Below are 127,998 nucleotides of genomic sequence, written 5' to 3' on the forward strand. Positions count from 1 at the left end.
TGGCCATTCTAACCTGTCCCTGGTGCACTACCTCCATACTCCTCCTCATATTTCTTGGTCAGTGGATCTTTCAGAGAAAACTATCTCGCTTTTGTCCCTCTTTCTTCTAATGTACATACTCTGAACTGAGCTTGAGCCCCATGATTACAGTGTCAATGCAAATTCCAGCTGGCTGGGGTGATCCAATTTCTAGCTGAGACGTGCAAAAAACCCTGATCAACTCTAGGTGAATTCAAATCCTGCCAAAGACAGTGAGAGTTTTAGAAAGATACATGTAGCAGGAGCCTTAGTGATATTGGTTTCCACCCCTAGGAGCCCTTCAACAAGGAATAAGGCAAAGAGGAGCATCATTCTTTCAGGAGCAGTCACCTAGAGGTAAGAGACTCACAGCTGGTGAGAGGACATGGCTCCTTACTTCAGCTTCATTATCTCAACATCAACAGTCAAGGAGTTGTCCCTAACCCGCCCACCCCTGGGGCCCTCCTCCACTGAGAAATAGATTCTATTGCAGGAATCAAACAAATGCTCTACAATAGAGAAACAAACTATGTGATAATTTAAAATTCACTTGAATGTGTTAACAACCAACTTGACTCTGCAAAAAGGAAAATTGGAAAATGTGCAGACACAACTATGGAAAATAACCAAACTGCTAAAAGGGGAAAAAATAAAATAGTGATTAAAACCTGGAAAAGGAAATTCATAGAAGAGACAAGTATGTAGTATATTATAGTTGCACTAGAAGAGAACAGAAAAATGGAGAGGAGGACTATATGAAAAGTCACTGGAGGAGCTATATCCCAATACCAAAATCACCCTACAAAGAAGACATTTAGAACCAATGCAAGAAAAAACCAATATGAGACATGTCAGAGTTAAACCACAAAAACAACTTGCACAAAATGGAAATCTAACCAGACGGGGTAGCATACATCTGTAATCTCAGCATTTTGACTAGCTGGCACAGGAGGATTCAAAAATTGGAGACTGGCCCTTGCGGAATTAGCAAGAATTTGTCTCAAAATATAAAGAAGGTAGGTGATATAACTCAGTGCAGAGCCCAAGAAGGAGAAAAGAAAAATAAAACAAAAAGGAAAGTAAAAAGAGAAAAATTCACAGCCAGCAAGAAGACAAAAGAGAACCCTTTCCTATAGCAACAGCTGAAGTGAAGGTCATCATTTCACACAATGAAAAATAGAAAACCAAAAGAAATGCAATAGCTACCAAGTAGAGAACAAAGACAATATTTACAAGAAAGCATTTCATTCTCCAAAAGTTGAAAATATGCTTCAAAAATGAATACCAAGTGAAAACAACATCTGACCAAAATTGCTGGCAAATATTGTTCATGGCAGATTGCTACAAGATCATAGGAATGTTGGAGGGGTGAGTTTACATCTCAGGAAACAAAATCTAAGGCAAGCATAATCTTCCTGAAGAACAGCTTGCCCCTGTTCTTCCAATCTTTCTGCGCAGGTCTGGTGTTCTCCTCTTAAGGAACTTTCCCGCTGGAACAGCCATCAGCCCTTCTAGAATGTTCTGGGGGACGTTATAGAACTTTCCCAGAAGTCCTCACTTCCCTTACAGAACCTTTCCGAGGAAGTCAGCCGGAAGTCATTCGTAGCCCCTTCTAGAACCTTCTTCCAACGTTTCAGACCCAGGAGCCCTGCTTGCCAGCGCCCTCTGCAGCCCTGGTGGTCCCGTGCTCAGAAGTAAAGAAAGTCCTAGAGGGCAGATTCACTGCAGGTAATACGGAGGTGGCGCCTTTCACCTGCTTGTCCCGGAGACCCTCCTGTCCCTCCCGCCGCTGCGGTCCCTCGGCTTCCCTCCCTTTCCTTCAGCTTCCTTCCAGATGCCAGACCTTGAAGTCCAGCCCATGCTCAGAGACCATCCTTGAGAAGAGTGTGGATGAGAGGCCACTCCAGCCCTAGAAAGCTTCAGTAAACCCCTTCCCAATCTTGTTCAGAACCCTGGGCTTTGTTCTTCAGCATTCACCTCGCTGTGCCTCTCAGTGATTCTGTGAGTCATGTGCAGCCCGAGGAAATGCTTTGACTGAAAGGAGTGATGTGAGTCCCACCCGTGCTCTGAGTGCTCTGTCCTTTTCCAGCTGTGGGAGAAGCGCTCTGATCTCATCCTGCCCTCCTGTGACTCTGGGGCCACTGGCTTGATGGCCAGACTAGTGGTATAAGGGCACAGTCTCCTTCCTCTGGAGCACTGGGTCCTGCAGGTGTCCTGGGGGCTGCACAGGGGGCTATTTTGCCTCCCTCCCGGCTCCAGGCCACTCCCTCACAGCCCAGGCAGCTCTCAGAATGTCCTGGGCGCCCTTACTTACTGTGTATGCTCACCTGGAGTCCTCTGAACTGCCAGCCTGGCCACTGACAGACAGGAATGAGTAATCTCTCCTTGGCAGGCTTCCTATCTTGGCCCTCTGTGCAGAGGCCCTGCTTCCCTGAGTTGGCCCTGGGTTTAATCACCAGTCCCAGCCTCAGTCCTGTCCCACTACAACCTGCTGATTCTGATGGAGAAGTGTAGGAATGGTGTTTTCTCTAACTTTTCAAGCCTACATGGTTAAATTTAGAATTGATTTTTTTCTGTACCCACATACCTTACTGCTCTATGTTTGGTCCTTCAGCTACACTTTAGCTCCTGATGGATTTACTCTTTGTCCCTGTGATATCCCATGCGTGCATTTGTCCTGCTTACTCAGCCAGAGGACTCCAAGTCTGTTTGAAACAAGGGTCCCCTGCTTCATGGACTTACGCCATTCTTCCCATTATGAGAGGACTTGTGGCCTCTTGCAAATCCTTCTTCTGTGTGGGTTTAGAATCACAACCACAGGCTGGCTATGGAGACCACTCTGTGGCAGAAGCTCTCAGGGGACTCAATCCACATGGAGGTGAGATCCACACAGCACTTCTTAGTCTGTGTCTGTGGATGCTGATGGCCTCATTTTCAGCCCCCTTCCATGCTCTCACACTAGGTATTTAAGGATCTATAGTCTGGGAGAGAATCTCACTAGCTTGGCCTAGCTTGGTCTCTTAGGAGTGCCTTGCTACAAAGCCCTATATCTCTGAGCACTGAACACAGGAAGTGGTTGCCCTGTTGTGTACTTTCCAACTTAACTTCTGCTATGTTTTGTTTGTTTGTTTGTTTGTTTGGTTTGATCAGGTTGGGGGTTTTTTTGTTTGTTTGTTTTGTTGTTGTTCTTGTTGTTTTGTCTTTTTCTTTTTTTATCGGTACCGGGGATCGAACTCACGACCACATACTTGCAAGGTAGGCGCTTATGCCGCTGAGCTAAATCCCCAGCCCCATTTTTTTTTTTTTTTTTTGTACTGGGGATCAAACTCGTGACCTCACACTTGCCAGGCAGGCCTTATGCCACTGAGCTAGCTCCTTGGCCATTTCTGCTATGTCTCATCCAGCTTTCTAGGGTTTTCCATCTTCCCCAAAACTGGAATTCAGTTGATAAGAATTTGCCCTTTGCCTTGAGGGAGCAGGATACAGAGAAGGAGTGTTAAGAATACCTAATGTTCCCATGTGCATGCAGAAAAATGACTGTGATGGCTGTGTTGCTGGCTGGAGAGCTAGTCTTATAGTACTGAAGAAAAGGGCCCAGAATCTGCAGCTAGGCAATAGGGACAAAGTAGTAGGCAACAGAGCCCCGGAGCTTATGTGGGAAGGGATCCCAGTGTGGCAGATTAAGAGGCCTCACAGCAGTGAGCCTGCCCTGCCTCAATCTGGCATCCTGTGCCCAGTGCTAATTGCTCATCTTCCTCCCTAGGCTGGACGCCTCTGCTGAAAGCTCTGTGAATCCTGTTTAGTCTCTTGAGAACTGGACTTCTGTTACCTGTGGTCAGGTGAATGGGAGGGCCTGATTTTAACCCAAACCTGGGGTATGGCTTCCTGTTGCACAGTCAGTTTCAGACCCCTGCTCTATGCTGTTTCTGTGAGCACTGCAGGTGGGATGCTGCCTCCAACTGACCAAGACTTCAAATTTTTACATTTTGGGTAGAAGAGGCTCCCCCACTTCTCAAGGGAGATGGAGCCTCCTCTGGGAGTGGGGCTGCTTAAAGTGCAAGGGCAATGTGATTGTCACCAGCTAGTATGGGTCATTGCTAGTATGGGTGATTGTAGAAATTAAGGCAACAGCATGACCTAACAGGCAGAAACTTTAATTGGGAAGTTTATTACAGAAAGAGAAAATTCACTGCCCTGTAGGTAGCTCCAGGAAGAGAATGAGAAGTCAGCTGTTTCCCAGACAGAGAGCAGCTTGTAAAGGATACATTTCATTTTTATGGGGTCTCAAAGGAATTTCATAGTTACTCTTGGGCATTCTCTCAAAAGGGACTGCGGTCTCTGCATAGGATATTTAGCTGTTGTGCAGTGTGAGTTTGCACAGTGCCCATGATGTGCTTGCAAATGTGTGATGTTTCCCCTTGAAGTGGAGGTTTTACTATAGTCAGCTCTTTGTCAGATCCATTGTTCCAGCTTGCATGAGCATCATCTTCTTGTGCCAAGGACTGCAGTAGCTTGCTCTCTTAATACCTTGATTCTTCTTCCCTGCCTTACACCACACCACACTTTTAGCTGCCTGCTTAGTCTCTCTCAAGCTACTTCAGGACCAAGCATACATTTGCAGCAATTACAGTGCATGTGGGAGTCTCTCAGAACAATGCCTGAGATGCAGGGCACTTCCTGGGCCCATAGTGTGCACATGAAGTCTCACGGAAGATTCTCTTGGGCTTTCCTGTTGCCTGTCATCAGTTGATGTCTTTGTGATGCCGGGGCCAAAGAAGACTTGATTCCAGGACAAAAATTTTTTCTCTTTACCTTGAGCACTGCTTTCAAGTTAGTCTTCTGGCCTGCTGTGTACTTATTCTCTCCTGGTCATCTTGGCCCTTGTAGTATGAAGTTATTAGTAAAAGTAGGTGCTTTTAAGTGGACAATAGCAATAGTGTTTCACGAGTTGTATCTGAGGTCCAGAGAATATAGTCAATTCAGGATATGGGGACATTGGGTAAGTTGCTTATGAATTAGTCCAAGGACTCCCAGACCAGGCTGCATTCTGTCTGTTGGGGATAAATGACAGCAGTTCGTGTCAAGTGAAGGCAAAGGTGTGGCAAAATTGGTGTAGGTACAACCTGCTTCTTCTGGTCTCTGACCCAAGGAGCTGCCAGCCCCAGGAACAGGGTCTTTTGAAGTAGAGTGGGAAAAGACATGATACCTTAATGGCTGCTAGGGCACACCTATGACCAAGGCTCAACCCAAGCCCATGTTGAACTGTGAGGAAAGTTGCTGTTGTTTCTACTGCTGCTGCTACTGTCATGGCTTACCATAGAAGTGACAGAAAAGTCTGACTCAGCAGTAGGGATGCAGTCAGGACAGGTGCTAGGAGGATGCCTGGGGGTGAGAGGGTTTCAGAGCACATGTCAATGGCCTGAGGAAAAATCCTGTGTGATTGCTTTTCCATTGGGATACTTTTCTGGGCTCAGGACCCTGTGCAAATTCAAAATAAGCAATAATGTATGTCCCAATTGAAAGTTGAGTCCCCAAATCTCTCTTTAGCCTACAGAGTTCTGCTGTTGGTTTAGCAATGAAAAAGAATTATTATCTCTCACTTGAGGGACAATTCTGATATGGAAATTCCGGAGAATTCCACAGTCCGAGGGAGGCCCTAAATTTGTGATGGGTCTGCCCTAGGCCCAGGGCTTATAACGATAAACACAGCTCAGCTTCCTTCTTCTGGGCTGTCTGCAGAGTGTCACCCACCTCCTGCAGGTGCCACGGCATGAATGTATGCATCCCTTCAACATTGCATATGTTGGACTTTGCCCCGGAGGGCTCCACTCTCAGAGGTGGGATCAGTACCCTGCCAAAGGGCTAGAAGGGATGAGTTCAGCCCTTCCAGCTTTCCTGCCAGCTGAAGACACCTCAGTGGTGCCATCCATGAGGAACGCTCCACATCAGCCATATTCTGCTGGTGCTTTGTCATGGATTTAGTAGTCTGCAGCAGTGGGAGAAAATTGACTTTTGTGCTGTATAAATGACCCATTCTCTGGTATTTAGCTATAACAAATAGACTGAGACATCCTTGAAAAACAAAAAACAAACAAACAAAAACCACTTCTGCCTGTCAAAAATACCAAAATTTGTACCAAAAAGGAAAAGAAAATGTGCACTTTTAACACTTGTAAAGGCTAATCTCACCACACATAAAGAGATCTACATGGAGATAATCAACAGGCATAGAGAGATCAGGAAAAAAATAAACATAAAAATGCCAATTAAAAATTACAGAGGCTTCCTACTGTAATTTTTACAGAGTATAACCTATCAATGAAGATCAAATAGTTGAATAAGGATCCACTCCTCTGGCAAGTGTATAGAAATAGCCATTCAGTTCTCAGTTACTGGAAGAGACAATTGTCCACTGACCAGATCCAGTCCCTAGGCAGCACTTAGGTATCAGAGTTGCAGATATAGTCTGCCTTTAGCTCTCTTTGATTGCTGGGAAGCTGCCCTTCCTGGAAATCTACATTGGCAAGGAACGACATTAGGAATGAGTACAGTAGTGGGCATAATGGAAAAACACTGCTTACTAAACGAGGTTATTTAAATAAAATATGGTATGTTGAATCATGGAACACTGTACTGTGGAAACATAAGAAATGAAAGAGAATGTGCACACTCTCCCACTTTAAAGGGAAGGGAGCAATGTGAACAGCAGAGGGTAAAATTCATAATATGGTTTAGAATGGGCTGCTGTCCCCTCTAGGAGAGCTCAGTGGGTAAGAATAGTGTTGTGTTCCTATATCAAGTGGGATGTCCTCAGATGTATTATGGGTATGACCTCTTCTGACACCCCTTCCCAATGAACTTGAAAGCTTTCTCAGGAAACCTCCAGGCCCTGACAGACCCTGCCCTACACATCAGGTAGAAGAAAGTAGAAGAGAGCATACATGTCTGGCTGTAGCTTTCCCAGAACCCCAGTCCTGGAAGGGTACAGGCTGTGGTGAGCTGTTCATGTGACATGTGCAGGACCCAGAGTCCAGTTGTTCCTAGGATAACCTGGCTGCCTCCTACCAGGCTGATTACAGAGGTAGGAAGGCTGCTGCAAGCTGAGAGAAAATTCCAGAAGCAGCTTTGAAGAAACCCTAAGAGAGAAATAAGCAAAAGGAGGGCACAGAGCATTGATCTCTCAGCCAAAAAATCAAATGGGCTAGCAGAAGCATCCACTGGAGGGTGGTGTCTGTCCAAATCTGGAGGACACAAGAGGGTGGGAGAGGGGTGGGCTGCTGGCTGACCAAGGTGGGGGTGAAAGGGCATGGGGGTTGCCCTTGAGCAGGTTCCACACAGGCAGGTTGGGCACTGTCCTCCATAGGCACGGCAAGCTCTTCTAAGATGAAGCTCCCTACCCAGCTCCTGTTCCTGTTCCTTACCCTGGACATGCAGCATTGGTGGAGTCAGTCCGACGGTATGTATGCAGACCTGGGGACCCTAGGTTCCTGGGAGGGCCTGGCCCTGGACACACAGTGCAAGACGGCTGGAGCTAAGGAGCTGGGACCCAGGAACGAGTCACATTGGCAGCCCTTGCCCTAGGCAGCCCCAGGTTGCCCCCTTAACGCAGTAGCTCTGGAGTAGTCAAGGCTGGCCTGGCCCCTTTGGCCTTTGATTTTGTGAGGAAGAGTAGCCCAGTAGTCCAGTCTCTTCACTGAACTAGGTCTGTAGGAATTCTGATCTAGAACTGGGCCAAAGATGGGGTGAGCACTTTGAGGGCTCTTCACAGGGCAGCTGAAGATGCAGGGATAAGATGACAGAGGCAGGAGGTTTGTGAGAATGTGCGTGACTTAGTCTAGTGATGGGCAGTGGGTGACTGAGCAAGACACTTGGTCCTGAGTGAAGGAACCCCAGAGAAAGGACATGGAACTTAGTGATACAGGTGGGCTGGAGTGTGGGGAGGCAGAGAGCTGGCTGGTTTGGTGGTAACTTTTGTTGGGGGTTCATCTAAGAAAAGTGAAATTTGAAAAAATGTTTTGTTTGGTTCTACTTCCTCATTTCAGTATTACTGAGATGTCACGTGTGTGAGAGTGAGAATAGCTATAGCTGTGATAATCCAGCGAACTGTACCACATCAGAGAAGCAGTGTATTGTCGCTGTCACAAGTAAGCATCTCACTTCATGTGGAAGGTCCCAGCAGTAGGGCATAAATGTCTTCAGAGCTTAAGAGCTGTATGATTTGCATTACTGGAGAATAACTAATAAAAAAAATGACCCTTAAAAAAAACTTGAATAGGAAAGCTATGAGATGCCAAGACTATGGCAGGAGAGGGAGGCTTAGTATTGGATACCATGGAGTCAGCACAGGGTGATACCTGCCATCAGACAGTCCAGATAGAATATGGGGGTTGGAGGGGATCATCAGAAGAAAGTGAGGCACCTGTGATCCCAACACTCTAGGAGGTTACAAATTTAAACCCACTTTGAGCAAGTTAATGACTTAGGGAAACTGTCTCAAAATAGAAAATAAAAAGGCTGGGGATGTACCACCAAAGAAGAGGTTTATTTTTATTCTCTTTGTTTTGTTTTGTTTTTTTGAGACAGGGTCTCACTGTATATGACAGACTGGCCTCGAACTCATGGTGATCCTCCTGCCTCAGCCTCCTGAGTACAGTACTGGGATTACACACATGTACCATCACACCTGGCTTCAATTTTGCCATTTTTAGATGAAAAAAAAAATTAAGCTCTAATAACATTAGGTACCTCCCTGAGAAGAGCATCTATACTGCTTTTACAGGGTATAAGCTTCAAGTGTGTTTGCTTTCTCCCTCTCTTTTGTTCTTTCTTTCTTTCCTCTCTCTCTGTCTGTCTGTCTCTGTCTGCCTATCTGTCCGTCTCTCTCTGTCTCTGTCTCTCTCTCTCTTTCTCTCTCTCTCTTTTTCTACTTCTTCTTCTTTCTTCTTCTTTCTTCTTCTTCTTCTTCTTCTTCTTCTTCTTCTTCTTCTTCTTCTTCTTCTTCTTCTTCTTCTTCTTCTCCTTCTTCTCCTTCTTCTCCTTCTTCTCCTTCTTCTCCTCCTTCTCCTCCTTCTCCTCCTTCTCCTCCTTCTCCTCCTTCTCCTCCTTCTCCTCCTTCTCCTCCTTCTCCTTCTCCTTCCTCCTTCTCCTTCCTCCTTCTCCTTCTCCTTCTCCTTCTCCTTCTCCTTCTCCTTCTCCTTCTCCTTCTCCTTCTCCTTCTCCTTCTCCTTCTCCTTCCTCCTTCTCCTTCTCCTTCTCCTTCTCCTTCTCCTTCTCCTTCTCCTTCTCCTTCTCCTTCTCCTTCCTCCTTCCTCCTTCCTCCTTCTCCTTCTCCTTCTCCTTCTCCTTCTCCTTCTCCTTCTCCTTCTCCTTCTCCTTCTCCTTCTCCTTCTCCTTCTCCTTCTCCTTCTCCTTCTCCTTCTTCTTCTTCTTCTTCTTCTCTTCTTCTTTTCTTCCTCTTTCCAATATACAGAATTCAACCCCAGGCCTTTCTCCTAAGCTATAATCTCAGCATTTTTTTTTTGAGACCATGTTTCACCAAGTTGCTGAATTGCCTGGGCTGGGCTTAAACTTGTAATCCTCCTGCCTTAAGCTCCCAGAGTACTGGAATTACATGCATACCATCACATCACTGTTCAAGTGTGTTGTTGATGGAGTGTGCATGCTTTTAAAAGTCTGCACACCAGCCACTCTATCATCTGCAATTCTTCAGAGAGATATTGGGTGCACAAAGAGTCCTGAAAGGGGGATCAGAAAACTCCACAACATTCTGGTATTTTTTAGGGCCTAGGAATTTAAATTCAGATTCCCCAGGATCTTGTAAGTTCCAGGAGTTTGAACAATGCTGGGGCAGTGGTCAGGGCTCAGTTCAGCCAACACAGACTTTATTCCTTGGCATGGAAAAATTATTTGGACCATGAAGAATAAGATGGTAAAGTACTAAGCTCAGCCTCTCACAACTGAGCCAGGTCACCAAGGATCCAGCTGTGGGCAATGCTAGGATGTCAGCAGTTTTTTGCCCAAAGTACCTGTACATGGTCACAAGGGCTTGATCCAGCCTTATGTTTAAGAACTGAAAGACCAGCAGGGCTATATTTCCAAACAGAGACCCACATCCCTAGTGCATATGGGTAGATCAGGCCAGAGCATGTGAGGGCCACCTATCCTTCACAAGCCAGCCCTCTTCCTAGCCTTACTCCTGGGTGATGGCTCCTACCTAAAACTTGATACCTTCATTGGGCCCCCCAGGAATATGGGCTTGATAGGCAGATGGGAAGACAGTGGTTCCAAGGCTTTGTACTCATCATTTCCTTCTCTTTTTTTCTTTCCTATTAGAAATACTCCCACGCTTTTTCATGGTTTCAAAGCAGTGCACCACATTTTGTCCAGTAATTGAGTTACCTCCTGAAACTAGCAAGCCGTTTTTAATGGAAAGTCCCCCACCGTTCTTATACGTGAAGTGCTGTAGAGAGACACTGTGCAATTTAAAGGGACCAGATATTCCACTGGACACATTCCGAGAGCTGGAACAGGCTGGAGGAGCCCATAAGAGGAAGTGTAGCCACTCAGTGTCAGCCCTCCTCACAGTCATGTGCACTGCCCTCACAGGCCTGGGCATCCTCTGAGATGCAAGAACCTGGGCTGCCTTCTGTGACACAAATTCACTGCCAACTGTCAGCAGCTGTTGCATTAAAGTTACTTTTCATTGACTATCTCTTGGTCTGACTCATCAGAGGCCTCAGAATGGATGGGTGGGAACCAAGACTAGTGGCTTTGTGTCCCTGGAGTTCTTCACTTCCATCAGAGCAAGTCCCAATTCTTGGTCATGGTTTTATTGATCAGTGTCTCTGAAATCAAATTTTGTGATGCTTCATTGGTGATCGCATCTTTTTTCTGCTTCTCTGTTGCCATTGATGAGAAGACAGCCCTTGCCATCCATGAAGTCAGTGTGCTTCTGACCTTTTAGAAAGCTGGAATCAGTGGGGGACACTGAATTGGGGTATATATTTCTGGAACAATGGACTGCTCAGCATAACTTTGCCCACTAACTGACACAGGTACATGGGCTCATGATTCCTTCCACATATATTTGTCCAACTTCTCAAAGATGAACCAGTGAGACTGCATCAGCACCTTCTCTGAGCTCCAAAACCAAGATGGTCATCCACTGAAAATGAGATTTCCAAGTCAGCATTCTGTACTTCCCAAGTACTTGCTTCCATGGTGCTTTACTCTATGTCAGGGTGCAGGCTAGAAGGGAATGTACCCACGTGTTATTTCCTCTACTCTCTCTTCTTGTCTGATACAAGGAGATTGTTCAATGGGTAGACCTGGGTAACCTTCTAGAAAGAGTTTCTGTACTATTCTGAGGCACATGGGATAAGGCCATCTCTGTCACATTTAACCTTCCAAACCTGAGACCAAAGTTCTTCCTGCAGGCAGTGGACAGGTAGGGTCTCTGAGGGCAGGCCATCAACCCCAGGACTCAGTGGGACATCAAACATACTTATCCATTTCCCCATTGTAGGTTCTGAATTCACACCCCACTCTTGACACCTGCACTCCATACAACACTCCAGCTACTTCTAATTCAAATCCTTGAGTTAGAATTCAAGGACATCACTTTTATTAGGGCAGATGTATTATTCAGACTTCCCATATTGGACACAATACCCAATGCCCACAATATAAAGGAGGAAACTTTTAATTTCTCTCACTTTTCAAGAAGGTTTAGTCCATGATCAGCTGACTCCAAGGCAGAAACATCTTGGCAGAAAGGCTGGTAAAGCAAAGATTTTCATTCCATGGCAGCTGGCAAGAAGCAGAGCAGTGGAACAGTGCCACAGTAGAAGGAGTAGGAGACCAGACATAGACTCTCAGCATCACAAATCAATGACCCAGACCTTTGCTCCACCAATCCATGGAGCAGTTCTCAAAGTTAGTCAGGTTGACAGCCATAACTGCCATAGTAGGCAAAAGCAGTGAATACAGGCAAGAGTTGCCATGACAATCTGACTTTAAGGTCTTTTCAGATGGAAGATAATGTACAATTTGGAAAAGAATAAGAAAGTTAAGAAATGTAAATATAGAAAAGTCCAAAATTTGGAGCTCATAGGCCTTTGACATTATTAGTAGGAGTGCTTTTAATTTCTTGATTATGGTTATGATTATCCTGTTCACTGTAGGTTTAAGAGTTAGAATAAATCAAAAATATGCTTTGCCAGGGTTAGATATCCTCTCTAGAAGGGTCCTGTGGAAAGAAGAGAACAGGAAGTAGTCCCCAGCAATAGTCATTGGTGAATACAGGATAGTGATACGAATGTGAAGGTCTTGTCCAGAACAAAGACTTAAAGAAGCAGCAGACCAGCCCTGATGAGCCCAGAGGGCCCACACAGGAAGAAGGGAATGGAAGCAAGTCCAAGGCCAGGCAGGAAAAACAGCAACAGGCAGGCATACATAGAAAGATCGTATTTGAGAAGGCACCAGGAATTGAAATGCTTCATTCTCAACAGTCACATTTTCTTTGCCCTGTGTTTCAAAACAAGTGCTCAAATAAAGTTGGACTTTGAGTAATATAACAGCAACCTACAGTCTTTTAGGGCAAGAAGAGACAATGACAACATTAAAATATGCTCAACAAGAAGTTTTTTACAGTGAACACCAAAGTCTGGTCCATAAAAGAAGAAATTGGTCATTTGGGTTGCACCAAAATGAACGTGTTTTGTTCAGTCAGGCATGACAGCACATACCTATAATCCCAGCCTTCTAGGAAGCTGAGACAGGAGAACCATAAGTCTGAGTCAAATCTGGGCAACTTAGTGAGGGTCTAAAAATAAGGAAAATGGTTGGGAATGTATTTTAATGTGCAGACTCTGGGATCAATCTACAGTACAAAATAAAACTTTCCTCTGCTAAAACTTCTGTAAGAGGAAAAAAGACAAGGTACAGGCTTGGAGAAAATATTTGTAAACCACATAGCCGACAAAGAAGATTATTTAAAGTATACAAAGAGCTCTTCAAATTCAAAATTGTGAGTTTAATAAATCCAATTAGAAAATGGGCTGGGCATATGAGCAATCATTTCATGAACAAAGATATTTGAGTAGCAACTAAACACATGAAAAAATGTCTGTCCAAGTCCCCACCTTTGTCTCTGCCTCTCCCTTCCCTCAGGGATCCCTTCCCCTTCCCTTCCCTTCCCTTCCCTTCCCTTCCCTTCCCTCCTCTTCCCTTCCCTTCCCTTCCCCTCCCTTCCCTTCCCTTCCCTTCCCTTCCCTTCCCTTCCCTTCCCTTCCCTTCCCTTCCCTTTCACTTCTCTCACTTTCCCACTTAAATTGCTCTCCAGGCCTTCCCTTCCCTTTGCCCTCTTCCCCTATTCCACCTGCTTCTCATTTCTCCTCCACTATCACTGGCATCTGCTGTCACTGTCTTGTGAGAGCCTGTTGTTATATTTCCAGGATTTTGTGAGTCTTTCTAAAAGAGTCATTATCAAAAGCTAACCTATGCCAGCCTACAATTAAATTATATTAAAACAAATGTGAGACTTAGAGCTACTTTGGAGGCTGTTTGTATGCAGCCACCCAATGAAAGGACATGTAGAGCATCTCTTCACCACCAAACAACTCTCTACCTCTCTGTGTTCAGCTGCAGCACAGTGGTGCCATGGTATCTAGCATGGTGCAAGTATCCACAGGATACTTCCTGGCAACTTCAGTGGTAACACTGAAATCAGGTCTCTATTTAGTGCTTTATTGATTGTCTAGACTTATGAAGATGATACAGAAATGTTAATAAGGTAGAAACATGTTATTTGTAACTGTTACATTGTGAATAGCATGAAGTGTGCTTCCAGGATTTGAAAACTACTGTTCCATTTAGCAAAGACTCCTTATATCACTGATGACAGAGTCCAACATATATCAGATATGTGTCACACTTCTCTCTTACTGTTTAATGTTAACAAAAGTATCATGTCAAACACACACTTCTCTGTGGGTACATAAGAAAACAGTGAAGCATTCTGTGAGAATTAGTTAGCCATGCGGAATTTAAGAGTATTGTGTATCTCATTATTATTTGTAAATTGTAAGTCATACTCTTCATGTAAGTGAAACTTCTGATAATTTACACTTGTGTGGGGCTTAAGCTTAGTTATTTCCACTGAACTGGCTTGGAAGTTGTCCAGAGATTAGTAAAGCACAGTATAGTGCGTTAGGGTAGATCATGAAGACATGACCTTGAGCTCTCTGTCTAGTCTCTGGCACCTTTCTCTCTGGCACTGTTCTCTCTTGCTCTGTTTTCTGGCCACCACAAACTAAGCAGCTTTGCTAAGCCATGCCCTTCCACCATGATGTTCCTGTCTTGAAGCCCACTAGCCATGGACTGAACACTGAAATCATGAGCCCCCAAAAAACTTTGCCTTTAAATTATACTTATCTGCTATTGTGTCTCAGTAATGGAAACGCTGAGTATTACACCATGTGTGATGAAATTTTTGGGCAATCTATTTTATGAAGAAAAGAGGTTTATTTTGGCTTGGAGTTCCTGAGGCTCATGAGCATAGTACTATTTTTTCTTACCTCTTGTAGGACCTCATGGCATATAGCATTGTAGTAGAAGAAGTGTGTGTCAGAGGGAGAAATCACATGGTGAGACAGGAAGCCATGCAGCCTCTGCAGACCTTAGAAACCCAGGAGTGAAAATTGCTCTTTAAGAGCCACCCACACTCATGAGAACTAAGAAAGCAAAGAAGACATAGCCAGGTTGAGAAGCCAAATGTTCTTGTCTCGTGGGCTGAGAGGATGCCAGTTGATAGGTCTCCTCAGCTCTTCAGGACTGTAAGATACACATTCTGTTGTGGGGGTTATTTCTACCACTGAAGTCCTCCTCATATAACGTACTGGCCCTCTCGATACCAGTCAGGACCACCATGGGCAATAGTAGTAGTACCCACACTAGGTAAAAGATATAATAAATATTTGTATAACTAATGAGTAAATTGATAACTTCTGTGCATGGAAGTTGTGCTTGTTTTCCGCATGCAACTCCAAGACCTCCAGGCATCAACCCCAACCCACACATTGGCCAGGCATCTACAGAAGAACCAGTGAAGCAGTGCTGCCTGCAGAGACTTCCAACCTCTGGAAGGTCACTGGGTTTCCACAACTTCCCTGGGACATCTCAACCAGTGTCACAGAAATCTCCACACACAAAGTTTCAGGGTGGGTCTACTGGTTTGGAGAAAGCTCACCTTCCCTACTGAATAGACTTAGCACTTTAGAGGTGCCTATTTGCTGTGAGCAGTCAGGCAGGACAGTATAGGAGAGTAGAAGCGGTAGAGAAATTAGACCCCAGCAAAACTAGAGCAGGACTGGGGTTGTGATACACCCTTTCAAAGCCATCCCTTTGGCCTCCTCCAAACTGTGACAGGGTGTGGGGGTAACAGGAAATCTTATACCCACTTGTCCATTTTTTGCCCTGGCCAGGTTTTCTTTCTGCCCAGCAAAGGTCTGAGTCAGCCGAAAATTCCCCCTAACAGATACCCCAGAGAATCATGATCCCAGGAAAAGGCTTCCTGACTCCACATTTTGGTTGGGGATCACAGCCACTCTGGGAGGTGATCTGGCTTGAAGCATCCCTCAACTTCTTCATCTGTGCCCCTCTTATACCCCAAGTGACTAGGCCATAATCCCCATCCTGTGTGTCTCCTCTGTCCCTCCCACTATGAACTCTTGGGTTTCATTGCATTCATTCTGCACACAGGGCTCAACACCACATACAAAACCGAGCAGCCTGTGCACATGACAAGAGAGAAAAACAATGGACTAATCACTCATCAAGAGTAGTACTAAGCTACAGTTCTTTGCATAACCTGAGGCTCCAAAGTTCAGTAACCTCCCAGGTGTCCCTAATGATGAAGTCTGCAGTTCTGAAGGGTGTCTCAGTTTCTAACTTCAAGAAGGTGTGAACTACCCACCACATGGGTGCTTGAATGTATGAGGGCAGCAAATTCTTGCATGATGGGCCCAAGCAGGACATTGTGGGCCTGGGCATGGGCCAGTGTGCACCTGGGGATGCAGTGGATCTTCATCCCTTTCCTCCATCAAAGTCCAAAATGCCAGGAACTCCAGCAGAAAAGAGTTCTGTGTGGGGTCAGGAGAAGCTCCCTGGAGAATGTAAAGGAGATTTTGCTGCCTGTGAGGCGAGTGCCCCCAGAGAAAGCGTTGGGAGTGCCTGGAGGGGAACCCATGACCCATTGGAGGTACAAGCTGAGAGACCAGCAGTCTAGGAGGGTGTTCCCATCACCAATATGGATTCTTAGCTGTGTGAGCCTACTGATGCTTAAGCCTATTTATAACTGTCATCATTGTCTGCCCTCTTTTTCAGGGTTCTCTAAAGAGAAGAGTCCTCATACAGGCCATGTTACCAAGCAGCCAATAGTTACTTGTTTTTTTTCAGTACTAGATATTATACCCAGGGCTAGTGCATGTTAGGCAAGTGCTCTACCACTGAGCTAAGTCTCCAAATTCTTATTTTATTGTATTTTATTTTGCTATTTTATTTTATGACATAGTCTTACTAAGTTGTCCAGGCTGGCCTTAAACTTGCTATCTTTCTTCCTCAGCTTCTCAAGTAGCTGGAATCACAGCACATGCCATTACACCCAGCTTCAAAAGGATCTTCTGCTAAATTCATGTAGGAATCACTAATTGACACAGTGTAGCTCCTTTAAGTATAATAGCCCTGAGCTCTGAACACCAATAGCTACTAACTCTTAGGGTTAGCAACCCTTTTTGCCACTCAGTGCAAGCAGTAACTGGCAAGCCTCAGTAATTCTTCCAGACATGAGAGACAGAAGCTCCTAAGTCTCTGAATCCATAGAAAAAAATAAAAAATACCTCTTGGTAAGTATTGGGCCCTTCTCTCCTATCTTACTGTGAGCCAATGGAAGGGAATCCCGATTAAGCTAGTCATTGCTCTGCTGTACTACCTGCCTTTGTTTCCCTAAGATTCTCAGAAGAAAAGTCATGGCCCCTCTTCAGATACATGTACCAGCTGAGGAACCAGCAAACAGGTCAACTTTCAGGCTGGCAGGTCCTACTAAGTTGGGCATGTCTAAGGGCACATGTGTCTTCACTATACTCTGTGACTCTGCCCATAGGGACCACAGTTCCTCCAGATAATGCCTGGACTTGGCATGCTTGGGTAAAATCCACCTCTCTACCCTGACCTTGTCTCTTTGTCTGTGAATCTGTCCACCTTCTAACTTCTCCAGTGGCAGCGATGTTGGTTCAGCAGGAGATGGCTTTGTGTGAGAGTCTCGTGGATATACAAGAGGTGGGAACAAAACTCTAGGGTCCTAAAGTGGGCAGAGAACTTGGCCTGTGTCATTGAACCTGCTGAGTTTGAAAAATTCTCTCTGAAAATATTTCTCAGTGAGTTGATCCTATCCTTGGATCCCAACCATGTCCTCCCTTTAGGGAGCAGGACTTCGGGCAAATTTTCATTTCCTACAGACTTTGCAAAAGAGGACAGGAGGCTGGTCACAGGGAAGTGGCAGCCTCCTGCTCACCCTGCACTGTTACCCAGGTCCCCTTGTCCCTCTCCTTTCCACTCCTCAACCTCCTTCCCTCCTGCCAAAAGCACACACCCCTGCGCAGTTCAGAGCACCCCTCCTTTCCAAGCATTTGGCAAAAATAGAAAGTACCTTTTCTAAAAAATAGTCTCTGAGGAATGGCTCTGTTGACTCATGGCATCTTCTAGGAAACTTGGCTTGAGGTCCTATGCTTCCCACAGTCACAAAACTCAGTGTCATCTGACAGGGGTCCAGGAAAGCTACACCTTACAAGCTGGACATCAGAGCCATCTCATGAACTCAATAGAGCAGGCAGCACTGTCCCATTTCTCACGTAAACTCTCAGGCCCTTGAAGGTAAGACAATCTCACATTTAATCAGATTACCCGAGAGTACTTGAGGCAGCCCCATCCAGTACTGAGTCCCCAGGCCCTGAATCAACCTCAATCTGCCCTTCTAGACCAGACCTTCCTGTAGTTAGCCCTATCCAGCCCCAGGCGCTCATTTTAAGAGACTGTCCCTGGTAGCCAGTAGAGTAGGCAGCACTGTCCCATTTCTCAGGTAAACAAACTGAAGTCCCAAAACAGAGGTGCTAAAGTGTGGGGAGCTCATTATAGGGTCTTTGTGTCCTTATATGTAACAAATGAAAGGTGAGAGAGGTAGAGATAGGATTGAGGCCTGAGGAGCTCAGCCCACAAAGCTATTGGGCATCCCTGAACCAATGCATATCCCCAAGAGGACCCTTCAGCAGGATAGGACACAGGCTATCCCTTCCAGCATCCATGGCTTCCTGAGCACTCAAACCCCCTTCACCATCCGTAGTCATACTAGACTATGGGGTCTAGCTGTGGGGTACTCTCCCAGGGGCCCCTGTCATCTAGAGCAGCCAAGGTTCTGAGAGACAAGACCCTGTCACCCTCACAAGTAGTGAAAGGATATATGGGCATGTGCATCTGCAGGTATATGCAGGCATAAGTGGGAGCCTGTGTGCCAGTATGAGAGTGTATGCATGCACGTGGTGAATGTATTTGAGTGTACATGTGTCTATATGCATTCATGTGCAAATATGTGTATCAGTGTGTAATTATGTAGGGGGGGAATGCATATGTTTATGTGCATCTGTCCATGTATAAGTAAATTCACATACAAGTACATGTGCCACAATGTGTATGTGAATCTGTAGGTGTGTGGAGGAAGTATATTGTCTATTAGTGTGTAAATGTGCATGTGTGTCAGTGTATGCATGTGTGTGTGTGTTCTGCATGAGTATAGCAGACTGTGACTGTGTGTCTGCATATGAATGCCTGTGAAGGGAGAGAGAGACTGGCAGCTCCTGCCAAAGGGACCTAAGGCTCACACCAGATGCTAGGAAAGGACTTGCTGCACAGGAGCGCTTTGGGACAATGTCCTTGAAGGATGGAAGGGCAACATGGGGTGTGGCCCACTCCACTCTGGGTTAAGGAAACCTTGACCGTCTGGTGGTTGCGCTCCTGCTTCGCTCAGGGCACTCCACACTGTATTTTGTTTTGCCACCAGGGAGTGCTAGAGAGAACAGGAGAGTGAGGGTGGCTGTGCACCAAGCAGGATAACAGAGCAGTAACTTCTGCCAGGAGGCTTCACCCAGAAGATGCTGGAGTCTCTATCACACAATGTTAGAACAGAAGTGAAAGACATCAGAGAGAGTGACCCTTGCCATGTTCTTTAAGATGACGTTGCTGCATTCGTCCATCCCTATCCTGCCTTGTGCTGGCTGGCAAGCATCTATTCACCCTTTCTGACCCATCACCAGTATGCTAACTGTAGGCCCAAAAGGCTCAGACCCATGCCACCGAGGACAGTGAGCAGAACTGTTCTAGGTGCACCTTATGTTGTTAGATTACTCAGTGTGCAAGATCCAGAACAAGTATACATCTACAAGGATGGAGATGCATCAGAAGTTTCCAGGGGCTCGAGAGAGGGCCGTGGGAAGTGGCTGTTGGCAGGGCAGGATTTCTTCATGTACTAATAAAAATTCAAAAATTAAATCATGGTGATGTACATCTTGGAGAATATATAAAAAATGACTGGGTTGCACACTTTAAATGGCTGAGTTGTGTGCATGTGAATTCGACCTGGATAGAGTTTTAGTAAAAGCCACTTCTGGCTCATGGCATATTGGCCTTCTCCCTTTTCTAAAACCAGCATTTTCCCAAGGAGCGCTCATTCTTTCCTTAAGGACAGTGTCAGAGCCCCGATGAGGGTGCTGGGCAGGCATGTGGATTCTTGGCCAGACTTTGGGCCCACATGTGTAGTCTCATGGCATCCTCTGGTGGAAGCTGGTATTGTTACCACAATCCTTGAGACAACTAGCATAGGCTGCTGAGATGGGGGCCGGCCCAGCATCTCACAGTGTAGGCACCAGTCCAGCTTTGTGGCTGTGACCTCATCTCTCCTGACTGACCCCTCTGGACTTCTAGGCTATTTTGCTTTCCCCAGCACAGGTATCCTCCACTGGGCACAGGAGCCCTTGGGCTCAGTTTTCCAAGTCCCCAGACACAGCCCCTTTTCATCTGCCTGCTAGTTGAGGCTTGAGTTCAAGTCCCACCTTGATAAGGGACCACGTGGGTACAAAGGGTTCCAGGAAGTCTTGGGGTGTCATAGGGGCTCAGTAGGGAGACCACATGGCCTTGAGCTGTGATTTATAAAGTATACACAGTGGTGAACACTTGTAATGCCAGCTAAATAGGATACTAAGACAGGAGGATCAAAAGTTCAAAGCCAATCTGGACAACACAGTGAGAGAAGCTTTATCAAAATACAAAATAAAAAAAGACTAGGCATATAATTCAGCGGTATGAGCCTCCTGGACTTAATCCCAAGTAGTTCAAAACACAAAAATTTAAAAATAGAAAAGTACAGTTGGCCCTCTTTCTATGGGTTCTACATCCATAGATCCCAAAATACTTAGACCAAATATTTTGGGGGAAATGCCTCTGAACTGAACATGCACTGACTTTTGTTATTGTCGTACACACTGATAACTATTCACTTAGTGCATATACTCTATTAAGTATTACAGTAATAGAGAGATGATTTCAAGTATACTAAAGATGTGTATAGGTCATATGTGAATACTACACCATCTTTATAAGGGACTTGAGCCCCCAAGGATGGGTCTGGTACCAGCTGCAGTCGATGTGGGGGTGACTGGAATGTCTACTCTAGCCCAGAATGTCCACTCTAGCCCAGAAAGGAGAAGGCTCAGCCAAGGCAGAAAGGGTACAGGCTCCATCTCTAGGACTTCTATTGGCCTCTAGGATCCTTCCCAGTGGTGGACTCTGACTGATATCTGCCTCGATGCCTGACAGTACATGCCTCACCTGTGCCCAACTCCCTCACCAGCCCTGTACATCTCTGGGTCAGAAAGCCCTGTCTCCTACTGGTACTCTAGTAGTGGACCTGCTGTCAGCCTGAAGATGCTATGAATTAATTATGGATTCCAAAGAGCCTGCGCTGTAACACAGACACCCAGCTTATAAAAGTACATTTTTCAGAGCTGATTAGGTGAATGGGAGGTGGTCACAGCCAGACCACAGCCTTTGCACATTCCATGCCAGTTCCCACCTTCAGTTTTCTCTTCTCCTGGGAAACACCTCAGCACCCCACCCATAGAGGCTGCAGAACCTTTGCCCCTAAGGGCCCTTTGAAAGTAAATCAGTTCAAAATTTCTCAATTCCCTCCCCCAAGGAGTCTTTGAGACCCCTGAGAACACAGAACTGTCATATGAGCAGGTAAAATCCAGGGACTTACAACCAGTACCAGATTTTTAGAACCCATCAAGCCCTGGATCACCCTATTCTATTGGCTCATTCTCTATTTTCAAGATTCTTTCCCTACCTCCCAACACAACCTTCCTACTACTTTCTTCAGGAAATGACCATTGGACCCTGTCACAGCTAAAATGCCAAATGGACCTTGCTGTCATGACTGTGATTATTTCTCTCCCATGGGTCCCATCATACACACACACCCCACTCTAAGCTCCTTGTTTCTGCACCCCATGTCAAGGACCTCTAGTCCAGCACTTTGAGGTTCACTGCCTAACGCAGAAGGATCCTCAGCCCTGGGATCTCTTATCCCTTACCACACCTTCCAGTATTGTCACACTCGCAGAACCCCATGGCAAGTTACATGGGTGCTGGAGAAGGAAGGACAAAAAGAAGGTCTGGGAAGGAACATGGGAGAGCCTCAGTCTGCGGAAGGACAGGGAGAGGAGGTGTAGCATAGTCTCATCATCCAAAGTGGCAATGGCAGCTTGCAGATGCCTCCCATTCCTGGGATAATCACTCTTGCCCTGCAGCAAGAGATGCCAAGCCTGGGGACCTGGTGGGGGCCTCTTTCTCTTCCTTCTGAGACTGTGCCAAGGTACATCCTGACCATCACACACTCTTAGATCAAAAGAGTCTCAGGCCTGGACTAGGGTGGTATCTGGGAAGGCATCCAGGTCCCAAGTCCAGTCCTGTCCCAAGCAATCTAGAGTCTGTGTGCAGCAGGGCTCCTGGAAAACTGATAAGGACTGACTGGGCTACTTGACACATCTACCACCAGAAGGCCCCAAAATCAGAAGCAACCAAAGTGGGCAGAGAAGATAAACAAGATGAGCAGATCACATACAGTAGAGTATCTAAGGTTGCCCAGTCAGCCCCTACCCATCAACTCACAGATGTCCCATTCTTGGGGAAGTGACCAGAGCCCAGTTCCTGGCAGTTGTTCACAGTATTCTCTGTTGAGGTCCTGAGGACTTCCTTGTCATCTGAAGTCTGACACAAATAGGGGGTCACACACTATATGTCCACAACCATGTTGAGTCCTAAAAGAATCTAAGAAACAATAAAAATAAAATATTGCTGACATGTATACTATCCACTCCCTAGGAGCACCTGCTGTGAGTTTAGACATGAACCCCTCAGAGCCCTTACAGCCCCAGAACTAACCCTATATTCCCTGCCTCAACTCCGTCCTAGGTTCTTCCAGGGGAATCTGCAAAGGGGTTCAAGCACCTCTTGGGCACAGGTCAGGCAGGGGGCCAAGAGTTCTAAAGAAACCCGAGTGTCCTGGGGTAAATGTGAAGCACCTGCACAAAAAGCTGAGTGAGGAGCCTCCAGAGGGAAGTGAGAGGCCAGAGAAGAGGGAGGGAGGCCAAGGAGATCAGTGAGGCCTGGGGATGGGGAGCCATTGGAGAGGGGGGAGGAGAAACCAGGAGGCATGAGCCTCTGCCTCTCAGCCTCTGAGACCCCAGCAAGACTTGACAGATTATTGGAAGCACAAATCATTTCCTGTGTCCTTGGGCACCGTGGTCATTTCAGTCTCCATGCTGGCTCCCTGTAACTTACCTCTAGGCCAGCATGGACAGAGTTGCTGCATACACCAGGGTTCTGTCAGAGTTCTGGTTCTGTGAGCTCTAGACCAGCATCAGAGTGAGCCCCAGGGACTCCCAAGAATGCAGAGTCTCTGCCCTGCCTGGCCTTCAATTCAGAATCTTAAGTTTAACCAGGTCTCCAAGTGACTGTGATGCTGAAGACAAAGGAGCATTAATCCAAAACCAGATTCCAGCCCACAGCACTTCCATTTCCCCCATTAAAATGAGTTTGATGCCTCTCTGGTTGTCTGGGAGAAGGCAGAGGGGACAGACTGTACATCTCAGAAGAGCCCTAGTAGGGCTGGTTCCCTCTGACCTGTAGGGCAGGGAAGATGCCATCCTTCTCTCCAGCCCACTTAAGGGCCTCTTGTTAACTGCACGAAAGGAGGCCACTGGCTCAGGACCAAGGGACAGACAGAGGCCCCTCAAGGGACCAAGGGACAGACCTCCTGTGAGCCCTGAGGCCCCTGGGGATGAGTCACAGCCCTACCATTCCACGCTCGTGTTCAAGTCAAATTACCTAGTCTGACTCCAGTTTCCTGGTAGCTGTATAAAGGTGCCCCTGCTGTGGCAGTTCCCCAGTTGCCAGTGCACGTCGAAGATGAGGCCTCTTCTGGTGCTGCTGCTTCAAGCTGCTGTGTGTGCTGCTGTGGGTAAGATCACTGTGGCACCATGTGGGGGTGGGGAAGTCAGGCCTCCCCAGACCTGGGTACTAGCACGTCTGCTTTGGTCCAAGGGAAGTTGGTGTCTTTTAGATGGAGGCTATAGGGAATGTTTGTTGTCATTTGGATGGGGGCTGTAGGGAATGAGGAGGCTTCTTATATGGCTCCTTGCCTTACTTAGACTTGAAGTTCCTTTTCTTTTGGACAAGATGTCTGATATTTTTCGGACTCCTGTAGAAGTAAACTCCAGGCAAGAGGCCAAAGACATGGAACCGCTGAGACCTGGGATTCAGTTAAGGGGGCCAGCTGCCTCCTCTTCTCAGGATGAAAAATTCCCAGGGTGTAGGACTCAGGGCTAAAATGAAAAGTTCCATGCAAGTCAGAACAAGTGGGTCTCCCTCCTTCCAGCCCACTCTGCACTGATTCCAGTGACCTGGTTTGGGGGCAGAAATGAGGCCAGAGTTGGGAGGAGATATGCTCTAGCCTGTGATTATAAGTTGAATAATTATCATCCAAGGATAATTAGCCCCATCTGCTTCTCTTGAGCGTGGGGTAGGTGGGATGGGAAGAAGAGAAGGGGGAGGGAGAGGGGACTTTGGAAAGCACTCTAGCTTGAAGGAGGCCCACAGTGGGCAGCAGCAGAGACAGATGGAACAGAATTAGGCAGGGGTCTAGGCTGGCTGCAGAGAACAGGAAGTGGTCAAGTTTGGGCCAGGGGCACTACTTATCAGAAAGCCAAAAAGGTAGGTACTGAGGGTTGGTCCCAGGCCGGGGCACTACTCTGGTCTCACCTGCCCTAGAGTCTAGGTAGAACTTCAGGAGAGAAGGCTGTGTCAGAAAGTAAGGACATTTTGGGGAACACCTTGGTCCCCCTGGGATCAGCTTTCATAGGAGGGTGACGATGAAATGCTTATATTACTTAGCATTCATGGAGACTGGCCTCTGCTTGAGGATGTAACTAGTGTCAGCTGAAGAATACTTACTATCACCAAGTCAGGAAACCAGAGAGACCCCAGTAGGCAAACTGGTCTTGTGAGTCCTTGCTGAATAAGCTAGGACCATCTCCCTGACCCTTCAGCAAGACTAACAACTTAAATGTAGGTGAGCATCAAAAATATCCAGGGATCACCCTCAACAAGGAGATTCTTTTCTTGGGATTCCAGAACAATGGCTTGGTTCTCAGATTAGAAAGGGGCACCGCACTAGTCTGAGCCTGACCATCTTCAGCCCTCAGGTCACTAACAATCTATTTCACGCTCTAAAGTCCGGGGCTTTAGAGGTTGGGGCCACAACAGAGCCATGTTCAAAAAATGAGATCATCTCCTTGCACCAATGAACATCTAAGATCAGAGAAAGTACACATTGCCTAGAATACTTGCACAGGATGCACCTGCAGGACACCACTACAGAGTATTCATACAGCACACTCTGACAGGAAACCCCACACAGGATACTCTATGGGAAACTCCCTATAGGTAACCTCCTATAGGACTTTCTATAGGACACTATTTAAGAACACACATCCCAAGTCTAGAAGCAGCCTCCATACCAAGACATAATGCTTGGCTTCCTGACCAGTAGCATGCCTAATTCCACTTCTAAGTGCTTGCAACTCATAAAAGCTGACTTTTTCTCTGCAGTGCTTCACACTGCATCTCTTCCCCCATAGAAATCTTAGGCAGGTCTAGATCTGCCCCATCCCCTCAAGGAAGACTTCCAAGGTCACCCTATCCTCTATCAAAAACAAGCTGACCCTTACTGGCTATCTCCATGGAGTAAGATTGTACTCTCTACTCCAGCCACCTCACATAAACTTCACTGTTCATGGGTCAGCCATGCCCAGACAGCCTGTGTTCTCTCAAGGGCAGCCTTGTTATGGTCCCTGTAGTTGGAAACTTGGGCTGACCACATAGCACCTTGGATCAGCTATCTTCAGAATGGCATGGGCTGGTGCCTCATGCTCTGACTTCCGAATTCATATTGAGGAAGAAGGTTGCCAGCATGTCTCTCATGGATAGAATACAAGGTCTGGGCTATTATTTCCCTCTGGCATATCATCTATAAGAACCTACTAGGCTCAAAGTGCTCAGAGCCAGCCTAACCTAGTCAGGCAACCCTCCTGCCTCTGGCTTCCAGGCAACCATCTCAGAATTGTCTCAATTCTTCCTCTAAGGAAGACGGTGACAGGAGCCACATGCATTATGCACTGCATAATTCATCTTCTGAGAAGACAGAGTAGGTTACTATTATTCACACCTCATACATGGGGACACTTCAGCTCAGAGGAGGAGGAGACAAAGAACAGAATTAAAACTTACATCACCTTTGAGGTCAATCTTAAATCCTGCTGCTCTATCTTTCTGCCTTCTACCATCCACCTCTCCATCAAACTAGTAGAGTAATTCATCTATCCATCCATCCACACATACATACCAATCCACCCACCATCCACTCATCTATCCATGAATCTCTCTTCCCATGGACTCATCCTATCATCTACCTATCCATTCATCCACTCATACATCCATTTATTTATCTGTCCATTCATTCATCTGTCTACCCACTCACCCATTCATCCATCCTCCTGCCTATTCATCCATCTACCTATCCATCTATCTATCCATCCTTCCATTCACCTATCCATCCATACAGTCTTTCAGTGGTTTAGCTGACACAGTTCTACCACCTTTTCTAGGATTCCCAGTTCCTTTTCCAGAAGCAGCTACAGGGCAGTGAGGGAGATGTGTGCATGAGCTCATAGGTGCTAGGGAAGCCAAAGGATGGTGAGCCTAGCCTGAGGGTAGTCTGCCACAATATAAACCATCAGATAGCCTGGCACCTGGCCAGAAGGGACAGAAGGGAGAACATGTCACAATCACTATCACAAAGTCCCTAGTTCCTCTGCTCCTCTGAGCTCCCCTGGAGAAGGGAAGAGGCTCAGAGAGGGTACTCTTGAGCAGACCACTAGGCAGGTGGCTGAATATTTGCCCCCAACCCCAACCCAGACTGATAGCTTGTACTTTCCTTCAGCTCAGGCCCTGCATTGCCATGTGTGCTGTGGCCATGAGAACTGCGAGTCTCTAGTGGAGTGTGCCCCAACGGACATGTACTGTGTGATCACACGGGCGAGTAAGTACCTGGGCCACTCCCAAATGTCCTGCCCACTAGCCCTGCACAGAGATGCTCCCAGCTCCAATTCATCCCCTTTCTCCCCTCTGTACACAGCCACAAGCCCACAGTGCCTTAACCCCATTCTAGGATAAACCCCAGTGGCACCACTACCCTCCAGTTCACAGTTTCAACTAGAGAAAGATTGGCAGTTGTATGTATGTTGTGATCTGGGAGATGCTGGCCCCCAGCTAATGCTAGAGCCTGGATCCTCCCAGAGCCCTGTCTTAACCAGCAGCAACCGGCCAGCCATAACCTTTACCCCTGAGTGCCCTCTTCCTGAATTTAGAACTCTGCCCTAATGGTATCATAGTGGTCCAGTGACAATAAGAAAGCCCTCTGACCAGCACCCTCCCTGAACTCCCCCAGACCAAACTCATTTCTTCCTTGGCCTCCTGTACTCCCTCTACAGTCTAGTTTCTCCCTAAGTAAAGAGGGCTGGGCCAGGCCCAGAGCTTACAGATCAGGCCAAGATGGTGACAGTACCAGGCATCCCGGCTGAACACTTGAGTAGCCCTGGGCATAAGGTACCCTGCAAAGTGGACCCTATATGTGGCAAGACCTGACCCAACTGCAGAAGACAAGACTGGACAGTGGTGAAGGGTGACCAGGAAGATGCAACAGGATCAGGTGGGACTACAAACTGAGTAGTCAGCTCATCCCTAGGAATGGAACTGATGGGGGGGGTGGAGGAGCAGGCCCATTCCCATCTTGGTGGGACCTAGGGCAAACAATGTAATCTCAGATTCTAGAGAGGTGATAGGGGTCCTTTCCTCTTGCAGCTTGCTGCAACTATCAGGATGATGCCTTGCTCCCAGTTATAAGAGGGTCAGGCAGCCTCACTGTGTGGCCTTGGCCCAGTTTCTCATCAGGCCCCATAAGTTCAGACTGGCATCCATTCCCATTTTACAGAGACATCATCCTGCAGGGGTCCCCCAAATACGTAGCATGGCCCAGACTCCATATGGCTCCTGCCCAGTGCCCAGATGCCCTCCATGCTCCTGACAGTTCAGGGGGGCTGAGAAGGAACATCATATGCTCTTCTACCACCTCCAGGATTCTCCCACCAAGCACAGCAAGGTCTTGCCCAGATATTCCTGCCCTACCACACCTGGAGACTAGGGCATAACCAATGCGCTCTGGTGGCACCCAGGTGCAGGTTTAGTTTTGCTTTGCCTAGAGTGGGAAAGGGCTGTTCAGATGTCACTCTTCTACTCAGTTCTGCTACTAACTACGCTCTGCTAATGACTAACATATACCCCACAGATGCCACGTGTCATCTGCTCTTAATGCAACCCAGAAACTTACTCATTTAACTCCCAAACAAGAGCAGAAAGTGCCTTCACTGTTTTCTGCATTTCTAGGCAGGGAAACTGAAACAAAGAGAAATCAGGCTTCCCAAGATAGAAGCATTTGCCCCATTCCGTGTTTCCTGGACCAGGTGCAAACAAGAGCCCAAGAGACAGGGTCAGAGCCCCAGAATGTGCTGAACAGAGCAGGCTAAGAAAAAACAGCTGCTGTCATTCCAGCAGCCTCCTTGTCCCTGCTATGCGCATGTACACTGAAGTGTCTCCCTTTTGGGTGTGGGGCATTGCTAAGACCTCACAACACAACTGTCCTCTCTGGCTCCCAGGGCCCCTGGAAATGCCTACCTCCACTTTCCTTGTGGGAGTCAGAGTCTACAGGCAGGCAGCCATGAAGGTTATGTGGTCCTCTGCACCCCTCATCACCATCAAGACCTCTCAGGCACAGGAGGAAAGATGGATGGGAGGGGACCCAGGTCTATCCTCAGAGGAGAAGAGAAGTGAGCTCCTGGACACTGCGGGAAAAAGGAGCTATCATATCATTCCCAAAGAGCCTGTTCAGAGTGGAAGACAGGACCCCACAGTTACCCTGCAGCCACTCTCAGGAAAATGTTTCATCAAGCTTTCACAGCCAGTGTTTCAGGACTCCCTAAAACAGGCTATGCCCAACTGTGGGGCTCCCTGAGGGCCCAGAGGGGTGGTGGGAACCAAATTACCCATGGCTCATAACACCTGTCCTTTCTCTGCAGCCAACCCCGGAGGCATGCTGGTCATGAAGTCTTGTGCTCCAACCTGCCCCAACAGCACTGTGTCCTCAGATGGCCGTGCCCTGTCCATTTCGTGCTGCCAGAACACCCGGTGCAACAGTGCAGCTTCAGGCCTAACATCCAGTTTTGGAGCCCTCTGGGCCAGCTCCTCAGCCAGCCTGCTGTGGGCACTGCTCCAGGTAGCCTGGTGAAGTCCAGGATGTGAGTCATTCATACCTCTCAGTAGGGGTCTGTTCACAGGCTGGACCCCACCAGCCCAGAGGAGGGTCCAAATTTTGACTGTAATTCCCCTTTTCTGCTTCTCCCAAGGCTACTCAGGGAGAGATGAAGGGTTAAAAGCCCCTGGGGCTCCTACTTAAGAGGAGTAGCAATCTCCGTCTCAGAGAATTCCCAACAAAGGACTCCTAAGAAGGGTGTGTCCTGCTGACACCCCCCTTCCAGAGATTGTCAGCCTTTTGCTGCATTCTTGGGACCCTTAACCATCCTGGAATGAGCAGAACTCCGCTCTCTGCCCTGGCATGTCTACCCTCATTTATCAGACTAAAAACTGAGAGGCTCAGACCTGGGCTTCCTACTTGCTCTAGCCTTGCTTGGCAAGATACTTTGCACATAGCCATAATGAAGTAGAACAGACAAAAGAGACAGAAGGGTGGTCAGATCTTAATTCATAACCTGTTACCCACTAAGGGGAAAGACATGTCTTTCCCATCCTCTAGCTCATCCCAGCAATGCGTTTGAAAGCTAACTGCTTTTTCATTTTCTTTTGCATTTAGAACTGGGCTCTCCTGTTGCCCCTTCAAGCTCTTCAAGGTGAAGTTTCTGCCCACTTTCTCTTCTTTCTCAATTAAAGCTTTTGGCTATAAATTACTGCTGTTGCCTCAGTTTTGATTTCCATTGTCACTGCAGAAACCTCACACATGTCCTGTATCAGTCTTCCCCCTTGGCCTTCTGTGCCCTGGCCTAAAGGATGTACCTGGGAGTTTGGGGCACTGGACTCCTCAAACTCTTTGTATTCTCATAGCTATCCCTGTTCTCACTCCATCCACTCAACTACCCACCCACTCATATATCCATCATGTATCCACTTATCAATCTGCCATCTATCATCCACTCGTCCATTCATCTTCCATCTACCCATCCACTCATCCATCTATCTATTATTCATCCATCCATCCACCCATTCATCTCTCTACTCACTCACCCACTTATTTATTCCATCCATCCATTTATCTAATCATTTATTCCATCCACTGGCCTCTTCCCCCAACCCATCACAGACCTGCATCCCAAGGCCTTCCATTGACTCTATATGCTGACCAAAGCCTCCTGCCAAGGACCTCCACCAGACCCTGTCCCTGTGAACCTAAGCCTTTTAAATTGTCCTTTGGCTGTCCACTGTGGGGTGGGATAGCTCACTTTGAAGTGGTGTATCAGACATTGGAGCCAGGATGTACATCCTTACTGAAAGTGGAGGACGATTTTACCTTCCTGGTAGTTCCATCAGCTAGTCCTCCTACCAGGTTTTCCTGAGATAAGAGTAAAGCTGCATATCTGCTCAGCTGGAGAAATCTGGGGTAATTTTCTTGCCTTTGGTCAACCTCATCCTCAGGGAACATAAACCCCTGCACTTCATTGGGGCACCTTTGAGAAGACTGGCAAAGTAGTATATGGAGACAGCTCTCTGCACTCCTCATATTTTCCTACAGGCATGAAGTCAGCAGCCTTTAAGCCTCACAAACCAGGTCTCCTGACTACCACAGTGACACCAGGCACACTCCCTGCCATTGTGGCAGGAGAGATGATCAGGGCAAACAAAGCAGCAGATCCATGCAGGTCCACATCACAAATGGCTGGAGGGACAGTCCTGGGGAAATGTCTGGCTGAGATTCAAGTTCTCCAAGAGCAAGCATGGAACAGGCAAAGACCTGAAAGGAGGAAAAATCTCCAGAAATTGAGGAGACCATAACTTTGAATCTGAGAGACCATGGCCACTCATGAGAGGAGGGAGGTGGCTACCAGTGACAGGGCAGTGAGCATGGCCATGTGACGGGGAAGGTATACTTGAACCAGGCTATAGCCCTGGCAAGATGAGGAGACAGGGTTTGACTCCAAGAGTGCTTAGTCAGCAGGAAAAGATTCCATCAGTCAAGTGTAGGATGAGTCTTCTCCTCCAGAAAAGGAGAGCAGGACAGGGCAGAGCTGATGTGGCTAGGAAAAGCACTCACAGCCCAAGCCAGTGGAAGACGGGGTTAGATGGGCTACAGATGAAGATTTGCCATGGAGGTGTTACAGGCTACACACACTCACTCATACACACACACACACACACACACACACACACACACATTCTTGCTCCTGAGGCTTGCTAGAAGTGATCTGGACACACATGGGTTAGGGCATTATTAGATTAGAGCAGTGACTCCTGAGTGCCTCAGGGATTGCTGGATGGTAAAGTAAGCAGCCAGAACTCAAAGGCACTTGGGCTAAGTTTCAAAACGCAACAAAGCCAGAACCCTAGGGCCAGCCTTGTGGTTAGGCTCATAGCAAGGACCAGTGGGCAGTTCCAAATGAAGGTGGGCTCTGTCAGGGCCCTTTTTGCCAGTGGCTCCTCAGAACTGGGCTCTTCTGGGATACTTCTATAGTGTGGGCACTAGCGTCTCTATCCCCTAGCACCTGCCCATACCCCTCTTATATAACTCCAGATGCTGACACCATAACTGTCCATGCCTTATGCCCAGGCTTGTAGTAATGAGCTTCCTGACAGGGTCCCACTTGGGTCCCACTTCTTCCCTCATCTCTGCCCTAAACTGAGCAATTCAGGGCCCTACTGGACACCAGGCCAAGGCAGGCTTCTCCAGTATCAAATGCAACAGCTGTCTGAAACTGGAGGAATGAACTTGGCCCTCAGCCTCACCATGCTCCATGTGGACAATTCAACTTCTCTGGGGCCCATGGCAGACAGGCCAACAGGGCAGGCAGTGATCCTCCAGTGCTTACTCCTCTCTTTAGGACTGGAGTCAATGATGTCCTCCCAAAGTCTCCTCCCACCTCCCAGGTTATCAGATAAGCTGTTATTGTATCATGCTTTAAAGAGAGCCTGTCCGGAGGGTGGTGCTGGAAATCCCATAGCGGTCGAAGCCTATAGAATCATGCAGAGGCCTTTCTCTGACCAGGGGCAGATTTGTTAATGGAAAAGCAGATGGGGAAGAGAGAGCAGAGCAGACAGACAGTATTTTAGTGGCTGTATATGTCCACAAAGGCAGAGACTACCAGTAGTAACACCCAGTTGAGGGTGGGGCCTGGAGTTTCAAAGCCACTGTAGACCACCAAGTGGTCCTTTCCCAGGACATGCTGAAGGTCTCCATATCAGTAGTCATTCTGGAGCTCCTCCAGGGAACTGGTCTGTACCAACTTTCTGAGTGGCATGGGAACTCTCAAGGATATGAGAGAGGAAGAGCATTCTGAGGGTGGGACCAGTGGGCAACAGATATCTTGAGGGGACTTGATGTAATCAGTATCTTGGACTTTTTCCATATGACTAAGGGAAATATCATCATGCACAGCAGTGTGAATTTAATCCATAACTCTTAGGCTGTCAACAGGTTCTTACATGTATGTTCTTCCTGTGAAACCCAATCTAACACTCCACCCCCTGCCCTGCTCTATCTTTACAGCCTTGTACAGACTTAATATTGCAGAATGTATTTCATTGTTTTTGTGGATAGTGCCCTGAAAAATGTGAGCTCTAAGAGCACTGAAACATGCTTTATTCACATCCACATTCCTGTCATCCAGGGTTATTTTCATGGCACTCTTAAAACCATGCTTATGGGATGAACGCATAAGTGAATGGATAGTTAGATAAATAGATTCATGTATGGATGAAGGATGGGTGAATAATGGATGTATGATGGGTATGTGATTAGGTGGATGGATGGACAAATGGATGGAAGGGAGATGCATAAATACTCGGATGGATAGATGGCAAGTAGGTGGATATATGTGTAAATGGATGTCTCAGTGATGGATGATAAATAACTGGATGAATGGATGGATGGATACAGGATAGAGTATAGACAAATGAGAATGTGGATGATAGATTGATAATGAATGGATGATTAATATATGAGTGGGTAAAGGATAGATGATAGACAGATGTTATGGGTGGATGGTGAATGGATTGATGGGTAATGATAGCATGGATGCATAGATGGATAATGAATGAGTGCACGATGAGTGGGCAGATGGAGGATAAATGGATGGATGACATGTACGTTAAAGGTGAATGGGAGGTGGGTAGATACTACATACTACATAGATACTGATAGTGAATGGATGATGGAAAGATGGATGGGAAGATGAATGATAAATAATTAATGGATAGATAATGGATAACTGAATAGAAGAATGAATATAAGTCTCCATGTTGAGCAAGCCTTACTTCTAAGAGCCTGAAGATATGGACCTCTGAGGTCCAACAGTGGTTTTTGCCATGATTCTATGACCCAGTAGTCTCTCTCCCCCATTTCACAGTCCCACACTAAAAACTTCTCCCTCATCATCCAGACTTTGGCAGTAGGTAACCCTTGCCCAGATCTCTGGGTGCTGGTGCCAATGGTTCCCGTCAGCCAGGCATGAGAACTAGTTTATCTCTATTAGAGATCTAGGGCCCAGCCCTTTCCAAGAGCAGGCTGCACCCTGCAGCAGGGCACAGCATTTCAGATTCTGCTCAGTCTAAAAGCTGTTCCTTGGATTTGTACCCTGACAGAATTTCGTACTGTAGAGGACCATAAAGGATGAGGGACTGACATAGACTGAGACAGCTGGCCCTGAGCTTTGGCCCTTGCCTAGCCCAGCAAGACAATGTGTATTTGGGATCCCAGCAGGTGACCCAAGACTTGGATGGGGCCATTCTAGCCTCTGGGAAGCAATGAGCAAGACCCATGTCTAGGGCTGTGGCTCTGTGTATATAGGTGACTCCTGCACGAAAAGGGAGGATTATGTAAGAAAAGCCTGAGGCCCAGAGGTCACACCCAGCTACAGCTCTACTTGCTAGGTGAGGATGAGCAAGGTCCTGGCTGTGTTATCTGGGGTCCTTCCTTTGTGTACAGCTGTGCAGTTGAAAAAGACAGAGCAGCCAGTGGCAAATGTCCCTCTCCTGGTTGACCCACAGAACACTCAAGAGAGACAGCATGAGAGGACCTGACAGGCAGGCCTTGATTCCCTGGTTGATACTCCTCCCTTCTCTATCATTTGGTCACCTACCATTAAGCTTCAGCTGAGATGGCTCCATCGAGGTGGGTCCTCCTAGAGACACCAATTATGCCTTGTTGTCACACTTTGCAGTGTACCCATAGAGTATTCCAGAGGTCTGTCTCTCCCTTTGGCTGGTTTGGGTGAGGTAGAAAAGAAGCATCTATCTGATTCATTTGTGCCTTTGATGGCTATGAAGCAGTATGACTTTTCTGGAGGCTGTCTGCCTTTCCCCCTTGCTCCCTTTGCTTCTCCTTCCACCCTAGGGAACTGGGACATTTCGCTCCAGGGCCCTCCCTAGCTATCAGACAGCCATTCTCCACTCCAATATGAGTGCAGCCAGGTTGTATGGGGCCCCTCTCCTACTCTTCCCTCTTCAGTCAATACTATTGCATTTTTGAAAACAGAGGTGTACCCAGGAGTAGCAAAGATCAGGAAGACACAGATCTGATCCCTTTGTTTTCACACCCAAAATTCACAGCAAATCTTCCAAAAGATTCCCTGGTTTCAGCCCTCATCCTCAATAAAATATATTTGCAAGTTGTTACATAAGCAGCACTTTCCAGACACTTTTTGGGTGTCTGTCTAGGAGAGGTCTCACCGGTTTATTACCCTAGCATAAGCTGGCATTGGACAGTGACCAGTAAAGTCAACCTGTGGTGTCCAGCATAACTAACATCAGATGATCCTGGCAGAAGCAAGGATCAACAACTGACTGTTCTCATCTGGGGACATTAGAACTGCAAAGAATCCTTAGCTGAATGCCAACATGGGGGCCCTGAGCACTGGGCTCTGACACGTTCCTCTCCTGCTTTGTTATATCCACAGTGCTGGCTTATGGAAAATCCTAAAATGTTGTGGAGTGAATGAATGAAGTACCTTGAGATACAGAGAAGCAGTTGGGCCCCTGGGGTGTGGTCAGGACAAATTTTCACAGCCACATGAGGTTGAAAAAGCTTCCAGCTCAGTGGGTCTGATTGTTTGTCCTTTACTTTCTCCTTCAGGTCTGGCAAGGCCCAGGGCTGTACCTTCAGAAAACCTGGAGCAGGCTTTCTCGAGCCAGGTACTTTCCTCTCTGGCTCTTCAAAAGCTCAAGCTAGGGAGATGACATGGGAGAGAAGCGGGGAACAGGGGGAAAGATATGAGCAGGAAATCTCTGCTCCAGACAGAGATTCAGACTATCCCTCAACTTCCTAAGCTAGCCAGTGGGTTCAGACAGTGGACAAAGCTAAGGGCAAAATAAAGTAGTTGCTTGCCCAGTGCAACTCTTGGCCACTGTCCCTGATGCTAGTATCCTGAAGACACAAGGCAGGTCAGACCCAGGACCTGGGCCAGAAGAAAGGGTCTGGAAGAGCCACGCTCTGAAAGATGCTGCTCCTCAATGGAAAATAGGGAAGGAAGGGTCCGTGGGCAGAAGAAAAAGGACTTAGATTACTCAGGCTCTTCAGCTCCTCTCCAAGGTTGGCTTGGCACCTGTTTAGGCCTTTAGGACCCACATTTCCTCATCAGCCAAAGCGTGCTAGACAGGTAGAGATAAAGGACCATGAAGGCTCTTCAGTCTTTTCTACATGAACTGACTCCAAAGCCCCAGCCTGGTCATTGCCCACAGGAAATCTTCCTTGACTGCCCAGCTTCTCAACTGCCATCACCAGAATCACTCTCTTTCTCCTGATAGCAAACTGCCTATGGAACTGTGCCATCGTCTATCTGGCAATGGCTAGGTCAGCAGTTTACATTCTCCCAGCAGCCCTAGTGGGCTTTAGGCCCTCCTCACAATAGAACTGGGACACCTGCCATCCCAGCCTCCAGGACACATCACTGTCATTAGGCCTAAGTTCCTGGGAGACACTGCCCAGCTGCTCAAGCTGAGCCCTCTACTCCTAGAAGCCCAGCAGTCCTGGGCCCCCAGCTTCACTGCACACAGCAAGAATTGCAAACTTGTTTTTCCAGCACATCCCCTGTTGAGTCACCACTCTGTCATCAAACCCTGAGTTCGGCCTTCCAAGGCCTCTGAATCATCCACCACCAATCACCCATGAATCTCTCCATACTGTGAACACAGAGACTGCCCCTGGGCCTTCACTTGCATCCTCCAAGATCCCTGGGCCAACACCAATGACCCCTTAGCCTTTATGTAGGTGCTGCTAAGTCCAGGAACTGCTTCACGGAGAGCCACATGAAGAACTGGCAGCACTCTGACCTCTACTGTAGCAACAGCTTAATCCCACCTGGCCTGCCATGGTTCTGACCCCACCCCACCCAAGAACCCATGGGTTTCTAAGAGTTGCAGCCTGGCCACCCTTCCTGCAGCAGGCCATGACCATCTGCCCTCATGGGCTCATGTCCACCAGCTGCTTTGTGAATGAGAAGGGAACAGACCAAGGCATGAACTCTGTGCCCAACCCCAATTTGCCTGCAAGAGCCAGGGCAGAACAAGGCTCTTCAATGTCCCCTGATGCAACCTGAGCAGATGGAACCAGCATAGAGGGCCGTCCCTGCTCTAATTATGTTATAGGATAGTTTCTTTAGAAATAGTTAACCAGTTAAATTTATTCCAGGCCCTTTTGTCTTAACAAAGAATTAGATGAGACAAGCCAAAAACAGTGCCAAAAGTTTATTTGAAAAATGAGAGGTGGAGGGGTAAAGGAGTAGCTGGCTCTGCAGTGAACTTGGGCTGAACAAAAAAGGTAAAAAGCAAAAAAATGAAAGTACATCCTGGTCTGGAAGACACAGGGCGGGCTACCATAAGGAGTCACAATGGTGAGCTCCCCATGACATCTGTATTCTCATATGCAGCCTACATCTCATGGGAACACACAAAAAGTTTTACAATATGGGGCCTTGGGAATTACTTGGCAGCACTCTGGGGTCTTATAACTGCCTGGCCTCACTGCCAGCTTTGCTGTACCCTATCTCCTATCTCAGCTAGGCAGGTACTTAGAGACCTAAGTCATGAGGGAAATGAGCACCTCCTATGAGTGCAAAGGGAATGAAGAGGGGACTCTGCTCCCCCACAGAAATCAGACCGTCATTTGCCCCAGGACCTTGGGTATTGGGGCCTAGCTCTGAAGATCCCTCAGCTTTGGGGGGACCACAACAGAGATAAAGGGACCTTATGAAATAGAATGACTAAGGTGCTTCTGGGGAAAGGCAGGCCTGAGAGCACTGGAGAGGGACTCCTCCCCTCCAAGGGAAGGGGTTCTGGGGCCTCAAGGGCGGGAGGAGGCCTGGGGGAAAGATGAGATGATGGGAAGTGCTTCTGCCTCCCTGACAAATGAGCCAGTCTTCACCTCTACAGCCCTGCCCCTCACCCATCAGCCCCAGCCATGGACAGTGCCCCACCACCTTGGGGTTGCATCCTCACCTGTCCTCCACCTGACATGAACTCTGGTTTCTACTACCCTGCCCCTGCCTCTTCTCATCTGTAGCCACCTAAAGGGTTCCTTGATCCCGGCTCCACTAGGCAAGTCCAGCCCCCAGGAGATCAGAGCCTAGAAAGGCAGAACCAGTGCTTCCTGTTCCTGCCTTCCTTACCAGGGGCACCCTAAAGCACCCAGTATAGGCTGAAACTGAAGGGAACTACACAAGGGAGGGAAACACAGAACAAAGGCACAAGACAGACACAGACAGACAGCAAGAGAACTGATGGAGACCTAAAACAACAGAGAAAAGATGTGACTAGGAGCCGTGGTCCCTAGAACTGGAGAGAGCCACAATGAGCTGGGCTGGTGGGTGTGTGCAAGACAAAGTGAGACAGGCCCTGTTTAGTCATTGGCTAGATGGCTTCCAGCCTTACCCATTTGAGCCCATCCCAGCTATAAGACCTGTGGAGAGGAGGAGCCCCCACTGCTCCCCAGTGACACTGAGGATGAAGACAGTCCTGCTGCTCCTTATTGCCCTGACTGTGGCCCTGAGCCCAGGTAAGACACTGGGCCTGGGGGCCTGGAAGGGTGGGCAGTTTTTGGCCTCTGCACCTGAAAGATGATCACCAAATGCTAGAAGCCGGGAATTCAAGCTCAGAGACTCCTGATATGTGAAATGCTTGACTTTCGAGGTTTTTTAAAACAAAATGAACCTATATTTGTGTCTCTGCCAATCACGGATTTAAAAAATTTCAGAATCAGAGAAGCTAAGAATCAATTATAGAATCACAGACACTGTGTTGGGGGTACATCTGGGACTTGGCCTTACACGCATCCCCAGGGTCATCCAGTGCCTGCAGCTAGCCCCTCTCTGGGCCCTTTCCCTCCCTGAGAACTCCTAGAGGCTTTCCCAGGGAGTCGTGAGTGTGGTTGGTGGGAACAGTAACCTCCTCTCACAACTGTTTTTAGCATAAAGCCAGGGCTCTCTGAGGCCCTAGAAGAAAGGTCTCCACTGAACTCCACCCACGCCCCCCCCCACGCCCCCCCAGCCCTGCCTCCTCCAGAGGCTCAAGGTACCGAGCACATCTTTCTTGAGCTGCATGTGGAAAATGGTCCCTGTGTGGTCTGGGGACCAAGTGGGGACTGCCTGCACAATGGCTACAGAGGCTCTGCATTGGGTGGTCCCTTGGGCAGAGGAGGCAGGCCTGGCTGACATCCCTGTCCCACCACCACCAGCCTACACACTCCGCTGTCATGTGTGCAGAGACACTGGCAACTGCAAGAATCCCCAGAACTGCCCTAGCAGCTCCCGCTACTGCAAGACTGTGATTTCAGGTGAGTGGTAGCCTGGAAGGCCCGGGGCCTGGGAGGACCATCCCTGGGCAAATGGGTAGGTGTGATCCCTGTAATGGTCTCATCATAATGGAAATCGTGACCTCAGAGGGGCCAGTGGGAGTAGGACTGGGGCTGCATGGGTGCAAGCTGGAATGCATGGAGGACTAGGACTGACACCACTCCCACTCCCCATTCCCATGTACAGTGGAATCTCTGGCAGGAAACCTGATGGTGAAGAGCTGTGAGAATTCATGCATGTCTGCCAACAGCCAGCAGGGCCAGGTCAGCAGTGGTATGGAGTCCACCTACTGCTGCACGGAGGACCTGTGCAATGAGAAGCTGTTCAGTGCTGCACCTGGCAGAGCCCTGCCGAGTAGCACCACCTTAGGCCTGGTGCTGGCGTTAGGGCTCCTCGCCCTTCTCCTGGCCCCTAGTCTCTAACCTCTTCCTCTTTCATTTCTGGAGTTACTACAGCCCCCTCTCTGGCTACACATGGGTGCCAAACTCCCAAGGCCAGGGACTCCTTGCAGGCGGGGGCCCAGTCCTGGTGAATGCAGGACAATTACAGAATCACAGACACTGTGTTGGGGGTACATCTGGGAGTCCCCCTGGGAGGCCAGCCAGGCAGCATGGAAGGCAAAGGACAGGTTCCCCTTCCAAATTTTCTATGTTACTTATTTTTCTACTCAAACCTCTCCATATAAATAAATGATTTCTAACCAGTGTGGTTGTGGAAAACAGGAATTGGGGCAGGTGACCCATTTCTCACACTTGTCAGTCTTGATGGGGCAGCCCTATATTGATAGGATGCAGCATCTCTACCCTGACAGAGAGAAATCCCCTCCCTCATCCCATACCCTTAGGTGGCAGGACCTTGTCAGTACCACCTGAAGCCCCAGAGGTATGGGATACTCCTGGGGTAGTCTAAGCAGAGCTGGAGCAGGAAGCATGGGCCTAGCCCACACAGCACATAAGACCCAAGCCAAGAAATGTAGGTCCAAGAAGTTCTAGATAGCCCACAGCCTTGGAGTCATGCAGGCACTCTCTGCACAGCCCTGGCCCAAGGCAAGTGCCCCTGCCATGGCTGACCTCATCCTGGAAAGCACAATCATCATCAATCCCTCGGCCAGAACCCATCCACATCAGACCCTTGCCCAGACAGACAAGAAAAAGCTCTTTGAAAAGAGCCACTGACCACAGCTGCAGAGACACAGAGATAACAGGAGCCAGAGCTTGCAAAAAGAGCTAGGCGGGCATGGCTTGGCATAAGGGCTAGCCAGAAGGCTCAGGGGCAGGGAAGGGCCTAAGAATGGCACTGGGGTTGAAAGAAGCTGGGCCTCCAGCCAGTGTCTGAATTCCTGCTCATTGCTTGGATTTTGGGCATCCTGACTGAGTTCCTGCCTGGGTTTAAACAGTTTTTCAAGTATGAGGCTATGAGGCAGATAAGAGAGAAAGTACCCAGCAGATGTCCAAGCAGGCAGCCTTCCCCCTCCTATTCCTGAGAAGTAGGCTGGCCCCACACTCCAATGGCAATGACCCTCCAAAGATGCATGGGGTCATTGCAAGGTTCTGACCAATAGCAGGCTCACACCCTGGCAAACCTGGCTTGGCTACACTGCTGTGGTCAGCCCTGACCCAACACAGTGGTGGGGCAGCTGATGGAGGGCCTAGTGGGGTCCTGTGCCCTGAAAGGAGTATCTTCACCCTCCTTGCAGCTCTGTGGAGGACTCGGAGGGGTAGCCAATGAAAAGCCGAATGTGACTCTAGGCCCTGGCTGTTGACTACCCCCAATCCACTGCCTTCCCTGAAGCCCTGGGATAGCCTGAAACTCCCAGGTTCCAAGGGGTTGGCCCCACTACGTCTGCCATGTTGGCCCCTTCTCCAAGAGCAGGCTCCACCTCCAATTCTCCTGCTGTTCACTCCTGGTCCTAATCAAGTGACCTTGAGCCAGGTGTTCCACCTCCTGGGGCCACAGTTTTCCACCTGTGTGCTTGGTATCCATGTAGTGTAGTTAGTACCATATGCATATTGCCATCGCTGAAAGCACTTCCCCACAGCCCTCTGCCACAGCATAGTCATCCCCACAGTGGCTCTGTGGTCTCTCAAAGGTACCTTCCCCGAGAGAGGTGCCTCCTGCCCACTTCTGCCTGCTCCTTTAGGATAAGAGGCCTTTGAGAAAACCACTTGGTAAAGGATCTGGCTGAGCAGAGGGCCATACACCATCCCAGTCTTTGTGGCCATGAGGAAGTGACCAACAAAGCATGGCCACCAAGCACCAAAGAAGGGAGAGAGCACCATCTGGCGGAGGGGAGGGGATGTCTGGGGCACTTTGAAGGGTGGTAACCAGCATGAGAAATGCCCAGGCAACATGGATGGGGCCCATTCTGGTGGGTGGCAGCATCCATGTTCCAGAGGCCCAGGTTCCTTGTGTGACCTTGCCAGATTTTAATGCAAACCCAAGGGTGAAGCAGCTCCCACCTGGACTCCATCTTCCAACCTGTCATTCCCAGGGTCTAACCCCAGTTTTCAGTGTGGCTCACTGGCAGTCCTTTGGGTATAGCCAACCTGACTTGAGCCCTACCTAGGACCCTTCTCTAATCTCAGCTCCCAGTGGGTCTATAATGATGGGTGTCCTGTGAATGTGGACAGAGCCTTGGCCAGCAGGAGCCACACCCCAAATCTGGTCACTGGCATTCCTGACAGATGGGCTCCCACTGCCCCACCCAAGGCCAAGACTGCCTAGTGAGTGGTGAAGGGGAGGTGGTATGGAAAGGTGGCCCCCAGAATTCAGGGGTGAGGTGCTGGGCTGTGAGTAGGCTCCTTAAGACTCAGGCGATTTTCTCTCTACTTTAGTAGAATTGCTAGAAGTAGTCAAGTATGATTTCCACAGAGCAGATTTTCAGGGGAATTTTGTAAAAGGGGCCTACGGCATCTTCTGAGAAGGGAGGCCAGACTTACCATTAGCTTGCCAAAAACATCTGTAGTCTTCACAGCCCTGTCAGGCTGGCCACCAACAGGAAGGAGTCTGACCACTGTGTTTTCCTGGCACCCAGCATGGGCCTCCTTCCTGCCAAGGATGCAGGGGCAGCTACCAGGAACAGCTGGAGCTGGCTTGTCCTCCTTCTGGTCCTCTCATGGACATGCAGACCTGGATGAGCTGCCATGGTGTCTCCTCCTGGACAATCCTGAAGAACCAGCTTTGAGGCTGATGGTGCCTCCTTAGTGTTTGGCTTTTTTTATTTTGATTTTTCTCTTATTTTTATTACTCCCTTTATTTTGCTTACTCTGGGTTTTACTTGTTCTGTGTTCAGGTTCTGAAGGTGGAAATTTGGGTCCTTTTTCATCTAAGGAACTTTCTTCTTCTCTACTGCAGTAACTATGTGAAATCTTCCTCTAATTCTGCAACTGCATCCCATGTGAGCCATGCATTCATTTTCATGTAGTTGGAAATATTTTCTCATTCCTTATTAAATATCTGTTAGGTTAAAGAAGACCTATGGTGAAATCAAAAAGATAATCAGTCAAGAGAAAATTTAAAGTGGAAGTTCATCGCCTCCAACAGTGGTACACACCTGGGTCATGAGTTCAGTAGTCAGTCTTCAGCCCAGGGTGTTTGGGATTATATACATGAGGATCTGGGATTAGGACATATGGGTAAGGGTGATTGGACAGAAGGGAACAAAGTTAGGTTGCCTGATAGTTAAGCTCTGTTTTCTAAGTTAAGTTTCCAGGTACTTTCCTCGTGGGTTTCTACTTTTTAGAAATGACACGGCCTATATGTCAGGAAGGAAGTACCACATTCTCTCCTCACAATACCTCCTTTGACCCATCAGTTATTCAGAAATACATGGTCACCCAGTTTATTTTTATTTATTTTTTAATTAATTTTTCTAATTAGAGAAAAAAGCAAAACAGAAAAAAGTAGAATTTTTTTTAAAAAAACAGTAAGAAGTCACTAGTTATAGACTGACACAGCCACTGTGGAAATCAGTATGAAAATTCCTCAAAAAACTAGGATTGAAAGTTCCATTCAATCCAGCTATTCTTCTCCTGGGTATATTGCCAGAAAAAAATTGAAAAGGACATGTCTCAGCAATATATGTGCACCCATGTTTATAGCAGCACAATTTTTAATAGCTAAATCCTGAAAACAACCCAAATGCCCATCCATAGCATGGATGAAAAAAATGTGATATTTTTATACAATGGAATATCACCCAGTTTCTTAATATGTAGGGATCTCACAGATACTTTTGTGTTATTAAGTTCTCAGTTAATTCCATTATGGTCAACAAAAGTAGTCTGTATGACTTTGATCTTTGTAGTCTGTATGACTTTGATCTTTGTTTCATACTCAGGATAGAGATTACTCTGGTGAACACGCTTGATAAATAAAGGTATACTCCCCTTCTGTGGGTGGACTGTTCTAGAAGTAAACTAGGCACAGTGTTGTTTTTGTTTGTTTGTTTTGTTTGTTCATTTGTTTTAAGTTAAAAATTCCTTAATTTTTATTCCTGGTACTATACCACAATTTGCAGGGCAACATACCTGATGTAATAAAAAGAAAGAAAAAGCCAAAGCCACAATGGAGGAAAAACTTCAGGAAGGTACATCTAATTGACACTACATTGCATGAATCAAGAGCTGCACTTTTTGCAAACTGTGGCTATGACAGCTCTGAACCAGAAAGGTTTCCTGTTTAAGATGTAGTTTCTAACTATGGATCCTCGCTCCTTCTGTGCCAGACTTTTAGAGTTCCTCTAATGCACCAGCTCCATAATCATCACCATGGGGCCTGCCAGAGCTTCTTCCACCAAAATTGTTACCCTTCATGGATCTGATATTTGATTGCTATTGTCCACTATAATTCCCAAAATCCTTACAGTTCCCAACACCACCACAGTTACCACCACTAAAATTTCCTCCTTCATTGTAACCGTCGTATCCTCCTCTAACACCACCTTGATTTTCCTATGTTAGTCTACCACCACCATACCCTCCTCTACTACTGTAACCAGGTCCACCACCACTATCACCTCCAAATCCATTATTATCCACCATCACCTCCTCCCTAACTACCTCTGCAGCCACCTGCCTCACCACCATACCCTCCTCTTCCATCAAGTTTCTAGCATGGCCAAAATTCCCTCCACCATTTCCAAAATTTCCTCTATAACCCATAAACTTGCCAGACCCATCTCCATGACCTCTTTTTAATCCAGCAGACTGCATCTCTTATTTAGAAAGGGCCTTTTTCACTTTGTAATTATGCCCATTAAAATACTATAGTGTGGTATTTCTGAACAAAAATTTTATCAACTGTATTATGATCATCAAAAGTTACAAAAGCAAACTCTCTCTTTTTCCCATTCGGCCTGTCTTCCATAACTTCTGTGGTTTCAATCTTTAATCCTTTTCAAATAGTCTCTCAAATTATATTCTTCAGCAACTTCTTTAATACCACCAACAAAAATTTTCTTCACTGTTAGATGGGCACCACGCTTTACTCTACAGAAACAGCTCCCTTTGGTTCCACTACAACCTATTAACTCTGTGTGATCGAATACACATTGCTGTCAATACCTCTTTAACACAAGTGTAAGTCACAAAACTGAAGCCCCTGGAGCATTTTGTTTGGGGATCTCTCATTATCATGCAATCTGTGAGTGTGCCCCATTTTTCAAAATGTTCTCTAAAACTGTAAAAACTCAGACCACCAATGAACAGTTCCCTCAACTGCTCTGGTTCCTCAACTTCCCTCCTCCCCAAGGCAGCAAAGGTGACGGCTGGAGTCTGGCGCAGTGGTTTTGAGTGTCGTCCACATCTTCAGTCCTCCACCTCCTGTCTGCTTCCATCAAGTGTAAGAGAGAAAAAGCAGAATATGCCATCTGTTGCTGTGGATTTCCTTGTTCTTCTTCAGGCCTATCAGGTATCTGTTGCTTTGCATCTTCTGAGGCTCAGCTGTTCAGTTGCAAACATTTAGGTTGCTCTGTCTCCTCATGAGCTGACCCTTCTTGGCTTGGATATGACTATCTCTTCCAGGCTGTCTTTGCCCAAAATGACATTGTTGCACATGAATGTAGTCCTTCCTGCCTTCTTTTCCCTGGGGATATCATGGTCTTTTCCTTTCTTTTTGTTTTTAATGTCTTTGTAATTTCGTGTGCCCCCTAGGTTTCTTGACTTGATGTTCTTTTTTTCTCCAATTCAGTTTGTGTTTCATCTGAGACATTTCTACCACTTGATGTCATAATTAGTTTGGTTGAGGTTAAATCTACTATCTTGTTCCTGTGTTCTATTTGTCCCATCTGGCTTTTTCTTTTTCTTTCTCTTTCTCTTTCTTTGTCTTATTTTATGAAAAAGGACTTACGATTCTGTTTCATTTCATTTGCTGATTTATTAATTAAAATTATTTGATTTCCCTTCTTTTAAATTTTTTTTATTTTAAAGATAATAAGATCCAACAAAACAGGACAGAACAAAGTCAATCAGAACAATGCAGCAAAATTGGTACAGAACTTCAAAGCAGGATACCGAGAAAACAATAATAACTACCATAGTGTATCTTATCTTCACAATAGTTGTCCATTCCATCAGGTATAGCAAAATCAAACCAAAAACAAAACACTATAAAACCAATCAAAACAGAGCATTGAATAAAGCAAAACAATTAATCCAAACAAAGCAAAACAGTGAAAACAATATTGGACTTAAAAGACAAGACAGAAGGAAATCCCTTGTATTTGCTGTATTGCATACTGTCATCCTCCCAAGAGATGCTCAGACCACTGGCCCCAGGCCTGCAAAATCAACCAAACTATACAAGCATTTAGTTGCTTTATGTACTTTAGTTGCTATCAATTTAGTCTGTCCTCGAAATCATCCAGTTGCTGAGGAGGGGGAGGGTAATAGATGGTGTTTGAGTCTCAGCCCATGTGCCAGTAGGTTCACAGAAGGTGCTATCTTTTCTCTCCCTGGAATGCACGCAGCTTGCAGGGCTTACCAGACAGCCTGACTAGTTGATTTCTTGGTTGGGCCTCCAAGACCCAGCATGGCTGATTCTCAGGAGATGCTGACTTTTCTCTTTCTTTTTATTCTTTTACTCATTACTTTAGTGTTGTACTACTTATCCTCAACTTATTGTATTCTACCCTTGACAAAGATTTATCAAGCCTAGTATGGTGATGTACATCTGTAATCCCAGCAACTCTGGGGGTTGAGGCAGGAGTATTACTTATAACAGGGAGTCAGAGGCCAGCCTGGGCAAGAGATCCCTTCAAAAAAGCAGGAAGGAAGCAGAAAGGAAGCAAGCAAAGAAGAAAGGAAGGAAAGAGAGAAAAGAAAAGAGGGTGGGAGACAGGAACAGAGGAGAACAGGGAAGAGAAAGAAGCAAAGAGAAGAGGAAAAAGGAAAAGAAGAAAAGAAAACAGGAGAGCTTCACCGTTTCCTACCCAGTATAATAAACTCATGGCAGTGTGCTTCCATTTTTTTCTGTCCTGGTCTCCTGTGGTGTTATTATCATATATTCTTCCAATTTGCTGAAAGTTCCATAATAATTATTACTGCCTCTGCTTCCAATAACCTTCTAAAATGATTTACAACTTGGAGACACTACCTGATGCCTTGCATTTCTGATGCTTTGGACTGCTCTGTGTAGACCCATGTTTCCCTGGGCTGTCGCTTCCTTTAACCTGCTTTCAGATGAAGAAAGGTTTTTGACTTGTTATTCCTGAAACTTTTTATTTCACCTTCATTTTCAAAGACATTTTTGCAGGGTGATCATTCTAAACTGAGAAGTATTGTTGGGAGCCGCGGCCGAGCCCGGTCGCCTTACTTGGCGGACGTGAGGCCTGTAGGAAAGAGCAAAGCCTGAGCTAGATTACCCCTCCCATCGAGTGTGCTAAGATGGCGCTTATCTCCTGCTTCCTGCTTGGTAAACAACCCGCCCTGTAAGATCTCCTGCTTCCTGCTTGGTAAACAACCCGCCCTGTAAGATCTCCTGCTTCCTGCTTGGTAAACAACCCGCCCTGTAAGATCTCCTGCTTCACAACCCGCCCTGTAAGATAGTCTGCCTAGCAACAACTGAACCCTATAAAAGTGAGTGCCTCTCCCGCCAAGAAAAAGAAGAAGAAGCAAAAGAAGCAGAAGAAGCACGCAAGGAGCCGCGGAGAGCGGACCGGTAGAGGCTTCGGGACAGACTGTAGGGAGAAGCATGCAAGGAGCCGCGGGGAGCGGACCAACAGAGGCTTCGGCCGGGAGGATTCCCGGGCAGGCTGTACGGAGAAGGAAAATAAAAGAAAAGGTTGTCCACTGCCAGACTTTGTTGTGTGTCCTTCCTGCCGGCCGGGAGTGACACCGACAAAGTATGATTTCTGTTTGTCTGACTCAGTGTTTGGGCAGGTTTAGTTACTTGACTAGTATTTTAGACTCCAAGGTGTCAATCCTTATTGTTTCTGAAACAAATCTTGGTGATTCTTATCTTTGACCCTCCATACAAACTGTGGGTTTTTAGATGGTTTTCTACCTTATCACTAGTTTTAACCGATTTGATTACAATGAGCTTTGGTGTAACACTAGGCCCCCATATTTCTAATGCCTCAAGGTTCATTACACTTCTGGGTCCCATGAGTTTAAGGTATCAAATTTGAGCCTGTTTGGGTCATTGTTTTCCTGGTTATCTTTTTCTTTACTTTCACCTTTTCCTCTGGGGCTTCAGTTTCACAATTTAAAGTTTCCCACAGCTCCCTGGTCTTCCATTCAATCTTCTCAAACTTTTCCTTCTGTGATTATTTTTTAGTAGTACTAAAATGTGTCTTCACATTCACTGAACATTCTTCTGCAATGTAATCTGTTGTTAATCCCCCTCAGTGTATATCCTTTTTATTTTATGAAAAAATAAAACAAATTTTCATAACCAAATAATGAGATAATAATATCATTAGCTTCAAAGCGATTACTTAGAACAAGACACAAGCCAAAAAGAGTCATACAAAAAAGAAATAAACAGATAATAACACAAAGTTTCTGTTCAACAAGACAAACTTCCTATAAAAAATTAGCATATATATTGAAATATTTTTAAAATAATTGAATATGCAATTTGGGCAATTATTTGAACTTCTCCCTACTTCCTACTTATCTCGCTTCTATTTTGCAATTTGTTTGAATATAGATACTTAGATAGTTTCTCATATAAGAAAAATCATATATTTGGCGTGTATGCCCAATTTATTTTGCTTAACATTATGTTCTCAAGTTGCATCCATTTACTGGCAAATGACTCAATTTATCTTTCTTAATGGCAGCATAGTACTTCATTATGTATAAATATCACATCTACTGATGACCATAGATGCTGTTTCTAAGATCTAGCTATTATAAATTGTGTTGCTATAAACACAGATATGCATGTAACCCTGTAATATGATGATTTTAACCCTTTTGGGAAGATGCCTGGAAAGTGGATAGCTGAGTCAAATGGAATTCTTATTTGTAGTTTTTTAAGGAATTACAATGATTTCCATAGTGGTTGTATTAGTTTACAGTCCCATCAACAATGCCATAGAGTGCCTTTTTCTCCAGTGTGTATTTTCATTTTTTTTATTTTCCATGTTCAGAAGCTCATTTTCATTTTTTAAAAAAGCCTTCTATGTGCATGCTATGTCCCTTCTAGAACATACAAAACATAGTATCTTTCTCAATCCCTTGGCCTCCTATCATTTCAGCGGGGTCATTTTTGGGTTTCAAAAGTACATTTTCCCCCATTGTGGGTCAAGTGAGTATTCTGTTTCTTTGGTTGGCTAGAGGCATTTAACTGATGTCAGGTATATCATCAGATGAATTTTATATTGTTGTGCAATGGATTTTTAAAAATAATTTTGAGTTTTGTTCCAGGATATAATTACTTGAGGAAATTATGTATTTTGGAGGCTTGCTTTTAGCTTTGTTATTTGGAGCTAGTGTGGCCTAGGACTATATAGGACTGATTTGACCCCAAAGTTGCTGACCGCACCAATGATGGCCCAAGTGGTTTTGTCTCACAAGCCCACAGATGGGTCCCCTGCCCCATGCCTGCACTGTAGATTTTGTGCCAGCTCTTTTTGTTGCTTGGCCTGTCTTCCAATAGGTTTTCCAAACTCAGGCACTAATAGGAACAAAGTTGAAGATTCAGGGAAGCCTTCTGCCTAGCTCCCTAGCTCTCTTCTCTTCCGCACTCTTGCCCGATGGTTTCCAGCATCATGCCCTGTCTGAGCTCCCTAACCTCCTTAAGTGGGAAATTTAAACTGTTCCAGAAAGAGCCCAGCTACATGGATGAAAAGGCTGAGATAGCTGAGACTAAAGAAATGCATACAGATCCTGGATTGCGGAGTGCAACTTAGTGGTGATTTAGTGATGGAAGCATGGTCCTGGGAAGCAGCAAGTCAGTGGATCCATGATTTATGTCAGATGGAGGGGCACATGTATTGGTCAGGAGAAACATCACTTGGATCCTGCCATGCCCGGTTTATCCCTCAAGAACATCAACCAAGTCCTGGCACACAGGGAGCTAGGATTCAGCTGGAAAACTCCACACACCATTCTGGTGGGTTTGTGTATTTATGGTCTTCTGGGAAACCATAGCTACACAAGGATGGTCTTAGCAGTTACAACTCAAGGTGGCTGTGAGCAGACAGAGATGGGTCCACACAGAGCACTATTGGGTTGCTGTCTGTGCTATGTCTTGCAGTTCCCCTCCTCTGTCCCTGGTCACCCAAGGGTCACTGCCCTGTGTTGCCTGTGGAATCACATCTGGCTTATAATAACAAATCAAATACTAATCATAAATTGTATAAGTGCAATAAATAAATACAATAAATATGATGATGAGTAAAATAGTATTTCGTATACTTTATCTATTTTTCAGTTATTACAGACAAGGTAGTAAATGCAGTTCCATCAATTTTCTCTCAAAAGATGCCGGAGCCGGGACCCAGTCTGACTTCTCCTGGACTGTACACCTCCAGTGGGTGTGACTCCCCAGGACAGGGATACTCGCCACCCTCAGTCAGGAAGTTCTATCTCTTGCCCTCTCCCTGGTTCCTGGGACATTTGGGACAGGACTATTTGGCGAAGACATTGACCAACTCATCTGTTTTGCCCAGACTAAAGGATTTTATTACTCAGAGTCCATTTTTAAAGGGTAAAACCATTTTTAGGGCCCATGAAAATCCATCAAATTTTGCCTAAAACAGAATTTTAAAAATAAAGCAAAATATTTAAAGTTATATAAAAATAATTATCTGAAATTGGAGCCGCGAAGGCGAGAGGGCCATGAGAATCGGGGAGATACCTCCCCTCCCAGGACGCCACAGGAGCACCGTGGGCGGAGTCCTCTTGGGACCGAGGCGCACATAGCGCGCTCACTTGGAACCCGCAGAGCTTGGAGGTTTGCGCAGGGGCGGGAAAGTCTCAGTAGGCCGACTGTAGCGGGCCCAGGTGACAAGCGTTCGGGCATTGCGCGCGCACCTGAGAAGTGCGAGGATGTGATGCCAGGCTGGGGGATTTCTGAGCCACTGTCGCAGTCTCCCATCCAACCCAGAGAGCCTGGCAGGAGCCTGCTAGGCGATCACCTCGGGTGACAAAGACGAGGAGTGGGAGGGGAACGGCCTCAGAGAGGACCGAGACTGTGACCGCGATGGGGGGAACAGGGCAGGGACCCGACCTTCGGTGAACTAATACAGCTGGGGGCGACGGGGCGGGGCGGGGCGAGGGCGGGGCGAGGGCGGGGTCTGCTGCGTGCCCCAGCAGAGGGATGCTATCTGCATTGAGCTAGAGACTAGGCGGCTACTTCCAGGACTGGTCCGGGCGTGGCCTGCAGTGAGTTTTATGGGTGGGGGTGGAACCGAGCGCGAGCCGGGGCGGCGCCTGCGGAGGCCCCGGCCTTAGCTGTAGCAATGCTGGGTGGGTGCTGCGGGAATCGCGGACCGACACACCGTTAGATCGAGAGTGGACCTGGGAAATCGCTGCGGTGAGTACTTGGGCGGCCAGCGGGGGCTGGTGGTCGTGAAGGTCACCTCGCCGGCGCCCGGAGCCTTCCCTGGGCCGAGACTGCAGTTTCTGGGGCGGGGCTGCCAGGGAGGGCGGGAAGCACTGGAGCCGCAGTCCTGAGACCTGAGTCGGATTCTGAGCGTCCCAGGTTGGTGCCTGGGAAATTGGTCAAGGAAGACGTTGTTTTCTGGAGAGTCTAATTTGGTTCCCCGGGCGGGGACTGGCACGAATATGGCGGCAGGGCAGAGGCAGTCGTCCAGATCCCCAAAACCCCTTACCAAAGAGCGGACATCTCAAATGCAAACGCGAAACCCTGCCTAAGGAATCATCCTCCGCCTTGCGCAGCCGCCTTCGGAATGCATCTCCTCGCTGCCGGCAGCGGGCAGATGCAGGCCTGAGGAACCGGTGCAGTGCTCCAGAAATCTTGCTGGGTGGGAGAGGGTCCCCAAAGAGGGACACCCCAGAGCTGCCAGAAGAGAACCGGGTCTGGTGCGCAGTCAGGCCCTGTCTAGCCCCCTCACCGGCCTGCTTGGAGGGGAGGAGTCTGTGTGCCCCTCCTGTGGCCCGAGCACACGGTAACACCTCCTCCACCCCGCCACACACTCACCCCCCCCCAAACCTCCACCCCCTACAAAGGCCTGGTTTGGGCCTGGCATTCAGATCTTTCCCACTTCCCAGGTCGCCCCTCGATGGCACTGACCATCACCCTTCAATCTGCACTGGCCTCTTGACTTTTGTGGATGCTGGGCACCTGTTGGAAGCTCTGGCCTCTGCTTATTCCTCCTCTCATTTCCACACCTTCCTTGACACTCACAGAGTTGGTGGCCCAGCTGGACCTGCTGCCTGCCCAGGTCCTGCACTGACCAATTGTCTTTGTCGCCTTCTGCAGAACTGCTGAATCTCCCACAGACCAGGAGCTCTGGAGGGGCAGGGAGGGGCTCCAGACCCTCAGTACATTGCACCTGACCCAACTAAGCTGGATCCAAATATCCACAAGCTCTCTCACCTCCACTCATGGCAGCCCTGTTCACCCTGTTCTTCGTGGCCCTGGCGGGCCTGCCTCTGGGTGAGTGGACAGAAGTCAGAGTGGTGGACAGGACCAATTTAGAAAGGCCTCAAAGTCGGGAGGCTGACCAGAATTCCCCACGACACCCTCGCCTTTTGACTTCCCTGCCCTGGGGAGGGTCATGGGCTGGAGAAAGGGGTTCTCCCTCTTCTGTGACCCTGCACCTTGTCCTCAGCCCAGGCCCTGGAATGCCACGTCTGTGCCTACAATGGAGACAACTGCTTCAACCCCATGCGCTGCCCAGCCATGGTTAGATACTGCATGACCACGCGTACCTGTGAGTCTGTTGGCCCCTGCTCAGGAATATGTTGGTATAAGAGGGAGGGTCCTACATGCCCCAGGGTTCTTCCTGGGAACCCTTGAAAAGAGGACCAGCCCTAATGGCCCTGCATGCTGGCTTTAGGCCAGTTGGGAATCCATCTCTCTGAGGGCAGTCTTCTTGCCCACCCCCCCATCTGTCCTCTGCAGACTATACTCCATACAGAATGAAGGTGAGCAAGTCATGCGTGCCCAGCTGCTTCGAGACTGTGTATGATGGCTACTCCAAGCATGCATCTACCACTTCCTGCTGCCAATATGACCTCTGCAATGTTGCTGGCCTCGCTGTCCCGGGTGCCCTGGTCTTCGCCCCCATTCTTCTGGCTACCATCTGGAGTCTGATTTAAGCCCTGCTCCCCCAGGAAGACCTGCTCAAAGACAAGCCTTGGACAGTTTCACCTTTTCACACTGCATACCTTCCCCTACTCTCAGCTGTCTGAAATCCCTCAACTGTGTCAGGGCCCAGGGTTATCTGTAGCACTCCTACCCTCCAGCCACCCACAAGGCCTCACTCCAAAGCTGTTAGAGGGCTAGTATGTGGGACTGGACCTCTCCAGGGGGCCTGACCTTGGTGGGCAGACTGGGATCCTCATCACAGGCAGGGGAATCTGGAACTACTTCTGCAGGTGCAGTCAGTTAGCCCGGGAACTCTTACTGAATAGGAAACTGTGCAGCAAGAACCTGCTGCAATCTACAAAGTAGGTGATGAGTGTGCTGGAGGGGAAGGGGAGATTAGGAATCTGCTGGTGGGTAAGCAGGATCTAGCAGGACTTCTCTGCTTCCTCCTGAAGCCTGCAGCTGTCCAATCCAGGTATGGGATGAGACCACTTATGGAGACCTTTATCACCACACCTGTCCCAGAAAGAGGGCCAGACCTGGAGTCACATCAGCTCTTGACTTAGTATGACTCTACTTCAGCAGGCCCCTGAGGGCCCCTCCTGCCTCAAAAGCCATCCTAGGTGCAGGAAGGAGGCCATCTTGCTCAGCCAGACCTGCTGACTTCTCCACCCCTGCCCCCACCCTGAGTGCAAGCCAGAGGTGCTGCTATATTTGGTCCACCCTGTACACCAATGAAAGTCAGATTATTCTGGGCAGGACAGCACAGCAAGTCCTGCAGGAGAAGGGGAGGGAATGTCCCTGTGTCAGGTGTCAGGAGAGGGACAGGGTAAGACTAGCTGCCAGCAGGGACAAGGCACGGGAATGGCATGCCAATCTAAGATCACTGCCTACTTCTTGCAGGCTGCACTTAGCTCTATTCATAGATCCCTAGATCAACCCCAGCAGAATAAGTGTACAAGTATCCAGCCCACATCTGCACTGTTTGCCTGGAGTCCCATGGGCCCCTTTCACCTTGATGAAGTCTACAGGGAAGGCTTGAGGTCTCCCCTGGGCTAAAGCACTCCACTTCTCTAAGCATTCATTAGTTACTCCCTAAGAATAAAACTCCAGAGCAGATTTAGGAGGCACAGTTCTGCCTAACACCACCATCTGAATGTAGGTGGCCCAGGGAGGGCTTGCCTCCCCCTATGAGCTACAGTATGTCCTCTTCACTGATAGTGCCCCTGTTCTGGTGCTGGATGAGGGACCCCTCAAGCTGGCCCACCCAGGAGGATAGGATAGCACTAGTTTTCTTGTGGAATTGTCCCTGTCCCAAAACATACCCCTCTTATAAGACCCCTGCTGGATGTTGTACCCTGAGAGCTGCTTGGAGCTATGCCCAGAATGGGCTCCCTTCCCTAACCTTGTACAGACCTGGAGCTCTGTTCCTGGGACTGAGGGTACTCTCCTGTCACAGTTTTTCCCTTGAAGGACTGGTTTGGGGGTGAAAGGTGAAATGGAAGGCCCCTAGTGAGGGTACATTTCACTTGCCAGAGGAAATCAGAATTCACACAAGGACAGGAGAGGAGAAAGGACAAGTACAGAATGCGCGGTAGCCAGTACAAGCCCAGGTCCTGCTGGGAGGGGCCAGATGAGGCCCTGAGTCAATGGGAGATGACTGAGGAACTGTTATCACCTTGCTTGTGCAAGTCCATTACACAAGCAACGTCCTCAGCCAGAGCTGAGAGGGCCCCACGTTTGACCTTCCTTTTGTCTCAGTGGGATGCCAGCTCACCTGTGGTCTCAGGGTATTGGAGACACCCATCTAGGTGCCACAGCAACCATGCTGTCCTTAGCCCGGGATTCTCTAGGACAGTATGCTGCTTGGCTGGTCTGTCCTTGGTCTTGTCAGCAGCCCAACACAGCAGGTGCTCAATTAGTGTAAGATGATGCCACTGCAGTTTAGGGAAACTGGGGCAGTGGTATTGGCTATCTGGTCTTGTCCAGGGTGGTGTGACCAACACCCACTTACTCCCACTACTCATAACTGTAAGTGCTCCAGGGCAGCCTGCAAGCTGGGGACAGAAGTTATGCTCCTTTACCAGTGGAAATACCAAGGCAAAGAGAGATAAGTTGTTAGTTACCCCAGGCCAACTGGCTCCCTGCTCACTCTCACCCCACTTACTATGCAGGGTTTCTTTCCCACCAGCTTCAGTTCACTGGGGCTCTGCATCCCCTTCAAAAAATCTTAACATGTTAGCCTTTTCTAGAACTGGAAAGCTTAGGGAGGAAATCCAAACCAGAAGCCTCAGGAGACCAGGATTAGAGTCAAGAGTCAGGCATCCAGTCCTGTCTGAATGCAATGAAAGAGACATGAGGTGGAGGGACAGAGAAAAAGGCAAAGGAATATCAGGCACCATGAGGCTGGCCCTTCCCTGGGGCCCCAGTGCTTTGACCCAGTCAGTGACCATTCCTACTCAAGGTGCAGCAAGAAAGAATCTCAATATGATTGGTCACCCAGGGTTCTTTCCTCTCAAGAGGGGCTTCCTGATGCTCTGTAGCATCATGGAGTGGTACATACTTTCCATAGGATGTGACAGAGACAGGAAGAAGAAACTAGCACTGAGGTGTTGACCTGGAGGTGCAGCCAGCTGTGAATGCCCTGTGCAGCAGGTCCCTCTCCTGCTAAGGACACCTATGGCCAGTTTCCCTGGGCCCCACGAAGGGAAGGCAGACAGATAGCTTCTTAACCTCCCTTTTGTCTCTGATTTGTTGCAGTGCACTTACGTTTCATTTACAAACTTGAAAAATAGAAAGAGGAAACTCTTTTCTTCCCATACTATTCCTTCTTGAGCATGCTTCATGAGTCCCACAGCTCTGGGTACCCTAGGATCACAGCTCCAAGCCTGTACCCAGATACCTGTGCCCAGATGCCTGTGCCCAGCTAGGACATGGACACAGGAGGCCATGCTGTTCTGATTTTCTGGGGTCCAGGTGCTTTCTTTACCCATCTTGCTGCAGCAGCTAATGCAACTTTAAGCTCTAACCCTTGCCCTGATCTGGACCTGAAATTTCACCCTTAGGCCATAGCCCCTTCCACACTGTATACCCAGCACCTCAGAGAACCCTCAAGAGCATTCCTCATGAAATGGATGAATAAATGGACAGATACACATGTCTACTCCTCTTTGCTATCTCCTAGTGTGCACACTCACTCAGTCTCAGCCGTGTGGGCCCTGGACTGCTATCCACCCTATTCCTTCTATGTCTTGGCCTCTTTCACCTCCCCTGGTCTTTCAGCTGCCTGGGTCCTGCTTATCCAGCCAGATACAAAGGGCAAACAGGATTGCTGAGAGCCACTCATTTTGATGCAAGAAATAGACGCCTCCTAGCTTCCCCTGAGGGGCAGACAGCCCTGGGGAAGACTGGGAGTAGAGGAGTCAGGTGACAAATTAGGACCTCAAAACACTGCTTCCAGACTGTCCTCTAGCTTTCAGGTTCCCAAGCCCATTTTTCCAGCTCCTAGGAAGAGGGGTCTGAATCTGCAATCTTCTCAAAATTGTCTCCCTTTGGCCCACCAACTCCGTCTCCCTCTCCCTGTGGCGCCCACTAGAGAGATATCATGGTATTGAGGGAGAGCACAAGGTCCCCTGAGTGGTAAGCTGACTCTCTGAGTGGCCTCTTACCCATCCCCAGCCCTGCTGAGTTTTGGCAGTGCTCCTTTTAGCTCTTACCCCCTCTTGTGGGCCCCCTTATCCCCAAGACCTTGAAGAATAGAAAGAGGCAGCTCTCCTGTCCCACTGGGCAAATATTCATGGATTCTGGGCCCCTGAGTACCATACCAGAATGGTCCCCCACCTGCACAGCACTCCCTCACCTTCCTGGAGAGGCAGCAGGCACCCAGTTTCCTTGGCTTCCCTGGGACTGAAGGCCCATTTGACAAATGGAAAGTTCTAACCATTTCTGGAGGTCTGGTTTCCTGACTCCCCCTAAGGTGAGGTGCTGAAGGAGGCTTTGGCTTTCCACACACAGGAGGCTCTATTTGCATCTTGCAGAGTAAGGGCTGGGCTGGTTGCCTGTGCCCCTCCCCTCGCCCAGTCACTGAGAGAACTACCCTAGGCCTTGCCCCTCATGATATCCCTAGTTCTGACAACTGGGACATCTTCTCCATGTGGATGGGGAAGAAGACCTTGAGGGCACAGTGACACAATCTCTGGGCCAGGTTGGTCCCCAGGGTGACCTAAGCCTGGCCCATCTCCTAGCCCAACCAGGCTCCAGATGACTCAGAAGGGTGGGGGTGGGAGCAGCCATGGGTATAAGGAAAAACCAGGACACCATTCTCATCCTCACCCTGACAATATGCAGCTTCCGAGAGGACTCCTGATGGTCATGGTTTTGAACCTGGTGCTGGGTGAGTCCAGGGATCGGGCTGCTTTTCTACCCCTACAGCTCTTACCCATCCTTCCAGTCCAGGCCATCACCAGCCTACGGCTGTGACTGTACCTCTGGGGGAGTCCCTTTCCTGTCCCCACCCCATTCAGGACACCGGCTCTTCCTGCCTACCATTCTGTCCTCTGCTCCAGGTCCTCATAGCCATTCTCCTAACATCACTTCCCTAGACTCCATTCCCCTACCCCAGCACAGACTTACTGTAGGACCCTGAGCTCAGCATAGGAAAGGTTTTGTCCCTGTCAAGGCAGGGGCTCTGCCATCACCAGCCCTCTCTCCTCCCTGTATGTACCAAGGTCAGTGTATTTCAAGGACATCTCTGACCCAGAGATCTCTCCCTACAAGAGCAGACCCTCACCCGCTTCCTCTGTGGAAATCGCACCTGCCTCAGGGACATAACCTGGGAATGACTCTTCCAGTTGGAGGAAGGGCCTGTGGTTTCTCTCATGAGTGCCCCATGAAACATGCTAAAGCTGGGTGTCTGCCCTGCCATCCATAGGTAACGCCATCTCTGAGGGCCACAGCAGCCTGTGAATGTGGCTCCCCTACTCCCAAGTGAAACCCAAGGCTCGCCCAGCCCAGAGCCCCGCAACCAGAAGGTCTGTCCCATGTCTGCTACACTCAGAGCCCACCCTCATGGTCCTTCCTACTGTAGAGCCCAGGTCTGGGTGCAGGGGCCATTCAGGGTTCCATCCTGTTGCTCCAACCCCTCCCCAGTGGCTAATTACTGGGAGCTAAAATTTCCTCCCCTCATCAATAAAAATGCAAATGCACAGAATAAGGAACAGAAATCCTTTTCTTGATGACCAGTCTTTGCCCTCACCCCCAGCCCTAGAATTCTCTCGTTCATTCCTTCTACAAACCTCTCCTGAGCCTCATTAAGTGCATGAGCGGGTTCTAGTTTGATGAATGCCTTGAGAGGACCCCAAGAATGAGAACAGAGCCCTAAGGGTTGGGCACGGAGAGGGGAGACCTGGGCAGGATGACCGGATCATTAGGGGTAGAACCCTGAAGTTGGAGTAGGCATGTCAACAGAGGCCGTGATCTCTGCCAAGATACCACAGAGGCCTTGCAAAGCCAGGAGGGGCTGGGAGCAGGCCCAGAGCAGAGTAGTGGGAGCTGGAGGCAGCTTCTCTGTAGCTCCCTACTTATGTCCTGCATTGCCATTGCCCTCAAGTCTGCTGTGCTCATCAACTGGTGTCCAGAATGACATGTCCCGTCTGTCAAACTGAGGTAGCCTAGTGGGGGGCGGGGGGAGGCACCAAGGCTTTGTGCTGCTCAGCTCCCTCTGCAGGGGTGGCAAACAATCAAGTTTATGTTTGTGGCAGAGGCTCTGCTATGGTCTGGATTTCCTGTCACCTGCTGCAAAGTGCATAACTTCTGGGCTGACAAGGGACTTTGCACCTGGAGGTTGTGGTGGGAGTAAGCTGCTGCAGCCCTTAGGAGCTAGGATCCAGCCTCCCAGCAGGATTCCATGCACCAGCCCACTGGGAAGGACCTGACTCAGTTTCTTGAGCATAGCTTGAGGAGGTCAGGTGGAACTTCTGTCCTCTGCAGGTTCTAGCGCACCCTAGGAGCAGCAGGCTGGGCGGGCCAAGGGACTCTTCTCTACACGTGAACTTGGGGCAGCAGATGAAGAAAGAGAAGAAAGCCCAGGAGCAGCAGAGAGAATGGACATAAAACAGAGTGTATGGGGAGGAGCAGGGCAGGGCCCATGGGACAGAGCACAGGGTAGAGACATAGACACTTATTTTCCAGGAAAAAGACAAATAGAACTTACCTTACATTGCACACTCCTTTTGGTCAATCTGGCCTTAGTTTTATAAAGGAGGGAAAGACCCCCTTATCTCAGCTCCAGAATGGCGGTACAGTGGGCCTGTAGGGCCTAAAGGTGGAAATAGGCATAACCACCTCCACTCTACTTCCCAGAGAGGTCTCACCCTGCTCTTTCCAGTATGTGGCATCTTGGGCAAAGGGACACAGCCCAGCTGATCCCAACATAGTCACTTGTGTCCAATGACAGCAGGGCTGAATGCCAGGATCTGGCTTGGCCCTCAGCTGAGGCTCAGTATATGGTGTATAACCCCTTAACATACACACACACCCCAAAGTCTAGATGGACTGAGAAGCTGGCTCACAGAGTAGAGGCTACGGACAGGAGTGGGTGCTGGATAGAGATGTGGTGCTGGGAGTTGCAAGAGTTGCCACTGGCTTCCTATGTGCCATTGTCCATCCCCACTTGCAGCTACAGCCCAGGGCCTGAGGTGCCACCGGTGCAAAGGCTTTGGAGGATGTTCCCATGTGTTCAACTGTCCAAGAGGCTCCAGCCGCTGCATCACCATTGCCACACGTGAGTGGGGTGGGCAAATGGACCAGCCATACTGTTCTTGCCCCAGTTGGGAGACCTGGACTCTGAAGTGGAGCCCAGTTCAGGTGCCTAGCAGGTCAGGAACAGAGCAGAGAAGCTGGCTAGAGCAGGGCCCAAGCAGGGGTTGCATGTGCCTGGTAGTCCATGCAACTTTGTTCTGTTTCTCAGCCTGACATTCCTGAGGGACACCACTCTCCACCCTAGATAGTGTCCCTGTGAGGGCCAGCAAGTATCCCCTTAGTGGCCTACATGCTTGATTTCCTGGGGGTGGTCCTCAACTTGATGGTGGCAGGTAGGACAAGGGGTTTTGGGTAGCTTAGAGCTGCAAGGATATCTGTGATTTCCCTCCTACTCCCAAGGGGCCCCTATCAGCTTTAAGGACCTGCCTCTGGTCACCAAGATGTGCTACAGGGGCTGCCCTGATGTCTCCAGCTTGGGCTTGGGTCCCCACGTGTCTCTCGCCTGCTGCCAGTTCAGTCTCTGCAACCATGACTGAGCACCTCTCCACAGCCAGCCAGCGTGACAGCACCTCTTCTCCAGCCAGACCTCACCCTGAAGCCCTGTACAGCCAGACTGGCTCGCTTCACTCCAAACCCTGTCTTCCTTAAGATGTCCTGCATGAAGTCTTGCCCAAACCCACCTCAGTGCAAGCTGAAAGCCCTCCCTGTGTGATACTTCCCCACTCCTGACAATCCCCCCAATAAAATTTAACCAAATCACATGGCCTGAGCTTTCAAATGAGACAGAGCAGAAGGCCACAGGCCAGTCAATTCAGGCAACATCTTACCTCTTACCACCTCTTTCAAAATGTGGCCTCCTCGTCCCAAATAGCTCCTCCCAACCCACCTTCCCCTACTACCAGCCCTTCCAGCCCCCAGCTAGGCACAAGGCCTAAAAGGCATAGGGGCCACATGTGGGTTTAAGACCCTCAACCCAACTGGCCAAGGAAAGGAGAGCCAGAAGCTGAACAGGGAGGGGTAGAGCCTGGGGTGCCCCTCTCTGTCACTCACCTTGGTGGTCTGGTGGGAAAACTGCCACCTCCTTGATCCAATACCTCCTTGTCCCTCCTTCTGGACCAGCCTTCTGTGTTTTCATCTTGTTCCCCTTGCCTGCTTCCCAGGGAGCATGGCCTATCCTCCCATACCTGGTGTGCCTGCCGTGGGTATGGATGCTGCCTCCAGTTCTTGCAGTCCCTGTGCCAGCCCACAGGCCCAGGGACGAACAGTGTGCCAGAGGCAGGTGATAGAGTTGCCGTCTCAGCTGTGATCACTCATCTCAGGGTGAATACCTGGGGAGTTTTGCAGCTGATGTTTGTGGGAAGTTACTCTTTTACTTAGCAAATATTTACTTACCAGCTAGCTCCCAGCCAGGCCCTGGGTTGTTTTTGGCCTGTGCTTTTGGAGACATTGAGAAATGTCAGCAACTGCAGACATATCAGCAACTTCCAGGGGCTTTCTGGTTCCTCCTGGGCCAAGTTTATGAGAAAATAAATAAGAAGAAGCTAATGCCTGTGAGAATGGGGTGCCTCAAGCAGTGAGTGACCCAATGAACAGTGTCATCCTAGGCAGAGAGAGACAAAGACAGCTGGACAAATTGGCAATGCAGAAGAATGTGGAGATGCTATTGGTGGCACTCAAGACAGTAGCCACACTGGCTAATCTGTTCTGACATCTCTCACTAAGTCACAAGGCATTTCAGTACAGTCGAAGACCTAAATGTAAGAACACATTGTTTAAATGGTAAACAATTTAGAAGAGAAAAATAAGTCATTCTTCAAACTTGCTTTTCTAGTCTTATAAACAATTAATGGTTAATTCAGTTCATTAAACCCAGAGTTACCATATGACCCAGCAGTGGAGCCCCAGGCATCTACGCCCAAGAAAAGTTGAAACTTGCCTGCACTGAAACTGGTTCACAAATGTTTGTAGCAGTGATATTCACAGGAGCCAAAAGGTGGAAAAACCCAGATGTCCATCAACCGATGAATGGACATACAAAATGTGATCTAACCAGACCACAGGATATTTTTAACTGTATGAAGAAATGAGGTACTAATATGTGCCACATCATGAGTGACACTGAAAAATATCTTGCCAAATGAAACAATTGAGACACAAAAGAGCACATACTCTGACATGAGATGGCAGAGTGAGGAAATCCAGACAATCTGGAAATATATTAGTGGCTTCCCAGGATTGACGGGAGAGTTCCTAAGAGATGGGGAAAGTGGAATGCAGTTCCTGTTCACACCACTCAATACTCTGTTTCACCTCTGAAGCCAAACACCAAAATATGGGTGGAGTTTCTCTTCTTCATCTAAATCCCAGAGACATGCCCTCTGAAGAGTAGTGATATTTATTTGGGAGTAATGAGTACTATAATGGGAATGTGTGCCATAGCAAACCACAGGCATACTCCTAAATGTTGAGGCCAGAGGAGTTTTTAAAGGCAACACAGACACATTTGTGTCAGTGGCTTAGATACCAGCTCTTGGTCTGCCAGACACCACCAGCAAGGCCAAGGGGGCACCTGGTGTTGAGTCAGTGGTAGATAGCTTCCTGTCCAGAGCATGTTGTCTGAACTGTTGCAGTCTTGGGGAATTTGGAAAATAATGTTTGTTACAGAAATCTGTGTATGTGTGCCCCAGGTGTGCAAAGCATAGGATGTGTGTAAAACAAGGACTCTCTTCTGGGCCCCGTGGAAAGTCCATGACACAGTGGTTGTCTCAGATATGCAGGCGGCCCTCCTCTCATTACTTGCAGGCTCTATCTTGGTCCCAGTCTCACAAGAATCATTTTCTCTTGAGATCAACTTTCACACCAGCAACCAAGTAATCCTGCAGCAGACACTAGCTGTGCCCCCTCTAATTCTTCTACCTGGAGGAGATGTGAGACCCGTGAATGCCTCCCCTCTGATGCCAGCCCCGGCCCCCAGTGTGGCCTACACTTCTCAGTGACCCATCCTGGCCTTCACTTAAGTGGAGTGGCCTGCAGAACTCAGGATGTGCTTTATTTGTATTTCTCACTTATCCTCTGGGAAGTGACAAAGGATCTCAATGGCCATCGGTGGGCAAGATGCAGGGATGAGATGTGTGCAAAGGGGCATAGAGCTCTCGTGCCTTCTGTGGGCATGCAACCCTCCAGGAAAACCCCCCCACCCTGCACGCCACCATGGGAAGGCAGCTCCTTCAATCTGTTCTTTTGTGGTTCTATGGAGGTTTTGTTATATGATCATGATTGACCACATCATTAGCCACTGGTGACCCAGTCAACCTTCAGCCCCTCTCCCATCCCTGGAGGAGGCTAGGGGAAGGAGTAAAATGAAAACCCATGCTCTATGCAGAGATCTCCCATAAGCCCTTAGCTTACAAAAGACTAGAGATCCTAAGATCTAAGTCTAGAGATCCTAAGAGAAGTTTTATTTTGTTTTTGTTATTGTTTTTCCAATACTTGAAGTTGAATCCAGGGCTTGAGCTACATCTCTAGACCATTTTTATTTTTTTATTTTGAGACAAGTTCACTCTAAATTGCTAAGTTGCCTGTGCTGGGCTTGAATTTCCAATCCTTCTGCTTCACTCTCCCAGACTGCTGGGATTACTGATATGTGTCACCACGCCCAGCTCAATTCCAAGAACGTTAAGAGTTGTGTGCTAAAAATCTGTGATGAAAATTAAACACATATTTCACAGTACCATGAGACTGTAGGAACAGGGGTAATGTTTGAGGGCACTGGGTTTCTCTCTGAGATGATGAAAATATGCTCCCCTGCCTGAAGGTGTTTGCAAGTATCTGTACATATCTAAAAATGCCTAATTCCACTCTTTTTTAAATGGATGAGCTGCACAACAGAAGTACATGTAATAGAGCTATAAAAAATTTTAACAGATAAATAAGATTCAAAACCCATATTGACAAAGATTCATAAACAACTACATAAAAATATTTTAAAAATAGTTTTAAAAACACATATGAAAAGTAACCAGGCACTCGGGAGGCTGACACAAGAGGATTGCTGTGAATTTGAAACCAACCTGTGGCTACCTAATGAGATCAAAGCTGCCTTAGGCCACATAGCAAGACCCTGACTCATGTAAACAAAAACAAAACAAAGAAAAAGAAAGAAAAGTAATACTATACACAAAACTAAAAGTCAGTTAACAGTGTAGGAAATATCTGTCATGTGCACTGAGAAGGGTGCACTCTAACACCTGCAGGCAATAGGCAAAGACTCCAACAGCAAAGTCAAAGATTCAAAGGGAGGTCATACAAAAGGAGGAACGCCACCACACTCTGGATCAGAGACAGCATGTGCTCTCTAAACCACCTACCAAGAAGACACAGGGTGCTGAGAAAGAACCTTGTGCCACCTCCATGCCAGCAGGGGGTACTACCCCTTGGAGGGCCTTCAGCAGAGCACTGAAGTATGCCTTGTGTCAGGTCCAACACTGGCTCCCAAATTGTACCCCAGATGCCTGTGGCTGGTGGGACCTAGGAACCTGGCTGGTGGTGGGGCCCTGTTGAGAGTGTCTAGAATTCCGAGGCCAGGGCATCAGAGCTGGTTACTATTGAAAGGTACCAGTTACTAGTTACTACTGCAGAGTGCTGGGTATCCAGGGAAGATTCACAATGAATCCCAGTAATATATTTGTTATTGTATCTCCTTGGAAGTGAAGCAATGGTCATAAAGATAGAGTTGGTGGGGAGGCAGTCAGCCCCAGTGGGATGGTGATGTTTACGATGAGACCCAGCACCACCCTTCCAGAACAAACCCTGGGTACTTAGTTGGAAACTGCAAAGAGCAGGTTCTCAGAAAATGTGTGAAAGTGTATATAGCGCTGTGTGTACGTGATACATGTGATTAGAGGCTAGATTGTATGGTGTATCCATATGCTGGAGGCACAGACCACTTCCTTTAGACATAGAAACCTCAGCTTGAGAACAGGTATTCTCTGCAAGATGTCCCTCAAAAGGTACAGAGCAGCAAAGCTACCTACAAGGTCACTCTGGCCTTCCAAGGGTGAACACTGTCACAGGAGGAGGTATCCTAGCACCAGCAGGAGAGGAAGATGTGGGCAGACAGCGTATCCATATTCCCAGCAGACATTGCTCTGGCTGAGGGTGATTGGCCAATGTAAATCTCCAGGGCTGGGTGGAGGGAACTAGCTCCCAAAATAGAGCTACAGTACTTGAGTCAGAGTAGGTTGAGGTTTCTGAGATGTAAGATGCAATCAGAAACTACCCCTGCCTTGACCGTAGCACCCCACATAGGAGGCCCCCTTATAATATAGGCTGGCCAACAGAGCTTTGCTTTGCTCAGACTCGGGCCCACAGAATGTGACATGGGTGAGTGACAGGGAGTACTGAGCAACCTTAGTACATTGAATGACACTGGGGCCAGAAATCATGGGACACTGGATGACCACAGGCCATGGGACACTGGGTGTCAGAGGACACTAGAGACCATTCACCTATGCCTACTCCACACTGAGAACTCTGACTCACTGAATTATCCACAGAAACGGGCCTAGAGCAGAAGGTGGCCTCCTTGGGGGCCTACTGTCAGAACTGAACCCTGACACAACTGAACCTTCACCCTTCGTAGGCAGGGTCCAGGTAGGATCTGGACAGGGACTCTACGGCAAACTCGCAGCATGCAGCACAACAATGGTATCTGATCCCTGTGTTACAGTTCAAGGGTCGGTTCTGAGGTCAGCATGTCCCAGGCCAATTCAACCGCAGTGCACATCTCTGGAGTAACAAGTTGAGATTTTCCCTAGTCACAAACTAAACCTTGACACTAGCCCGGGTTTAGCTACATCCTCCCAACAAGGTACTGGACCCAGAGAAACAACTTATCTTTCCAAGAGTAATAGTTATGTTCTCCTCATTCCAGAGATAAAGCTCCCCCTCCCTTGTTGCATTTGCACGGAGCCCATTCTAATGCAGACTCCACAACCACCCAAGTCTCCACCTCTAGTCCCTAGTAAATCTTTCTGTCTCCTGTTTTATGCAGGCAGATGGTCCTTCAAATCAGCAGTTAATATGTCATTTTGTCTACCTCCCAGACAAAACTGATTAAAGTAGCCCCAGTTCATTGTTCTTGTTTGAGAGCCTATGTATCTCCTACCCCATGAAGCTCTCCCATGCCCACATTAAAGGCCTCCTCCTTGGTCTCCCTCTTATCTCTTCCATTTTCTCTGCACCTCAGATTGAGTGCCCAAAATAATCAATGACACTCTGACTCCTGACCCTGGTCCCATCTCTGAACCCCAATCCACAGATCTTTAGGAACTGAATAGAAAATGATCTGGGCCTCCCAGATGAAGCCAGCCCAAACTTTGTCTGGAGTACATTCCTCCCCACCACAATGTGCAGGCAGCTGCCACTTTGACAGAAAGTACAGCCTGGGTCTCCCTAAGTAAGGAGAGTCAGGTCAAAATTCAGGAGAAGCCCACATGTGGAGGCTGAGCATGTGTTTGAGTAAAAGACACAGGTCCTGAGGACAGGAAGGAGCCTGGCAACCATGTGGGAAAACTAGACTGGCCCTCAGAGACACCTGGGTGTGTGGGGCATTCCATTGGGTAGCTGCAGTGCATCCTGCCAACTGCAGTATTGCAGCATGGCTGTCTGGTGATAGATGTGCAAAATCAGGCAAGCTCGGTTGCTGCTGGCTCACTAGGTGACCTGCCTAAGCAAATTGGCTTCTCAGAACTAGTTTCTTCATCCAAACCAAAATCTTCCAGAGTTGTGAGGAAACCTAAGATCCAGGAGGCTGTCTCTACATGCACTGGGTATGGAGGAAACCTGGACCTCATATATCACCCCCCAACCACTCTTGGTCCTGCCCACGGGGTTCAGCCTATGTCAATGGTAAAAACCCATCAAGGAAGCCTAGAGGCCATAAAAGGGGTATAGGGTACCCACACAACTGGAAGGGCAGAAGGGAGGAACATGGGGTCGGGGGAGGACAAAGCCCAGGAATGAGAATTAGGTACCTGGACCCCATGGGAGTTGAGCCAGCCCAGGGACACTGTGTCCTGGCCATTAGGCAAGATGAGCAAGGGTGATCAGGTACTGTGGGGTACAAGCAGGCAGTGGGAAGCCACAACTGGTCAACCAGGAGTCATTAACACCCAAATTCAACTCTGCCAAAGGCAAGGAACTGCCTCAATTCTCTTACCAGCAGGGCAGCCAGAAAGGTCCTGTCAGAGGCTGCCTAGGACCATTAGAGACCCAGATGTGCTGATGGGCAGGGTGAGGTTAGCCTGTAGGAAACAATGGGAATAGTGCTCCCAAGGAGACCCCCAGGGATGGAGGGGGGTGAGGCTCACATTTCATTGGCCATCCCAGTCCTTTCCTGTCTGTCTAGTAGTTTTCTCTCTTTGGTCCTTAAGACTGAAAAAACTCTGGGCAGAAGGGGAGAGACAATTCAGCCCACAACGCCCCCACTGTACATTAATCATTTAAAAGGAGCTGGGTCCACAAGATAGTTCCGGGGAGATTCCAACCCATGGCTGTAGCCCATGAATCTGCCCTGTAGGGGCTCACAGTGGAGGAATCCTTGTCCAGGAACCTAGCAGGAAAGCCCTTAGCCTCTACGCTCCTTCCAAGCAGCCCAAATCTGCCCAATCAGAGGGAAGAGGAAGCCAAAGGGCAGGAGGTGAAGAGTCTGAGAGGGTCCCCAGCAGGGAGCTGCAGAAGGGAGGGATCCAGTGAGAGGGGGTGTGGGATCAGACCCTGTTGGGAAGGCAGGGTCAGGCCCCAACTGGAGGAGGAATGAGGAAGAGCAGTGAGGAGGGGTGGATCTGAGTGCATCCGGAAGTGGCAGGTGTGCCTGGAAGACAGAGTGTTTAAAAGGAGGGGAGAGGTTCCAGGGCTGGGTGGGGAAATTAGATCCCACTAATGTCAGCCAACCTGTCGGACCACTACACTTGGCCTAAAAAGGCAGCAAAGGAAAAGCCACGTGGGGAATGTGGCTGGTGTTCCTGGTTCTGGCCTTGACCTCTCACCAGGAACTTGGTGAGGGCTGAGAGGCAAGGGGTGGTGGGGAATTGGGGACACAGGAGAACTTGCGTTGTGAGCTGGGTCTGCCTCCCCAGCAAGCTTCAGCTACAAACATCCTCCAGTGTCCACAGGGAGGGTCTGGAAGGGGAGAGGGCAGAAGTGGGAGGGCAGCCTCCCACCAGCCAGGTCTACGAAGGGCAGAAAGGGAGAGCAGTGGGTGCAGCCAGCCCTGAAGAACAAGAGCACAGGCCTTTGTTAGAGCAGGAAGGCAGCCACTTCCTAAGAAAGGACAGACTGGCCTGGAAGCATTTCTGGTGTTTGTCTTAGAGGTACTAGGGATTGAACCCAGGACTTTCACACAGGGCAACAATACCAGCACCACTACGATACTTTATTTTGATTTTGAGACAGGCTCATTAAGTCACTAAATTTTCCAGGCTGTGCTCAAACTTTTGACCTGAGTTGCTTGGGCTTGTGGGAGTCAGGCAGGTCCCTGGGGTCCCACAACTGGGGCTCTGCTCATCACACCCCACCCATGGGAAGAAGATGCCTTTGTTAAATTAGCATCACTGTCCTTTCAGTTTGGGGTCTCTGGGATAGGGTAATGGTCACTCATAGGCTGCCTCTGAGTGGTGGTGTTTTGCCTGACCCACCTACCCCTCATCACTCAGTGATGGCTTTGTGGTGCTACGCCTGTCATGAACCCACAAGTGTATCCAGCTGCATCACCATCACCGAATACAATGCCAATGAAACCTTGTGCAAGACCATACTCTACACCCTGGAGATCTGTCAGTAGGCACCGGGGTCAGGGCCTGCCCTGCTGGAATCCCCCGGAAGAGTGCAGCTATCATCCTAAACACTTCCAAGAAGGCCAGTGGTTGGCCTCTCCATCCTGTCCCTCCTCCCTTCCTCCTTCTTGTCTAAGAAGGGAACCTCCAACCTGGGTGGGAGTGACCAGGAAGGGTGGCTTACTTGCAGTTTGGTTTTACCTGCACTGGGTGGAATTCACCTCCAAGCAAGGAACCCCAGGGCAAGCAGCCTCACGTGTCCCTGGCACATCACAGGCTCTCAGCATGGGGAACTGAGGCCACCGGAATGGGTGACCCAAACAGGTAGCTCCGGGGCTGGGGCTTAGAGGCAGAAAAGGACCAGTCCTTACAGCTAGTCCTCCTGTGCCCACAGTGTACCCCTTCCTGGGAGACTCCACAGTGACCAAATCCTGCTCCAGCAAGTGTGAGACTTTAGATATAAATGGCATTGGCCAGACCTACTTCCATTTCTTGCTGCAATGCTGACCTGTGCAACATGGACAGGGCACTTGCCCTGGGTGGTACCCACAGCCTGGCCCTTGCCCACCTTGTGGACTTTGAACGCTAAACCAGCTGACCTTACTTCTTTCTATCGCACTCCCAAGGGACAGGGATATAGCTCAGCAGCTTAGCGCCTGCCACCCTGCCCCCAGATGCCTTGAATAAATACAGGACCTCTTGCACCTGCCTCCTGCGTTTCCTTCCTGGGCACAGATCTTCCTTGGGCAGGAAGGGGCCTTCCGATTGATTTCAGCCCTGTGTATTTCCTCCATCTCTCCTATGTCTTGTAGTGGAGCATTACTACCCCATTAGCAAAGACAGAAGACAGTCACCAGAGCTACACAGTCACCCAGATAAGGCAGATCTCTGTTCTCAGGCCTTGAGGGGTATTGGGAGTCTGGTCAGGGTAGGCAGAGGTTGGGCCCAAGGAGAAAATTATTTGCAAGGGCCCCCTCTGGCACCTGCCTCTCCTTTCCAACCCTGCAGACCCTCGCCAACTATGTACCTGCCTCCTTTTCCTGCTCTGGCCCCTGGGTGAGGTGGCCTTCAGCCAAGGTGAGATGGGCTAAGCTACTTCCTTTTTGCATGGCCCTAGCCCACAACCCTGTGTCCAGGGGCCCTGCCCCTCAGCCATTGCCCCACTCCAAGGGTTTCCTACTCCTAGATAGAGGAGGCTAGGTGAGTGTACCATGCCCAATCCCCACAGATAATGCTCTTTTGCTTGGAAGTAGAGACCAGGAGCCCCAGTCCCTGGGACACAGGAGCTCCCCACTTCTGCCTCTATGGGAAGACCTGCTACCTGTTATACCTCTGCAATCCTGGACCAGTTGGGGGTGGGGGCTTCCCATAGCCTTGTGAGTGCTACCACCAGCCCTGGAGCATAGATGACCACAAGTATGGCCACCATCTGTCTGGGGGCTCCTGGAGGCAGAGCAGCAGCATCTTCCCAGAGTAGGGGTACCTAGTACTGACTTGAGTGCCCCCAATTGGAGCTGTGACTCTGAGCTTTTACTCTGAGGGAGACTCTGAGAGAGATATGGCCCTGTTATCCCATCACACCCTACAAAATGCAGGTACTTCACAGGCCCATCTGTGACTATCAATCAAATGTCAACCTATGATCAAGATCCAGGCTGAGTCTATGACCAGGGAGCAGGGCTCAGTCCAGAACCAAGGATCAGGTTTAGTCTGTAACCAGAGTAGTCTCAGTGTGTGACAGGGAAAGGGATTCAGTTCACAGAATGTGCCCTGGTGCAGGCTATGTGTGCAAAGCTTTAGGACCAAATTTAGAACTCTGCCCTTGATCTCAGCCTCATAAGTCCTATTCTGGATTTGCTTGAGCCTCATGGTAGGGGAGGGAAGCAAAGCAGAAAGAGGTGCTTAGACTGGGTCCCAACCTGAAGTAGGGCCACCTATGTGGAGGCCCAAATAGTTTCCATGACCTGTAGGACAGAGGGCAGGATCTAGTCTGTTGGGGAAGAAAGAAGTCAGTCATCCCAAATTTGGGTTGGAAGAGGAGCCAGGAGCAAGTGGGGGAAGGAAGACTGAGTTCAGGGTCTGGTGGCCCAGGCCACTCAAACTCCTGGACTAGTTGATGGAGTGCACTTTCCTTTCCTGAGACCTGCCAGTTCCAGCACCTGTCACCTCTGTTCCTAAAATCAGGATTGGTATCCCTGGTCTCTGGCCTCACTCTTGCCCCAAGCAGCACATAGATCCTCATTTGAGTTGGCAACAATGCCCCCCCCCCAGCCCAGGGATGAGCACCCTGCCTCCAGTACCTCTAGAAGGGAGCTCTAAGCCTATATGACAAGCGGAACATGGGCCAGGGTGAGGCTAGAACCAGCACTAACCTCCAAAAGCAACAAGGAGCCCACCTTGCTGTCCCTATGGACTCCACAGCTTCCTGCCTGTCTCAGGGAACCTTTTTTCTACCCCAGTGTGGGCAGGTGAAAGGTTCTTAGAGGAAGGTCAGGTGCTGTCAGACCAAGGGCTTAGTCAAGAAAGGGTGGAGCAGGCATCTAATGCCTTGGTGGGGTTGGGGCTTTGACTGTATCCTGAAGGCAGCTGAGAGCCCGGGAGAGTTTCTGGGAAATGCAGTTCCTGAGATAATTTGCATTTTAGCCAATGCCTCTAACTGGCAGCACTCTTGGGTGGCCAAGAAAGAGGAAACAGACTCCCAGAAACTGACAAGTGACCTGGTAAAAGACTGGGGCTCATGAAATTTTGGAAATGACCAGCTGGGTAGGAGAAAACAGGCGTGGCCATCTTGAGGATGGCTTTGTTACTCAGCCAGGCTTGGAGGGCCCTAAAGTTTCTGTGCTTCTGTGATGGTCAGGCAGCAGGGGACAAGACTTGAAGGCACCCCATTAGAGCCTCTGTCCATTTCTATTGTTAGTCTTGCATGGCTTGGGCAGTTTTTACACATATCCCCTCATTTCAGAAACCTGAAACAATCATCATCCCATGTTACAGATTAGACCCAGGCTCACAAAGGAGAAATGACTGTGGTCACATCATCAGCAACCGGCAGGGCTGGGGTTCACCTAGTTTGTGGAATAGCCCTTTTCCAAGCCACAGGGCTTGGAGCTTTGGACAAGGACTCCCAGACTCAATGAAAGTCCCTCTGTATCACACACTGGGCTCAAGCCTGGTCTTGGTTCACATCTGGGTCCTGCAGGGAGGACACAGACTTACAGAGAAGTGGGAAGATAGGAGGGCAGCTGTCCAACTAGGGCATACATCCTGTGTTGGCAGGTACTGTCTGATCCAGACATGGTGCTACTCTTATACCTGGTGATTGGATGCTGAACTCAGAGGTGGTATCTGCTCTGCCTGCAAGAGGGCTGGCTATGTATACCCTCTCCCAGTTGCTACACCATCCAGCACCCTCGCTAACTCTGAGGACTTCCCTCTTTTTCAAAACCAGGGCAAGCACACTCAGGACCACAGCCACATGCCCACCCTGCTCCAAGTGCCTTTGCTCTGTGATCTGTGAGGAGCTTAGAGTGCCACTTGGTAGTCTTCAAAGTCATCCTCTGGGGCAGGTGTTCCTTTGTCAAGGTTACAGGTGAGAAAGGGAGATGAGAGTAAGTGCTCATGAGTACACCCAGGTCGCATGGGAGACGAGTGTAGGCAGGACTGAGCTCAGTACCACACAGCAAATACAGGCATTCCCTGGCTCTTCTCCTAATGTTTGGGCATGTCTGTGGACTGAGCCCAAGGGATGAACCACCCCTGATGCTGTTCATGAAATGGCCCACGTACAGGCCTATTGTTTGATTTGTGGTAATCAGCCTCTCCCTTTGCACACCATGCCTTTCTTTTCCTTTTTTGAGAAGACTTGTATAACTCGTCTTCACACACAAAGCCAGGTCACTTCTACCCTTGCAACCTACAAACAGGAAAAATCTAGAGAGATAAGGGGGCCACTCCAAGGCCATACATGGAGAGCTTCAAGGACATAAAAGCAAGTTGGGCCTCTTAGGTGTCAGCTCAGGGCTCCATCCAGCATCTCATCCAGCTACAAGGTCAGAGGGTGACTCTTCTATGCTAAAGCCAGACCCACTCACTAGCTCTGCACAGAGCCCACTTAGCCTGTCCATTGACCTATTCATCTACACATCTACCCCACTTTTCTAACATCCATCCCTTCCTCCATCCATTCATACATCCTCCATCCATCCATCTATAAATTCTCCCATTCATTCAGCCCTCACCACACTCATTTACTTACTCTTTGTCCATCCAAACATCATTCTCTATTTATCTACCCCACCATTTGTCCTTCTACTCCTTGATTCAAGTGTCCATCCAGCCTATCCATCTATCCTGGCATAAAACTACCCATTAGCACACTGGAAACTAAGACACCAAAGAGGCTGATCTGGGAAGGGCTGTGGAGGAGGAAAACCTGGATGGAGAAGATCTGAGGCATTAGATGAGAGAGAAGACAATGTGTCTATACTGTGCGAGGCCTAGCACAGGAAAAGGTGTGCAGGGACAGAGAAGGTGAGAGAAAATTGTCTGGCCTTAGGACCAGAGGGTAGGTAGAGCCCTGTCATTAGGGACCTAAAACCAATCACCTCATGTTAAAGGCCATTATCAGGGAAGGGACTGGCCATGATGAGAGGCCACAGCATCCCCAGCCACCCTACTTCCCCAGGCTAACCCTTTTTCCACATTGGCCTGGCCTCATTTTTGCTAGTGTGTGTGGGTGAAGACCAGGTGGAGACAGGCCTTGGTCCCTGGCTAACCAGGTGACTCCCTATACTTGGGTTTTGAGGGCCCAAGACTGGAGCCATGTGGCCCTTGGGAAGTCCAGGTAGGCAGAGTGGGTGAGGGAGCTTGCTGTAGTGTCTTCCTGGGCACAGGTGCAAGGCCTCTTATCAGAGTCATCCTAGGAAGACAGGGTATCTGGGGAACAGTGAGATCCCTGTGATGGAGGGACCAGTAGAGTGGGGCTTGGTCCTCACACTGAGGTCCTAGGGGAGTTCTGTTTCTGAGAGCCTTTGAGTGACATAGTTCTCACTATGCCATGGTACCACCCACAGTCATGATGGCCCTCACCCTTATGCTCCAGGCTGCTCTACTGAGTCACACAAATGCTACCACCAACGCCCAGCAGCTGAAGCTACAAGGGCTGGTACAAAGCCTCAAATGAGGCCAGGTGCTCCCAACTCCTGAACATCAGGAATGGCCTCCCGCTGGGCCATGCAGCTACTGCTCTTTGCAGCCTGGAGTGTGGGCTGTGGTGAGTGGCACGAAGGGGGTAACCTGCCCTGGAGCTAGCTCCTAGCTCCTATCTCCTAGAGGGAGGGCTGCTGGAGTCTTTGGTGAAGGTTATCCTTCAGGATCTTTCTGGGTTTCCTGGGTTCTAGAGCTGAACTGCACCCTGAGTCAATGGTCAAGGCTCCATTCTCCAGGAAGCAAGACTGAGGCTTGGGCAGTAGGGTGTCAGTCAGCCAACTGCATCTTGAAAGACCTCAGCAGATCACCTCTAGCCCCTTACTCCTGCTCCAGGATGGGCCTCTGGAGCCAGGTAATAGAGCTTTGCCCCTAACCCTGGTCCAGGTGAGGCCTTCAAGTGCTACTCCTGTGACCGGCCCACACCTATTCATTTATGCAAGAACATCACTTTCTGCAAGCTGGAGGACACAGCCTGCAAGACCACCCTGGAGAAGGTGGAGTCAGGTGAGGCTGAGCCCCAGGGAAGGCTACCATTGCTCCCCTTGCCTGGGAGGCAGAGGGACAGGAAGGGGTGGGTTGAGGTTCCTACTGCTCGGGTTGGGGGAGTGGATGCCTGCATGTATGAGATACAGCACCTCAGGGATCCTACACCAGACACTGGGAATGGCTTCAGCTGCAGCTCTGCCCCAGGCTGGTAGGGTAGGGTTTGAGGGCTGCAACCACAGCTGGGAACAGGGAGCAACTATCTCAGGCCCAACACTGCCACTGTTCCAGGAGGCGCTGGTGCTATTATTAATAACTATATCACAGTCAGGGGATACAGGCATGGACAGGAACTGGGATGGGAAATGCAGGTGGTACTGAAGGGAAGGGGGGGGGCAAAGTCAAAGGTGTAGGGATCAAGAACATTGGGAGGAGAATGTGCAAGCCAGATACTGATATCTGCCCACCCTACAGAGTACCCTTTCAATCAGATTCCCATGGTGACCCGCTCCTGCTCCAGCTCCTGCCTGGCTACTGACCCTGACAGCATTGGGACTGCCCATCCTGTCTTCTGCTGCTTCCGTGACCTCTGCAACACAGGGGAGCCACTTGGGTTCTAGCTACTCTGAGGGCCATGCTCCTCGGACATCTCTTTTGACAAGGCCTGGCACAGCCTGTGGTCATCTCTGTCTGCCTCTGTAATTGGATCTCATTGGACCTCAGGCCACTTACTCTGCCCCTAAGCTTGTAGAAAATAAACAAACCATGGATGGAGACAACTTCTGAACTTCCTAGACACCGAGAGCCCACAGAGTTGGGCTGAACTTTGGAATATTCCAGGCATTAGCCTCCTTCTCATCCAGGGTCTTATGGAACCATTTCCCAGATGGGGAGAGAGAGGTACAAATGTTGCCTGGGCCACTTTTCCTGCAACATAACCCATGTCTCAGCCCAAGACCTGTTGCTAGCCTCTTAACCTTCCCCCAAGATCCTGCAGGTTACGCCATCCTAGAGTGGAAAGGAAGCTCAAAGACGGCATCTGGTTTCTCCTTGGGGTGGGATGTCTGGTTCTGCCTAGCCTGGCAAGGCAAATGAAGCTGCAGCAAGGAGGGTGGAGAGCAGGAGCACAGGGAAGCTCAGTAGGCTTCCTCCCGCCCGGGTCTACCTGGGGTGATGTGTCTCCACCAGCCTGTCATCTCCTCTGGCAATAGCCTGCCTATGTCCTTGTGACAGCTGTGGAGATTAGATGTGGCCACTGCCAGCTTGGCTCCCTGTCATGCTGAATAAACAACACTCTCACTGGGCACTGTGCAGGGCTGTCCCCAAAAGTAGAAGATGGAGGGAACAGTGTGGCTGCAGAGGCTGCACTCCGTGCAGGAGCCCAGGGTTCTCTGGGTCCTGAGACCTTGCCTTCAGAACCTTTCTTCTTCCCCTTGCACACATGCTTTAACTGCTATGAAGCATGTGGCCACGGTGGGGGGACTCCCAAGGCCCCTCCCCAGGCCCAAGTTCCTACCAGCGAGCTGGGTGCTGTCTGGATTCTGGCCAGCAGATCTTGGCACCTCAAGCTTCAGCAGCCACTGGGCCTTGACCTTGGGGTTCTCTTGCTAACTGCTGGTGTTGGAGTACAAGTGATGTGCCTCGGACAGTAGCTGGCCAGTTTGGGAGACCTGACTGGCACAGAGAGTAACCAGAACGGTAGCGAAAGTCATTGGGGACCCCGGGAGAGCTTCTCCTTCCACGAAGCCCAGAGACTACCTGAACAAGCTCCTTTCCCGGGGAATCAGCATATTCAGGAGCAGGTGCTGACTGACTTATCTCCCTTTAACTGTGCTCCTGAGCCTACCCCGCCTGCGGTCCTCCCAGATGGAGCCCCCTGGGTTATTGCTGGACTTCTAGAGAGATCACTGGCCTTGGGGTTGGAGCCAAGAGGCCAGGGCCGCGGTCTCTCGTTTGTGAGTGACCAGATGTCACCATCTGAAGGAGGAGCCCTCAGGGAACTAGGCTATGTCGCAGCGCGGAGGTAGGGACCTCAGTAATGCACCAGCGCGGCCAGCAGAGGGCGTGTGCCCGACCAGCAGATCCGGCGCCGCGAAAACCCAACACCCCTCCCCGACCTACACAGCAGACACACAAAGATTCCGTTCATCCCTCCCAGGCGGCAACCTCTAACCGGAGCGAGGCCTATCCGCCAGGACCGCGGGGACTGCAGGGAGCCCGAAAACCTCTGCCCCGTGGTTGGCCTCAGAGACGCTTCCCTGCCCCCTGCGCATACGAGCGGACAAATTTAGCTCGTTTAGCTCATTCTGGCAACTAAATACCAACTCCTAGTCTTGGCTTCGGGTGCCCTTCCAACCCCAGGCACCTTTGTGTGGTGCCTGGCAGGACCCAAGTGCCTCATCCTGCAGCCTCGAATCCCGCGTGCCTCCCTGAGCAGTTGTGTGAGGTACTATCCCTGTCCAGGCCCACCCACCTCCGGAAGCCCTTTCCAGTCCCCTCGAGCCTGGGCTGGGAAGGCTATCTGCAGGAGGCCCTGTGGCACATGACTAAGCCCATCACTTATCCTGGGGTCCTACCTTGGAGGAATCTGTAGTATGTCTCCCATGCTTTCAGCCCTCTTCTGTCATCAAAGTCATCACTCCCTACACCAAATGCCACTCATTCTGCCACCCAGGAAGCCTAGGTCCTCTGACCTGTCTTGGGACTCCAAGGAAAGGGAAATTCTGGGACAGGGCAGGATAACCAAGGATTTTGGGTGATTCCTTCCAGGCTATCTCATTCTTTGGGATGGAGATAAATCCCAGGTTCAAGGAAGTCCAACAGACTCAGACAGAAAACATTCCTAGCAATGGGCTCCTGCTGTGGGTGAGAGGTTCAGAAACAAGCACCTCCTATCACGTATGCACCTTTACAATTCTTTAATCATGTGCTTTAAAACAGAGACTGCAACTTCCCCATGTGGACACGGAGGCAAGAGTCAGGTGGAAGTGAGGAGCCAGCATCACAGAAGCTCTGGCTGGAGCTACAGGGCAGTCCCGCAGTGGGCATGAGGAGGTCACAGGCCAAGGCAATGGCTCTGAGCTGGCACAAGCACCGCCAGTAGGGCTCCTGACCTGGACCCCAGCTAAGAGGACACATTCCGGGGGGAAATGGTAGAGCCTCAGGCCAGACGCTCTTGACTTTCAGTTCTCAGCAGCTGCAGACTGCTCTAGACCTGGGTTCCCCAGCTGTTAGGTGGGGTAGTTGCAGGAGCAAGTGGCCTGAGAAAAAATGCTTCCCATCCAAAGAGATGGCCTAGGTGTTGAGGAGACACAGCTTCTCGGAATGAAAGGCTGAGGTGCCCAAAGGGCAGGGTCCAGCCTGAGACCACACATCAGTCCTGATGGACACAGGCAAATAAGAGCCCCTCCCCCTACCAGCTCTATGCCTTTCCCGATTTGGGAATCCCCAGCCGGGAAAGCCCACTGCCCTTCTAGGACCCACTGTGCCATGTGACTCCTTGGCCAAAAGTCCCAGGAGCCTGCCCTTGCCCAGCCGGACAAAGAGGTGACAGAGGCCAATTTTGTACATGGGAGCCTTGTAGACCTGTGCTATGGTGCAAGCACTAGTCAATCTTCCTTCCAAGTGCTTCTGTCCCTCTCCCCAGTATCCGCCGCTGACATCTCTGATTCTACACCAGGCTTTCCTGTCCTGCCAGAGGCCACAGAAAGTTGTGTGGCAAACTGGCTCTGATCATCCAGAAGCCTTGCTATCCCTGAGTCAGGTTCAGGCCCAAGAGCAAGTGCTAGAGATCCCCAGGCCTACCCTGGTCCCTACCCCATCCCCTTCTGCCCACCTGCCCGAGCCAGGGGACAGATGGTCAAGATGCCCATGCTACCCCCTCCCCAGCCCAGCACAGGGCCCAGCACAGAGGAGGTCAAGCTGGCAAAGGTGGCTCGACTGTCATAAGACTACTGTAGCTAGGAGCCTGGCCTAGCACACCTGGTCTGCAGGACAGCCAACTGACAGGCCAGGTGGGCGCTGCTGGTCAGGCTGAGGCCAAGAGGTAGGGTGGGGTGGGGTAGAAGCAGCAGTCACTGGGCCTTGGTGTCCTTGCTGAGCCCACTCTCCGCACGTAGCAGCTGGCTGCTGACCTCATTGTAAGTGACCCAGTGCTTCAAATCTTCTGGCAGCTCAGGAGGCTCCACCTGCAGGGGACCAAGAGGGTAAGGGTCTGTTGGGCACCTGATATGGGATGAGTAGCACAGCAAGGGGCACTTAGTCAGGTCTCTGCCTGCATCATTCCCCAGCCCCAGTGACCTTCCAGGAACCCCTCCCAAATGCCTGCCCCATGCTTTTCAGGTCCTGTGAGCTCACACTATCTCCATCCCAGCCCTGCCTGCCCAGGGCATCCTGTGTGAGGTTTCTGGATTCCCAGAACCAGGCGAAAAAGCCTGCTGAAGAGGCAACAGAGCCCTAGCTACCTTGAGAAGGGCAGGGATTCAGGTAGAGGGAGGATTCTGTGAGAACCACCCAGCCCCATCCTCCCTGCACTCAAGTCCCTCTAACCTGAGGGGTTGGAGGTTTCAGATAGATTTGCAAGCCACAGAATGAGAAGAGACCAGCTAAATGACCACACCACTCCCCTTAGCCAGTGGCCACATGTCAGACTGGGGTGAGGAGGAGGAACTGCACAGTATGGTTTGTGTCTAGATGTCCTCACCAAAGCCTCACAGGTGGGGCTTTCTCAAAGGTAGCTGAATTTAGAGTATGTGATCCTGGGATTAAGGGTGTGTGATTACTTGTTAGGAGACTGCTACAAAGCCCACTATGAGGCAGCTCTGAGCAGGATTTAAAATTAATTGGCTTTCTATGTTTATTTGTGAGTCTGTCCTAGGCCTAGGACCCTTGCCTGGTGATGGGAGCTGATTCATAGTAAGTGAACTTCTATGCATCACTGGTCCTGGCTGAGGCATATAGTGGGCCTGTGATGCCAGAGATACTTCAAATGCAATATAAGTTCACATCTGAGGACTCCTTGGCTCCAACACTAATTAAGTAAATAGGGCACTGTAGGAATCTCACTCCTGCAGTCTCATTGCTACCATAAATGTCATCATGGAGATAAGATTGTTCTCCTAAATTGGTAAAATTTACTAATTGGAGAAATCTTTGAAGTGACTCCCAAGGTCCTGCTCCTCAGTATGCCCGCTCTTTGGAGATGGAATAAATATGGGCAGTCCAGAGAAGCTTTTTGTCTTAACCCTTGTGATAACCACAGAGTTAAGAACTCTGAAAGGGGGGTTTGATTCTCCTGAAGCCCTAGAATCACACCAATTGTCTCATTTATTTAAGCCTTCACCATACACCTGTTTGGTTGGGGAATCTAGGTCAGAACGGGATAATTATTAATCAAACCACTGACTGGGTTAGCACCACTCTAAACCAAGTTAGCCGAGTTAGGAGTACAAAAGAGGCAGAAAGAAGCTGCTAAGGTCCCTTGCTTGTTTTGCCACCTTCTGCCCACCATAAACTGTTTCTTCTCTGCAATGCCTGTCACTCTGCCTTGGAGCCAGCCAATTATGGACTGAAAACTCTACAAACTATGAGCTAAACAATCTTTCCCCTTTTTAACTTTGGGTGTTACATATTAGTAACTAAGACATGCACGTTTCCAGGGCTGGCCCAGTCCAGGTTCTGCTCCTGAGTCCAGTGCCAATTTTCAGGACCACTCCTCCCAGCCCAGTTTCCATGGGCAGATCCAGCTACCTCCCTGGTATGTCACCCCTAGCCAATCCCTCATCCATACTGTCCTTCATGGGACAGGTCACCCTCCCTCAAAGAAAAGATGCCCTGGTCCTCCCTTAACTCCTGAACTGAGGACATTAATGGCCACTTCTCCTGGATTCTTTACACAGGAAAGTACTCAGAGCCTCAGGGCCAGCACCTGGCCCTGTGGGGACAGAAAGGTTCAGGTCCTTCAGAGGTCTACTGACACAACAAAGACAGAAAACCTGGGAGCTGTGCTTGTGATCATGGGGTAGCAACCATCACTTTTGAGCTTCAGATTCCCTTCTTCAGACATGGTCTCTCATGAGTGATTGTGAGGCCAAGGAGAGGGCAGGACCTGGCACCTTTCAGGAGCCCACCGGTGGCAACCATTGTTACCCAGGTGTCCCCACGGTTGCCCCATGGCTGTGGTTGCCAGGACACTGGAATCAACTGTGCACAAGCAGCCCCTGGGGAGGGGCTCTGGCTAGGCACACAGGCTCTCCTCTTCCACTTGTGGAAAGGACAGGCTTGCAGCTCTTGGAGTCTGTTTAACAGACTCAGATACCAGGACTCAATCTGTGCTGATATGGTTCATGGGTTCCCCGGAATGGCCAACAACTCCCTCTAACACAATGCATCCATCCTATGTTTAGAAGCAAGAGCCAGAGAAGGTGGCTCAGCACTCCAGGCCACACAGCAGGAAAATCTGGCCTTTGGGGAGCAAAGCCTCACCTGGGTATCTCTGGTAAGTCAGAAAGGAGGAAGATGGAACCAAGATGTGCTAGCTAAATCGGCTTACACAGAGCTTACTTAGGGACTCTAGGATCCCCAAGAGTGCACCAGTGAAGACCTTTGGCCAAAGGAGAGGGTGGTATCGGGGCTTCCGGGGGGAATGGACTGCTCACCCTGCGCTTGCACAAGTGCTGTATGATGCGCTCCGGCGAGGTGCCCAGCACATGCTGCCGGAAGCGCAGCAGCGCGCACACGAAGCCACTGCGCAAGCTAACGAAGCGCGCCTCCAGGTAGAAGGTGCGGTCGTCCCATCCCAGTAGGCGGGTGCGCACTTCAAAAGGCTCGAACAAGTGCAGCGCACGGCGGTAGCGCGCGCATGACGCTGCCAATACCGTGCTGGCCCCCAGCTCGCGAAGCGCCCCAAGTATGCCGCAGCGGATCAGGTGCGTGATGCGCGCCACGTCCGCTTCACGCAGGTAACGCGCGTTGTTCATGTGAAACAGCAGATCCAAGTCCGAAGGCAGCACGCGGCCTGCCCGGCTCTGCTCAGCCAGCAGATCGAGAACGCGCGGCTCCAGCAGGCGCGCGCTAAGTGCCGCGCACGGTACACGCAGCAGGTACCAGCCGTCCAGCAGAGCGAAGAAGGCGAGCGCCAGGCCCATCGAAGCCACCAATAGGGGCAGCATCACGGCAGTAGAGCAGCTCGCTGTGCTAGTCCTAAACCCGGCCGTTGAGCTGCAGCCAGCCGCCGTCTGGAGCACAACACCTTGTTAAGCCGGTGGAGGGGGAGGCACGCTGGAGGCCGCACGCCGCAGATCTCATCTCCGCCCTCGGCTCAGACTGCACCCCCGCGCCCTCAATGGTCTATCCCGCGTTCCGGCCCTGCGTTCCAGGCCTGCGCAGCTTTCACTTTTCCACAAGGGAGAAGTGGGGGACGGGGTGTGTTGCGCGCCTTAGCGACACCTGGCGGCTGCTCTCAGCACTGCAAGCGCTGCGGGCCAGGGGCAACCTGTGTGTCCGTAGTTTCTTTTTTTTTTTTTTTTTTTTTTTTTTTGTGTGTGTGTCCGTAGTTTCTGCAGTGTGGCTGGGGCGCTACCCGTTGTTTCCCTCGTTGTTGTGGACGCGCCCTCTGATCTAACGGATCTAAGGGTTCGGCACTTCTCGGCCAGGCTGCAAACTTTGCAAGGAAAAATGAGGCACAGGGTCCTTATAGCGCTCTAACACGCCAGCTCAGGGCCTCCTGACTCTACAAGACAAGGGCATCTGCGAATTCCTGGCGGGATGTGAATAACATCCGCTCCTTCTCCGTGAATACCAGTCCCATCTTGCAACCTCATTATGCCTCGACCCCGGCTCTCACCCTCATTCCCAAGATCCTGAGGATCCTAAGCGCACCCCAATCATGCCTATCCCGAGCATTCCTGCCCCTTCACCCCCTTGGGAAACCTCAGCAGATAGCGCTGGGTGGTAGAGGAGACTGGTCAAGGTAAATGACTCAGCAGCTCAGTCACAGGTGCCCTAGGCGCTGGCTGCGGCACAGGACTCTGTCACACACGCTTGAATCTCACACAGTCTCTTTCCCTCATGGATGGGAGTGGGGCGGCCCAAGAGGGTCTTCGAAGGCCATGAACGCCAGGCCCCAAGAAACCACTGCAACCGGGACATGGCAGGCGGGAGCAGCCTAACCCGATCCAGAGGCTCTGAGACCACACATCATTATGGGCCTTGCTCCTGTTAAGGGTATTCCTGAGCACCCTCATAGAGTAGCTCCAGGGAACAGCACTGCCAGATGATATCCCCATGCTAGTGTCTGGACAGCTTTGTCGCTGGCCTTAGTCTCCCTCAATAGCAGACACTTGATTCTTTGTGTTTCACTTCTGGGCCCTGCAGCTGTAGCACAGCAGGATCTAGGTTTCCTAGATCCCCAGATCTGCTTGTACAGGCTCAGGGACAGGGCCAAACATTGGTCTCACTGTCCCTGTGACACCCACTTAGTCCTGGCTGGGCTTTGGGAGCCATCTGGGGAAAGGTGGCTGAGGACTGAGGATTTGTCCTCGGAGCTCTTTAACCTTGTTCAGAGTACAGCCTCCTATCACCCAGTTTGCCTACTGTGTCCCATCCCACTGCTGAACTCTGTCCTGAGCCTGCCAGGCTGCCTGAGTGCACACTGATCCCTTTGACCCACTGCCTGGGCAAAGTCCAGTGCCCTCCACTCCTGTGACTCCCATCACCTCAACCCCTCTTCCACCCCAGGTGTGACACAAATGTGATTATATGAACTTGTGTCCATGCTGCTGGACCTTAGGGGCCAGCGTACCTGCTGACCACTGTGTCCCAATCCATCACTCAGCAGGTGCTCCACACTCAAATGCTTGAGGAACCCATGCCTTTCTATCTGCCAGCACAGCCATGTTGCTTGCTCACAAGGATGTGGCTTCTTGGGGTGGGTTACCAGCAGTCTACTGGAGGGCTGGAAGGAGCCCAAGGCAGGTGGGAGACTCCTGGGCTCTGGACCTGACAGTCCTTCTATAGCCTGTGCCTGGGATGTCTGAGTCTGCACAGTGGTACAGACGAACTTCCAGCAGGGGCTTATCACAGGCCCCTTGCTCTTCCAGGACTCCTGTGTGCAGGGTAGTGACAGGCATAACCACCAGGCACAGGCCTGCAGCCCAACTTCTAGCAGCTGCTGAATGAGTTGGAGCCTCCTGGGTCTGGAGGACAGGCTCAGGGAACTACCCAGCAGAGCTTGGGCAATGGAATAGCAGAGGCTGGACGGCCACAGGACCCTGGTGGGCTGGGTGAGTTGCACGATTCCATGCTGCATCCCGTGCAGTTCTTGATGTTCCCAGGATGAGGATGGTGGGAGGATGGAGAAATAAGGACAAGAGTCAGAAAACTGAGGTCATATGCAGTCCTCTCTCCTGATGGGAAGGAAGGAAGGAAAAAGAGGAGAAGAAGAGAGGTGCAACAGCTGCAGCGTGTTTATTTATACACTTGGGAGGTTAAATGTCATGTGAAACCTCCCCACCTAACAGTATATCCATGTGGCTTGTCTCTGGCGCCCAGTGTTCGTGAGGCTAGAGCGGCTTATTTATGTGACTTGCCTCAGGTTCTCTGTGTTCTTGGTCTGCCATGCTCCAGCTTATATACAATCTATTTCCAGCTCCAGCTGCTCCCCAAAATCCCAGAAGCTGCAGCTCTAAGGATGCTTCCTCTCCTGCCTGTACCACAGGCCTGGCCTCCCACCTCTCAGGATCTGGTTACATTTTTTTGCCTCCCCTCACCTTGTTCAAGATTTTTTCAATTCAATGCAAATGAAGTCTTAGGGTAGGATGTTACCACTCTTTGTCAATCTGCTTCTGGGATCTAAAGATGTGGCAGGGCAGGATCTGGGTTCCTGGGTCTGCTTAGATGCTCCACGGACAGAAGGCTCCCTGTCTATCAGGGCCTTCCCCAAACGTGGCTCACACTTGTCCCTGTAAAGCCCAATTTAGTGACACTCACTTATCCTGAGCACTCTCATCTTGCAGGACGTGGGTGGCCATCAGCCCTGGCATATGCCAGCTACATGTGGGCCCTCATGGGCTGTGTTCTGCTCAATAAGGGTGGCCATGCTTTCTGGACTCCCAGGTTTCCCTCCAAGAAGCCTTCCTGACCACGCCAACATTTGGATCTTCCTCTCTGGCTCTATGTTATTCTCCCAGCTCTTTTTATATATTCATCCTGCTTATCAAAGTCTTCTGCACTACCCTGTAGTCTCCATGGTCTGGGGTGACTGTAGGGCAAAGGATGTGAACTTATGTCACATGTGCTATCGCAGGCAGTTTATATCTGAAACTAAAAAAGTTTTAGCCACTAAACAATGAAAAGTTTATATCACTTAAAAGTTCACCATCAGTGCTGCAGGGTGTTCAGGAGGGTTGGACAGAACGCAGCCAAGCCTGGTTGACTCCTGTTATATATACCAAGGGTAGCACCTGGAACCTAGCAGGCCCTTGAGACTGTACACTTGAGCAGCCGAGAGTACCACAGGTCACCAGAGTCCTGGGCTGTGCCCTGGATGATTCTAGAGAATGTCATCGAGCCTTGGTCAGCAGCTTTCAAAGACACAATGCCTTGGGAAGCACCAGCCTAAGCAGTCCCAATGGATATGAAGTTCTAGGGGACCCTGAACTCTCTGGTGTACTTGAAAAACACAGGCCCACCCTGGACCCTGGAGGGGGGCCTGGGACTGGAGTAAGAGGTAAGGCTTCAGAAGGCTGGAGTCCAGGACTCCCCCACAGGAGTCAGACAGGCAGGTTGGGTGGGGGAGGGTGGGGAAGGGGGTAGGAAGCAAGATCATTCAGACAGTGGCCTGAGAGAGCTGTGTCTTTTCCCTTGTCCCTACACAGGTGGGCACTGGCTAAAATTCTGGGGTCTCTGGCCTGGCTCATCCACAGCATGACTCCTGCTCCCCATTGCCACCCCAGAGCCCCAGGACCAAGTTCTGACCCTGGTTCCGTTCATGATACAAGCATCAAACTCCTCCCTTCTCTGAACTTCTGTGGTTCCCTATTTTCCTGGAAGTGTCACAGCAGGTCCCCACTCAGCCTGCAGCACAGGCAGGCCAAGTCCAATACTAGGACAGGAAGGGGTGGGCATGTCTTCTCCCAGGCCTCCAGAGCCTAAGAACATGGGGAGACTTACCCAAAGGAACCCAGGAGGTGGAATAAGTCATCCCAAAGCAGAGTTTGGGTCTTGGGGTCATTATGGGAGTGGTAGTCTGTCATGGGAACCCTTTGTAGTATATGAGTATTTACTGTGGATCTGTAATTCTTAGAACAAAAGTTTTGAAAAACAGGTTCTCTGAGGGCTGAGGGAGCAGTGGAGTGATGGTGAAGCTTAACTGTCAATCTGGGGAGCCACCCAGGCGTTTGGGTGTATCATGGGGTCATGACCCTGGGTACCTATCTGCTCCCTTCCCCTCTCCTCTCTAAGGCTGTTCTTCTTACTCTGCTTCTTGGCCACCATGAACTGAGCATCTTGGTTCTGCTATGCACCTCTGCCATGATATTTCTGTCTTGGAGCCAGTCAAATACAGCCTGAATCCCTGGAAACCCTGAGTCAAATTAGATCTCGCTTTCTTTAAATGGTAGGGTGTTGGGTATTGCAGCTCAGCGATAGGGAAGCTGACTAACACACCCTCCCAGCAGGAGCACCCCACCCCACAGTGAGCATTCTGATACTGTTCTGGTAGCAGGGAGGGGCCCAGATGAGCACCAGGGCCCAGGGACACTTGGCACATTCTCCAGGCTGCATATCAAGGACTAGAAGTGCTAGGAAAAGCTTCCTGGTCTCTAGTGATGTCCTCCTTGCACAGGCCACATATCTGCTCCCATCAGGCCAGCACTATAGCTCTGATGTCAAAGTCTCATCCATATCAGACACAGCCCTGGCCCCAGTGCAACCCCTGTCATGGTCTGGGGGAAGGACAGAGGCTCTCTCCCACTTACCAAAGAGATGTTTATTAAGGGCCACTGTGTTGGGGCTGCTGTTCCTCAGGTCCCTTGAACATGGGGGACTTCCAGGGCTTCATACCAAACCTTCTCTTCTCAACCATTGCTAGGCCTCCAAGTGCCGGCCCACACAGACCTGGCTCAGCTCCTGGAGGTGGTCAAGGGAAAGGTACCCTGGAGATGGAATGCCTGATCTGAGATGAAGCGCCCATTGGGTTATCGGGCAGCTTTAGACTGTTCCTGTCACTAGAGTGGGTGGGCACTGGGCAGGAGTCCTGGAGAGGAAGACACAGAAGGGGCAAGTCAGGGCAGCACTGTGTGGGGCCCAGGAAGGCCAGAGCTAAGGGACCACTATCCCTGGAGCCTACAACTGCCCAGGGCCCCACAGTAGCGGAACAATGAGTGCCGTTAGCAGCCCTAGAGTGGTGGTTGGCTTCAGGGCGTAGGCTCTGCTGGCATTGCACAGGTCAGTAGAGCAGCAGGTGATGTTTTTCTTGCCAAAGTAGTAGTTGTCTGAGTCATCCACACAATCAGAGGTGCAACCCTTGCTGATGAACTCCAGGACCCCGATGGCACCTGGAGGGCGTGGTGACCACTGGCTGAGGACAGGTCCTGGAACTTACTTGTCCAGGCCTGCCCCAGCTGCCCACCCCATGCCTCCTCTAAATAGGAGCTCAAGTCCCCTCCCCTGGCCATGAAAGAAAAGCTGCCCAAAACCAGGAGTCTGGTCCAGCCCACACCCAAGTGCCTAAGGAAATGGGGCCTGGAGCGAAACAATCTGAGTGCAGCATGGAGAGGTGGGCAGGAAGGTGAGCGGGCATGTGGGGATAGATGGGTAAGGGAGAAGATGGGCAGAGAGAAAAATAACAGACACAAGGCCCATGTTCTACAGCAGCTGCCAGTGGAGAAGAAGGAACACAGCAGGTTGACACTCACCGACACGTGAAGTCCAGCAGTAGGTGTCCGTGTGGCTGCAGTTCTGTACCTTCTGGCAGTCGCGGTTGTTCACCTGGGCAGTGCAGGAGTAGCACTGCAGAGCAGCACCTGCTGGTGGAAGGGTAGGATACTCCAGAGAGTGCCAACCTATCCCTTGGTGTGACCCCTGCTGGGCACAGGCTCCCCCAGGGGCTGCCAGCCTCCTTCAGAGCACTTCCACCTTTCCAAACCTGGGAGGCCCTCCAGAATGAGGACAATGGGAGCCCTCTGAGGCTGGACCACTTTTATAGAGGTCCATCCACCTCCTCCTCCTCCCAGGAAGTTTCAGGGCTTCCTCTCCCCACAGTGCAGAAACACCACCTCCACCCCTTAGAGACCGATGGCTTGAGTGGGGGCCTGTGCTCCCTGAAGAGAAGAGTGAGAAATTTCAGGTGGATTTGCCTGTAGCACCTGAAAAGGCCAGCTGACCACCAGAGAGAATTGAGAAACCCTTCCTTCTGCCACCAGGGCTCACTCGTCCTTGTCCCCTAACCCCAGCTGACTTCTCAGCTCCTTCCAGACCTCCTATGTGCTGCATGAGCCCCTGGGCCATGTCTCACTGTCTCTGCAGTGGGGACCCCACTTGCCAGGGTGTCATGATTAAGTGTCCTCTCTTCAAAACAAGGACAAAGCTGGATGCAAGTCACTCTTGGGAAAATATGCTTTGTGTCCCCTCGCTGTGCCTTCAGTACACACAAACCTTTCCCTGTTTAGGTCTCCAGTGGTTTCAGGGGCCATTTTCTCAATCCTCTCTACTGACCGAAAGACTAAACTGAGGTTCTGAAAGGGCCAGTGAAGTGCCCAAGGACACTGGCAAGAGGGCCCAACCAGAGCAGAGCAGACCACACTCTCTCCACAGTTACACAGCAGAGCAGAGCAGACCACACTCTCTCCACAGCCTGGATGGCCACTGCTCCAGCTAGAGGAGCAGAAGCCAGGGATGGGCTGGAGAGTGACCTTCAGGTTGACATTTCATTTTTCCCTCCTTACCTCTGGGTGTTTGTAGCTTGAGGCCTTTGGCCCCTGACCTCCTAGACTGTTTGTTAGGCCCCCTGCCCATCTGTTTCTCCCTTGGGAGACAGTGCTATCCAAGGAGTGGAAAGTAGCCTCATGCCACCCCAAAGCCTGTCCATTGGGATACCAGGGGACAAGTTGAGCCATCCTGGGTGTGTCAGGAGCTTCCCCCACGGTACCATGTCAGGGAAGACACTCTTCTGCACTCTTTTTCCTCTCTACCTCCTGCTCTGTCTGGCCCTCAGGGCTCCTTCCCTCTGGTCTCTCTCGTTTATCACTTCCCAGCCCTACCCCACAGTGGCCAAGGCCTACCTGACTGCAGGGCCAAGCCAATGACCAGGAGGGCAAGGATAGTCTTCATGGTCACACGCTGGCAGGGAAGCCAGGCTCAGCAGGACTTTATATAGCTGTAGCCCACAGGGGAAGCCACTCTGGCCAGTCAGCAGCAGCGGCTGCTGGGGCCACATCCCAAATTCAGCCGTCCCTCCCAGGCTGCCCCTCCTACCCCCTTTGTCCTTTCTCTGCCTCTAGAGGGCAAGTCTTACCTTTTGGGTGGGGCACTTGCCCGGCAAGGTGATGACTGGCAAGTCCTCAGGCCTCTGATTACACTTCCTGCCTCACACACTGAGGCTGGACCAGGGAGACCACTTTCTTGAGGCCCATCTAGGCTTTTAGCAGAGAACTGGGGGCTCCTTGGGGCCTCTGTGCTCTGTGTGAAGGCTGGGCTGCTCTCCTGGCTGCCAGGCTTTAGTGAGAGGACCCCAGACAACACCATGTGTGCTGCCTTGGCAACTAGCAAGGGTTACAGGGAGGGGTTGTCCTGGAGTGCCCTCCCTGGGGAGGGACATGTGGGCCCAAAGGAATGTGACAGACACCTGCTGGCTCAACTTTCTGAGCAGTGGGTTCCAGGCTAAGGCTTTACCTACAGGATCTTATTAATCCCCACAACCTGGGACATTAGCTCCAAGGGAATCAGGGAAATGTACAGCTTTCTACAGCCTCTGAGGGGAAGGAGGAGGCAGGATTCCAGGCACTGCAGATGTGCTTCATTGTCTAGACTTATTCTATACCTGGCTTAGGGCCCCAGGAGGCTGACCTGGCCTCCCCGGCTGCAGCAGAAAGAAGCTAGGCCAGGTCATCTCCCACTCCAGCATCCTGATGCCCGAGCTATGGTGGCTATGCTTGTGTCCTCCAGAAAGGCCCCCGGGTCCTGCAGTCAGCCTTCCACAGCCATGCTCCAGTCACTGTTCCTTCTGTTTTGCTGCCAGGCCCAGGGGCACCAGTGGCTCCCTGCTGTTGTGGACTTTGGGCCAATTTGTGCTCCTTTTTTTTCTGCATCAACCTGATCTCCTCTATGTACATCTGTCACACTCCACTGGTGACCGGTATGACTGAATGCCAGTGGATATAAGTGCTGGTCAGAGCTCTGGCCACTTGCTCAGGGCTAAGGGACACCTCCTGGTTCTCTGGTATTCTCCTGTCCCTGCTGGTTTCCTAAACATTCCTCCTCCTTCATGTGTCCTGAGAGGGACCCTGAGGCATTCTAATGGTGAGGGTGCTGCAGGGAGAGAGAGCCTCAGGAATCTACCACCCCAGGCTTCTGGACAATCCAGGAAGGCCAAGAGGTCCATGCATCCTGGGGCCTAAGACACAGCAGCTCCCAGGAGTCACCACCTGGAGATGACACAGATGATGGGAGTAAAGGGTAACATAAGGCCTCTCCCTCCACCCTGGCACTCTGCATTGCCAATCAGCCTGTGAGCTTCCACCCAGAGTCAGGCAGCTCCAACCCTGGGGATTGCCAGCTTCCTAGCACCCCACAAGCTGGGCTGTTTTCCCAGGAAGCTCTCTTCTTTGGCAATGAAGGGGATGTGTCCCAGAGAGAGAAGAACCATAGTGAAGGTCACAAACAGCAAGTGTAGCCTTCCCAGCATACCATTTTACCCTCTCTCCCTTCCCAGAACTGTCTGAACTTCCCCTCCAGCTCAGGGCAGGACAAATGCCAGAGTCAGTTGCTGAGGCTTGCTCATTTCTGTGTGTGCTTGCTACCTCTTTGGCCTCTCATCCCACCTACACCCAATCCTTTGAGACTTGTTGTATGGGACAGGACCCTTCCTTATCTGTCCTTGCATTGGAGGTACCTGGTACCTGGCATCAGCTTGAACATTCATTCTCCAAATATTTACAGGTGTGTATGTGTTTGCCAACCAGATTTGATATTAAGTCAATACTTCAAGACAGTGGCTCTTAAACAGGTAGTTCCACCCTCCTAGGTTCACTTGGTAAGCCTTGGAGACATTTTTGATTGTCCCAATTCAAGGACCTGCTAACACAGGATGCAGGAGGCACAGGCCCAGGATCTATTCAGCACCCTGCATCACGCAGGGCAGCCCTCACAGAATCCCCAGTGCCCAGCGTCAGCAGCACCAAAGGTAGGAGCTGGCCTCGGGATGGCCTAATGGTGACAGCTCAAGTATTGACGATTGTAACTGTGACTTCACTGCATCCACACCCTAACCACAAAGTGAACTCTGACATCGGCCCAACACCAGGCCCACACTCTGGTCAGCCTAAACTCTTAACTCTGGTCCCCAAATAAGCCAAGGTCACAGTCACATCCTAAGCCCTAGTCCTGATCACACACTGGGCCCTGGTATGGTCACACTCTGGGTGCTGACCATGGTCAGCCTGACCCCAATTCCTTGTCACTCATGCTTTAGGCATACACTGAATGTAGTAGCCTCTGAGACTAAACTGACCCTAGCTAGATCCTTTGGTGGCCCTGATCCCTGGGAAGGTCTGTCAGAGAGGGGCGTGACTCCCTGCATCCTTCTGCAGTACACAGGCTCCAAGTGTGGCACGCACATGACTCACCCTTAGCCTTAGTGCCCTGTACTGCAGCACTTCCAGAGACTCGATTTTCCTGTTCTCTCTTGGCCCTCTTCCCACCACCCTGAATGTGCAAGTCAAATCCTATGGACCCCAGGAGATCCTGCCTGTTTACATAGTATAGGATCTTCAGTTCCCTGGGTGTAGACCTCTGGAAGTCCTTGCTGAGAGACCACAAAGCCCCATGCTTGACCACTTGCCTGATTTTTTTTATTTCACATAGAGCTAGTTAAAATTAAGATAGAATGTGCATTGCAAAAGCACAAGTGACTTCTGCTCACACAGGTGTATTTTCCTTTGGAAAAATGCACTGTCAGGTGAAGGGTGTGACACTTGTGAAGTCAGATCATGGGTGTTGGGGTCACCCTCAGAGCTGGCCCCCATAAGGCCATGTCTTATAAGTTCTCTGTGTGTGCATGATACATGTGAGTGTGCTATATGAGAAGGTGTACCTATGTGTGTATGGGTGTGAGGGTGTGATATGAATATTGGGTGTGTCTATCTGGGCAGATCACTGCCCTCCCCAAATAAAGCCCAGGTCTTCTCAGTCATGAGGCTATACGTGGTTGACCTCCTGCAGTCTTCTTCCAAGCCCATGGGCTGACTACGATGTAACTGAGCCCTCCACCTGCAGCCCTTTGTCTATAAGAAGGATGTCTTAATTATGTTTCTCTCATTGCTGAGATAAAATACCCAACCCCTAACATTAAGGAGGGAGAGGTTCATTTAGCTCACAGTTTGTGGAGGTTTCAGTCACAGCTGGCTCCAAGCCAGGGTGGCATAGCACAGAGGTAATACTTCAAGGCAGCAAAAGACAGCAAAGACACCAAGAGTGAAAAATGGGGAGAAGAGCAAGCCTACTTTTTCTCCCTTACATTGTAAGCAGGCTACACTCCTTGGGTGAGTATAGCATTCATCATCTCTGTGCCCTCCTCTGGCACAGGCTGAGGATGTTTGCAAAGTAAGGACCCTAGTCCCCTGCTGAATAGCATAAACTCCTGAACTCAAATTGACACAATGAACAACATTCTAGAATGACTGGTCCTCTACATCCCAGGATGTAGAGCTGCTGAGTTACTTGGTTAAGTTTCTAGACTTCTCAAATTGACACAAGGTATCAAATATAATAGGGGCCTAGGCCTTGGCAATGCCTCTTGCTCAGGTCTTGGAAGGCTCAAAATAGGAACTTCTAGGCACCTGTCCTTTCTGGAGGGCCTTATGTCAGGCATCCCAAGCAGGTTTTATCACTGTACACTTGGCGGGAGGTGGGGTGTGCACTGGGGGGTTAAATCTCAGGAGAGCTACCACCATTCTGTCTCTAATTCCCCCAAGCCTCCTTGTTATCCAGAAGAGACACATTTTCCTGGTCTCAACAACCACTATCAGTGACCTTGCCCCAAACCTCCTCCCATGCTGGTCATCATCCCTGAGCCCAGCCCTCAGCCCCACCTGCATCCCCACTGTGTCTCAACGTTTTCCGTGTCCATTCCTCCCTCCTAGAGGGAGTTGGTAAGCCAAGGGTACCCCATATGCCTTCAGTACAGTTTTCTTTCCCTACCAGTGGGCTGTGGGCTTCACAAACTCCCTCCGCCTGGGACACTTATCTGAGATCCTCATGGAAGGTTGGGTGGCTGATGAGTCCTCACTTGGGGCACCCAGAACCTGAGCAAGGGGCACTTCCAGGGCTCAGGTCTTCTTTCCAGGAAATGGGATCCAGACAGAGGGCACAGCTGCATGTCAGGGTCAGCCCATGGGCTTGGAAGAGGACTGCTGGTGACCAATCATACATGGCCTCATGGCTGAGAAGATCTGGGCTTTATTTGGAAAGGGCAGCGATCTGTCAAGACACTGTACCCAAGCCACTTCTGTGAATGGCCACAGGATCTGGACAGCAAGGAGCCCGCTGCAGCGAACCAGGTTTGATCTGGGCATGTGATCCTGTGCTCTGAGGCATGGCTCAGAGCCATGAGGAGGGAGGAAGGGAAGCTCTGTAGTAGGCTCCAGAGAAAGCCACTGTATATTTTTCTTCTTTTTCTCTTACTGACTCCCTCCCCCACTGTTGTAGTGAACTTCACCCTTAAGAGAGAAAGCCTAAGGTTCCCAGAGTATTGCCCTAGGCCTTGTTCCACTCCAAGCCTCAATACCTGCCATCACTAGCCAGGTCCAGGAGGTGCACTCAAGCCCAGGTCCACAGGGCGGCAGCAGAGAGCCAGACCCAGAATAGGGCCAGCCTTTGGAGAACAGCTTGCACTGAGAACCCTGGTGAGGAAGCTCCTCCAGAGGTCCTGGATTCTAATCCCACCAAGTCCTTGCTATGCTTCTTAACTCAATCTCCTCCTCTGTCAAACACATTTAACTCTAATGTACACAGAATCATGTGCTGGATAGGATGCTTGTTGCAAGGCAGTAAATTTTGGAATGGTTTGGTATGCATGCAACAACTGATAGCTGATCATGGAGAAAAGGCAAAAAAAGGGGACAGGAAAGAGGCAACTGCCAGCTCCTGGAAGTATGGCCCAGGGGCCAGCAGCTGGAGAAGTAAATAAGACAGGTTTTATGGACAGACCATCAGAGCTTCTGGTCGATTGGATATTAGGTATGAGGGAAAGACAGCCAAAGGTGCCCGGAGTTTTCTGGCCCAGCTACGGTGAGAAGACTGAGCTGCGGCTGACCGAGACAGCAGAACTGTGGATGAGGCAAGGCTGGGCGGGAGAGTGGAGACCTGTTTCCGGTCCCTGTCTCTGCGGTGCTGTTGGGCAGCGGTGTAGGGTGTGGAGTAGATGGCAGTTTGGATTGTAGAGGGGTGTTCTGGCAGGAGATAGGAATCTGGCAGCCATCCATCTTTCCTAGTATTAAAGTCCTGAGATCATGTGGGCAGGGCCAGCAGACAGAGCAAACACAGCTAAGGAGTGGGTCACGTCCGCTGGAGACATGCAAGGTGGTGAGGAGAGAGAAGTCGGCAGTGTTAGGGAAGAACATGAAGTGGAATGGGATAGCAGAAAGGGGTCGAGAACCCCGATGCGGCGGAGGCAGCCCTGGATACGCTTAGCCTTTCGCGCCGATCCTTCTCAGACGACTGATTCTCACTCAGCACAGGATTTCCATTCCTCTCAACACCAGGGCTCTGGAAGTCCTGCGCCAACGTTAGGAAAGTGTACACCAGCACGCAACATCCCACCCCGCTGTTTGCTCAAGCAGAGCCTGGGTGCACCTCCCATACACCATCGAGGCCGAGTCCTCCGTCTTGCCTAGAGCGCCCCGGAAGTGACCAGGGTAAGGCCTCGAGGGGCGGACTGGCGAAGAGCAACACTTCCGGCCGACGGCAGCGGCTCGGCGTGCTCAGGTGAGTGAGACCCGGTGCGAAGCAGGCGGGCGGGGCGGCGATGCTTCCCGCGGGCGGGCCAAGCTGGTGCATCCGCGCCGGTTGCGGCCTTGCAGGCCGAGCTCCGCTTCCCGCCTTGTCCACGACCCCGATCCCGATGCTCTGCGTCGGACAGCCTGTGGCACTCTCACAAGAGACGCCCATCCTCTGGCCCTGCCCCGGCCCCGTGACACCCCAGCGCGAGCCGCCAACTTCCCAGGGTCTCGTCACCCGGGGGCCTAGCGCCAATGACAAATGAGGATTCGCCGGTGTAGTTTTCTTTTCGGGTTTTCCCAAGTCGAACACCGATCTTCCACCCTCAATGTGGTTCTAGGAAGGAATCGTTTTCACGACAAGCCCCACGGAGACCAAACGACGTCCCTTTTTGTATTCCCTCTGTCAGGAATCGGATGGGCGTTAGCACTCACTGCCCGTTCACACCCAGACCTGGCCCTGTGCGTGCTCACCCCAATATTTCTATATGGCAGAAAGGACCCTCACCCTTCTCCCAGGACTCCTTTTGCCCAGACTCCAAGATTCATATTCTGTTTTTTTATCATCTTTCTGTCTGATGTTCTCCTTTCCCAATGGACATTATTTACATCATTTCCCTAATTTCTTCAAGGCCTTTTTCTATGGAAATTTACTTTCTCTGACACAGGAGAGAGCCCAAAGGAGTCGAGTGTTTTCCTTTTTCTGTCCTACCCTAGATCTCTCCCCTTAGTTTTCCCGGTCTTTAGTCTACTTCTTGGGCACAGGCAAATACTTTTAAATAGTGGTCTCATGGTTTCAGTGTGTTGTTACCCTTGAAACCCCGAGACTAGAAACCACTTGAATTTTTACTATGCCATGTTACTCACTTGCTAAGAGATTCTTTTTTAGAAGTAGTACCCGAATTTCATTCCTGAAGGAAATATTTAGTTTGCAAGCTGAACGACAGGGTTTTCAGCCATCTCTTGTCACCTGACATGCATTGGCACGCCAAGTATCAAGAGATGTCCGTAGTGAGCCTATTTCTGGTGTCAGATGGCTCCAGGAAGCTTGTTAGCCTCACAGATTCCTGTGGAATTCATTTTAAGAACTGCCTCAAAGGTGGATTATAGCCTTGATTTCTCTTCTGTTCCCCACAACGATGTGCATATACCACACTGTGTGCTGTGCCAGGCATTATGCAGGCTACCCTTCCCAGTCAGTAAATGGAATTTTGTGCCCTAAGGGACCATGGATCATTGACTCTTTCTGATAAGGAGGCCGACTCTGAAAGGAACCCCTCCCCAACCAGACTGACTGGTGACAAGCCTGGCTTGTGTCTTTGGAGCTCTTAACTATGTGTGAATAAATGTCTCATTTCTTCTGAGATATGGTCATTTTATGCTGTACATATAAGTAACAGGACTTCTCAGAGTTGGAAGAAGCAACCAGATAAGGCTTAGGAGGAGTTGAACTACTAAGAGGCCATCTGAATTCTGCATGCATTTACGTGGTGGAATGCACATGTGGTAAGATCACTGGCACTGCCACTTCTGTGGAACTCTACCACTGTCATCGCTGGGTTACCCCTTGAGAGAAGCAGAGAGGGCTGGAGGCAAGCCATCATGAAGAAAGTAAGGGTTATGGCAGGACAGTCAACAGCAAACAGCACACAAAGCAGCTTTCTTGTGTCCTGGGAAGCTTCCTGGTAGGAATATCGTAACCTCTTCTCATAACATTTTTTTCCTCTGCTTTCCAGTTTCTGAAGGGCTGTGAGTGAGAACATTGTGGACCCTGGAGAGGCATTTCCAGCTTATGCTGCAAAACATCCATTAACCTGAACCCTGGTAGCATTTGAGGGAGCTCTGCTGCTGTCTATGCAGAGAAGACCAAGGGACCAGCTTTGTGGAGCAATCCCAAGCAGCGTAACATTGGCCACCTGTCCTGCAGAGAGACCTACAAACACACCATGTTTCTAGGAGTTAACGCCTGAGCTTGCTGGAGCCTAGACACTGAGAGAAGGCTGAGGCAAGAGGTTGCTGCATGTACAAGGCAGCACCAATGAGGCACAGGGCTTGAGCCTCGAATCAGCAGATCAGGAAGGGTAGAACAGAGAGGGAAAGACTGAGGCAGGGAAGGAGCAGTGCCAGGGGTGGCCACCATCCCTCCATGGCTTCCAAGCAGAATGCAGTAAAGGGCAGAGGGGAAAAGAGGAAGCGGGTGGTTCTGACCTTGAAGGAGAAGATTGACATCTGCACACGCCTGGAGCGAGGGGAGAGCAGGAAGGCACTGATGCAGGAATACAATGTGGGCATGTCCACTCTGTATGACATTAAGGCTCACAAGGCCCAGCTGCTCAGGTTCTTTGCCAACTCAGACTCCAGACAGGCACTGGAGCAGCGGCGCACTCTGCACACACCAAAGCTCGAGCATCTGGATCGGGTACTTTATGAGTGGTTCCTGGTAAAGCGCGCTGAGGGCATTCCTGTGTCAGGTCCCATGCTCATTGAGAAGGCCAAGGACTTCTATGAGCAGATGCAGCTGACTGAGCCCTGTGTATTTTCTGGAGGATGGCTTTGGCGCTTTAAGGCCAGGCATGGCATTAAAAAGCTGGACGCATCCAATGAGAAGCAGGTGGCCGACCACCAAGCAGCTGAGCAGTTCTGTGGCTTTTTTAGAAGCTTGACTGCTGAGCATGGGTTGTCCCCTGAACAGGTTTATAGTGCCGATGAGACTGGCCTTTTTTGGCGGTGCTTGCCAAATTCCAAGACAGATGGTGAGGCCCTGCCCAGCCTCAAACAGGGCAAGGACAGACTGACTGTCCTAATGTGTGCCAATGCCACGGGCTCCCACAGAATCAAACCCTTGGCCGTCGGGAAGTGTGGTGACCCCAGGGCTTTCAGAGGCATTCAGCACCTGCCTGTTGCCTATAAGGCCCAGGGCAATGCCTGGATAGACAAGGAAATTTTCTCAGATTGGTTCCATCACATCTTTGTGCCCTCGGTGCGAGAACACTTCAGAACCATAGGTTTGCCGGAAGACAGTAAGGCTATTCTCTTGCTGGACAACTCCAGGGCCCACCCACAGGAGTCTGATTTGGTGTCTGATAACATTTTTACCATCTTCCTGCCTGCCAGCGTGACCTCCTTAATTCAGCCCATGGAGCAAGGTATTCGAAGAGACTTCATGAGGCACTTCATTAGTCCTCCCATTGCCCTGCAGGGCTTCCATTCCCGCTACAGCATGAACAATACCATTTTCAACGTGGCCTGTGCCTGGAATGCTGTGCCCAGCCAGGTCTTCAGACAGGCCTGGAGGAAGCTGTGGCCTGCAGGCGCCTTCAATGAAGGCTCATCTGAAGAGGAGGAAGAGGAAGTGGCCGCAAGGCACTGCACCGCTAAACCTCACCATAAGACTTTAGCCCACATCCTTGAGCTGGTGAAAGAGGGCCCCTCCTGCCCAGGCAGCCAGCTTCAGAACATTGGTCCAGGGGAGCAGGGCACAGCTGGGAGGGAGATGGGTGAGACACACACTGCCATGTCACTAGCACAGGCAGATGATCATGCAGGAGAAGGGAAGCAAGGCACTGAAGAGGATGACGAGGTAGCCTGGGAGCAGGCAGCAGCATCCTTTGAGGCTATTGTGCACTTCGCTGAACGGCAGCCCTGTTTCACTGTGCAGCAGGTGGGGCAGCTGCACCAGCTACACTTTGCATTCAGGCGACAGTGGCAGCTAAAGCAGCAGCAGGTTGCTTTGAGAGCTGTGGTCAAAATTGAGGCCCTCCAGGAGTGCCCTGCTGGGGGAACAGCCCCAAGCCACTCCCCTTTGCCCTGCTCATCTACAGCAGGAGATCACTGATGATACCCTGTAGCTTTGGGCTCCCTAGGTTGGGCATATGCTCAAACAGCCAGAGCTCTTACCAGCTGCTGTGTTACTCAGGAGGGCCTGGCCCTACATGCCTCAGCTGACCAAGGTTTTTTGTATCCCTGGCCACATGACCTAAATGGGAGGAGACCTGCAAGGAGACTCACAAATCTGTAGCTGTAGCTGGGGCCAGGCTGGGCTATGTGTGTCAAGGGCAGGGCATATGCACCCCAGAGAAGACACAATGCAAGTTCCAGAAGGGTTGACGGGCTGGTTAGGTGGACATCGCTGTGTGGGGTGGACCCTGAGCTTGGTACATTAGTGCAGGTTGCTAATAACTATGACTGTGACTCAATTCATCACCTCCAATGCTAATGTAGCTCACTCATGGCTGCACAGACAACGAACACATCACCATCTTTCAGGTGCCTACTTCAGCTATGGTCCTAAATAGACCGTAGCATCCCCTGTGGCCTTGTGGCCAACAGGCCTCATAGCTCAGGCCTATGCCACACTGCACTGAGGTGAGGTGGCTTCCTGTACAAAATTAGAGCTCCCTGGCTGAATTCTCGTTCCTAGAAATGATGGACACAGTTATTTTTAGCCTTTGGTTCAAAGGCCACACAGAGTCCATAGTCAATAGTCCAATTTCATGGGTACAGCCTTTTTGTGGAACAAACTTGATGTGGTGTTCAGAAATTAGTCCTAGGTTTGCGCTGAGCATGGTAAAACTGCTGTTTGCTCCAGGAGTGTTAGAGCTTTTATCCTCAGCTGTTAGCAGGTTAGTGGTACTCCAGGGAAGGCATGTCCGCATGGGTTGGTTTCACAAAGGCCATTGTAGAAGGATGCGGCCAGTGATTTCCCCAAACTCTAGCTGATGGGTAACTTCCTGTTTTAGGCAGCATGGCTGCCTATACATGTGATTCCAGAAGGCCCTTTGTCCCTGATCTTTAGCACCTCTGAATACATGAAATAGGTATATTTTTCTACGTTCTTTCACTGCTTCCCCCTGAATTCCACTCCCTCTCAGATTCAAGTCATGGCAGCTGAATCAGCACATAGTTTTCATTCCAATGTTTGCTAGTTATTGCATCAAGACCTTTGCTCCCAGGATCCTGTGAGAACCCAGGGGACTTAGAGAATGGTTTGCATTTTACATCTGTCCAAACCCTGAGGCCATAGTCATTGCCTCTGTAGCACTAGTGGCTGTGTGTGTTTCCTGCTCTAAAGGCATGTGTGAAGACTATAAAAATCAGATTTGAAAGGTTCTGTGCTGATTCTTTGGGCTCTGCTGCTTCTGGCCATGCTGCTGTCGTACCATTTTCTTCCCATGTCTGGGGTGATACCCACACACTGTGCTTTGTGTCCTTTCTGGCTCTCAACAGAAACATGCAGCTGCTTGAGATGCTGCAGGAGGTCAAAGGTCAAGAGTCGCATTGATGGCAGCACTGACAGATGTACCTATGGTAATGTGTCCCCCGGGGTGAGGTGGGACTGCTGGGGCTCTGGCCAATCCTGCCAGGTTCCTTGTAGATGGTTTATGCCCATAAGATTTTCTGTCTAAAAACCAGCTCTTTCCCTCACGACCTGTTTCTGTTTTGACTGGGTTGTGTCCTGACCGAAGGAAATGATGACTGGCCTCAGAGCACCCCTCCTTGCAGTGCCAACCCTTCTAGCTGGATCCCTTGTGTCCCACTGGGGTTCTTTCCAGGAGTAGGATCTGGACCCTGCAACCTCTGCCTCCACAGAACCTTTGGCAGCTTTCTTGGCAGCTTGCCATGGAATGGGTGTCTAGACTGCACTGTACAACAGCGTCAGGTGCGTGTGTACTGCGGAGGCCCAGAGCTACCTCCCATCTGGGCCCAGGTGCCCAACAAGCTCTCCCATCTCAACTACCTTCTGAATTCCTCGTAGAGTCTTCTGTGCTCTCTGAACATGTTTGTCCTTCACGTGTAACCAGCTTCTTAGAAGCTCTAGGTACACAGAATATTAATTTCAGAGACTTTTCCCCAATTTTGTGGTTCCACTGTGCCTGATGCTGAGACGGTTGGTGGAACCCTGTCTCCCCTTCCCCTTTGCAGGGCTTTCAAGGCTTTTGGGAAGTCTGACTTCTCTGGAGCAGAGTGAGGAACCCCCTCTCGCCCCACCCCTGGCCTTATTTAAATGCTTCCCCTTCATACCTGGGAGCCCAGTTGAGTTGCCCAGGTCTTTCACTGGTCCTAAAGGTAAATCCCAGCCCGTACTGGCAGGTGCTGCATGCAGTGCTCTTGGGTCCTCTGGCTGTTTCTTTCCCATTAGTACAATCCAACCCTGTGCTCATCTTTGGGTGCCTCCCAGCAATGGGGACCTGATGTGCATGTGCTCCTTTGTTGCTCATGGTGGAAGGTCCCCATCCTATGATGACATGTCTCCCCCCAGAGACTTCCTGTGCACTTACGGACCTGCCATATTGCCATTGAAGATGCTGCAGGCCACTTCCTGAGAGTCATTTATCAGTGCTGACACCAGCTTCCCAAAGGTTGGGATAACAGCAAAACCAAGGGGTACTAGGGAGTAGTAGGATGAAGGTGGCCACTCTCCACCCTCTGGGGTCTTGAGGAGTCTCTGTTCCCAGTATGACCTCTCTGTTTAGCTAGTTGAGTGTTGTACCTGGCCAGTAGCCACACAAAACCAAAGAAGGAGGCTCTGAATGTGATGGGAGGTTGGGACTTAGTGCAGCTTTCTTCATACAGGACAAGCAGCTTGTGCTCCTGGCGTGCCAGGTGGAACATGGAAGCAGGCACCTGCTCACCTGTTGGACAGGTACGTATTCTGTAAGGCTCTTTGGTCTGTGAGTTAAGTGTCTACTGAGTGTTGGGGCCCATTGTGCCTGGACTGCCTGGCCTTCTGCAAGTGCCAGGGAAGATCATCCTGGCTAGCAGCTAGCCTGAGGCAGGTACCCTCTGTCTGAGGTAGCCTGCAATGCCTGTTGGGTAGAGCAGCAGACATGCCCTTGTGAGGGCCACCTGTGAGGATGCATCGTTCCATGCAACAAGCCATTGTCCATGGCAGAGTATGAGAAGATGAGACACCGCAGTTCTTGTCCCATGGGTGGAGGAGCAAAACGGGGTCTATCTCTGTGACATATGTGGGAGCACCTAGCTGCTTTGGGAGGCCATTGTTTGTGATCAGGTACTACAGGCCCTACCCAGCATAGGGCTTGTCCTGGCATATAAATGAGCCTGGAGGGAGTGCAGGATGGGGGTTCTGAGTATGAGTGTCTGCATTAGATGGGCCAGTGGCCTGGCTCAGCATGAGTCCATGAAGGATGGGCAATGTGTCAAGGGCAGGGCCTGGGCAGGCACCTGTTTGACCAGCAGCCTCAGTGTTCCACCACACTGTCCTAGAAGTGGGGTACAGGGTTCTCAAGTCTTCAGTGTTGGTACTTAGGTAATCCTAAGCACTGTGACCTGGGCAGAGGAGATAATCCATGGAGCTGTTTAAGCAGACAGATCTCTGAGGGTGCAGCAGTACCCTTACAAGAGCAGGGATTCAGGAGTCCTGCTCAGAGGCTCTTGTGGAGATGTGAGGTCAAGAATTGCCCCAAAGCAGTGCTGCATTGGGCTCTATCACTGTCAGACCCCTGAGAAGTGGGATGTTAAACCTGTATCCTGTCTCTATGGCAGCCATGTTATAGACTGCAACTTTGTCCCCGCTCCAGGTCACCTGTTGAAGTCCTAACCTCCATTATGTTGATGTCAGAGGTTAGGCTTTAGGGAGGTGATATGTTTAGGTGAGGAAAAGACAAGGGCTGGGCACTTAGCAGGGTCTGCCACCTGCTCACTACGAGAGGCCCTTGCCAGACACCTGATATCCTAGCACCTTCAAATTACACTCCAGCCTCCAGAACTGGGAGTGGTCAGTTCCTAGTACTTAAGTTATGTACTCTGGCTTTTTGTTACAGCGGCCTTAAGGGACTGAGGTAGGTGGTTCAGAGAGGACGGGGTCTAGCCATCCTTGCCATCACCTAACTTGATATCCACCATTGGCCAGATATGGGGTCTTGGGATAAGAGAGACATGTCCTGCTCATTAAGATTCTCCAGTGTACTGGGCAATGAGACAGACCAACCATGATCTGGGCAGAGGAGATAAGTGTGGAGCCAGGCCTTGCTCAGTAGCTGTTGACAGAGATCCCTGTTTGCTCCTGCACAGGTGACCCCAGAAGAGAACAGCTTGACCATTGCAGAGCCAGGCTCCTATAGCCACATGTGTCTCCTGGTTGGGCTGCAGGTCTCCCTAAGTTTCATTGCAGCTGTGCCAACTCTCCCCCATGGAATCTGTTTCTAACTTCCTGTGAATATTGTCTTGGTTACACATACCACTTCAGCTCTGCCCTCTTCCCCAATTCATTGTGTCTCAGAACAGGTCCTCGGGTCACCTCTGTCTGCTTGTCCTCACCTGGTGTTGGGCCTCTGCTGGTCACATTCCTGTTTATGAGACAGCACATTTTAGCACAGAGTTGAGTTTTATTTTTCTCCATAAGGTGTGGAGTACAATGTTCCCTTCAGGCACAGGGATGGCTACATTTATGACACAGGAATCTCTTGTGGTTCCAAAAATGTGACCATCTAGTCCCACTGCACCTTATTGTTTAGCTGAACAGCAGACAGTGTTTAAAGTGACAGAGGAGAGTTCTGGAAATGGTACACTTGGAGAGGATCACTCACTCTAGCTGGGAGGCTAGCTAGGTGGGAGGTGGTGTGGTGGAGCTGGGGGATGTACCAGGGTAGGTGCAGAACCCTCTGGCTTCCTTGGATTTGGCCCAGCCTTGGTCCTAATGATTCTTGGACCAGGTTTCTTATTCATCTGAGCAACCCTTGGCCTCCTCCTTAGTACTTGGAACCTGCATTCCTAGAACCAGGCAGTCTACTTCCCACTGGCCACAGGTCCCCAGCCTCTAGTACCTTCCGTCCAGGCATAGACACTTAAGCTGTGCTCCACAGAGTCTTACCCAGCCTGCTGGCAACTGCCCCTACAAAATGAAGAGTTAGTTCTTACAAGAAAAGATTTGCAAAAATGCTTTTCTTCGTGCAGTTAAGTGAAAAAGCCAGGCTCTTTATTAAAGCCCTCATTGATTGAATTGTCTCCCCTCATGCCATCTATATAGGCTAATAAGTGCATTATAAGGTCCTCTACTAGTATTTACATGTGTCCTTCACTCCAGCCCTCAAGGCAGCCTTGGGGGATCTCCTGAGCTGGACTAAGTGAGGATCTCTGTTCTACCATTGAGGACACCATTTCTGTGCAAAGCGTGAAGCCAAAAAGCATTGGATACCCACCCTGAGCCTGGTAGGCAAGAGTTTTAGGCAGTAACCCCTTTCTCCTGCTTTGTAAGGGGCTCACTACACACCACCTACCCTGCCCAGGATACTGTACATGCTGCTGCATGTGTGCATGTGGTGATGTGTGTGTGTGCACACATGTGCCAGGAGCCAGCACACTCATCAGGACCATCTCTGCCCACTTGTCTCGGTCTACCAGGGTCAACCCAGGCATTTTCCTTTAGACCTATGAGGATGACAGGCTCATGCCCTGCAGATGCAGGAGTGCACATGGTAGTGCCTCCTTTTCATTGTTCTCTTTGAAATTGTAGGTATAAATTCCAGTATTTCAGAAACTCTCCAAAAGCTTTGGGCAGACTAATCCTTAGCCACAGCCCTTTGTGGCATGGGTGAGCACTCAGTCTCACCTGTCCCATTCATATCTGCTTGGCCCAGGACCATCCACACTTGGTGCTCGGTAAGATCCAGTGGATGAAGGGGCACCTGCAGCAGCACCTGAGTGCTAATCCCCAAAGACCCCACCCCGACTGCCTGTCACCTACATAGTATGCCAGCTGTGTGCAGGGCCCTGTGTTGCTACTGGTTCACAGCAGGTTAAGTGCCTCTCACAATGAGCAGGCAGGCTCCCCAACCTCCACACAGTGATCAAGGGCTTCTGGGACTTTCTTATTGATTGAATTTTATTTGCTGACATTAAGTGGCACTGTGGGCAGGCAGGCCTGGCTTCCTGGTTCATAAATGAGATCACAGTGTCATTGTGAGTTCTTTAAAAGCTTTACAAAGGACAGCTATGCCTATCACCTGCCTCTAGTGTCTAACCCTGCACCGGAACTGCGGCTTCTGCACACTCCCAGACCTCCCCACCCCTTGAGCCCTTGTGTTGAACTTAAAGTCTAAGTCCCTAGGGCATTCACATACTGGAAACTGAGCAGTGCTGCCTGGAGTGGAAAGCCAGGATGCAGGACTCCATAGTTATAAAGTGTCTCAAATAGGCAAAACAGAAGCAGGGGGCCACCAGGGGATGGGTGGAAGGGAATTCTTACTTAATTGGGCAAAATCTCTGTAGTAGAAATGGGGGTGGTGAACGTAGTCAGGCTACTGATTCTTCACTCATGGTGCTACAGTGGTGCCATTTATTAAGCATGGTTTGAACAGCCAGACCTGATGGATAATGAGAGGGCCTTGGTATCTGGAATGAGTACAGAGGAAGATTTAGAGGAGAACATGGGGCCGCCAAAAGCCCAGTGAGAGTCTTGCAGGGACACAAGAGAAGATGGTGTCACTGGAGCCAGGACTGTCACTGGTAGAAGGTGGGTGGAACTATGACCTGAGTCACCAGTGGAACCTGGAACCATAGCCTGAGAAATCACATAACAGAGAGGTAAGAAAGAAGGGAAGGAGAGGAAGAAATGCCCATCTGTCCCTCTTGTCCTGCCTTTCTATGTCTCTGTCAACACTTGGTTAGAGCCCAGTTAACAACCTTCCTGGAAGGACAGAGATTGCATCACATTGTTGCTGAAAACAGACATGGGAAGAAAAGGTATTGAGGGGGTTTAGAGGCAGTTTATTATACAGTAAACTTCTGGCTAGGATCTCTTCCAGAGAGTCAGAGGAAAAGTAAGTGGGGAGGTACAAAGGCAGATTTGGCTTGTAAGATTGGAGGGTTGGGTGATATCATGGGTTGTTAGGGGTCTGAATATCTCAAGTTACATTGTAAGGCCATTTTTTATGCAAAGGCAGTAAAGAATACCTCAGGTTACACTACAAGGCCATTACTACACAAAGGCAGTAAAAAACAAGCATCACACAAAGAAAAGGATGTTCTGTTACCAGGCTGGCTTGGGCATATCCTCTGGGTTTAGCGGGGCATTTTTTGGATTTTTATTTTGTACCAGGGATTGAACTCATGACCTTGCACTTGCCAGGCAGGCGCTTTTGCCACTGAGCTAAATCCCCAGCTGGTAGGACATTTTTGGTGGGCTTTTATTAGTAGGTCTTTATCTAAAGTTTTAAATTCCCTTTTACCATGACCAGACATGCATCCAGGAAGGATGGCCAGATAAGGGAAGCAGGCTCCACAGGAGCTACCAAGGATTTTTCCAAGTCACTCCATAAACAAAATTTACTGTCTGCCCGCTATGGGTCCTGCACTGCCACATACCAATGCTTAGACCATGGGGGTGGATCTGAGCTTGGAAAAACCAGAAAGAGTCAGACCATATGGTGGAGCTGAGCCCAGGCTCATGTCCCTGGCCAGCAGGGATGCAGTAGGGGGTGAGCCTAGTGCATAACCCACATGCTCCAGGAAGAAATTGACCTAGGTCTTCCAATGGCTGTCCCAGCCAGGGCAATGGCTCCTCTTTTGTCACAGTTATTGAGAACCAAGTATTTCAGGCCCTAAGGACACCACTGTGAATAAGAGCAGTCCCCTGTGGCAAAAATCTCAGACCTAGGGAGGTAGATGGGAAGAGAGGCCTTGACAGATTGCTGCTTGTGTGCCATGAGCTTGGATATCTTGGGGAAGGCAGGCATCAACTGCAACTGGGGACCAAGTCCTCAGGACAATGTACTTAGCATCTGGCTGTCTGGCTGTCCAGGAAGATGACTCCAGGCCTGCATCTCTTGGGCTCCTGGTTCTGTATTCACAAAGCCTCTAACAGACTCATCTCCCCAGGCAGCCAAAAGTAGCCTACACACATAGAAATCTGGCTCCATGTGGCAAAGGCAAAAATCTGTGAGGTTAAGCAAAATCATACTGGAGCATGTCCACCTCAAAGCTGTTACTGTGTTGAGCTCAGCCAATGAACTTTCTCATTCACTTCAGTTACTCATTCCTTCACTCATTCACCAAACTACCTATCTACCTACATGGGTAGGCATGCATATACCCATCCACCATCCACCAATCCATTCGTTGGTAAACTATCCATCTACCCATTCATCTTCCCATCTGCCTGCGCCTTCATCCATCATTTATTTTCCCACCAGACATATACATTCCTTCTACTTACCATCTATCTGTTCACTGAGCTATTCACCCATCTGCCCACCCACTTATTCACCTCCCCATTCCTCCATCCATCCATTACCATCTAATTATTGACCTGTCCTTTTGTTCATTGACCTGTCCATCTCTCATTATGACCATTAATCATGACTCTCAAACTTACTGTATTGAGAAACTCATAGTAGATTAGTAAAATACACTTCTGGGTAGATCTGTGAGGTGTTTGCAAAGATGATTGGCATGCAGGCCAAAAAACTAAGGAAGGAAGACCTGCCCTGATTGGGGGTGGCACCATCTAATACAATTGCAGCCCAGATAAAATAAAAGGGGAAGAAGTAGTCAGCCAACGTTAGCTCATTACACTTAAGCAACGACATCTTTTGTTACTGTCATTGCCTGTGGACATCAGACTCGCACTTCTTCAGCATTTCAGTGAAAACTCATTAATAACTCTTCAAAGAGCTTCCAGGCCTTCATTCTCAGACTGATGCTGTTGCAGGAAAATTCCCAAGTCAAACCAAAAGGAAGCCTCTTCCTACCAAGGAGATACAAAGGCAGTGTTTAATTTTCACGCCAGCGGACTGTTTCAGGATCATTCCCCAAAGCAACAGCCCTGAGTTTACAAAAAGTTTAGTTTTCTATATAGCATTTAGAAGTAAGAAGTACAAGGCAAGTGACAAAATGTGGTAACATGCATTGAGTCATATTGACAGGTTAGTCTTCAACAGATTTGTTGGAACAAACAAATTGTTTATCATTATAGCAACATTCTGGGAACAAGGGGAGGGCCCCTTACAGGGTGACTATAGTTAAAGCTGTTCCTGACTAGCCCAGGGTGCCTAAGGTATAGATAGTTACTCTGCCTCAGTGCTTCTCAGAGGTCTACAGCTGGGCTTTAGATACTGTCAAGGTCAGATGAATTCAGCTGCAGAAATTTGGTCAGATACAGCTAATTGCTCACGAATTTATATCATGAAATACCTATAAGTTTGCTATTTTGTAAATGTGTTCTTGTGATCATTGTGCCCCAACAGTGCCACATCCTTGATCCTTCTTGTTCTGTGGCTTCGAGCTTCTTGTATCATGCAGTTACTGGATCCTCTGGCTGTTCAGTACGGATGGCCATTGTGAACTCTCCAGCCTTGGATCTGGTAGGTCTACATAATAAATTCCCTGTAACAATTATAAATATATATTCTATTGATTCTGTTCCCCTAGAGAACCTAACCAACACAGACTCTCCTATACTCCCTGAATAATGTGCCAAGATTTGTTCTCCCATTACTGACTGGATCAGGATGCCCATCCTCCTGAAAACAGTTGCATTTGCCGTACTCAGAACCAGAGCTCACACTGCATTCGTTGTCAGTCATTTGCTCTGATGCCATAAACCCGCTGACTAAGGAACTAACCCCATGGAAGGTACCTGCTGAGAGTCCCAGGATGTCTCCCTGACCCTGCTGAGTCCTCCTTCTCCTCCCATCTTGGTGTTGATGCTGCTCCTGGGGCACAGGCTGCACTGGCCTCCTCGTTTTGCCCTCCAAGTAAGAATTTTCTCAGCCTATCTCACATAGGGAGATAGGAACAGTCCTGGCAGGGAAGGTGTGGGGTATGCCACACCCCAACAGGGTATGCCACAGCCCAAGACAGATCACACTCCTCTTGGCCTTCTTGGGAGTACAAGTGAGCTGAAGGTTAAGACAGTGGGAAGCAGGAACCCAGAAGGGGTGTGCCCCTCTGTCCATTTTTCCAGGTGTCTACTAGGGAGGCAGGTAGTCCCAAGGCCTGTCACTCATGCTGTGGCTCACCTCTTGCCCCTCAAAGTTACAAGGTCTCTCCAGTGATCACACCCCACAAAGTCTGAGAGCTGAGGAAAGGTGGATGGACCTCAGCATGTGGCCAAGGTCTTTCAGTGCTGAAAGGTTCCATGCCCCAATCACAGAGCCACCTGGGGTCATGGTCATGCTCCTGCTTCTTGTAGAGCGCTCCAGATGTTCTTAGGGCTGGTTTTTCACCCTGGAGTCTCCTGCCCTGGGATTTTGTCCTAATACTAGTGCCAAGATGTAGGTTGGGCTGTCTGTAGTCTAAAATGGGAGATCTTGCCATTCCACCACCCCAGAGTCACAGTGTTTTGTGGTCAAGTCAGCGCAGTTCCATCAGCCCAGGCCTCTCCTGGCCTCTCTGGCTGGTCTTTCTGGCCCCCATCCTCTGGATGCGAGCAGGGCTGAATGCCCTTCTGAGGGGCTTGGTGCCTCTCATCTGTATTGTTTCCCCCACTTCTATCCTGAATCATCTACAAACATTTACTGAGCAACTGTAGTGTTCCAGGTCCTGGCCTGGGCCTTGATATCCTCCAAGGGCTTATGATATGAAATCATGCAATTTCCAGGGCTGTCACCTGTGCTTAATAAGTGATGCTACCTCCCTGCTCCACATTTTCTAGATCCAGGTCACATCACCTGCGCCCCTGCTTCCAACTCATTTTCAGCATGGCTAAGGGGAGACATTCACTCTCTAGGTGAGAGACAGAACAGAGTGGGCTAAGCTTCCTGGAACACTAGTGCTTCTTATCAACTGAGGCTAGCATCCAGCAGACCCAGGCCTGTCCCCTCCTGCCCTTGGTCGGTCAGCTACTCTGGGTGTTCTGTAGGTGGGAACAGCTCTGACCAGGGAGGTGTGGGCAACAGGGGATGTTGCAGCCCAGGTCAGATCACAAGTTTTCTTGACTTTCTTTGGAGTACAGGTCACCTGGATTACAGGTCAAGACAGTGGGAGAAGGAACTCAGGGCCACAGGAATCTGCAAGCTGGCTTTGCAGAAGGTCTTCCTGCTCTGTCCCTGCTATCCTATGCAGTGGAAAGGCAGGCTCCTTCAGGATGAGCAAGGAACTAACCCCATGGAAGGTACCTGCTGAGAGTCCCAGGGTAGGGAGGAATCTCAGGGAGCAGGAGCACAGGAGTGGAAAGCCATAAAATTAGATTTCTACTGTGCCTTGACTTCAGAGCCTGGCATGTAGCAAGTCCTGGAACCAAGAACTGAAGGAATGAATCCCTGTTGTGTCCTCAACCACCAGCTCCCCACAGCTCACATAGGCCTGCTGCCTCCCTGGAGGAAGTGGTTCCAGGGCTGCTGCCAGCTTTCTCTTGTCCTGGGCAACCCAGAATGCTGTGGAGATGGTAGTCCAGCCCTGAGCACCGTCAGTCAATGGCCTGGAGAACGCTCATGGGACCAGGACCTGGCTTTCCTCCAATGGGGACAGAGGATTCTAGGAAGATGGGGACGCCTTCTCAACACTGCTCTGGCTTGGAATGGCCTCCACTTTGTCAAGAACCAGTAGCTCCCTGTGGCTGCCCTTGTCTCTCTCACTTTGACATCACCTCCTGTTATCCCTGGGAAGCTCTTCCTTTCACGCTTTTGTGCTCTTCAATTTGTTTGGTCCTATCATCCTTCAAGGATGATGAGAACCTGCTGTGTGAACTTTTGAGGGTCACACAGCTCAAGAGGGCAATGGAAAATCCTAGACAATCTTGTGGGTCTCATCAGAGCTGTGGCCAGAATGAGCACTGGGGCTTCAGGGAGGGCATTGTGCAGGGCCTGATTCTTCTCGGTGGTTTGATGTGGTTTATGTGTTTCCCACGAGTTCATGGGCTGGAATCTTGGTCTCCAGTGTAATAATGTGAGAGGGTCTTTAAGAGGAGGAATCTACTAGGAGATCTATAGGTCATCAAGGCCCTTCCCCTAGAAGGGATTAAGGTAGCTCTCATGGGACCCGGGTTAGTTCTTACCTGAAGTCAAGACTGACCCTTTTTCCTCTCTCTGGCTACCTATCTCATCTTGTGATCTCTCCCTCTTGTGGGAGCTCCCAGCGTGATGCTACATGTCATGAGACCCTCACCAGGGCCAAGAAAATGAAACACCATATCACTGAGCCTCCAAAACTAAGCTAAATAAACATCTTTTCTTTATAATATTATATACCCATCTTTGAATAGCTTGTCACAATAACAGCAAATGGATAAATGTAAGAGTCCAGGATTTTGTAAACTGGATGAATCTCTGCATGTGCCTCCCTGCCTCTCAATAGTACTGAGATGCGGGCAGCATGTCTCAAGATCTGGAAGAAGCTCTTGAGTGTGTGGGGGCACAATTCCAGGTGCACACTCTCACCTGTTCAGCCAGTTATCCATTTAAGAATATGGCTCAGCAGAACCCTTGCAGCCTAACCCAGTGGTGCCCCAAGTAGGGAACAACCAGTCTCTTACAACCTGGAAGCCTCGTTCTGCTTCTCAAACAGCATGCTCACATCTGCCTTTGGGCCTTTGGCCAGAGCTTATTCTCAATCTGGCAGATTCCTGCTGAGCCTTTAGGTGACTGGATTTTTATTACTCTCCAGGCTCAGTCCCAGGTTTCAGTGGATACCTCTCAGCTGCAGGTCTCCCCCTGTCTTAGACTGGGTGCTTACTCCCACCCCATCCCAAAGGGTTTCCTGGAGCAGTCTATTTGCCCCAAGGGTGACCCTGGGCCCTTAGACACTTAAAGCCACAGAGATGAGGAAGGGACCACAGGAATCTGCCCAAGGCTAGGAACAAAAGCACTGTAAAAGAACAGGTGTTAGTCCACTGGAATAACAGAAGCATGGTGGGCTAACTTAGACCCTATCGGGGACTTGGTTTCAGTGAAGAATAGTGATACCTTGTTTTGTTTCCCAGAAGCCAGTATCACAGGACAATACCAAACTCCTTATGAGTGAAATGATGTGACTGGGTTTGTTCCAAGATATTCCAGGAAGAGCAGGAAAGGACAGAGGCAGAGAAGGCCATTTGTTGGGGCTGGGTGCTGAGCACCCTCATTGCAGCCTTCCACTCCTGTGCATGCCAAATTCACCACAGAAAACACTTTCCCATGGCCCTGGGGAGGGAGGCTGAGCCCTGCCAAGAGCTTATTCTCAATCTGGGGTTGAGCAGCCAGAAGCTACTCACTGAGGGACATGTTGAAGAAGGCTGTGCTGTAGCCACATTGAAAAGGGCTCTCAGGCCCACCCAGGGCACACTCCTCTTGGTTGGCTGTGGCCCAGGCTTCATCCCAGAAGCCTCTTGCTGGCTGACGCCAAGGTTCCCAGACACAAAGGGCTCTTTCCGCTACTGCAGAGGAGGCTGGATACCTGGGAGGTGAGTCAGCCAGTGCGGGTGGTGAGTAACTGCCTGCGTCAGCTGTCAGCTGCACCTGTGAGGAGAGCGGGGTGGGGGGGCTTTAAGGGAGGGAGGAACTAGGCTCCAAGATCTGAGCCACCCTCTTTCATTCCATCTCTTCCCTCCTTCCCTATCTCCTCTGAGCCCTGGCCTTTATCCCTTGGGCCTTGAGAACCTGTTCAGCCCCCATGTCATGGACAGCCAGGGCTCTGGCTCCCTGTCTGCCTCCTCAGCACAAAGGTGCCCATATTCACGGCACACAGGACCAGAGTGAGAATGCAGCCTTTGCAGGCAGGAGTCTGATTGTGGACCAACCCTGGAAAGCCAGTGAGCTGGGGTGGTCAGATACAGTAGAACACAGAGCTACAGTGGCTCTGGGTATCCAGGCTCATTGACTGCAGCCGAGGCAGAGGTGATAACCAGGTAAATTGTCACCATTGATCACAGCTTCTTCAGGGACAGCCTCCCACATGGGAGCAAAGGCATTGCTGCCAGGTATGGACACTGGGGGCTGTGACATCCCTATCACTGACTAGGGCATTTTTATATTTTCTCTGGAACCCCCTGCTGGCCTCCTGTGGAACTGTGGGTGGACCAACCACATCTGAGGTCCCTCAGATTGTTGGATATGGATCACTAGGGGCTGATAGAGGACCAAGGGACTGGACAGAGATCAGACCAGCCCTAAGCCCAGAATATATGCCAACCCCACTAACCCTGATAACACACTAAAATTTTTTTTGAGTCAGGGTTTTAGTAGGTAGTTCAGGCTGGCCCTGAGTATGTGGTGTCAGCCTCCCGAGTGCTGGGACTATAAGTGTGCGCCACCACCCCTGGCAGCACATTAAATTTTGACCTGTCACACAAAGGCCTGATACTGGTCGCAGGCTGAACCTTGATTTTGCTAACAGTCAGTCTGGGCCCTAATCATAATACTGGATGTCCTGGCCCTGATCACACTGGGCCCTAATCCTGGTCATGGGAAGAACTCTGACCCTAGTCACAGGTTTAGTCCTGACACTGATCATTATTCTGATTCCTAATCAGAACTCATTATTCTGAGTCCTAATCCTGGTTACTTCGAAAGCCCTAACCCTGATCACATGCTGAGCTGTGACTCATGGCCTCTCTGGCTCACATAGGAAGCCAGGAGCTGGGAGCTCCAATGTGTTTTATTCTAAGAGGCCCAGAGTTATCCCTGCCTTTTCCCCATGTGTGACTAAGTGCCATCCCTGGCCACAGTCCGATTCCCACCCCCACCACATCTCTACAATGAGTGAGGCTCCAGGCCCTCTGGGTGGCAGTCAAACCCTGGGAGTGGGTGGGTGACTGTGGAGCTGACTCATTGTACAGTGGGGGAGAGTGTGAATGCTATAACTGAGCCCCCATTGCAGCCCTAGGGATGTTGCCTTCTGCTGAGGTGGGCAGGACTCTGGGACTGAGCCAAGACCCTCTACTCTGGGCTGCAGGAACACTTTGCTGCAAGGCTCAGAAGGTGGTTCTGAGGAAAGATGGAGAACAGTGGGGCTTTGGGCATATCTATGGGTGCCCTAGGAATGGCCTGCCCCAACTGGGGGAGTTGGAGCACATCATGAAGTGAAGGGTTGCTGAAGACTGGCCCCATGGAACCTGATGGAACTAACACACCTAGGAAATGCTGAGTCCACCTCCATCCGGTCCCCTCATCTCCATCCTGTGACCTCAACCACAGGGACTGATGTGACTGCCTTATATCTCACAGAGATGTAGGGGGAGAGGCCTGTGTAAACCCCACTCAGGAACAGGTGCCTCTTCTAACTGATGCCTTCTCCAGCCTCTCCCCCAGGGATGTGGAGGCCCAAAGAAGGCAAAGCCCACCCTGTGTAATCAGAACCTAGAAAGGTTAAGAGAAGGAAGGACTGAGGAGCCCTTGTCCTTACTGGTAGGCAGAGCCACTTCCCTGGTCCCTCCTCCCTCTGCTCTGCTAGGGGATTTTCTTTGGCTCTGGATCTTGTCCCAGGTCCCAGAGTCCCCCTTTGTTCTGACATGCCAGATAGTTGGGAGGGGTGGTTTCTTTACTGCTACTTCTGGCATGGGGACACAGAGAGCGACTGCCCAGCCCAGTGCATGGGCAGAAGCGAAGAGGAGGTAGGTCCCCTTGGTGCTGTGGCCCCCAACTCTAACCAGTGACAGTTCACACTCTTTTCCCTTAGAAGGAAAAAGGAGCACTATGCACTCCCAATCTAGGTTAAGACCACTGACTCATGGCAGCACCAGGAGAACCTGCCCTGTGTCCCACACTAGACTTGGAGCTGGGATCTGCAGAGAACAAGCCCCTGCCTTGATCTTCCCTCTTGCTCTGTCCTATCATTGGAACAAAAGGCCTTATCTTAGACTCTGTTTCCAGTGAGTTTGACCTGGGGATAGCCACTCAGTAGGGAATAGCATTACTAACCAGGATGCCTCAGAAGTGCTCAGCAAAGGTTCTTTATGATCTTATACCTTTACACATGGCCAAAAGTGTCTGCTCAGGTCCCCTTGACCAGGACCTGAGCAGAATACATTTGGACAACAAGTTAAGATCCAGAGCCAATACCCTTTTTTCTGGAGCCAGAAATGGGGCTCCTGGGGAAGATGCTCAGGGAGAGTTCTGGGAAAAGCTGAGGAGGGAACAATCTGGACAGCAGCAAAAGTGAGGGAACAGTGCCATCTGTGCAAGCCCCACCCCTGCATGGGCACCTGCTCTTTCTGAATCTCAAGTGCTGACCTAGCAGATGGTGGGGGTTCTGGATGCTAGAACTGTGCAAGCTTGGCACTACTCAGGCAGCATTGGCTGAGGAGAGAAAGCTCACATTGTCATTGCTCTCCCTAATATCTCTGGGGCACCCCCTAGGTCTCAATATTCCTTTCTAGGAGGTGCTGGGATGGTCCCTACCAACAGCATCCCTAGCTCTATCTCATGTCAAGAAGCCTGATCCTCCCAAAGGGGAAGTCACTCCAGCTCTTGGCACTTCTTTCCTGGTGTAATAGTGACCTGAAAACAAGCCTAGGCTCCTAAAGTGCAGAGATGTGATGAGTCACTTCTGAGTTTTTCCAGTATATACCATCATTATATAAAGTCACCAGTAAACAGTTGTGGAATAAGAGATAAGTCAACATGAAGTCCTTTGACACAAAAACTAGGAGTGCAGCAAGGAATTTGATCCTCTGGTGAAAACATGGCAAACAGATCTCTACGTCTGAGACCTCTGGCCTCCAAGGTTCCCCATCTCTGCTTTTAGGACTTTACTCTTCCTGGGCCTTATCAATATGGCTTCATGCCCCTGACCTGAAGTGGAGGAGCTCCATGGGCTCATGCAGCAGACCATGGCTCAGCTCTGCTCACTGTCCACCAAGATACATAGACACTCAGACATGATGCCTAAGATTTCAGCAGCATAGGGCTCCTCCTGGGCCCGGAGTCCTGCTACACATTTTTGAAACTTCTGGAGGACTGTGTGCCAGGACTCAATGCACACTGGGCCTAATGAGGAGTGTAGTTGGTTTTCCTGTCCTTGGTCTCAAATCATAAATTGAAGAGGGCAAGAGGCAGGATGGAGCTGTCTGGTTGAGGAGTGGGTAAGATGGGTGGACAAGGAGTGACTGGTCTAATCACAGGGTGATGAATACTGGCCATGAGAGGGACCATGATAGGGCAGGTGTTGAATGCTGAGAGCACTGGTGGAGAAAGTAACAAAGGTAGTACTAGTGGGGATGGCCATGTCAGCAGTGGTAATAAAAACACAAGTGGTATCTGAGTGTGGTGGTTCACTCCTGAAGTCCCAGTACTCCAGAGGCTGAGATATGAGGATCTCTGGGAGTTTGAGGCCTGCCTGGGCTACATAATAAGCTGAAGGCCAGCCTGAACTGCACAGTGAGACCTTGTCTCAAAAAAAAAAAAAAAAAAGGATACAAGTGATGGCAGGAAGTTGATGTTAATAAAGGTGATGGGAAAGATGATCGTAACGGTGGTGATAATAATGGTGATGTTGATGGTGATATTGGTGGTGACAGTGATCATGGTGACTATGGTAATGATGGTGATGACAATGGTGATGACCATGATAATGATGGTGATAGTGATGGTGATGGCAGTGATGGTGATCATAGTAATGGTGACCAGTGTGGTGATGATGGTGGTGATAGCAGCAATGGTGATGTTGATGATGATGATAATGATGAGGTGGGTGAAGAGGTAATGGTGATGGTAATGGTAATGGTAATGATGGTGATGGTGATGGTGATGGTGATGGTGATGGTAGCGATACTGCTACCAGTAATGATGGCGATGATGACAGTGAGGCTGACAATAATAGTCACAGAAGTGTAACAGGTGAAGGGTTGTGGTGTGTTGAGAGCATTAGTGATGTAGTAGAATTGGTGATGGTGGCATTTGATTTTGGTAGAAGGGATGAAGGAACTGGCCAGGTGGATGTCATGGGTAAAGATGAGACAGTGGTTGTGATTGTCAGGCTTGAGGGTGCTGAGTAGATATAAATTCTTACCAGAACTGGCTCAGCCACTTGTCCATAAATCCAAGTCCTACTTTTCTCTGAGCCTTTGTGTCAAGTGGGTTGGCAGGGGAAATCCTTTGAGTCTCTTGAATGATGCCCCCATGGCCTCTCTCTCTCCCTGTCCAGAAAGAGAGACACAGAAGACAGGCCATTGTGCCCTTTGCTGGTGTCTTTCCCTCATCTCTGGCTTCCTGTCTATACTGGAGGGAGAATATGTTGTGATCCCTCTGCAGAGCCAGTGGGGCCCAGGTTTCAATCTGGTCCTGCAAGGCTCACTTGCTCTCAGACTGTACCCTGGGCAGGTGATGTAAGAGCATTCAAGATACTATGGCTTAATGTACCCATTATTGTTAAATAAAGCTGAAGTCCAAGGAGGGGAAATGACTGAGCTGAGTTGAGTCTAGAGCTGGCTCCCTTCCAGGGACCTGAGGCAAACCTTCCTTATGCAGTAGACCTCTCTTTGGTTAGGGTTGTCACCTACCCTGGGTACCAGTCCTGGTCTAGTGACTGTGGGCCCCCGTCCTTCAACCTCCCCTATAATGGAGGAGGAAGGCAGGTCTGTGAAAGACAAGAAAAGGAAGGTGGGAGGGATAAAGAGGAGAGGAAGCCAGGAGAAAAACCCACTTAGTCAATTTATGAAGTAGCCGGGGCTGCCATGCCTAAAGCATGAGAATCTGCACAATCTCCAGCAGTGTGGAAACCTGTCCTGCTCTTATTTTATTAATAAAGCAAGGCAGCGATGTGACTTGGCTCTCCCCATAAATGTGTCACTCTGCTGAGTAATTCTTTTTAATTAGAAAAAAGGACAAAAAATGCTGTCCTTGGGAGCTTGACAAATGTGGACTTCACAAGGTGGAGTTGCTGCCACCTACCACTGTCCCTGGCATCCCATGCTCCCTTGCCATCCAGCCCACAGGCTGAAATCTCAGGCTCAGGACCCATGATTCTGGGTTCAGGCTGAGCAAAGCAGCCTGGGTGGGGGACAGTTGCTGTTATAAGCCACTGAAGGGGTAAGGTGGATATAGCGACATGCACGCTGGCTTCTGAATGAAACCTTAGAGCCATCTACCATCTCCACTGAGCGTTTCCCTTGCTCTTTGCTCAGGCAGGATCTCATGGCATGAGTGTTTTGAGGTGCCAACATCTGAAGAAACTCAGGGTGGGTAATGTCTCTTGGAGTCAGAGGATGTCCTGCACATAGGGACCTGGGGCCACCCTCAGTGGTCAGAGGCAAGGCCAGGCAAAGGAGCGTGGCTTACAGCTCTCTTGAAGTGACCCTCAGTATCCCCAGGTCCTCCTGTCAGTCTGCCATTGGCCTTCCCTGGGCTGAGGAAGACTTGATGACCTGAAGCTTTCTCAATAGAAGCCCAGACCAGGACCAGTACAAGCCTCCTCCCAGGATAATCACTGTAATAGCAGCTGAGGCAGCTAACATTTAGCAAGAACTTAGTGTTCCAGGCACTGCTGATTTAATCCTCCCCACCCGCTGCTGGGTGGGCACTATTGTCATCCTGCTTATGGTTACTGCAAGTGTTGGCAGGTTCTTTATTGCTGTTGAGCTATTTCATGTAGAGAAGATTGAAGGTCAGATGTCAGAGCCCAAATTGGGTTTTTGAGAAAGTGCTTTAAATTTCATCAGATTCCCCTTCCCTTTGGTACTCACAGCCAGAGAAGCATCTTCCTCAGTGACAAAATGTCCTCTCAGCTTACATGTGGAAACATGGACTGGGACCATGCTCCTACAAGGGTGAGCTTGAGAGCCTCTCCAAAGCCACCACATCCTCTGAGCCCAGCCCTGATTCCAGGAGCTGCTCGGTTGCCTTGGCTACCTCTGATCTCTGGTCCCAAGTAGAAGCTTCTGGAGAGCTGGAGAAAGAGCATCCCTCTCACTACCAGACCAGTCAAGCTACCATCCCACAATCATGTACTCCCAGTGACTGGCCTGGGGCTGGAAGGAGGAGAGGGGTCTGTGTGGTCAGAGAGCCAAACTCACAGCCCCTGGAAGCCAAGTGGCCTAGATGGTACTTTCAAGATCATCACACAACAGGAAACAAAGGTCTCATGGGAATACCCTCACTTTACCATCAGTTAGAAACGTGAATGTGAATCTTTGCCCAAGGACACACATAGCCAATAATGAACATGGGACCTGAGTCTATGACTGTTTCTCTCAAAACCCCTACTCTTCACTAGTAAAAGTTCTTGCTGGCTAGCAAGCAACCTGGAAATGAGGTGGTCACATTGCTAATAAAGGTGCTGGCAGTAAAAGGGATGTGGCTGTACTCTGAAGTGGTGATGACAATGAAAGTGTTGATGATGGGAATGGTGGTTGCTGGTGGCAGAAAATGACGGTGTTATTTGTGATGGTAATGAGTTGGGAGGTCATGGGCATGGTGGGAATGACAGCAGGGAGGACTGAGGTAGGGTGGTGATAATGGTGACAGTGGGAAGGCAGTCGGTGTGGTGCACAGTGATGATAATAGGGAAGTCAGGTGTATGATGGTGATAATGAGAGGTGATTAGTGTGGTTGTGTTGAAGACAGAAGTAATGGTGATGGTTGTGATGGTGGTTACCAACACTGGTGGTTTTGCTGCTGGTTACAGGACTGACAGATACCATGGTGGGGAGACTATGTGTTCTGGAGGTGGTAATGCAGATGATGGAAGTGACTGTGATAGTAATTGTTGTTGATGGAGGAAGCTATGGCTATGATGCTGTGATGGAGATGACCATGGATGAGATGGCTGGGATGAGGATGAGGTCCCTCAGTTTTCCCATTTGTAAAGTGGGATGACAGTGATCACCATCCCAAAATGTTCTGAGGCTCAGTGAGATGTTTAGCACACATGAACCCCCAGTGATTCCTGCCTCATGTCCTTTTCCAGAAATATCAGAGGACACTGGGGTCCTACCTGCCCTGGAACTAGGAGGTGGGCCCTGCAAGGCAGGAGCACTCCAGCAAAGTAGGAACACAAGCCCTTTGTTTAAAAAAATCAATAAAAATTGAAAGCGACATAAGTGCCTACCTTGCAAGCAGGCAGTCATGAGTTTGATCCCTGATATTGATAAAAAAATTAAAAAAATAAAAATTGAATAGCTCATTACTGAAGCCAGCACAGACCACTCTGAGCCCAGGGTCCTGTGTGACCATCCAGGTCACTCATTGTTGCAGTCAGGGTTTACAAGGGAATAAAATTAATATAAGATACATAATTTATAGGGTTACTTTATAATATTCACCCAAAAAGTCAAATGAGAAGAGTCCAGGTAATGTGCCCATGTACTAGAGATCCAAAGAATCCATCCAAGAGACTGGATCCCCTGATAATGTCCTACTGGAGGCCTAGAGTCTACAACAATGTTTCCTACAAGGATGTATCAAGAATCTGCAGTGGGAAGGCCCAAAAGTCAGTGGTGAAAGCTAGAAAGTCTACACTAGCAGGATGAAGGATCTGTGCCAGCAGGCTGAAGCACTGGAGCCAGGAAGTGACACTCAAGGGAAGGACTGGAGCTCCCCTGTAAAGAACTGCAACTATCTCAGTGACAGTGAAGACCCGAGCTCCTTCACCAACGAGAACAGCTGAGTTCATATCAGAAACATGACAAGCTTCTCCAGGAGAAGCAACAACACACCATGTTCCCCTCCAATTCTCCTTTTATGTTACTGGCAACAATCCTCAGGTGGGCCTCCCCCACCCAGAATCACACTGATTTAGTTCAGCAGGTTGACCGTTAGTTAATCCACCACATGTATCTTGCACGGCCCTGCAGCAAGAACCTAAGCTGGAGGATCTTGTGTAGTATGCAGTAGGGGAGGGGACAGAGGGCACACTACCCATGCTGAGTCTCACAGTGAACTGAGAGTGCCCAGGGGCCATGTTTATCAAGGTACCCCTGCTGGTGTTGGGGACACATCAAATTGAGGAACAGGAGGAGATGGAGATTCTGATCCTGCTGACACCTTTTCCTAAGACTGAGATCCTGGTTCATGCCTGGTGCCTGAGAAACCCATGACAGACATAGATATGCCCATGCCCAGGCATTTGGAAGAGGTGAGAAGCCAGCCTGGGTTACCACGTGCCTGCAGTTGTACAGGTGATGGGGACCTGCAGCTGGAGGACACCAGGTCAGGATCAGGAGAGAGGACTTGGCTATAGGTCTCTAGATAGCCTATACGGGTGGAGGAGATGATCCAGTAAGAGGAGAGGAAGTCAGTCTAGAAAGGTGAGGGTCCACATGCCAGCCCCATGTGGCACTCAGTCAGATAAGGGTGGCACTCAGCCAGATAAGGGTGGCCCTCAGCCAGATAAGGGTGGCCAGGGCTGAAGGTCTCAATGGATACAGTAGGATTCCGGCTTCCCCTGCTGGGAGCTCATATGGGTCCTTCTCACAGCTGGACTCTCATCAACCCTGGCCCCTTTAGGAGTTGCTATATCTCTCCTGTGATGACACCATCGGGTGGTCAAGGTGAAGAATGTTAGAAGCCGCACTGTCCCCATCATGCGGATCTCACAATATGCCCAGTACAGAGCACAAATTTCTCAGTCTGGGCAGGGTCCCTGGGGGTTTGCAGGGTGGAAGAACAGTTGGGTTTAGCTGAACTGGGCCAGCCTGTCCCTCCTGTAAGTGTACTTTTGGGCCCAGCACCCGGCACCCTAGAGTACAGTGTATGGAATCCAAGACCCAGGGAATACAGGGATTCATCACATTGTCACACAGCTCTAGTGGCTGGAAGCCTTATCCCTGCGATCTCTTGCCTCCCAGCCCGGGACTCTGGCTGTCCACTTCCGGTGGGGCTCAGGCCAGAAAGGGGTCCTTTCAGAGCAGTGCCTGGGCCAGCACAGGCTGCTGGTGGCTGTGGCGCAGAGCCTGCCTGCGTGGGGAAGCTCCTAGCAGCGTCACCACACAGCTATTCTCAGCCTTTCTCCTTTTATGGGGCCGGAAGTAAGCAGCAGATGCTGGGCTGGCTCTGGGGAGGAATTTAAATGGAAATGCAGAGAACAGCAGGAAAGCACAGCCACAGGGGTGGGGGGAGCAGGCTGTCCTGGACACTGCTCCCTCCCTGGCACAAATGCTGAACACTGACACCCACCCCACGGAGGGAGGGCGTCTGCATGGGCCAGCTGGTAGCTAAATCTGTCTTGATGGAGGGGCAGGCGACCCTCAGATTCCCACAGCACAATTCAGGGTAGGTGAGTGTTCAGGGAGGGAGTAGGGTGAGCACATGGCCTGGCTGAGGGCCCAGTGGGCCAGGGATGGTGAGCAGCCACCTAGCTCTGACCCCCACACAGTCCCAGATGCTCCTGTTGTTCTTCCTCACACCACAGGAACTCAGCTGCTGGGCTGTGTGGAGACCCTTATCCCTGACCCTCTCAGCCTACTACAGTCCTGAAGTAATCCCCGTCTTACTGTCTCTCCCTGTCACCATGTCCTCCTAGGTTGCAGTAGTCCTGGGCCACACCAGTCTCAAGGCTGGCCTTGTAGTCAAGATGAAGGAAGCCCTGCCATTGCCCTCTCACTGCTCTTCCCAAGCTCCAGCTTAATTATGCAAATGCAGACGGTTCCCTGCTGTCCCCTGGCCCATCATGCTACCTACTTGGTAGTCATCCTCCTTTCCCTCTGGGTGGCTGGCCCCAGCACACTTGATTGACCAGCATAGATTCTTAGGGAGTAGAGGCAGATTCCATGCGCCCAGAACAAGGCCAGGGTTGGTAGGCTGACAGGAAGTGTGTAAGAGAAGGTCTCAGTAAGTGTGCAAGAAACTTTGACTACATCAGAAAGCAGAGGGGTGTTCCACAGTCTGCATGGGAGCATCCACACACAACCACAGATCTCCACAGTAGTGATCAAGGTGCCATTCATGCTCAGGGGTCCAGTGAGAGTGTGCTCAGCGAAGCACAAGGTACAGAAGTCCAGGAGTCCTTCCTAGCAGTGCAGACACTGGCTCGGGCTGCTTATATGGTGTATACGTGTTACTTGGATTGAACCCAGGGCTTTCGTACTGAGTTATATCCCGAGCCCCAAGCCCCAATTCTTTTATTTTTTATTTTGAGCCAGGGTCTCCCTAAATTGCCCAGGCTAGACTCACACTTGCTATCATCCTGCCTCAGCCTCCTGAGTAACTGAGATTACAGGCATGTACAATGATGCTCAGGCTGCTAATGTTTTAACAATTTGCCAGTGTTTATCCATTGACCAAGGGGTGGTGGACAGGAGGATGGGCTGGCATTCTGGGCAGAGGGAAGCTCCTGCTCAGAAGACCCGTCAGCTCTTCCTCCCCTGCTCCACTCGGTCCACACTGACAAGAGCGGCATTTTAGTCCAACCTGCCCCCTGCATGATTTGTGAGCATAAGGCCACGTGAGGCCTGAAGGGGACATAGGACAAGAGGACATCCGTCCTGTTCAGATCAGGACTGGGCAGGACAACTTCCTCTGGCCCAGCTCCATCGGGTGTTTCTGCCTCTCAGCTGCCTCCCAGCACATGCAGTCCAATCTGCATCACAGTGCCCACCGAGGCAGTGCAGTCAGCCCCCCTGTCCTCCTACAAGAGCCCCCCAAAATGCCTGCTGGTGTCTTTCAGAGAATTGCAAGGCTGGGGCTGGGGCTGGGGCTGCCTGCTGGTGCTGACACTTTGCCAAGGGGTCACGGCTCCACTGGTAGAAGGCAAGCGCCTCTAGGTGGAATCTGAAGCCAGGGAAGGTAGGGACTGAGGTGTCTCACCCAAAGTGGCACAGGACATGAAGTGTCCATGGCATGTCTTTGAGAACCTGGAGGTCTTCCCTAGTGTACCCCCTCACCCTAGCTCTGGTCTGTCTTGCTGTGTGGCCTCAGTTTCCCTTCCAAATAACATGTGAGGATGGTGGTGGTAATAAAGAGACATGGCTTGAGGGTGGGCTGTCATACCCTGTGCCCTTTTGGAAGCCAGGTGGGCAGAGATCTGAGCCTCAGGGACCCAAAGGAACTCCTGGGTGCAGTGAGTAGCACAGCTATGCCAGATCTATGGAAAAATACCGAGCACCCTTAGGGGCTGGACTGGAGGAGCTGAAGCAGGCGGCAGGAAGGAGGAAGGAGGAGGGAGGAGGGTCTGGTGTGTGGGGGCCCGGAAGGCACAGGCTGCCTGTTCCAGGGACCAGGATGCAGCACACAGCCTGCCAGACGGAAGAGGAAGGAAGGAAGGTGGAGGGGGGACAGAGAGAAAATGTTCCTGAAGCTCAGAAAGGGGTGTCTGGAGAGGAAGGAGCCTCAGTCATCTGCGATCCCAGACCCCCTTCTCCAACTTGCCACTCCCCAACTCAGTGGGCTGGGCAGTTGTGTCCACCTCTCAGGCCCTCTGCCTCGGTGAATACGCCTCTGTGAGAGGTTTAAAAAGAGCAGCTGTGTCCTGGTTTCTCCTCCTTTGTCAGCCTCCTCCTTCCTCACCCCAGTCCTTTATCCCCTCCTTGTCCCCCATCCTCATGCATCCCCATTCCCACAGGAGTTCAGGAGCCTCACCCCTCAGCTCCTCATTTCTGCTCCCCTCATCACCCAGCCCCATGTTGTGTGTGGGCAGTGGAGGTGGCAAGAGGTCAGTCCTGGAAGGGCCAGTGGAAGGGCTAGGGAAGGTAGTAGCCTTCCTTCCCTAGCAGCTCACCCACCTCTGAAGGTGAAGGGGGCTAGGGAGGCAGGAAGCATCCAGAACCCTCCCCTGGGGGGCCCACCGCTAGTCCCAGACTAGGCGCTGTGAGGAAGGGTTCACAGCAGGAGGAGCTGGGGGACTTCAGGCTTCCCAGACAGCTCCCTGCAGCCCTGAGGTCCAACGCTGTCCCTGCTTCTACAGAATGAAAAGGGAGGCTTAGGTGAGCAACCCCTTGGTCTCTGCCTGCAGAGGAATAGAGAAGGGTACATTCCTCCCTTAGTTCCTCAGGACCCCTGCCAAGCACCTTGGGAAGCCCTACCTGTGCCAGGGAGATGACAAGAAGTGGAGGGGCTAAGAGCAGGTTGTAACTCCCTAGGCTGGAACAGCAAAGGACACCAGGCATAGGTGTGGACCGAGGCTGCCCCCTGGGAGACCTTGATAAGGAGCTGCAGTGGACTCCCTGGGGACTCAGGGCCAGCCTAGTCTTCTCTCCAAGCCCCACTGGGGAGTGTGTGGCCACGGAGTAAGGCCAGGTAATTTGGGGTGACCCAGCAGAACTGGGGAGCCTAGACCGTAAGATTGAGCAGGAGAGCCTATAGTTCAGCCAGAGCAAGGAGCAGAAAACCTGTACCCCTCAAGATGGTGGGGCCCAGGGTTGATGAGAGCAAGAGAGTGGTCATTTCATCACTGTAACCTTCCCTGCTGCTCCAGCGTCTTGCTCAAGGAGTGTGGGGGTAGGGATCCCCAAAGCCAGGCCAACAGGGGCAACAGGGGTCCTAGAGAATGCAGTGAATGATCAGCGTGCTCATCTCTGTAGGCATGTGTGTGTATGAGTGCAAACAGATGTGCTCCATATGAGTGCATATGCATATGTGTGTGCATGTACATGAGAATGCATGGGTACGCAGGTGAGGAAGTGAGCTCTGCCCTGAAGCAGGTGAACTCTCCCTCAGATGCTCAGTGCCTCATGCAGGTAGGGGTTAGGGAGCATTAGTGGGCCAGACCCCTGTTTTTGCACAGCAGTGAACACAGAATACTGTGTGCCAACCAGGCTGTGTCCAGGCCCTTGGAGCCCGGCAGAGATGGCTGAAGCTACCACAAGGGGGCCAGGCAGGAGGTTAGGGATTATGAGCTATGAGCCGCAGAGTGGAGACGCAGCAGACATGATGCATGGGCCTTGCTGATAGGTACCCCGTCTACCTCTTGAAGTCCAGGCTCTCCGTGAGCATCTAGGAGGCAGGTGTGAGCCAATCAGGATGCACCTGTCACTAAGCAGTTTCAGGAATGGGAGAGAGAGGGGACAGATTCAGGACAGGGAAGCTGGAGAAGTCTGAGATTGGTGGGTCAGGGTTCCCTGAGATTGTACATATAGGAGACTGAAATAGATGTCACCACACCCCTGGATCAGAATCCAGGAGCAGAAAACCAGAGCCCTGGGGCAGAGGCCACAATGGAGAACCACTTGAACCAGGGCTGCTAGATCCTAGTGCTTCGCAGACCACCCGGGCCTGCCCCCAGCCCTGCAGGACTTCTCTTGCTCTGGTAGTCCAAGCATCAGAAAACAGGTATTCCAGCTTGGCTCTGGGAGCATGCATCCTCTGGCTTCCTCTCTGCCCAAGATCAGCTCCCAGCCCCTCCCCAGTCTACTAGCATTCAGCTCCAGTCCCTCTTGTCAGGAAACAGGCTGGCGGGGGTTGAAGGAGTGAAGGCCTCTCTTATAAGAGGCTCCCTCTCCTGGGCAGTGGGGAGCCAGCCCAGCCTCCTTCCCAGAGGCGGAAGAATGCAGCAAATGGGGGGGGGGGCGGAGTATTGCTGAGGGCTTCTGGGGCGATAATTGGGCAGCTTTTAACTGTTCCCAGAGCAGCCTGTCACCTGTCACTATGACCTCTGTTTACAGCTTCTGCAGACCCTGCAGAGAGAGGGTGGGGACTCTGTGGGTCCTGCCCCCACTCTTTCCCCTGATCCTTCCCTCAATCTGTACAGAGCTTGCTCCCATAGCTGTGGTCTGGGTGGCCACCTATGTCTAGCTCTGTTGCTACAAGCAATGGGAAGAGGTAGTGAGGGGCCATGGCATCCTAGGGGCTCCATGTCACCTCACTAAGGGTCTGCTTTAAACTGATACCTGGGCTGCTTTCTGGACTATCTTGGGAACTCCCTTCCCTGTTATCCAGTCAGAGGGCTGCTGCTGGCCTTCCAGGCCCAGTGTGGCAGTGTAGCACCACAGGTCACAATCACCAAGCTTTTTTTCCCCAGCTTCTTACTCCAGGAAGTTGTCCTTGGGGTTCCCTGGGGTGGGGCTGGGGGCATCTGGAGACTACTACAAGGCAGAGGCCTGAGAGCCTGCCCTGGCCTATCAGGTCACAAACACATGAAATATCAGGGGTTGGCCCCTGGCTCTTGCATGCATGGACACACAGGCGCAGCTTGTGTCTGGTCAGCCAGCCCGAGCTTCCAGTCCTGGTCCTGTGGTGACCAAGTGCAGGTGCCTTTGGGCTTTAACGCCCCCACAGCCTCCAGCTCCTGGGATTCCTCCATGGGAAGGGAAGGTGCCAGTTGGTTCTCATTTCTGCAGTCTCTCTGCCTAGCTCTCCCTCTCAGTGGTGCCCCTCCACCCTCCCTTCTTTGTTCGCCCACTCACCTTTAATTAGAAATGCCAGGAGAGCCATTTTGGGGGAGTTCTTTTTTCTAGAAAGATATTCCCCTCAGGGAGGAAGCCCAGGAAAAGGGGGAGGGGAGCAAAAAGAGAAGGGAGGGGCTGATGTGGGGATTCCAATGGGAAGGAGAACAAGACAGGTGGGCTGGGGGCTCTGGGATGTGTATATGCAGGGCTCTGAATGAGAGCCCTCAGGGAGGGTGGTCCTTGCCGGGTCTATACAGGGGCCTGAGTGTGTGGGAAATGAGTGTCCACAGGGCTCTAGGTAAGAGGATGTCCATAAGAGGGGAGGATGAGTGTATGCAGGGATCTGGGTACTGGGGATGAGTGTATGTGAGTCCCTAAGTGGGGGCTGTGAGTGTGTGCGGGGCTCTGAGTGGGGGCTGTGAGTGTGTATGCAGGGCTCTGGGCAGGAGGATGAGTGTACGAGAGTCCCTGGGTGGGGGCTGTGAGTGTGCAGGGCTCTGGGCAGGAGGATGAGTGTACGAGAGTCCTTGGGTGAGGGCTGTGAGTGTATTTAGGGCTCTGGGCAGGAGGATGAGTGAGTGTATGCCAGCCCATGAGTGGGGGCTGTGAGTGTATTTAGGGCTCTGGGCAGGGGGATGAGTGTATGCCAGCCCATGAGTGGGGGATGACTGCACACAGGGATTTGAGTGGGGGCTGTGAGTGTGGCCTGGGCTTTGAGTGGGGGCTGTGAGTGTATTTAGGGCTCTGGGCAGGGGGATGAGTGTATGCCAGCCCATGAGTGGGGGATGACTGCACACAGGGATTTGAGTGGGGGCTGTGAGTGTGGCCTGGGCTTTGAGTGGGGGCTGTGAGTGTATTTAGGGCTCTGGGCAGGGGGATGAGTGTATGCCAGCCCATGAGTGGGGGATGACTGCACACAGGGATTTGAGTGGGGGCTGTGAGTGTGGCCTGGGCTTTGAGTGGGGGCTGTGAGTGTATTTAGGGCTCTGGGCAGGGGGATGAGTGTATGCCAGCCCATGAGTGGGGGATGACTGCATGCAGGGATTTGAGTGGGGGCTGTGAATGTGGCCTGGGCTATGAGTGTACACTGTAGGCTCTGAGTGGGGGCTATGAGTGTGTAGGGCGCTGTGTGGGGAGTAAGTGTTGGAGGGGCTATGAGTGTGCAGTGTTTGAGAGAATGACAGGAGTAGAAGCAAGGGCTGCCGTGTCCGGGCTGTCACTGTGTGTTTGTGGGCCTCTGCAGTGGGTAGTGGTGTCACCTGCTCCCAGGTAACATCAGAAGACAAGAGGCCCAGACCCACCCATCCAATCCAGCATGGTGTGTGTCCCAGCCCTCCCCTACTGCACACTGAGTTGCTAGGGAAGTGGAAGGGGCCTCCCTCCCCAGGGAATCTCAGCTTCCGGAGCCCCATTCCTTATATGGCATCTTGCTTTCCTCTGCCTTTGCTGACTGCCAGGGCTGCCAGCACCCTTCTCCACCTCCCTCTTCCCTCCTCCCTCCCCTCCCTCCTCCTTCTCTCCTCCCTCTCCTTCCCCTTTCCTCCCTCCTCTCTCCGAATTCTTGCGGGTTAGAAGTCTTAAAGCTGGCTGTGACCTGCAGTAGCAGAGAGTATAGGGGCAGGTCCTCACTTCCCTAGGCTAAATGATCAGGCACCTCCTCAGCAACCCTCCCCTTTATTCCCAAGTAGCAACTTCCAAATACCTTGGGGCCAAAGTGAAGTCCTGGGCCCCACCAACCGCCTGGCTGTGGGGCACTATGGGGCCCAGTCCAACAATGCCCAGTCACTGTATCA

General features: G+C 50.2%; 9 protein-coding genes and 1 long non-coding RNA gene across 16 annotated transcripts; 7 read left to right on the forward strand and 3 right to left on the reverse strand.

Annotated features, from left to right (window-relative positions):
- Positions 1 to 23,477: 23,477 nt before the first annotated feature.
- LOC134471720 (secreted Ly-6/uPAR domain-containing protein 2-like) lies at positions 23,478 to 29,756 on the forward strand. 3 transcript variants are annotated; one of them, XM_063231359.1, is made up of 4 exons: positions 23,478 to 23,641; positions 26,681 to 26,779; positions 28,872 to 29,090; positions 29,663 to 29,756. In XM_063231359.1, the coding sequence occupies exons 1-3, from the start codon at positions 23,590 to 23,592 to the stop codon at positions 29,078 to 29,080; spliced, it is 360 nt and encodes a 119-aa protein (XP_063087429.1). In that variant the 5' UTR covers positions 23,478 to 23,589; the 3' UTR covers positions 29,081 to 29,090; positions 29,663 to 29,756. The 3 variants fall into 3 exon arrangements, with proteins under 3 accessions (XP_063087429.1, XP_063087428.1, XP_063087431.1); XM_063231358.1 differs by having other exon boundaries at positions 28,872 to 29,068; XM_063231361.1 differs by lacking the exon at positions 26,681 to 26,779 and having other exon boundaries at positions 23,486 to 23,641; positions 28,872 to 29,068.
- Positions 29,757 to 37,931: 8,175 nt separating this feature from the next.
- Ly6d (lymphocyte antigen 6 family member D) lies at positions 37,932 to 39,563 on the forward strand. Its single transcript, XM_003473198.4, has 3 exons — positions 37,932 to 38,062; positions 38,741 to 38,839; positions 39,045 to 39,563. Exons 1-3 carry the CDS (start codon positions 38,011 to 38,013, stop codon positions 39,278 to 39,280), a joined length of 387 nt encoding a protein of 128 aa, XP_003473246.1. The 5' UTR covers positions 37,932 to 38,010; the 3' UTR covers positions 39,281 to 39,563.
- A 10,675-nt stretch (positions 39,564 to 50,238) lies between these two features.
- On the forward strand, positions 50,239 to 55,740 carry Lynx1 (Ly6/neurotoxin 1). Of its 2 annotated transcripts, none has more exons than XM_063230968.1 (4): positions 50,239 to 50,261; positions 51,753 to 51,929; positions 52,105 to 52,206; positions 52,398 to 55,740. In XM_063230968.1, exons 2-4 carry the CDS (start codon positions 51,878 to 51,880, stop codon positions 52,592 to 52,594), a joined length of 351 nt encoding a protein of 116 aa, XP_063087038.1. In that variant the 5' UTR covers positions 50,239 to 50,261; positions 51,753 to 51,877; the 3' UTR covers positions 52,595 to 55,740. The 2 variants fall into 2 exon arrangements, with proteins under 2 accessions (XP_063087038.1, XP_003473334.1); XM_003473286.5 differs by lacking the exon at positions 50,239 to 50,261 and adding an exon at positions 50,640 to 50,843.
- Positions 53,876 to 61,114, reverse strand: LOC106028408 (uncharacterized). Its single transcript, XR_001202020.2, has 2 exons — positions 60,393 to 61,114; positions 53,876 to 58,899 (listed from the first exon to the last, which is right to left on the reverse strand). It is a non-coding gene; the product is annotated as an uncharacterized LOC106028408 (long non-coding RNA).
- On the forward strand, positions 56,844 to 60,101 carry Slurp2 (secreted LY6/PLAUR domain containing 2). The gene is made up of 3 exons (XM_003473287.5): positions 56,844 to 56,976; positions 59,260 to 59,364; positions 59,742 to 60,101. The coding sequence occupies exons 1-3, from the start codon at positions 56,844 to 56,846 to the stop codon at positions 59,876 to 59,878; spliced, it is 375 nt and encodes a 124-aa protein (XP_003473335.2). The 3' UTR covers positions 59,879 to 60,101.
- Positions 61,115 to 67,725: 6,611 nt separating the features above from the next.
- Positions 67,726 to 68,803, forward strand: Lypd2 (LY6/PLAUR domain containing 2). Its single transcript, XM_005008553.4, is given in 3 exon segments — positions 67,726 to 68,176; positions 68,571 to 68,656; positions 68,658 to 68,803. Coding segments are annotated over 3 exon segments (381 nt in total). The 5' UTR covers positions 67,726 to 67,989; the 3' UTR covers positions 68,766 to 68,803.
- Positions 68,804 to 73,313: 4,510 nt separating this feature from the next.
- Positions 73,314 to 74,646, forward strand: Slurp1 (secreted LY6/PLAUR domain containing 1). The gene is made up of 3 exons (XM_003473200.4): positions 73,314 to 73,448; positions 73,769 to 73,888; positions 74,342 to 74,646. Exons 1-3 carry the CDS (start codon positions 73,391 to 73,393, stop codon positions 74,485 to 74,487), a joined length of 324 nt encoding a protein of 107 aa, XP_003473248.1. The 5' UTR covers positions 73,314 to 73,390; the 3' UTR covers positions 74,488 to 74,646.
- Positions 74,647 to 76,770: 2,124 nt separating this feature from the next.
- On the reverse strand, positions 76,771 to 81,239 carry Them6 (thioesterase superfamily member 6). Its single transcript, XM_003473201.5, has 2 exons — positions 80,524 to 81,239; positions 76,771 to 78,054 (listed from the first exon to the last, which is right to left on the reverse strand). Exons 1-2 carry the CDS (start codon positions 81,034 to 81,036, stop codon positions 77,941 to 77,943), a joined length of 627 nt encoding a protein of 208 aa, XP_003473249.1. The 5' UTR covers positions 81,037 to 81,239; the 3' UTR covers positions 76,771 to 77,940.
- A 4,599-nt stretch (positions 81,240 to 85,838) lies between these two features.
- On the reverse strand, positions 85,839 to 88,756 carry Psca (prostate stem cell antigen). 4 transcript variants are annotated; one of them, XM_063230969.1, is made up of 3 exons: positions 88,380 to 88,756; positions 86,782 to 86,889; positions 85,839 to 85,993 (listed from the first exon to the last, which is right to left on the reverse strand). In XM_063230969.1, the coding sequence occupies exons 1-3, from the start codon at positions 88,607 to 88,609 to the stop codon at positions 85,987 to 85,989; spliced, it is 345 nt and encodes a 114-aa protein (XP_063087039.1). In that variant the 5' UTR covers positions 88,610 to 88,756; the 3' UTR covers positions 85,839 to 85,986. The 4 variants fall into 4 exon arrangements, with proteins under 4 accessions (XP_063087039.1, XP_063087040.1, XP_013011510.1 ...); XM_063230970.1 differs by lacking the exon at positions 88,380 to 88,756 and adding an exon at positions 88,147 to 88,327 and having other exon boundaries at positions 86,782 to 86,892; XM_013156056.3 differs by lacking the exon at positions 88,380 to 88,756 and adding an exon at positions 88,147 to 88,315 and having other exon boundaries at positions 85,839 to 86,421; positions 86,782 to 86,892.
- A 4,743-nt stretch (positions 88,757 to 93,499) lies between these two features.
- Jrk (Jrk helix-turn-helix protein) lies at positions 93,500 to 99,182 on the forward strand. Its single transcript, XM_005005199.4, has 2 exons — positions 93,500 to 94,066; positions 95,814 to 99,182. Exon 2 carries the CDS (start codon positions 96,224 to 96,226, stop codon positions 97,910 to 97,912), a length of 1,689 nt encoding a protein of 562 aa, XP_005005256.1. The 5' UTR covers positions 93,500 to 94,066; positions 95,814 to 96,223; the 3' UTR covers positions 97,913 to 99,182.
- The last annotated feature ends 28,816 nt before the right edge of the window (positions 99,183 to 127,998 follow it).

Source organism: Cavia porcellus, unplaced genomic scaffold (assembly GCF_034190915.1).
Source record: "Cavia porcellus strain 051 isolate PalLab524CR breed Dunkin Hartley unplaced genomic scaffold, mCavPor4.1 scaffold_19, whole genome shotgun sequence".
NCBI classification, from domain to species: domain Eukaryota; kingdom Metazoa; phylum Chordata; class Mammalia; order Rodentia; family Caviidae; genus Cavia; species Cavia porcellus.

Excerpts from the sequence above, each read along its gene's own strand:
- LOC134471720 (XM_063231358.1), top strand. The coding sequence starts at position 23,590 with ATGAGGCCTCTTCTGGTGCTGCTGCTTCAAGCTGCTGTGTGTGCTGCT. Across the intron at positions 23,642-26,680 it reads TGCTGTGTGTGCTGCTGTGG|CTCAGGCCCTGCATTGCCAT; the intron begins GTAAGATCACTG and ends ACTTTCCTTCAG. Across the intron at positions 29,069-29,662 it reads TGCTGTGGGCACTGCTCCAG|AACTGGGCTCTCCTGTTGCC; the intron begins GTAGCCTGGTGA and ends TTTTGCATTTAG.
- Ly6d (XM_003473198.4), top strand. The coding sequence starts at position 38,011 with ATGAAGACAGTCCTGCTGCTCCTTATTGCCCTGACTGTGGCCCTGAGC. Across the intron at positions 38,063-38,740 it reads GACTGTGGCCCTGAGCCCAG|CCTACACACTCCGCTGTCAT; the intron begins GTAAGACACTGG and ends CACCACCACCAG. Across the intron at positions 38,840-39,044 it reads CTGCAAGACTGTGATTTCAG|TGGAATCTCTGGCAGGAAAC; the intron begins GTGAGTGGTAGC and ends TCCCATGTACAG.
- Lynx1 (XM_063230968.1), top strand. The coding sequence starts at position 51,878 with ATGGCAGCCCTGTTCACCCTGTTCTTCGTGGCCCTGGCGGGCCTGCCT. Across the intron at positions 51,930-52,104 it reads CCTGGCGGGCCTGCCTCTGG|CCCAGGCCCTGGAATGCCAC; the intron begins GTGAGTGGACAG and ends CCTTGTCCTCAG. Across the intron at positions 52,207-52,397 it reads CTGCATGACCACGCGTACCT|ACTATACTCCATACAGAATG; the intron begins GTGAGTCTGTTG and ends TGTCCTCTGCAG.
- Slurp2 (XM_003473287.5), top strand. The coding sequence starts at position 56,844 with ATGACTCAGAAGGGTGGGGGTGGGAGCAGCCATGGGTATAAGGAAAAA. Across the intron at positions 56,977-59,259 it reads GGTTTTGAACCTGGTGCTGG|CTACAGCCCAGGGCCTGAGG; the intron begins GTGAGTCCAGGG and ends CCCCACTTGCAG. Across the intron at positions 59,365-59,741 it reads CTGCATCACCATTGCCACAC|GGGCCCCTATCAGCTTTAAG; the intron begins GTGAGTGGGGTG and ends CCTACTCCCAAG.
- Slurp1 (XM_003473200.4), top strand. The coding sequence starts at position 73,391 with ATGGCCTCCCGCTGGGCCATGCAGCTACTGCTCTTTGCAGCCTGGAGT. Across the intron at positions 73,449-73,768 it reads AGCCTGGAGTGTGGGCTGTG|GTGAGGCCTTCAAGTGCTAC; the intron begins GTGAGTGGCACG and ends ACCCTGGTCCAG. Across the intron at positions 73,889-74,341 it reads CCTGGAGAAGGTGGAGTCAG|AGTACCCTTTCAATCAGATT; the intron begins GTGAGGCTGAGC and ends CCCACCCTACAG.
- Them6 (XM_003473201.5), bottom strand. The coding sequence starts at position 81,036 with ATGCTGCCCCTATTGGTGGCTTCGATGGGCCTGGCGCTCGCCTTCTTC. Across the intron at positions 78,055-80,523 it reads AGCACTTGTGCAAGCGCAGG|GTGGAGCCTCCTGAGCTGCC; the intron begins GTGAGCAGTCCA and ends GGTCCCCTGCAG.
- Psca (XM_013156056.3), bottom strand. The coding sequence starts at position 88,195 with ATGAAGACTATCCTTGCCCTCCTGGTCATTGGCTTGGCCCTGCAGTCA. Across the intron at positions 86,893-88,146 it reads TGGCTTGGCCCTGCAGTCAG|CAGGTGCTGCTCTGCAGTGC; the intron begins GTAGGCCTTGGC and ends CCCTTCCACCAG. Across the intron at positions 86,422-86,781 it reads CTGCTGGACTTCACGTGTCG|GTGCCATCGGGGTCCTGGAG; the intron begins GTGAGTGTCAAC and ends CACGCCCTCCAG.
- Jrk (XM_005005199.4), top strand. The coding sequence starts at position 96,224 with ATGGCTTCCAAGCAGAATGCAGTAAAGGGCAGAGGGGAAAAGAGGAAG.